This window comes from Cryptomeria japonica, chromosome 4, assembly GCF_030272615.1.
Source record: "Cryptomeria japonica chromosome 4, Sugi_1.0, whole genome shotgun sequence".
NCBI classification, from domain to species: Eukaryota; Viridiplantae; Streptophyta; class Pinopsida; order Cupressales; family Cupressaceae; genus Cryptomeria; species Cryptomeria japonica.
The window spans coordinates 496,125,199-496,269,377 of record NC_081408.1 but is presented as its reverse complement, the minus strand read 5'-3'; positions in this window follow the sequence as shown (position 1 = coordinate 496,269,377).

Genomic DNA, 144,179 nt, shown 5'->3' with positions numbered 1-144,179 from the left:
TGTTTGTAATGAGGGTGGGGTGGTCGAGTTTATACAAAGTATTAATAGTTATGATGAAATTCTTTTGGTTCAATTTGCTAGCTTCTGGGTTGAGAGGAATTCCATTGTGGGAGGCATTTCATTTGAGATAAATGAAGAATTCATTGTTGCTACTATGGGCCTTTCAATAAGGGGCAAGAAACAAAAGAAGCAAAGTCGTGTGATAGATAATGAGAACCTGGATCAATTCTTTAAGGAAAATGAGGAACTGGTTAAGCTGCATAGGGGTTTTGCACACATTGAGTTGTCAGAGCCTTGGGACAAGGTGTGTTTAATGACAATAATTTTTTTTACCCTTGAAGGTAGGTTTAAGGTGTACTACTACCATTTTTCTCTATTGAATCACCTTCGAAGCTACTGTTGGTGTTTTTTCTTGCAACCCTCAACCCTAAGGATTTCATCACATCCCAAGTCAGGGAAAGAACCTTTAATATGGTTTCAAAACTATCAACAGATTTAGGACAGGAAATTCCAACAATAACAAGGCTTAACTATCCCTTCTTCACTTCAAGCTCTACCCAACTCAAGAGGGTATTCCTTTCACAACCAATAAACTTAAGAGTATTATGAAATTTAGTCCTGGCATAAAAAATTACTGTCGGGTAGATGATTCTCAGTTACACAGGGACTCTCTTTTGCATAATGCATACAAATATCTGATCCCACAACATTCTACAATTGAATGAGAAACCTATACATGCATTGCTTTAAACAAAATAGGGGATATTTGGCATGCATTCAGAAGTCACACCCCTGCTCGTGCAAAATAAAATAATAAGAACAAAGAAGAATTAAATTGATTTCAAAAAATCTAAAAATATACCAGGGGCATACAAAACATTTCAATGTGTATCCTAAGTGAATAGAGTCACACCCACAAAATGAAAACATAGTCCCACTATGCACAATTTGGATGAATGAATTCATCAATGTTAATGCTTGACATTAACACAATTCAACCCAACTATCACATTCATTCATTATTTTTAATCCTACAAACACTTTCAAAACTCATTGTAATTTGCATACATAATTTAATCCTCTCCTTGAGAGAAACCCATAGACAAAATTACACAATGATATTAACATATCGAGATAGACCAGTGTATCCTTAATATATTAGTTAATATGAATTAGAAAATAAAAGAGGAGACAAATTGTACAACAATGAAATAATTATATTACTAATCAGTGTTTACATTATGGAATCCATATATTCCTTCTACAAATAGACTCAAAAACCCTAAATTAACATTGGATTTGAACTACCTAGCCCCAGATATGAAATTTTTTTCCAGCCCCTAACTACAGCCCTAGTATTCCTTTTATAACTACCTATTTTTTGACAATCCTCTTTTGTTGCCTCTATGTCATTTGGTGGTGCAAGTGAAATTATGGATAACCCTTGAAAGGTTCCTTGCAACTGAAAAGGCCTTTCAAGACCCCTTCAGTTATCCAACACATTTTCAAGGCCTCTTCAGCCATAAAACAAATATTTTGAATATTCTCCATTCCGTGTCATAGAATTTATAACCCAACAATGCACAATATTGCTCGGCAAATGAAATTATTTCTTCTACAACCATCCTCATGATAACATGTGGGATTATTGTGATGAATTCTTTCTCGAGATGCAGTTCATTGCCTTTTTATAAGGATACGGGATTATCAAAAATAATTTATCCTCATACAATCAAACATGCACGTTATTTTTCTTGATTTATTCTTTTAAAACTATCCCTATTTTCTCCTCACCGCCAATTTAGTTGTCTTTCCTTTTCAAAAATCATCGCTACATTTGTCCATGCAATCTCTTATCATCATCGCTTTGATCTTTGTGTCCCATCATTTGTAAACAACTATCACTTATCCTTCTGAAACTCATTATGAACAATCATCTGTCGTGATCTTCATGCTTCTTGATCACACATTTTATACCTTGGAATGTTGTGTACTTTTATTTAATTCATGCCAACTTTGATCTTAGTTATTGACTTGATCACCATCTGCAACTGTTTGTACTTCTTGTCTTGGCATTCACAGAAACACATGTCAGCTCCTTCGTATCCTTGCACACCACCTTGATGATCTTGGGGCTTGCTAGAGTTAGTTTGGGCATCTCACCAAGTGCCAAGTTGCCAACTCGATCTCTACTCAACATACAACACACATCTTTTATCTACTCGAGACTCGCTGAAGTGGAAAAGGCATTCCCACCGAGTTCTGAGTGGTCCCACACATCTCACAACTGCAAGACTTGGAGCTCGTCCAACTAGAAAGGTGGGGCTTACCAAGGGCCGAGCATTCAATTCTTTGCAACTTGACTTGGGACTCGACCAGACCAAAAAACATATTCTGCCAAGTACCGAGTTCCTTCCCGAGGGATACCTTGGAATAGCCAAGTAAGTTGAGTGATCCCACAGGATTCAAGACCCACCTTTCATTAAATCCTTAAGAAAATTGGCATGTTGCATCAAAGATTTATTTCCCTTTTACAAATTACTAGATGAATAGTGATGACAAGGACCCAGGGTTGATTTTTTAATGAAATTTCCCCCCTTCAAATGGTGACTCAATATACCATTGACTGGTGTGACAAGTCAACAATTTAAAAGAACACACCCGCCAACCTGATTTTAAAATAATTTACAGGACCCTGATATTCTTCAATGGGATCAAAATTCAAGGCTAGCAGCCATGACCTACTTTCTCTTCCTTTCTTCTTGCTAACCTCACTTGAAAGCTCTATGCTTGATGCTTTGGAGGTGGCCAAAAACCTATACCACTTCACCAGGGCCTAATTTTGTACCTTTATAATTCCACTTTTCTCTTTGTCTTCCTAAACAATTGACCTTAATGATTTCCCATAAAAATCTCAAGCTCTAACTCACTCCCCATGGCTACCATTCTCGATTCCCTGAGGGCTCGAAAAAAGAAACACTTACAATTGCCTACCTTTGCTAAAATTCCCTCTCTCCTTGGCTCCCCAGTGACCCCTAACCCTATCATGCTAGTAAGTAAACAAAAAACTACCACCTTTGGGGTGGAGAAGACGAGGAAGACTTAGGGACCCTCTCATGCAACCAAAAAGAAAAGATTAAGGTTAACATTGAGGATGAAATTGATGCAGGAGCATCCATGATTCACAATAATCTTGCATCAACCAAAAACATTTTCCTCTTTGTCTTGTTTTTTGTTTGCAGTTTCAGTTTTACTTTCTGTGTGTCCCAGTTTTGGCTTACCGGATCCTGTGGAGTTGGATTCTACTTGATGACTTGATCATCTTTCTTTCTTTCAGACCACATCTCATTTGGATCACTTTCCGACAAGATATCACTACTGGTTTCCATGAGATTTTCTTGTTACATGTTGTTCTTTAAGTATGCTACTATTAGTTTGTTGTTAAAATGTTATTAGTATTAACATTCCTAGTGGATTGTTTGTTTAAAGGACTCGCATGGGCTAGTTTTGTTGCTTTTTAATATAAAAAGCATACTAAATAATAATCAAAGACAATAATCTATTATGTATTATAGAGTGGAATATTATCGATATTAGATGATTCTTTTTAAGCTCATTGATCTATGTAAGAGATGATTATTGCATAGAATGTAACCAAATTCTTTTGCAGTCCAATTTGAGACATAATAGCTAAATAGAGAGAAATCAAATGGGTCCAATTAAGAATTTAAAATTTTTAGGGGGTTATTTCAATAAGTGGCTTAAATCACTTTTACAAATTATGAATCTAACTTGGGGTAGGAGAGAGGTGAAAACATGAAGAATGAAATAGGTTCATAGAAATGGAAATGGAAGTGAGTATGGATAAGGTTATCTTCTAATTATTAGAAAAAATGTGTCACTCATATGCTTTGCATGATATAAAAGATTAAAGAAATCAAAATAAGTGAAAAGCACAAGGGAAATTGAAAGTAATAGAATTATAACCATTACAATTTATCCCCTTTTAATTGAACATTAACAAATATGAAGATGCATGTAAAAGTAAAACCAAGAAATAACACTAAAAATAAATATGTACACTCATAACAAGGATACAATTATAAATATAAATGCAATCTTAGTATATTCTCCCTTTAAATGAGTGTGAGTGTCTCATTTAAAGACTTAAATACACAAAGAAAAAGAACAATGACTAGCATCTATAAAGAATTAAAAATAAGACATAAGACATATTTATTAATTAAATGAATAAAATTAAGAGGATGCTATAGTAAGACAATTGACATGCTACTACATAATAGCTAAAATCATATATATATATTTTATTAAATCTTACTTTCAATTATAAATGTATATGCTATAAAATTGAAATAAATAAGATGACTAAGGAATCTCCTACCAACCTAAACCATCCCCTCCAAACCTTTCCCACCCAAACTCTCCATGAAAAATTAAATAAGAAATTAAAAACAATATTATTAAAAGAAATAATATTATAGAATCTTCTCATTTTCATCTTCAATATTCTCCAATTAGTTCCCATTCTAGAAGTAATCATCAATCATGTTCATACCCTTTCTAACTATGACACATTTTAATGACAATGAGATTCCAAGAGGGTAGAATATTCTATGAGCTCATATCGTAGTGTGAAGTTTATTAAATATTATCAAATCATGGTTGGTTGCTTATTTTTCTACTATGTAGCTAGATTGCTTGATGATGCACAAAAACCCATTTTCTAGTCGACACACACATTAAGATATCACTAGTTATTTTAGGAAAGAAGTATTGTGAATCTTTACAAACAAGGAAAAAATCCCACTAGAATATTAATACATATTGCTTTGTTGTTATTGTAAGCACCCAAAACAGTTCATGACCCACCTTTTATGCTCATTTTTCCTCACAAAATTTTCTATTTTGATTGAAATCTTCCTAACATATTAGTAACCTCTTTCATGTGTCCTTCACCTTTTATTTTCACCCTCCTTACCTTTCTTTCCTACTTTTAAAAATTTTCATCACTTACCTTCATCTACAAGGTTGCTTGGGAGACCTCAAGGTTTCTTGAGTGACCCATGTAAGAGGGGTGACCCACATCCTAACATGAATAACACTAAGATAAATTTGCATGTGCATAAATCACTTCACTTTGGCTGAATTTTCTCTAACTTTCTCATTTTATTTCCAACTTTTTAACATGCTTTATTTCTTGCTTGCTTTCTTTATTTATTTCATCCCTATCATTAGCTTGATTTTTTCTTTACTATCCTTTCCTCTTTTTATTTTTAAATCAACTTCCCTCATTCATAAGAGAGAGAAGAGGATACTATAAGATAATTCTTGATTGTGGATGCTTTGAGCAATTTTGAAGTAGCTACTCTTTTCATAGGATAGAAGATTGTTAGTCTATCTCTACAAGTATTTTGTATAAAATGTGTAAGCCTTCCAATGTGAATCATCTTTAAAACATTTCACATCTTTTTGTACAACCAAATTTCAAGTCCTCACATCTAGGCTCTAGCCTTGCCCACATAGCACAAGAAGATCTTTTCCTTCCTTCCAAATCAATCCCAACAAAGATCTTTCCTTTCCATCAAGTTGAGTACCCCAAGTCTATTAGAAGAGATAAAAAAATTGTTAACACCCTAATCACAAAAAATAGTAAAGAAATTTTAAAGTATCTTTTAGGTTCTTTAATATCAAAATAATTTTTCCCTTTAAAAGTTTCATTTGTTTTAGTAATTGGATCACTACAATTTTCCATAAACTGAAAAAATACATTTTCATTTCTTAGTCAAGGTATAATTTAATTCTTAACATGGAACTATAATTAATTCACTTTGGAGAGCTAAATCTTGCAAATTTAATTATAATTTTTCTTTGAAAATGTCTTTAAAAAATAAAAATACCAAAAATATAATATAAATTCTAAGAAAAATTCATATAGAAATAATTGTAAGGGTATATGTTATTCTATACCATGCAATATTTAATTAAAAATGTAGCCACCCAGGATCTAGGAGCTTCAATAACAAAGCAAGAGACGCCAAATATGACTATGTAGTATTGTTATCTATCAAAGAATGAAAATGATCAGTTGCTTGCATTGAATAATGGATTCAATAATAAAAAGAGAACCCCTTGGTTATATAGGCCAAGGTGAGACATAGGATTACATAAGATTGTGACATATGTCTCAATCTTATGAATTAAGACATAAAGTAATGAGTATTCTATGTTTACCCTAAGTAAAATTAAGTAACTAGTGTGAATAGGACATAAGTGACGAACCAAATAGGTAAAACACCTCGTTAAGACCAACATCCCTTTAAGTGAAAATTAGGGAGAATTTTCATTATGCAATGATGCAAGAACAAAAGGTGTACATAAATAAGTTATTAATATTTTCTCCTATTTTTTTGAAATGTTAATGAAAATAAATAAAACATTATATATGTTGGCAAGAGACACTGCATAGGTAGTCAGATGTTGTCATTCATGGTAACTAATGCTAATGCACCTATCCACAGTTCATGATTTGTTCATACTAGAAGAGTGATTGAGTTTTGGTTAGGTTCGATGAGATACAATAGGACATCTGGTAGTATGCAGTAATTTGGTTGACGTTTCATTTCTATTGAATGTTTTGTGTTATGGATCTCAGGGAAGAATTATGGATATGTTATATATCATATTACAGGTTTGTGGCTTCCGATGTTGATTCTCGAGTGAGTTAGAAGATCCGATGAATAAGTTTTTGGATAGAACAATGTTCATCAATAGTCTCATGTGGATAATCATTGAGTGGATTATGTAGATCAGTTTTGGTGGTTGTTTTTGTGTTCGAGGAAGGTAAGCTGACATATGGGAAGCATGTGGATAATTATTTTTGGTCCACATGATTGTTTTGGTTTGGATTCAACCGACTTGGAGAACACGTTTCATTTGTGTGTTATGCATTTTTGGGCCGACACGTAGAAGACCTAATTTGATGTTGTGGATATAAAAGATTGATGGATATGATCATTTTTGCTATCGATGGTTGTGTGGAAAGTATTTGTGAGCGATTGTGCACAATTTCACGTGCACAAGTAAAGGATTTGTGCTCCAAAATATAGAAGAATAGTAGAGCGGAGTAGTCTAACAAGGTAGTGTAAGATTATGTATTTTATACTTAACCAAAACTGTATTTTGGTATTTGTAGATGTTGTTTATCAGTTCAGACATCCCAATTATCTTTTGTAATCACTTTGTAAGGTAGTGAGCCTTCCAGGGTTGTAGCTCTTTCTGTAATTTGAGTAGTGAGCTCTCGACAGTGTGCCTAAATGGATGTGCATTCTCCTTATGTAATATTTCTATACTTCTAACAGAGTATATTAATATTGCGGGGCTCAATCTCATCATGGTTTTTCCCTTAACTGGGTTTTCCACGCATAAAACTGGTGTTATGGTGTTGTGGATATTTGGTTTATGTGTTTGCATCTTTCTTTTGTTGATTTGCATTAGATGGTTGAAGAATCAGATTAATAATGTTACTGATTCATCCCCCCTTCTCAGTGTTCCTTGATTCCAACAATTGGTATCAGAGCCTAGTTCCTTGGAAGAAGTCTAACAACTTGAGGAGGATCTAGGAAACTAAATCAATGGATTTTGGTAGTCTTCAATGTCAGCTTATTGTGGCACTTGAGGATCTTGATCAATCCCAAGTAGATGTCTGACAGATGAAAGAAAATACTAGATATGCTGAAAACTTCATCCAGACATTGAAAGATCAATTGAACAAGTCAAGCGAGAAGAGAAAGGAACTTGTTGATAAGATAAAGGAGAAAGAAAACAAAAGTATTGATGATCAAGACTTAAAAGAGAAGACAAAAAAATGTGAGAAGCTTGAAAGAGAGAATGCACCCCTGAAACATGAGATGGAATCTATAGTGATGAAATTGACCAAGGAGATTGAGGAAAGAAAGAAGAATGAAGAGAATCTCAATCAGTCCTTGAAAGAAAGATCCGATGAATGCAATAGGCTTGGTTGTGAGAATGGTCAACTATAGCATGATTTGCATGAAACCAAGGTAGAGCTTGGAAAGCAAATCATTATTCTTAGATATGATCTTGAAGATGTAAATGAGTATAAGGAAAATATCAGAATCAGTTCAGCTAGACTTGATGAGATTCTTGAAAGCCAAAAAAATGCCAATTTTTAGATAATTGATTAATCCCAAAGACACTAAGAGGGGGGCATGAATCAGTGTCTGACTGGTAAATGAAAGATTTAAACTTATTTACAATTGTTTAACTGAGATTAATATGTCGGTAAGCAAACAATAATGCAGTAAAGAGAAATAAAGGAATCAACATCAATGCACACCATAACACAAATATTTTGGTGAGGAAACCTAGTAAGTGAAAAACCTCGGTGGGATTTGTGACCCACAATATTTACTCACTAGCCATATGAATAAATATTACTTAGTACAAAAGGGGCCTACACATGCAGGAAGGCCAACTGCCTAGAGCTCACTGCTCAACAACAAAAGTGGAGTCTCACTGACTACAACATCACACTAATGTAAACATAAAATGAACTCTTACAACTTGCATCAAATGGCTGGATGAGTTCATTGTTGTGCTCTATCTGATATCGGTTCTGCCTCTGCCAAAAACCCTAGCCGATATGCTGTCAAATGATTCTCCTTATACAAAATAGTGTTTGCTCTGCTCTGCTTCTTATTCGCTCCAAAATAAACACATCAAAATGCATATACAACTATTCGCTATCATATCTTATCTTATCTTATCTCATATTACCACTTTCTTCTTTCTAAATGACCTACAAGAACTCATAAATATATGAGTCTTTACAATACAACATGTCGGCCATACAATTAAAATTTATATTACAATTTATTTTGCATAAACAATACTTATTATCAAGTTGGCCTAGAATGCCGATATAATCTTCTGTTGGTGTAAACTGGATGTCGGTGTGAATAAGCCTTGTTGTATCTGTCAGTGCCGGTAGGTGAAGTCTATGGAGGATTGAACCTGTGGAACCTTGTTTCCATCAATTACAACACCTACCTTTCTCATCTGAGTGTATAATGCCAACAATATCCCCCTTTGGCATTGATGGCAACACTCATGAGAAAATAAAAAAACCGTGAATCCAAAATTGTGAGTGCTCCCCTTGAGCAAATGATATGTTCATATTTTGCATACTTTACTCAGGACATTTTTCTCACTATACCACTCCCCCTTTGACATCAATGACAAAGGATGTCAAAAGTTCAAAAAATTACTTAGAACCCTAAAGTCTGTTGTGTACAACTTGAAAAATATCCGCAAGAACTAAGTTCAGACCCTGCATGAACTTCGTACTGTCAGTAATTATTGTTTTTGTTTGTCTGATCATTCTGGGAAGATGGTGCATTTGTTGTTCTGATGATCTATCTCCTTGAATTGTAGCCTTTGGTAGTGCATTCTAGTGAGTGATTAGATTGTCCGATCTTGGACCAAGCTTATTCTTCAACTCCCTAGTTTTCATTTTCAGTCTTGCCTTTTCTTTTTCAAGATTTTCAATCTTCTCCTCATGTATATCCATCTCCTATTCTATGAATGATGTCAGTTCTGAAGAACCAATTATATTATCCGCAATATCATCAATTTCCTTTTGAGTTTTTCTATTTTGAGCATCAATATCTTCTATTAGTTGATGTGGTTTACAGGCTTCCTGGTATAATTCCTTATACTCCAAAATGTAGAATTCAATGTTGGTAGCAGTGTATCAATCTTCTAAGTACATTCCTTTATTATTTTTCTAAAGAATACTTCCTTTTATTTATCAACTTTTTCTTGAATAGTCTCCTCATTTATTTTGTCTAATGACTGAATGTTAGCAGAAATGAATTTGGACAATGTGTCCAATTTACCTATCAAGCCAACAATATGATCTACCTTGCACTCCAGTGCAATCATCTACAAATTTAGTAGAGAATAATCGATAGCCTTAAATTCTAAGGCATTACACTCTATTATTTTCTTTATAGAATCTAGTAATACTTCTGTGATAGATGTTGGTCTGAAATCCAAACTTGAAGTATTGGGAGAGGTGTTAGGTTCTGCATTATCTTTCTTCTCTTCTCTTGATTTCTTATTCTCATTCTTATCCTTTGCCGGTTCAGATACTATCTATTCTTGTTCTTTATCTACCAGTATCTCAACATCGATGACCTTAGTAGTATCTATATGTATGTCATCATTACTTATATCCTGCTGAGTGTCAACTGCCTTGACTAGTGAGTCAGAATCCTCAATATTTACAAATTCTGATTTCTTCCCCTCAAAACTTTCTTTATCTACAACTCTATTTGCATCAATATCAATATTTCAAGGAGTGTCAATGGAATGGTCCTTACCAATTTATGGAATAGAGGTATCATCCATTGTAATGTTGATGTCCTGAGTGTCAACCTTCATTGTGAATAGAAGGTTTGACTTAGGATCAATCACATCCGTTGGTTTTTATTCCTCTGGTGTCTTTTGTGCGAGCTGATTCTATACTTCTACCTCTGCTTCTGCTACTGCTGGTGGGGTGTTCTGAGCTGGTGGTGGTAAGTTATCTTTTATTTTTAAATCACTAACACTACCAACTTTATTCTTCCCTTTATCTCCCTTTTGATATACCTTAGTAAAATATTTGTCAGCTTTTTGTCTTTCTTTTTCTTCTCTTTTCTCTTTCTCCACAAAAGAAAATATCCCATTTGTCTATTATCTCATCTGTAATGTTATTTCTCGTATCGACCATGAGGCTTACTTGCCGGTGACCACTTACAAAAATAGTTATGTTAGCTTCTACTATCAATTCATCTATTTCTTGTCTAGACTTAGTTGGATGAACAACCAACAATGCTTCAACCTTTAATTTCTTATCCAATTCCATGATGGACATTCTTTTTGCCTCAAGTCTTAGATATAAGTCATTGGGGAGAAAATCAATAACTTCAATAAGAACTTTCTCATATATATCTAAATACAAGATTATGCTTTCTTCAATAGTGTTCTTATCTGAATCATCAAAATAATAATAAAACTTACTGACATTGTTGAGATTACCATCCTGAGTTATTTCGTTAACGAGCTCTGTCGGAGAAAGAGTATCATATTTCTTTGGTGTCAGTTGCTTCTATGCAATCTTCTTCTTTGGACTGCTAGGCTCTCTCACAGCCTGTTCTTTCTTCCTAAGTGTCCTTGTCTTCTTAGGTGACAGATTTTGTGCCGGTGGAGATTTTCTCTTCTTCCTATCCACCCTTTTAAATTACGCAACTTTGTCACTATCAGTTTAAGATGAGGTAACAATAGGGGAAACATGTGTTATTGGTTGCTGGTCAGACTTTCTTCCTTTAATTCTTGTAGCAACATCACTCAACTGTTCAAGTTTCAATAATCCCTTGCTAACATCTTCGACAAATTTTGCAGCATCTTTCAATGTTTTATCCCTTTTCTTTCTTTGCTTCTGAATAGCAACATCTTTCTCTATGGTTTCAGAAGTGCCAAAGATCTTCTCAGTAGGTTCCGGTGGGGCATCTAGAAGTCTCTGGGCATAAGTTTCTAGAATGTTGGTGTCCACTTCATATCCCATTTCTATTACCCAAACAGTTCTAGCTGTGATAGCCTCCATCCATATTTAATTTCTCTTTATAACAAAGCATATCAATTTGTCATACTTATCAACAATACTCTGAGGGATTCTTTCCCTTTGCCTCATTCTTGCTTAAAAGTTTTTGAAGTATTCCTTTACCTGCTTGTTTCCTTCTGAACCCATTGTCTGAAATTGCCTCCTTAATCTATTTTCCAACAGAAATATCATACGCAAAGTCTCTATTGCCTATTTCAAGAATCTCCTTTGAGAAGTATAGCATCAAACATATAATTAAATTCCCAAATTTGAATGTTCCCTTTTTATCACCCTTGATTTTGTCCAAGTTATCTATCAATTCATCTTTTAACCATTCACAAAGATCAATTTTTTTATTATTCTTTACCATTTCATAAGCACTGTGAATGCATAGACTGGAAACAGAATTCAACCTATTTGTATGTGCAACCTTGTAACCAATAACCATGCTAGCATATTTAACATTGTCATCATTTATGTCACTTACCCTGAGTTATTTGTTATCAGATGTAGCACTGGTTAGATCCATAACACCTTTGTTTGGAATTTTATTCTTCTTCTCAGGCCTTGTGCCAGTAGAGGGTAAACCTGTAACAACTTTAATAGCTTCCCTAGTGATTTTGAAGATGGAGTCAAGCCATAACTATTCACCGTGAACTCTACTTAGAACATATCGGACAATTTCATCTTCGAATTTAGGCATATAAAGGATGTCTACTAACCCTAAATCTTCCACAATCTTATGTTCAGGTTTGATTACACCTTGGTTGTTTGTAATGACTTTCATAAGCATATTCTTTATCTCCTCATACCCTAAATCTTCAATATTATAGTGAATGTATGCCCTAGGGTCTTCTGCGAATGCGAGTCCCTTCATAATTTTTGAAAATGCTACAATAGAGTCATCCATCTTAGCTATCTTAGGAATTATCTTAAAAACTAGCCTAGGACATTTGATATTCTCCACAATAGTAGGGTTTGCTAAGAATTCAGGAATGAAAGATGAAGAAGCCATAACGCAAAATAAATACCTTTTTCTGTCGAATGCAAGTGAAAACATTGGATGCCCTATAATATATTTGTTGCTTTGCTTCTTGAATGCCGGTACTCTACTTGTGTGCTCTTCAAATGCTTGGTGAGTCAAAATGAGAAATTTCAATGCTATAGCCAAAAAGTTAACTGACAACCGCATTAAATGCTTCGTTAGTTAATTAAATTTCCATTGTAACTCAACATATGTGTTGGTAAAGAAGGATTATGACTTCTTACCATCATCTGAGGGGAAAAATGCATGATCTTCAATTAGTTGCCTTACCCCTAAGGATTATTCCTTAGTTAGATGAAGAATTTCCTGTTGGTGCAAGATTGCTTTGTTCTGTCGGTGCAGAGCCAAATTCATCATTTCTTTGATTTGTCTTCTTGACCCATTGTTTATAGAATTATTGCTTGATTTCATTCACCTTTTCCTTGCCTTTCTCATTAGATCCTCTATTGTTTGCCAGTACATTCTTTCTTATGCAAAATCTTGAAATATGCCCAATCTTGTTGCATGCATAACAAGTTACATTGTTTCTTTGAATAACTTTTCCATAACCTTTCCCGGTTTGAGTTTTGCATTGATTAGATAGATGTCCAAATCTACCACAAGTATAACATTTTACATTCATTTTGCAATCATTTGATTGATGACCATATTTATTGCATTTGGAATATTGACCGGTAAATGAGTTTGTATTCTGATTATTCCTATATCTGCATTGATTTGCTCTATGACCAAATTTGTTGCAATTAAAACATTTTCCATTGAATTTATAAGCATTGGGTTGCCTTACCGGTTTGCTATGATCATGATTATTTACAGTTCCAGAACTTTCTCCATGTTCAAATCCAAGTCTAACTATATCTTTATCAGGTTTTTTATTTTTTAACATATCATCAAGCTTGGTTGAGCTCTTTTTGAATTTGTCTTTGTATTCATTTGCAGTGACCAACTCACTTTCCAAAGTGCTAACTTGTCTCATAAGTTCCTCTTTGTCATGTTGCATCTGAATCAATAAGCATATCATTTTCATGACTAAGCCTTATAGATTCATCTAACCTTTCATTAAGTCGTCTGGCCAAATCTTCCTATTTCTTCTTTCTATCTTCAATATCCTTACATAGTCTCATGGTTAAGTCTTGCATCTCATTCTTCATGTTACTGTTCTCTTGTCTCAGTTTCTCTACAATATCTCTAAGAGTTTATTTTTCTTCATCGTCTTATTTTTGCAGTTGCTCATGCAATTCTTTTCTCTTATTCTGTGCCATGACCAGGTTTTCTTGATGTGCTTTGATGAATCCTTGAAAAGATATGAGTTCTTCTTCTAGTTTGATATTCTTTTTTCTACATCAAAATCTTCAAGAGTCGCTTCCAACTATTGTCTCAAATTTTCCATGGGTACCGGTTTTAGAATCTTCCTCAAGCCATTAGGCTTCTGCAAATAGAGGACCAGGCTCTAATACCAATTGTTAGATAATTGATTAATCCCAAAGACACTGAGAGGGGGGGGGGGTGAATCAGTGTCTGATCTGTAAATGAAAGATTTAAACATATTTACAATTATGTAACTGAGATTAATATGTCGGTAAGCAAATAATAATGCAATAAAGAGAAATAAAGGAATCAACATCAATGCACACCATAACACAAATATTTTGGCAAGGAAACGTGGTAAGGGAAAAACCTCGGTGGGATTTGTGACCCACAATATTTACTCATTGACCATATGAATAAATATTACTTAGTACAAAAGGGGCCTGCACATGCAGGAAGGCCAACTACCTAGATGTCACTGCTCGACAACAAAAGTGGAGTCTCACTGAATACAACATCACACTGATGTAAACATAAAATGAACTCTTACAACTTGCATCAAAATGTTGGATGAGTTCAATGTTGTGCTCTATCTGATACCGATTCTGCCCTTGCCAAAAACCCTACCCAGTATGCTGTCAAATGATTTTGCTTATACAAAATAGTCTTTGCTCTACTCTGCTTCTTATTCGTTCCAAAATAAACACATCAAAATGCATATACAACTATTTGCTATCATATCCTATCTTATCTCATATTACCAATTTCTTCTTTCTAAATGATCTACAAGAACTCATAAATATATGAGTCTTTACAATACAACATGTCGACCATATAATTATAATTTACATTACAATTTATTTTGCATAAACAATACTTATTGTCAAGTTGGTCTGGAATGCCGGTATAATCTCCAATTGGTGTAAACTAGATGCCGGTGTGAATAAGCCTTGTTGTATCTATCAGTGGCGGTAGGTGAAGTCTATAGATGGTTGAACCTGTGGAACCTTGTTGCCATCAATGACAACCTCTACCTTTCTTATTTGAGTGTATAATGCCAACACTAATGACACAAGAGGTCTTGGATTTGAGAAAGGTGAAAGCTCTGGATCTAGTCAAGGCAATACCCAATTAGCACATTAGAAGAACAAATCTAGAAGGCCTCCGATAAGGCAACCTAATGCTCATAATTTCAATGGTAACTATTTTGTTTGCAATAAATTTGGTCATATGGCTAGTCAATATAGAAATAGGATGAATACTAATGGTCCAAATTTCTTCGATCAATATTTTAAATGCAACAAGTATGGACATAAGTCAAATGAATGTAGAAGTGTGATGAACAATTTTTAAAATAGAAGGAATGTTATATGCTATGCATGTGGTAGGTTTGGACATGTTGCTAATCAATGTAGATCAAGAGAAAATCAGATGAACTTTAGGCCTATGCAAGGAAATGTTGTTTTCTATGCTTGCAACAAATTTGGTCACATTGCAAAATACTGTAGAAGCAAAAATGTGAACAAGGAAGGTCCGAAAGACAAGAATAACAATGTGAAGGCAAATGATAAAGGCAAAGTAAAAGTGGAAGAGATCAAAGATCAAATGAAGAAGACATGGGTGAAGAAGAGTGATTCAGATACTAGAAGCAGGTCCACACTTGACTCCAGTGTTGGAACTTCATCTGGTAACTAAGCTAAGGCATTCAGCCTTGGGGGAAGTTTTCATGAAAATATTATAAACCCCTTGTTTGAGATATGTGCCTGATTCTAGAAGGTTGCAAATGTTGTATTTGGTGACGACTAATCTATTTGAAGGATTTCTAGAAGAGTATGAGCATATTTGAAGATCCGTAGAAGATTTTTGTGCTATACAAAGTATCTGAAAGTATTAGGGTTGTAGTGCCCCACCCTGACTCATCCTTCTCCTTGTACATTTATAAACCCTATTGGTGTAGCTTAGTTTACTTTATGATAATATTTGATGGTAAAATACTATGTGCTGACTCTATTTATATTTCATATGCTTATGATGATACTTGTTATTGATGATCATGATATGATGGATTTATATTAACGGTCTCTATATGCACTTGCTATGTTAGATGGATTGTATGGATTGTGAATTTAATAGAATTATGATTATGCTACCCCTACTTCTTGATTATATGTGATGAGTTGGTGTTATGATGTGTCTGGTTATTGTGTGACTATTTTTGTGAGTAGAGACGATGTCATATCACTCATTGCGAGCTTGATATGTCATTGCGATCCTCAGCCACTTGCTTGTTCATTATTATATATATATGTATTGTATATGTTGTGGTTAGCATTGATGCAGGTTTGCAAGTACTAGACATTGACTCCACCTAGCTTCACAGGTATGAGCATGTCTTTAAATCCCAATGGCAAGTTGTCGGAGATGGCATGAGCCCCCTTCATATACTCTATGCTTAAGTTGTCTACCTTGGTCGTCAGTTGTCTTAGCACGATTCACCATGTTAATTAGTGAGTTGTGGTCTTTTGATGGGTTGTGAGTATGTGGTTATTTATTAAATTAATTAATGTTTGATTTATATAATTTATTAATGATTAAATTAATTGGTGGATTATTATTATAGTTTAATTTGGTTAATTATTATTTGATCGATTTATTGTTTAATTGACATTTATTGGTTTGTTGTTTATTCGATATTTATTGTTTAATTAATATTTATTTATTTATGTCCAAGGGGTTGAGCTTAACTGGTTAAAACATTGGGTTCTCACTATAGAGACCCAAGTTCAATTCCTAATAGGGACATCTAAAGTGGAATTCTAAGTTGTGACTCTTGGCCTTCCATAAGATGGGGAAGGTCTTGGGGCCAATCTGTTAGGGGTCCCACATATACTGAGAGGGGGGGGGTGAATCAGTATCTGACTGGTGATAAGATTTTCTTAACTTTAAACATGCAGAACATAATATAATAGTGTACCGGTATGCAAGAAATAATGCAATAAACAGAATCAAGAACATCCACATGAAAAACACACCATAACACAAGATGTTAACGAGGAAACCCGGTGTGGGAAAAACCTCAGTGGGATTTGTAACCCACAATATTCACTTACTGGCCAATAAGAGAATATTACTTACAATAGGGGCTTGCACATGTAGGAAGGCCAACTACCTAGAGCTCACTGCTTAATGGGAAGTCGCACTGACTTACAAATAAGGATTATACAAATCCAATAACTTGTACTGCTTTACAATAGTATCTTCAATGCCAGATTCAGTACCGGTTCCTGCTCTGTTCTTTACATATACCCCTTGACCTATATTTCGCAAATTAGGTCTGCTTAAATATTTTCTTTTACGCTTCTACATCACTCCTACAAATGTCTACAATGATCTCTTTATATATGAGTCATTTTACAATTTGCCAAGTCGGCTTACAATAATAAACAAAATATTGTATAACAAAATCTTGTCGGTCTCTGTGCCGGTGCCAGTGTCGATGTCCTGATGCTAGTGTAGAATGTGTTTTGGTGATGCCGGTATAATGTCTTTGCCAGTGCCATAGGATTGCAAGGTTGCCATCAATGACAAAACCTTCAATCACATACAATGTCTCATTGGAGTGTGCATATGCCAACAATCTCCCCCTTTGACATTGATGGCAACACTCATGAGAAATTTCAAAAAAGTGTCCAAAAATGTGTAGTCCAAAAAATGTTACCAAAAATGTGAGAGCTCCCCCTGAGCATATGATTCCTGTGTTTTGAATTTTCTCATCCCACTACTCCCCCCTTGGCATCAATGACAAAGGTTGTCAAGATGTCAGTAGAGTTTGTAGTTTCAATTATCCATAACCTCAACCTTGTAGTTGGGTAGTTATAATTTGAAAAAGATCTCCCAAAATCAGGTTTATACTATCCATAAACTTCTTACTATCCTTTATTGTTGTCTCAGTTCTCTTCACTATACCGGTGAGATGCTGCAAATGCTCTGCCGGTGTTTTGCTTCCCTGTATTAATGCCTCAGAAATTTCCTTCCATAGAGATGCTAGATATTCCAATCTTGGACTTAGTTTAGATCTCAAATGTTTTGCCTTACTTATTATTCTTTCTTTCTCTCTTTCCAATTTGAGTAGTTCTTCCTCAAAATTTGTTATCTTTTCCTCAAAAGCTAATAGTGTATCAGGTGAGTTGACAAAGCTATCTGCAAGTTTATTTATCTCATCCTATACCTTGCTTATTTTCTTGTCAATATCTACAGTCAAAAAGGTTTTTTTACAGGTATCTTTGTACAAATTTTTGTATTCTTTCAACAAATTACATAGTTCCGGTAGAAGTGTGTCAAAATCTCTATTACACTTCTTTATTTCCTCATCAAAGAATTTCTGCTTTTCAATTTCTACCTTATCCTTTACTAAATCTTCCTTTATTTTCTCAATGTTCTCAGAGATATATTTACACAATGTATCCAATTGTCCTAAAGAATCTTTGTTATCTATATTATAGTTAGGAGCTATTACCTTCAAAATTGGTATGGTATCATCAATTGCTTTGTAAGCCTATTAGCTGCAGTTAGTTATTTTCTTGATAGAATCAAGTAATACCTCAGTCACATTTGTTGATTTGTATGTTGATGATGATCCAACAATCTGAGTACCCGTGGAAGTAACCAAGCTTTTATTGACCTCTGGTAGGTCAGTTTGTGTCTGCATTTCTTTAAGCACTAGTTTTCCTACTTCACTGGTTGTCGGTGGCACTGTTTCCTTGTGTACCTATTCTGGTTGTTGTTGTTCTGGAGCCTTTTGCTCTATTTGTTTCTCTATAGGTTTTCTTTCCTCAGTCTGTGACTTAGTCTCTACCTTTTTCTCTTTATCTTCTGCCGGTTTCTCAGTTTCCCTTACTACCAGAGGCTCACTAGCCATCTTTGACTTATCAATTGAATCTTTGTCTACTACTATGTTGATCTTCTGAGTATCAACATTCACAGTATATAGGACTTTAGAATTAGGATTAGTATCCTCTGCATCCATACTCACAGCTGTCGGTTGATCTTCAGTGGTTGTTGTTTTCACCGGTGGAGTATTTAAAGAAGGTGGGGGTAAGTTGTCTCTAACTTTGATGCTTGGTGGTCCACCAACTTTACCTTTACCCTTATCTCTATCTTTTTGATAGACTAAGATAGGCTTGGGATTCCTATACTCTTCTTGTTTTTCTTTCTCAACCAGGAATATATCCCATCCATCTTCTATTTCCTCTGTTACCTCATTAACTCTTCCTGCCATTAGTGAAATATGCTAGTGTGTAGTAGAGAATACTGACCAGTTTGCTTGAGCAATCAAATCATCAATTTCTTTTGGAGAGTTTACCAGATATACAATAAGTAGCTTCTCAATTTTATTTTCTTATCCAATTCTATCACTGCCTGTCTTCTTGCCTCAAGTCTTTTGAATAATTCATCAGGAATTTCATTTAATACTTCCATCAAAAATTTCTTGTACATGTCCATATGTAATATAACACTGTTCTCAACTTGCTCTTTCTCATCAGTTGTTAGAGTGTCATATATTTTCTCTATATTCTTTAGTTTACCTTCCTCAGTGATTTCATTTAATAGTATATCAAGAGGGGCTAAATCCTTGTTTGTTCTTTTCTTCTTCTTAGATGCCAGTTTCTTCTTTGGTGTGGCCTTTCTAACTAGAGATCTCATAGCTTGTTGCTTTTGCCTTGTCCTCCTAGGTGAAGGTGTGGTTGTCGGTGAGGGATCTCTTTTCCTTACAACTCTTTTAAAAGTTGCAGGCATGTCACTTCCTGAAGAAGTACCTACCAGTGATAGGTGAGTTTCAGGCTATGGAGCTGCTAACTCATCCTCTATTATGCCAGTTTTCTTCAATACATCTTCTTTAATGGCTTTTGCTTGTCTGGATCCTTTCCTCACAACTGCCTCAACCTTTTTCACCCTTTTCTTTGATTGAATTTGTCTTTCAATATTCTCTACACTACTAAATACTTCTTCCTTTGGTTCTCTGGGGGCTTCCAGAAGTGCTTTAGCATATGTTTCAACTATGTGATCATCTGTTTCATATCCCATCTTTGTTACCCAAACTATCCTTGGGATGACCGCTTCTATCCAGATTTCATCTTTCTTAATGACAAAGCATATATCATCTTTGTATTTGTCTACAATTTTCTGAGATAACCTTACTATTTTCTTCATTTTGGTCTTTAGTGCTTGGAAAAAGTCATGAATATTGTTTTCCTTGTTCTCACCCATGTTATTGAATAGTTTAGACAGTTATTTTCCTACCGGTATGTCATATCCAAGTTCTTTGTAACCTATACCGGGAACCTATTTTGTTATGTGTAGCATTAGGAATACTAACAGATTTCCAAATCTAAAAGTTCCTTTCTTGTCCTTTTTGATCTTTCCAAGATTGTCAATTAATTCATCCTTTAATCACTCACATATGTCAATTTTTGCATTGTCTGTGACCATTTCATTAGCACTCTTAATGTATAAACTTGAAACTGAGTTAAGTCTATTAGCATGAGTATCTTTATAACCTAATATCATACTGATGAATCTCACATTGACATCTTTTACATCATTAACCCTTAGAGACCTCTTGTCAAATGTTGCACCAGTTAGGTTTATAACTAGGTCATTGGAAACTTTCTTGGTTTTATCTGGTCTCTTATCGATGGTCGGTAACCCTGTGATAGCTTTCACAGCTTCCTTGGTGATCTTATGGATTGCATCTAACCAGAAAAATTCTCCATGTACCCTGCTTAAAACTATCCTAATCACATCCTTTGGAAATTCAGGAATGCTAAGAATTTCTGTAAATCCTAGGGTCTCAATGATTTTGTGTTCATCCTTTATATTGCTGATATTATCACATATCATGATTTTATACATGGTTTTGATTTCCTCATCTCCTAACTCTTCAATGTTGCAGTGGATGTACATCCGGGGGTCTTCAACATAAACAACTCCCTTAGGAATTTGAGAAAAAGCACCTAAGGTATCATCCTTCTTTGCTATCTCGGGAACTAATTGAAATACGTGCCTAGGTCTTTTTATTACTTCCACAATAGTAGGGTTTTCTATGTATTCAATTGTAGAGGTGGATGCCATGATTAAATACCTTTTACTTGGATGGATGATTTCTTGGAGTGTGCTTGCTTCTTGCTCAAAATGCCTTAGCTCGGAGTCTTTGCGCTCTCTGAAAATTTGAAATCTTGGTGAAATGAAATGGAGCAAAAACCTTAACTTTATAATGTCTTTTCACCATCTACCACATTAATTGCATGCCGGTTAAGTATTCACTTAACATTGTTTGCCGGTAATAAGTAATTTTCAACTTCTTATCTCTAACCGAGGGAATAATAGCACATGTATCAATAGATTGCCAAACCCCAAGGAAATTTTCTTCAATTAGATGAAGAACTTCCTACCGGTGGAGCACTGCTCTATCCTTCCAGTGAAGCATTGGTTTGTTCTACTAGTGGAGGAGTATTCCCAATATTTAGATCAGCTTTTCTAATCCATTGTTTTGAGAATTCTTGCTTAACCTCTTCAACTTTTTCTTTACCTTTCAAGTTAGAACTTTTGTTGTCTGCCGATGTTCCTTTACTTCTACAAAATTTAGCAATATGCCCAATCTTGTTACATGCATAGCAAGTTACATTTTTCTTTTGAATAGCTTTCCCATAACCTATGCCGGTTTGTGTTCTGCATTGATTTGATAAATGTCCAAATCTTCCACAAACATAACATCTCACATTCATTCTCCAATTTTCAGAGTTGTGATCAAATTTTTTGCATTTAAAACATTGACCGATGGGTGTGTTGATATTCTAATAATTTTTAGATCTACATTCATTTTCTCTATGACCATACTTATTACAGTTAAAGCATTTACCATTGAATTTATAAGCATTAGGTTGTCTTACCGGTTTGCTGTGATCCTGAGTATTTGCAATACTGGAGCTTTCACCAACTTAAAAGCCAATTCCAGAAGTGTCACCTTTAGGTTTTTGATTCTTCAGCAAGGTGCCAAGTTCCTCTGAGCTTTTCTTGAATTTTTCTTTGTGTTGGTTTGCAGTTTCCAGTTCTCTTTCTAAGATTTCTTTTTGTCTCATCAGTTCATTTGAGTCATTCTGAGTGTGCATCAGATCTATCTTCAACATAACATTTTCATAGCTAAGTCTTGTGTTCTCATTTGTTGCATCACTTAGTCTTCTAGTCAATTCTTCTTCATTCTTTTTCCTATCCTCAATCTCTTTGCAAAATCTCATAGTCATATCCTGCATCTCATTCTTTGTTTTCATGTTCTCTTGTTTTAATTTGCTTATCATATCATTAAGTGATTCCTTTTCATCATTCTCATTTTGCAATTTTTCACAATGTTCTCTTCTCTTATTTCTTGCAACAGTAAAAGTTTCTTGAGTGCCTGAATGATATCCTGAGCTGCTCTTAAATCATCTTCTAGTTTGATATTTTTCTTTTTCTCTGCATCATAGTCTGTAAGAGCTCCTTCTAGTTGCTTCATCAGATTTTCCATCTTTACCGGTGTCAAGATCTTCCTCAAGCTGTTAGGCTTCTGAAAATAGAGGACCAAGCTCTGATACCAATTGTTAGGGGTCCCACAAATACTGAGAGGGGGGGGGTGAATCAGTATTTGATCAGTGATAAAATTTTCTTAACTTAAAACATGCAGAACATAATATAACAGTGTACCGGTATGCAAGAAATAATGCAATAAATAGAATCAAGAACATCCACATGAAAAACACACCATAACACAAGATGTTAATGAGGAAACCCGGTGTGGGAAAAACCTCGGTGGGATTTGTGACCCACAATATTCACTTACTAGCCAATAAGAGAATATTACTTACAATAGGGGTCTGCACATGCAGGAAGGCCAACTGCCTAGAGCTCATTGCTTAATGGGAAGTCACACTGACTTACAAATAAGGATTATACAAATCCAATAACTTGTATTGCTTTACAATAGCATCTTCAATGCCAGATTCAGTACCGGTTCCTGCTTTGTTCTTTACATATACCCCTTGACCTATATTTCGCACATTAGGTCTGCTTAAATATTTTCTTTTATGCTTCTACATCACTCCTACAAATGTCTATAATGATCTCCTTTATATATAAGAGTCATTTTACAATTTGCCAAGTCAGCTTACAATAATAAACAAAATATTGTATAACAAAATCCTTTCGGCCTCTATGTCGGTATACTTATTTTCTTATGTGTCGATGCTAGTGTCAGTGTCTTGATGCCAGTGTAGAATGTGTTTTGCTGATGCCGGTCTAATGTCTTTGTCAGTACCATAGGATTGCAAGGTTGCCATCAATGACAAAACCTTTAATCACATACAATGTCTCATTGGAGTGTGCATATGCCAACACAATCTAATCAAACATAATAATAATAATAATAATTCAAAGATATGTAATGGGGATGGGGCCCCGTACTGTGTCCCCATTGGTTCATAGCTCCAATCAAAAGCTATTAAGGCTTCGGCCAATTACCGATCAAAAAAATTTATTTATTTATTTATTGTTTAGTAGTGCTTTTATATTTTAATGATTGATTAATATTTATTGGTGGCTTTTAATTTATTGAGCCTTTGGTTATTTTATATTTATTTATTTGGCTTTTATTTTATTAGCCTTGACAATTTATATTTAATTGTTCATTCATTTTATTCGGATTTATTTTAATTATTAGCCCATAATATTTAATAGGGCATGGTTATTATTATTTGTGCATTGGTAAATAATACTTTATGATATTTTATTACATTTCTCTTGTTACAAGAGTAAATGAGTTTATTATTATTCCCTACCTACCGTTAAAAGCTATTAGTTGTATATGTATTGGGGAAATAAAAAATATTGTAATGTTGGGTAGGTAAGTTCTATATTATTTAGGTTTATTTTGATTGGATGATTTTGAGGCTAGGGTTTGAATGGTTTTTCCTTTTTATTTGGTAGCCTCTGCATTGTATTGGGTTACCTTTCTGGATATTTTTTTGCATTTTGGATTTTGGAGCTTGAAGAATTTTGTCTTGAGCTTTCTTGGATTTGGTTTGCGCTTCATCGTATTTCCTTTCCATCACTTCCAGTTTTGTAGGTTGGAGGTCTTACCTCTGTATTTTATTTTCAAATCTTGTTTGCACCGTGTCTGCAGAAAAGATTATTTTCTAGAGCATGGGAAATATATTTCTATAGTTTTATATAGTTTGGGATTAAAATATCTTATGGAAAGATTTATATCATATGGTTTACATTATAGTTTTGGGGGGGAAATTTATTCTATGATTTTGTCCTTGCCGTGAACGCACGACTCTGTGAATTTGCCTATGTAATTCTTGTTTGTGTTTTGTGTTATTAGTTGGATTGCTTGGGTCTTGAGAGCCTTATTGTGCCTTTGAGGATTTGGTAGTGTCATTTAGTTGAGTAATGCTCTTTGTATTACTTTTGAGTGAGTTTGGCCTAGGAGCCTTGAGGCTTTGATTTGCACAGACTCTCCCTTTCGCCTATGATTTTATATTTTATTTATATCATTTATTTCGTATTGTTTGGGTGTCTCTTTTTAGCCCTTATTCATAAGTTTCTTTGATCTTCTGAATTTTATTTTTGTGTCATAAATTTACTATTTTTGGTTTTGTGTTTTAGCAAATGTGCTATAACTATAAATGTGCTAATACTTTAAATGGATACAAGTTTATATTTAGTATATGTGTAGCACTATCAGTGTTTCCATTGTAATTATTTGTAGATGCATTAATTCAGAACAAATGTGTTGAAACCTTGGTCATATGCGATGTTTTGATTGTCATATGCGCTTTAGGATTCAATAAAGGTGCTACAGGGTTTAGCAAATGCACTTCTCTGTGTGGTAAATGCGCTAAACTACCATTGTTAAGTGTTTTGCTCAGTTTTCTTAGTCTATGATGAATTTCCCAGATCTATTCTTGTACCAGAGGCTTATGTTGAGGTTTTCTAATGTTTTCTAGTATTTTATTTTATCTGATTTGATGTTATTCGATGATTTTTAAGGTTTGGTATGTTGATAAGCCATACTGTAGAGGTTTTGTGTTTCTCCAACATGTTGATAAGCCGTGTTGAGAGGATTGTTTTTATTGCTTTGTGCCAGCGAGTTGATGTGCCTTTCTATTGATTATTATTTGATGATTATGGCAGATTTTGATTGACTTTGATATGGCTTTTGAAACACTCTTTTGATATGAGGCTCGTTGTTAGTTTATTGTTGTTATTGGCATTGGATTGTTTATGGATGCTTCTTGATTATGCGATGTTTCTTATGAATCATTCTTGAATGTTGATTATGTTACTAATTTGGAGGAATTGATTATGTGTTACATTGATGTTTGTCATTGATGTCAACACTAGTTGTTTTGTTGTCTATCGGGTTCCGATAGAGTGGTTGGAATTTGATGATGATCATGAGATTTGTCTCCGGTATATTTCGATTGGTGGAATTTGTTTGGTTTGGTCATTCACATCGATTTGATGTGTGTCACATTAAGTTGGTTCAGGATTTGGTGATTCGGAAGCTATCATATGTTATAGTAAGCCTTTTGGTTACTGGTAAGGGTTCTACCGGTAGAGCTTCACTGAAGATCTTTTGATGAATTCGATAAGTGGTGTTGGTGCATGGATTCTAGAAGGTTTTCAGGATGCTGATGGTTATCGTGTTCATGTTTCAGTTGATTGGTGGTATTTGATTTGTCTTATGGTGACCTATTTTAGGTTTGGTCTTATTCTGCTAGGTTATGGACCAATTTATGTAACGTGTTGGTGGATGCTCCCGATGTGTTACCGATTGGATTTATTGTTTGTTAATGTTGTTTCGGTCTTAGGATGACTTGGATTATCATTGGTTTGTGAGTTTATGTAATGGATTTATTGTATTATCTTTTAGGTGGCTGACCTAATTGTTTAGGTCCTGGGTTGGTATAAATATGATGTAAGATCTCTTTGTAGATCGTGGCATGTGGTCTGGGATTATGGTTATGGGATTATCTGTGTGCGAATAAAGTTGTAACCATATGCAGAAAGTTTAATCAATAATTGGTGATCGAATTGGGTTAGTGTAAGAGGTTTTAGACCTTTGACATTGAGCTTAACCGGAACTGTACTCAGGCATAGGAGATGTTATTCTTGCAGTTAATTCTTATTTCCAGATTGTAGTTTGGATTTGTTTTTGTAGTCAGTGAGGCTCCTTTTGTGATGAGCAGTGTGCTCTAGGTTGTTGGTCTTTCTACATGTGAAGGCCCCTTATTGTAATCACATACTTACTATAGAAGTATCATCTGACTGTGGGTAGGCTTCCCACCGTGGTTTTTCCCTTTACCAAGTTTTCCACTTACAAATCCTGGTGTTATGTATTGTGGATGCATGGTATTTGGTTTATGATTTATGTTTGTACTTGATTGATATATCTTCTATTCCAATATTTGGTTTATGCATTCTAGTAAAAGGTTTTGTGTTCTTAAAGTTTCATAATCTGTTAACAACTTATTCACCCCCACTCTCAATTGTTCACCGGTTATCCTAACAGATTAGAGACTCCTTTTTATTATTGTTGTTTTGGGAACATGCTAGGAGGAGTGGGCTTCCATGTGATGACTGAGATCGTGAGAGTAGGTGGTGAGTTGATAAGCCTCTCGTCTAGATTGCCAGGGCACAGTGGAAGTTTTCCTTATTATAAACAAGAGATAGAATTAATAATGAATTAGATGGGTTGGGTAATTAGGATTCACCTAATCAAGATAATTAAGCCCCAATAATTGATCCTAGGGAGGATGTCTTAGGATAAGCTTGGGAAGGCCATTGCGGTGGCAAGTCAATTTCTCTTGATTCTCTCATAGGCTGAGATGGCTCCACATGTCTATCGGGGTTATTATTTGAAGGGATGTGTTTCTATATTTGGAGGATAGCATGTGATGACACTCCACTCCTACATGTGTCCTTTGTTTGATTTGCATTTATGCTGTGATTATTGTTATGCCTCTGGGAGTTTCTATTTAAGGTCACCATGTGATTCGATGTTGTGTTTGTGTGGGTGTGATACTTAAGTTGTGAGTCTCCTTGGTAGTTTGGTGTTAGCTTAGGTCTAGAGTGTGTATTTGGACCTTGTGTCATCTCCTAGCATGGGGGGTGGTTCCTTTGATTCCACATAGTCAGGTGGTTGGTGCCTTTCTAAAATTGGGATGTTCTCATTAGATTCTTATGCGTGAATGTGGATTCTATTTCATTGTGACTTATAGATGTTTATTGTAGCGGATAAATGTAATTAATATCATGGATTATGTAATGTAATCATATTGTATAAGTGGTAGATGAGATTATGTATTTAGGAGAGCTAAGCTCTTGTAATTATATAGTAGATGATGTTTAGGAAATGGGCCTATAATTTGTAAAATGGATAGTGAAATATAATTATATTTGAAATGGAATGAAATTCATATTTATAGATATGTTTTAGATTATCTTGTAATGTTTCATAAAGGGATTCATGAGTTTTGATATTATGGTCATGTAATAGGAATTTATGTTCATGTTTAAGATAGAAAAGAATCAGAAATATGACACGAAAATTTAGATGATAATGTAAATGTAGCTATGTAACTTGCATTTAGTGGATATAAGTATTAGGACTCATAGTATGATGAACTCTTTATATGTTGTAATGGATCATAATAATTATGTTATAATAGGATGATCTTGAGTATGGAGGTATATGCAAATATTGAATGAATGTTCTTATTGAAGGTTCATATTCTTGATAAATGGATACTTCTAGATTATAAGAATGAATGGGTAGTTGGTAAGATGAATAGTTAATCTTAAGGAAATGATTTAGATTATTTTTATTTAATGTGGAATGAGGTTACGACTTGAGTAGTAGAATAAGACATGGGTGCATCTCAAATTAATTGAATATTGGCTAGTTAATGGAAATAATACAATTGTATCTATTTTATGTATTTATCATTATGTGTATGTTATGATTGTTAGATGAGATTGTAGATTAAAAGTGGAAAAGAACCTATGTAAGTAGGATTGTTGTAGTGTAGGACTTTTAGTTGATAAATGTTATTGTGAATGTGATAAGGCATTTATATTTATGGATGTGTTAGAAAGAAACAAGGGACCATGTATAGCATTTAAGATGTTTGGTTAAAGAAGGATTTTATGATTATTGTATTATACACTTAGGAATCATGTATAGGAAAATGACCATGCTAGAGCTATGAAATCATGAGTAGATATGGGATTATTGGATAAGAAAGAAAAATTATGCCTATGCATTATCATTGTAGGAGAGTAGAGATCATGTTAATAAAAAATGATTAAGGGTTTTAGGCACATTTGGATTTGGTGCATAAAAGGAACATAAGGAAAAAGGATTGGTCTTGCATTGGAAACAGTAGCATATCATAAATGAGTAAGTAGGTTGCATACCATGAAGGATAGAAGTAATTGAGTTGCATGTGCATAGTTAATGAATAAGAAATACTAAGTGCATTGCATATGTGCATGAATAATAATTAAGGAGGTTAAGAGCCATAATGGAAATGGTTAGATTGTTATTGCCTATGTTAGTAGAGTAAGTAATGGCATTGAGATACCCTAGGGAGAAGGTATTACTAATTTGTTATGTTCAATTCCACTTGCATAATTGGTTTATGAGCATATGTGATATATTTCATGTTCATAAAGATTATGTGTTAAATCTATATTGCATAGTTGATGATATGTGTTGCATTAGATGTTACTTTAATTTTTTTATATCTCCATTAGTTTGTTAGTTTGTTTTATTTTCTCTAGGGTATTTTGGAGAGCATTACAAGGGAAAAGTGCATTTATTATACCTGATGCTCTGCAAAAAGGATTAGAAAATCTGTTTGATGGCAACACACACAAGAGCACAAGAAACAAACGTTAGTGTTAGCAACAAAAGATTATCCTAAACAGGCATATCAAGAGAGATATTAAGCATGAAATAGAAAGCATATAAACATAGAATAAAATAGCTAATCAAGATGCTCATAGTTGCTCCTCCCTTGTTCCTCTCCTCTCCAAGTCCCAAATGAGTGTAGCTCTCAGCAGCTTTTTGCACTATGGATGCTTATGGAGGATTGAGATTTAATATTAAGCTTCAAATATGAAATGAAAAGCTAAATACTATGCTATTGATGCTAAAATGATTGATTTTACCAAAAAGACAAGATTTTAGTTATGCTATGCTAAATGCTCTCTAAAAATGTCTATATCCTAAATGCATACAAGTTTTCAGGATCTGGATTATGAAGGAATGGGCTCTATTTATAGGAAAAATGGAGCAATGGATGGCCAGGATTGAAAGGTTTAATCAAGGGTCAAGCTTGAAAGTTGGGGATCCATGTGCACAATTTGCACCAATGAAATAGTGACAAGTGTCAACATAAGATTGGGTTGAGAGAAGAGGTTGGAGGCATTAAATGCCTGAGGAGACCTCATGGTTATCTAGAAGGTAAGGGTCAAGCCTAAATTAGGATTACCCACTGGATTAGGAGTTAATGCAAGGATAAACCTTTGTGCAAATGATTAAGAGATAATCATGGTCAAAGCATTAAAGGCTTGATGAGACCCTTGGGTTGGGTAGAGGTTGAGTCAAAACAAATGTTTTAACCATGTGGGAGGGTTTGAGGTAACCATTAATGGTTATTGGAGACTTTGGGGATTAAGTGGTTGAAGGTTGAAAGCCTTCAATGGTTATCCAAGACTTTGAGCCATTTAGTGGTTGAAGGTTGGAAGCTTTCAAAGGTTATCCAAGACTTTTAGGCTTTGAGAAGTGACTCCATTTTGCTTAGGAATGTGACAATAATTAGGGGATGGATTAGGCTAATTAGGAAGGGGTTAGAAGAATCTAGAAGGGGATTAGATTTTGCAAGTGGATTTGGTGGGTGAGGGAAAATAGGATTTTATTAAAATAAAAATTCATTTATTTCAATAAATGTGTGCAAGTTGTATTTGGATAAATATTCAAATAAATATTAATTTATTTAAATGAGAAAAAGGAAGATAAAGCATTAAAATGCTTGAAGACTTTGAGGGGAACCATTAAAGGCTTGAAGACTTTAAGGAAAACCATTAAAGTCTTAAGAAGACTATAGAAGGAAGCCATCAAGTTTGAAGACTTTAAAGCCATCAAGTTTGAATACTTTAAGGGAAACCATTAAAGGTTTCAAGTGGGTGAGGATAAATAGGATTTTAAATAAATAATTTATTTAAAATAGTTGTGCAACTTGCTTTTGTAGGAAAATACAAGTGGGTGGAGGATAAAGGTGATTTTAAATAAATTATTTATTTAAAATAATTGTGCAACTTGCTTTTGTAGGAAAATACAAGTGGGTGGAGGATAAAGGTGATTTAAATAAATGATTTATTTATTTAAATGTGAGAGGTGGGATTTTGGGGGATTTAAATAAATATTAATTTATTTAAATGTGAGAGGTGGGATTTTGGGGGATTTAAATAAATATTAATTTATTTAAATGTGAGAGAAGATTTAATTAAACAAATATGATTTATTTATTTAATTAATGGTATGAATTTGGTTAAGTGAATTAAATCAAATAAATTGAATAATTTATTTAATTAATAGGAGAAGAGGGTTAAGATGAATTAATTAAATATTAATTTAATTAATTATTAATTGATGGTTAAATAATTAAATAAATACTAAGTATTCATTTAATTAAGTGGACAGATTTATGTGACTACATTTGCCCCTCTTTGAGACGGTGCAGTTTATCGCATCGTTTCAAAGAAAGAAAAATAAGTGTGAAGAAATGCCCCATAAAATGTAAATTTAATGGGTGGTATGCCCCCTCGAGAGATGGGCTGATTTTTTTTGAAAAATCGGGCGATCTCTCGAAAAAGAATGAAAAGCGGAGGGGAGATAGAATAGAAGAAATTAGAACTAATGATGAAAGAATGGGAGAAAATGGAGTGAATATGAAGAAACAACAAGCCAACGAGTACCCTGAGGTCATGCAAGAGATACATAGCAGATGTGGTGTGGGGTTTGGATTGATGCTATACAATTGATCAAAATTGGTTAGACAATCTGGTGCAATCCGTTTAATTGCCCCGGTCAAGTCAAAGCGTGGTAGTTGATGTCAGTTGGTTGCTTGGACATGATAAAGTCTGAGTAAGTGAATCAAAGTGACCTGATGTGACTTAGACAATTGATGTAATTGCCCGATGAAGTCAAGGTATCTAAAGCAAAATACTCGTTGAGACTTAGACAATTGATGTAATTGTCCATTGGATTGTGTGTGATTGGTTGATCAATTGAGAGTGTGTGCGTGTGATGGATGGTTATGGGGAATCATGGCAGCCCCGTTGAGACTAGGTCATTGTGATAAATGCCTGATGTAGTCTAGGATTACCATAATCGATTACCTGTTGAGACCCGAAGATACTTGATCAGAGTATCTGTTGATAGTCTAGGTGTGTGGGAGTCGATGTATCTGTGTAGATAGAGTAACTTGCTTGATTGTGTGGATGAATGAGGATGGGAAACACAATCCCTCCTATTAGAGATGGATGGTGATGAACGTGGCTTGATTGGGTTGATGGGAAATGATGAAGGATATGTGATGTTGATTATTGAGATGGGGAGGGTTGGGGGGGTTCGATGTTAGAAGAAATGGAGGACCTATGACTCATTCCTATGGAAGAAGAGGAAAATAGAGTATGCATTATTATGACTATGTATGCATGATATGCAGTTATTATGAATGTATGGATGGTTGGAATGCAACGGAATGCAGTATATACAGATGAGATGGAATGACGATCCATAGTGCTCTATTTTCATCATTGAGCTTTAAAATGTTGTAAGAAAATACAAGCAACTTGACATAAAGATTCAAGATGACCAGAGTATTTCTTACATGGATTTTATATAGCAAGTTAATACAAGCAACTTGATATAATGGATCAAGTTGACCTGAGTATTGCTTGCGGAACAGACAAGGATTATCTCCGTTCATGCATGACTTGGATCGTCCTCCTTGATCTTAGGCTGATCATATCCTGAGACAAGTGCATACCGTACTAAGAAATAAAAACCTTTATCCAAATTGGATGAGGAGGAACCAAAGAATGAGCATTGTACATGTAAACAAATACTATATACATAAAGAATAAAAGAATATGGATCCTTGGTAATGGTTCATGCTCATATGGTCGAGGTATACGCTGTAGTCAGCAAGCCGTAATGATCTATGACTGTATTTGGCATAAGATTACGTAGGTTAGTGAACTTCCCACGTAGACACCATTAGTACATGCCCCAGAACTTTATCGGAAATAATGCGCAAACGATACAAAACAATGCTGAAAGATCCCGATACAGATAAACAAATGAATTACTCACGAATCAACCAAGCATTTGATAGCTTAACATAATTTTCTTGTCAAAGAAAATGTCACTTTTGTCTTTGTTTTGGTAAGGAAGGATGCATCCTTGTTTTTAAAGACAGTTTCTGATTTGTTGGATGTGGATTGTGTGGTCGATTGATAAATGGTCATTGTGTGAGTACTGTGTTAATGTTGGTTTTGCATCTGCTTGAATGAATATGTACAAGGTGTTGCCATGTTTTTGTGTGATTTTCGATGGGTTTTTCGATGTTTTTGGATTTTGTGTAATAGTTTTTGAATGTTTTTGGATTTTGTGAGTCATTTTTGAATGTTTTTGGATTTTGCGAGACATTTTTGAATGTTTTTGTATTTTGCGAGACATTTTTGAATGTTTTTGCCAATGAATCACCAGTAATGTAGAATCCACTTCCATCATCTAGATTGTAAGGGCATTGCCCCCAAGTTGGACATGATTTATGAAAAAGCGGGATGCCAGACGCATGAAGTACTTTCTTGGATTACAGATCAAATAACAAGCCATGGTTAGATGGATGGATGTGTGTATGTATGAATGTGATCGCAACGAGCCTGAAAGATACTGGAGCCATTGCCTTTACGAGTGGCGCCTGTTTGCCAGGTTTTCGCCATTGTACTTACCCAAGGTGCAACTGGAGTGGTTGTTCACCATTTGGATGCATGATTTTTCTTTACTTTTTTGAATGTTTTTGTATTTTCTTTAGGACATTTTTCTGAATGTTTTTGGTATTTTCTTTAGGACATTTTTCTGAATGTTTTTGGTATTTTCTTTAGGACATTTTTCTGAATGTTTTTGGTATTTTCTGATATTCAAGGGAGCCTGATGCTTTGTACACCTTAGGTATAAAACCATTTGAGGTGCATGCTATTGATTGGATCTACGAGCGGTTCTCCGTCTGATGTAGCCAACTGATATGCCCCGGACCCGAATACAGCAGTGACAACATATGGGCCGAGCCAGTTTGATTCAAACTTGCCTTGATGTTCTCTATTTGGTTGGTTACAAGGATTCTCTTGAAGAACAAGATCACCTACCTCATATGTACGAGATCTAACTCGGTGATTGTAGCTTCTACTCATGCGCTGCTGATAGGCTTTGAGGTGATTGTATGCAGCTTGTCGCTTCTCATCAAGTAACTCTAAGTCCTGAAGACGTGAGACTCTGTATGCTTCATCATCGATGAGATTATGCAAGGAAACTCGTAATGATGGTATCTCAACCTCAATAGGTAAGATAGCTTCTGCACCATAGACCAATGAATAAGGAGTTGCACCTGTAGGGGTTCGAATGCTAGTTCGATATGCCCATAGCGCTGGATTTAGTTGAACATGCCAATCACGGCCGACATCATTGACTGTCTTTTTGAGGATTCTCAATATGTTTTTATTGGATGCTTCAGCCTGACCATTGCCTTGTGGGTAATAGGGGGTGGAAAAGTGATGTTGGATATGAAATTTCTCACAAAGCTCACGGACATCCTGATTTTTGAAAGGAAGACCATTATCTGTGATGATGGACATGGGTACACCATACCGGCAGATGATGTAGTTGAGGATGAATGAGGCAATCTGCTTGCCGGTGACTTGGGTAAGTGGAACAGCTTCGATCCACTTTGTGAAATATTCGGTAGCGGTAATAATGAATTTATGGCCATTGGATGAAGATGGATGAATCTTACCCACAAGGTCAAGGCCCCATTGACAAAAAGGCCATGGTGTTGTGATTGGTTGCAGTTCCTGTGCTGGTGCATGTATCAAGTCATCGTGAACTTGACATTTCTTGCATTTCCTGACAAAGTAGTAGGAATCCTTTTCCATAGATGGCCAATAGTATCCAGCTCGCATGATCTTCTTGGCTAGTGATGGACCACTTGAGTGAGTCCCGCAAATTCCTTCATGTACCTCTTCCAAAACCTTTGTTATCTCATCCTGTTCCAGACATCGAAGGAGAGTACCATCAAGACTACGTCGGAATAGGGTTTCGGCAATAATGGTATATCGAGCAGTTTGGCGAATGAAGGTTTTTCGTTGGTTATTTGATTGGTTGGGAGGAAGGGTATGATCACGGAGATAGGTGTAGAACTCACCATACCATGGGGATTCAGAACCAACAAGGCGACATATCATTTCAGATTCAGGGATATCATAAGCGGGGATCCAAAGCTGTTCTACTAAGAACTCATAGCGTGTTGAATTCTGTTGAAGATCTAGTAGAGATGCGATGGTAGCCATGGCGTCAGCAGCTCGATTCTGATCTCTTGGTATCTGCTCAAAAGTGATAGTAGTAAATGATGTCTTTAGAGTGTCCACCATTTGCTTATATGGCATGAGTTTATCATCTTTGGTCTGATATTCATCTGTTTCTTGTCGAATGACTAGTTGGGAATCGCCATATACTTGTAGTTCTTGTAATTTCCTTTGTACGGCTAACCTGAGTCCTGTGATCAAAGCCTCATACTCTGCTATGTTGTTTGTGCATGGAAATGTGAGCCTGTAAGACTTCGGGATGCTGTCACCTTGAGGTGTGATAAACAAAATGCCTGCCCCCGAGCCGTGCCTAGTGTATGAACCATCAAAATATAGTTTCCATGGTTGTACTTCTGTGATCATGAATATCTCTTCATCTGGAAAATTGGAAATGAGGGGATGATCGCCTATGAGTGGTGCATCGGCCAACTAATCTGCAATGACCTGCCCTTTGATAGCTTTACGGTCCACATACTCGATGTCAAATTCACTTAGAATCATTACCCATTTGGCCAAGTGACCTGTCAATGCTGCTTTGCTGAGTAAATACTTGAGTGGATTAATCTTTGCGATGAGTTGTACCTTGTGTGTCAACAGATAGTGTCTAATTTAGTGGCTGCTAAGATTACTGCTAGGCAAGCTCGCTCAATAGGTGTGTAATTGAGTTCATAGCCAACCAGTGTGCGAGAGATGTAGTATATAGCACACTCTTTGCCTTCTACATTATGTTGTGCCAATAATACACCTAATGCTGTACTTGTCGCTGAGATATAAAGTAACAACGGTCTACTTGGATCTGGTGGCATCAACAATGGTGGATTCATGAGATAGTCTTTAAGCGTCTGAAATGCTTGTTGGCATCTGGCATCCCACTGAAAGTAGATGTTCTTGTGTAGCAAGTGTGTGAATGGGTGACACTTATCAGCCAATTGTGCAATGAATCTTCGGATGGATTGAAGCTGCCCTTGTAATGTCCTTAGCTGACTGATATTCTTTGGAGGTGGCATGTCCATTATTGCCTTAACCTTTGCTGGATCGACCTCAATGCCTTTGCTTGAGACAATGTATCCTAGAAGCTTCCCGGAGGTTACTCCAAAAACACATTTCTTTGGGTTGAGTCGAACATGGTATTGTTCCAGTCTATCAAAGATTTTATCTAAGATGTGGAGATGCCCATCTCTAGTGAGTGATTTTGCTAGTAAGTCATCCACATAATCTTCCATCATAGTATGCATCATGTCATGGAAGATGGTGGTCATTGCTCTTTGATAGGTCGCTCTTGCATTCTTTAGACCAAAAGGCATTACATTCTAGCAGTATGTGCCCCATGGACATGTGAAGGTTGTCTTATGTTGATCTTCGGGTGCGATCTTTATCTGATTGTAGCCGAAAAAGCCATCCATGAGTGAAAGCATCGCATGTCCTGCTGTTAGATCCACTATGATGTCAATATTTGGTAGGGGAAAGTCATCCTTAGGACATGCCTTATTCAGATCTCTGAAGTCAGTACAAATGCAGATGCCCCCTTTTGGTTTGCCGACAGGCACAATGTTGGAGATCCATTCTGCATAATCAATTGGCCTAATGAAACCAACATCTAGGAGTTTCTTGAGTTCTGTTTTGACTAGCACTGCAATCTGGGGATGCATCTTACGAAGCTTTTGCTTGACAGGTTTGGCTCCTTCTGCTACGGTGAGGTGATGCATGACTAAATCAGGATCAAACCTAGGCATGTCTGCATATGACCATGCGAAGTTGATCTGATGCTTCTGGAAGAACTCTATAAATTTAGGTTGTTCCTCTGGAGTGAGAAGAGATGCCAGATGTATGATATGAGGATTTTCAGGAGTCCCCACATTGTATTCTTTGGTTTCCTCGATGAGAATCATTGATCGTTCCTGTTGTGCATTAGCAGGGAGAATGTCAAACCCTTCATCCTCAGGTGCCTCAAAGAGGTTTTCACCATTGGATACGCTCTTTCTTTTTACTTTTGTGGGATCAAACAGTGCCACAGTGTGGTTTTCACTGGAAGATCCATGTTTCATTGTTATATTTTTGCAACTGAAAGGTTTGGCATCCACCCCGAAGTATGCTGCGCTATTAAGTTCAATGGCGAATCCATCTTTGTGCTCCCCGCTTGGTAGATTATCCCGTAATTCCAAAAAGTCAATGATAGCCTCATCGTTTTGGAAGAGGTCAAGACATGGAGGATTTGATTGGTTCCATTCGATGAGTTTAGGGTGGATAATGGGCATTACTTCATCGATTAGGTTAAGTGCGGGAGATGTATCAATGAGGGTTAAGACGTTATGGTGAAGGTCATTAATGGTACTCTCCTTGTCAGAATCAGGCGTAGGATGAGACATAGGGTCTGTGGAAGATGTTTCCAGCTTAGGTACCCAAGTGCTCTTTATCTGTGCTTCTCCATAAACAGGGATGTCTTTGCGTGGCGGAGGTGGTGATGTGTCTTCCTCATCTGAAGTGTTAAGTTGTACATAATCAAATTCCCACTCATGTGAGTCGGTCTCTGAATCACTCTCTAGCATCTGATTGCTATACCATACTGGGATGTCTCTGGAGTTGAATACTGCAGGCATGATTGGTTTATGTACCTTTGTAGTGATTGATGTTGCAGGAATTTTGATGGGGATTAAAGGATTTGTTACTAGAAGTATCGGCAGTGTTGATTTAGTGGCTTCTGTTGGAATGGCTGGTGCCATAGATGCTGCTGCGGGTTCTGATACAGTTGTTGCTACCAATGGTGTTGCTGATGGGATTACTGGTTCATTTGGTGGGATGAGTGATATTGATGACGGTTGCGGTGGGGTTGTGAGCCTCGATGGGGCAGTGGCAATATTTCTTGATGGTGCTTTGATTATGAAAGGTGTCCTCTTTGCAGTAGGTGGGCAAAATGGTTTGCTAGGTTTTCCTTTGAATCTGAGTTTAGGAAGGATCTCTTTTTCAAAGCCTAGGCCTGTATTACCTTTGGGCTTGAATTCTGGTAGCAGAGGTTCATGTCGTCCTTGTTTGCAGTATCCCAAAGCACTCTGACCATCATATCCCATTCTTTGCATAATGAGGAGGCCTTTGCCATACTGTTCTGTAGGAAGTGTAACTCGCGGTTTATCAGTGGTGATGGGATCTTTATAGATCCAGTCTGCTAGGTCCTCATCTTGTGTCTCTTCCTCTTGACTCTTTCCAAGGATGAATGGCATCAAGGCACATGCTGGTATGTTTAGTGGTTGCTGGAGTAACTGCTGTGGTTTACCATGAGTTCTAGGAGAAGTGGGCATTTGTCCCACACAAAAGAGTTGACTCAAGTTGTATTCCCCAGGACCTTCCTCTGCGATCTTCATCTTAAGCTTTTCTTGCTTCGGTATAGTGGTGTTTGAACTGGCAAGAGAGGCGGGATTTATATATGATGTGGAGGAAATGGCTTCTCTATTATTAGGAACAGTAATCTCTGGTTGATGGCTGATATTATGGCAAAATGCAAAGGGATTTGCATCGCCCAGGATTGTGATCTCTGTACCGTTATGTGGGAACTTGATACATTGATGGTAGGTAGATGGAACAGCTTGCATGGCATGTATCCAAGGTCTCCCTAATAATAGATTATATGGCAGAGGAAGGTCCAGAACCTGACAGATGATGTGCTTTACCACAGGGCCCACTCGGATTGGTAGTACCACAGCTCCTTTGGATGAACGCTCTGCATCATCATAGGCCTTGATGGTGATCTTCTTGTGAGGATCCACTGATTCTATTGCATATCCCAATGTTGTGACCAACTGTAGTGTGCAAATGTTTAGGCCTGCTCCATTATCGATCAAGACTCGCTTGATCCTGTGTTGGTTGATAAAGCCTTCAATGTGTAGTGAAGCGTTATGAGGTTGTTGGAATGAAGAGTTGTCACTTTCGGAAAAAGTGAGACAAGGTGATGACTTGAGATTTCCAACCATGGCTTGAAATTGGTTCGTGTTCAGGTTTGCAGGGACTAACGCCTCTTGGAGTGCTTGATCCAAGATTGTTTTATGAGATGGTGATAGGCGCAATAGTTCTAGAATGGATATAAGCACAGGCGTTTTATCTAAGTGTTCCACAAGATTGTACTGCTTTGGGACGGAGGTGGTGCTCTGTGGAGCTACCTTGATGGTGACCTTGCCACGACGTGTAACAACATTGCAATTTGAGGTGGGATTTTTGAAGGTTATGGTTGCAATTTGTTCACTGGCATCATACAAGTGATTTACAGTATAATTATACGCAGCCTGCGTATAATCAGTGGTATCAGTGCCTCGCCTAGAAGTGGAAGGACCCCTTTGATCTTGTGATGGAAGTGGATTCTTGAACATCTGATGATCATTATTGGTTGTTTTTGGGTCATGTCCTTCAACTTCAATTTCTCCTCGATCAATAAGATCCTGAATGAGATCTTTCAATCGGTGACAATTACTTGTCTTGTGTCCTCTTCCTTGATGGAACTCACAGTGTTCAGTATCTCTCCACCATGGCGGTTTGACCTGAGGCTCATAGTTTGATAGCTTAGGTAGAGTGATCAAATTTTGAGAAATGAGTTGTCGCAACACTATTTCAATGGGTTCCCCTAAGGGAGTGTATGTGCATTTTTGTTTTTGCTGACAAGGTCTAGGTTCATCATGAGACATGATGCGACCTTGATTGGAAGGAACATTTGTGTTAGTCTGAGGTGGAGGATTTTGTCCTGCAAATCGAACCACAGGTTGTGCATTTTGGATAGTCCGAGCATCCACAACTCCATCGTTGACGATATTCTTATTCTTGTTCCAGAAGTTTGGTTTATCACTATTGAAGCGCGGGTGAGGACCATCTTTGGGTTCATTAAATATTTTGATGAGTCCTTTTTTGATGAGTGCCCTTTCACATTTTATACCCTTGGTGATCGTATCGTTAAAAGAGTCTGTGTCTTTGACATCCAAGTGAAATTCCATTTCTTCGTTTAAGTTGAAAATGAAAATTTCCACTAGTTCTCGTTCAGGTAACTGAAGAGAACGTCTGCTAGACATTTGGCGCCATTGTTGCAAGAATACTGAGAATAATTCACCTGGTTTTTGTTTGGTGTTGCATAGATCAGCCATGGTGATGTTGCATTCAATGTTATAAGAGTAATGAGATAGGAACTTCTGGATGAGTTCCTCAAATGTTCTAATGCCACCCGGTAGTCGGGAAAACCATGACGTGGTTGTTCCTCCCAAACTTTGGGGAAAAAGGCACATTAGGTATGTGTCTTCATATGCCACTTCAAGAGAAGCAAAATGAAATTCTCGGACATGATCACGGGGATCCCCCTTTCCTCTATATTTTTCAAATTTGGGTGTTTCGAATCCTCGTGGAAAGGGTGACATATAAAGATTCCTATCAAAAGGATAGGGACAGATGTCGTTAAGTGAGAATTGATTGGTCTTAACACCACTATGAAGTTGTTGGGCGAGATTCTCGACTTGTTGCCGCAACATCTCCATTTCATTTGGAGGAGGAGGTGGTGGGTTACCTCGAGGGATGTTATATCTGATGGGATCTCTACCCCTTTCCTCCTCATGGCGACTTTGTCTTTCTGATGCTTGTCTTAATTAGGCAAGATCAAAGTCTGAGGGGAGTTTGGCTCCTTCTTGAGCAAGTCTTAAGAAGTGAGCATCCGCATTGCTCCTGAGTATTTCGTCAAAAAGTTTGTTAAAGAGAGGGTTATGCTGAGCCCTCTCTATTGTTGCAGGAGTGGGAGTATTTGGGTTTTTGTCATTCATATTTCCTCCAAGTGCCTCTTGAAATTCATTGAGATTTTCGTCTTCTTCTTCCTCAATTTCTATTTCTCGTTGCCTTGACCGTGATCGGGTTTGAGCCATTTTGTTTGCAAGTTTTGTGTGAAGTTGATTGAAGATGATGATGAGTTGTCGATGAAATGAAAGATTGATGGTTGGTGATTTGTGTTGTATGGGGATCTCTAGCACTTTAAGGTAGATGTAACGAAAATCCTTCTTTGAATTGCTTGTTTGTTTTGAGGAGTTTGGATGTGATAAGGTGTAGAGAAATCTGAGATGTGTTACAGATTTTGACTACCTAGTAATAAGAGGATTCACTCATGAACTAGTTTTAACCTGCGTAGATGTGTCTTTTAGGATGAGCTTATCCTAGATGTAGAAGCAATCTAAAAAGTGATGTGATGTGTTTGATTTCAAGCAATATCTAAAAGAGAACTTGGGACAAGAACCTCTTAATGTTTTGAGAGTTGGGACGGATTGATGATGAAGTGATGATGTATGAGTGAGATGATGGACGAAAATGTTTTCAACTTCAATAAAAACTTTGTGTTACAAATGGGACAAACTCTATCTCTTCCCTTTCAGGCGTTGGTGGCACTTCTCGAGCTGTGTTGTAGGTGATACATATGTTTGGGAAGAAGTTGGGATTAATCTTTTCTCCTTGATTTTTGTGATAACTCAGAGCTCTATATTGCATAAAAGCTCTTCGATTCAATGATTCTGAATCAAACTCGTTTGTTTTACCTTGAAGGTATAGACGCATGCGATGTAGAAAGACTCTATGTGAGACAAAGATTTGTCTATTGAGATAGAAGAAGTTCCTCCTTTTGATCAAAGCCTTTGAGCTTAATGGTCTCCTTTTCAAGTTGATATTCTGATGACACTTCTTCTTTCGCAAGATGTGAAGAATGGTCATAAAATTTGTCTCTTTGTTGTTTGCACTTTGTTTTTGGTATTTTTGTTTGTTTTTGAGAAATGTTGGATGAATACTATGTTTTTGGGATTGATTTTCTGATTTTTCTTTGACAAGAAAACAAAGCAAGCACACAAACACAAGAATGTTGCCTTAAAGGCACAAATGAGTATGGGTCTAGATCAACCCAATCCTTGGACTTGTTTTTGACCCTTCCTTTAGATTTATTTTAAGGTGTATTTCCAAAGCCGGAAGTCGGCTCAATTTGCACTAGGTCTGTAAAACGAACACACTTCAAACACTTTTTATCCCTAAGGTCAAATGGCCAGTTGTGATAAATTTAGCCCACATCTTGATATTTCTTCGACTTTGGTACTACATACCTTATGAATCCCGTCGTGGCAGGTAAGGATGTGATATACTAAGTCTTGCACGAGCATAACAAATAGATGATCCCTATGATGGGGGAGTCACCACTTTTATCAAGCCACAAGTGACTTTTCAAAAAGCTATGTTTCTACTCAAGGAAATATGTATGGTGAGTATCTTGGGAGCAAAACCATCTATGCTCTTGCACTAAATTATATCTCAAATATCCTCAACCAATAGAACAGGTGGGCTACTACTTAAAGGTGTTTAGTCATGTTCGATGTTTTTGGACATAAGTTCATTCTGCAGTGACTCACTTAAGAGCCTTGTAACTGGTGGTGGGGCCCATTTGTCCTTTCGGCTAGTTACACTGTAGGAACAGCTATACCCAAGGCTACAGCTTTCGCTCTCACCTGATTTCTATAGCGGCTTGAAGGATTTACCGCTCAAGGTCATTCCCAAGAGTGATGTGTCTCTTGGCAGGCCTCTCTTAAAAAGATAAAATTTTGAGTGTTACTAACACTTTTATCTTGCACCTAGGACCACGAAAGCCAAGGGAGAGGATAGTGTGTGTTAGAAGTAGGACCACTCGACCAACTCTTTGCACAAGTGTGCCAAGCACGAAAAACACTTGTTCTTTTTAATCTATCATTGCAATGTGATCTAACTATTTGGAGATGTTGCTCCAACAATCATGGTGTTCTATTTAATTTTCAAAGGCAATTGTTTGAGTAAACTAGAATTTGAAAATCCTGGTCAACTTAATGAAAAATACGTTTGCATGAAGTAAAATTGCTTTAAAAATGAGACAAGTTGATTGTGAATTTTATTTGCACCAAAAATGGAAGTGTGGATTGTGAGTTTTATCTTGATGCAAGAAATAAATTTTGCCTTGTTTATTTTAAGCACCAAAACGAAGTTTGTTTCCTAACTTGCAAAAAAAAATAAAGTTGTTTTTGTATAAGTTTGTGGTTCTTTTTACCTTGGAACAATGAAATTTTTTTTAAGAGCCCCAAACAAATATGTGATTCTTTTTTTCAAAAGCCCAAAGTTGAAATGTGAAGTTAATTTTAAACCAAAATAAAAAGTGAATTCATTTTTAAAACCAACTTCAAAAAACAAGTTAGTAAAAAAGTATAAATCTACTTTTTAATCTAATTTAAATCTGCACAAAAGAGAAAAATAGTTAGTAAAATCTGCCTATTTGGTGGGCTTCTACAAGCCTAATTTTTATTTTTTTTTGGTTACAAGGTGATTTGTACAACGTTTTGTTACAATAGCGCTAGTCTGCATTTGAACAGAGGCACTATTTAACACAAACACACTAAAAGAAAGGGAAAGACAGAGAAGGAAAAAGTGCTGAAACGAGGTGAATAGCGCCAAAATAATGTCAAATGCACCAAAACAGTGTCAAAAGAGCAACCTGTGTGACATTTTCAACATTCAAACATGTTATTGGTTAAAAAAAAAAAAAAAAAAAGTTGATCTTTTTGGTGTTTGGATTCACGTTGGGTTCACCAAATGATGCTCTGCAAAAAGGATTAGAAAATCTGTTTGATGGCAACACACACAAGAGCACAAGAAACAAACGTTAGTGTTAGCAACAAAAGATTATCCTAAACAGGCATATCAGGAGAGATATTAAGCATGAAATAGAAAGCATATAAACATAGAATAAAATAGCTAATCAAGATGCTCATAGTTGCTCCTCCCTTGTTCCTCTCCTCTCCAAGTCCCAAATGAGTGTAGCTCTCAGTAGCTTTTTGCACTATGGATGCTTATGGAGGATTGAGATTTAATATTAAGCTTCAAATATGAAATGAAAAGCTAAATACTATGCTATTGATGCTAAAATGATTGATTTTACCAAAAAGACAAGATTTTAGTTATGCTATGCTAAATGCTCTCTAAAAATGTCTATAGCCTAAATGCATACAAGTTTTCAGGATCTGGATTATGAAGGAATGGGCTCTATTTATAGGAAAAATGGAGCAATGGATGGCCAGGATTGAAAGGTTTAATCAAGGGTCAAGCTTGAAAGTTGGGGATCCATGTGCACAATTTGCACCAATGAAATAGTGACAAGTGTCAACATAAGATTGGGTTGAGAGAAGAGGTTGGAGGCATTAAATGCCTGAGGAGACCTCATGGTTATCTAGAAGGTAAGGGTCAAGCCTAAATTAGGATTACCCACTGGATTAGGAGTTAATGCAAGGATAAACCTTTGTGCAAATGATTAAGAGATAATCATGGTCAAAGCATTAAAGGCTTGATGAGACCCTTGGGTTGGGTAGAGGTTGAGTCAAAACAAATGTTTTAACCATGTGGGAGGGTTTGAGGTAACCATTAATGGTTATTGGAGACTTTGGGGATTAAGTGGTTGAAGGTTGAAAGCCTTCAATGGTTATCCAAGACTTTGAGCCATTTAGTGGTTGAAGGTTGGAAGCTTTCAAAGGTTATCCAAGACTTTTAGGCTTTGAGAAGTGACTCCATTTTGCTTAGGAATGTGACAATAATTAGGGGATGGATTAGGCTAATTAGGAAGGGGTTAGAAGAATCTAGAAGGGGATTAGATTTTGCAAGTGGATTTGGTGGGTGAGGGAAAATAGGATTTTATTAAAATAAAAATTCATTTATTTCAATAAATGTGTGCAAGTTGTATTTGGATAAATATTCAAATAAATATTAATTTATTTAAATGAGAAAAAGGAAGATAAAGCATTAAAATGCTTGAAGACTTTGAGGGGAACCATTAAAGGCTTGAAGACTTTAAGGAAAACCATTAAAGTCTTAAGAAGACTATAGAAGGAAGCCATCAAGTTTGAAGACTTTAAAGCCATCAAGTTTGAATACTTTAAGGGAAACCATTAAAGGTTTCAAGTGGGTGAGGATAAATAGGATTTTAAATAAATAATTTATTTAAAATAGTTGTGCAACTTGCTTTTGTAGGAAAATACAAGTGGGTGGAGGATAAAGGTGATTTTAAATAAATTATTTATTTAAAATAATTGTGCAACTTGCTTTTGTAGGAAAATACAAGTGGGTGGAGGATAAAGGTGATTTAAATAAATGATTTATTTATTTAAATGTGAGAGGTGGGATTTTGGGGGATTTAAATAAATATTAATTTATTTAAATGTGAGAGGTGGGATTTTGGGGGATTTAAATAAATATTAATTTATTTAAATGTGAGAGAATATTTAATTAAACAAATATGATTTATTTATTTAATTAATGGTATGAATTTGGTTAAGTGAATTAAATCAAATAAATTGAATAATTTATTTAATTAATAGGAGAAGAGGGTTAAGATGAATTAATTAAATATTAATTTAATTAATTATTAATTGATGGTTAAATAATTAAATAAATACTAAGTATTCATTTAATTAAGTGGACAGATTTATGTGACTACAATACCTAAAAGTTAGGTTTGCGATAGATAAAAAGTGACTTAATCACTTCATTTCTCACTTTGCATTCAAAGCGATAGTGTTTGAGAAAGCTCTAAGAGGAGATTTCGGCGAGTTCAAAGCGAGAAGGCGATTCGAAAAGGAACCTTAATCTGGTTGTCAAGCTATTTATTGGTGAAACCTTTCAAGTTTGAAGTTTGAATTTCTAAAATGATTGTGTCTGGAATTGCAACCCCATTAATTGTGGATATTATTGGAAAGGCTCAGCCAGACTTCAAGAAATGTCCATTCATATCCATGGAGGATGATTCTAAGAGTGCATTTTCATCGCCACCACATGATGTTTTGTATATTTAGGATGTTAGGGTTTTCACCCATTGAAACATTGAGGATTTGGGAAGATCTAACCTATTGAATCTTTACAACAAATAGTTGACTAATGGGAATTTCATGCTAAAACCTGAATTTTAAGTACTAGAGGAAAAGGGTTTCGTGCAATATGTCAGATTTCTGATGTTGATGAACTTAAATGGGTCTGATACATGCTAAGAAGAATGCCATTAGGGTTGTAGCTAGTTTTTGTTCATTTCGTGAGCTACCATCATTGAAGGCTGTGAAGAATCAAATTGTCACAGATGCAACCACATCAAAATTTGATCAAAGAGCAATGACAATCAATGACATTTTGGACTATGATGTTAAATTTTCTTCAATGGTGATTGGGTATAAGGTATACTACTCCTGTAGGGATAACTCTGTATTCAAAACAACAATTTATGTTGCATATGAAATGGTTAAAGAAAACAAGTATGACTTGTGTGACCTGCTTCAGAGTGAGTTGATAAATAATTTGAAGAAGATCAAGGAAAACAAGAAACATCCATTCAAATACAAAACCTTGATCCTATGTTTATTTTTCTACTTCATGAATGAAGTTCTAGGAGTTGGATAGGTACATTGGTATTTTGACAGACCTATGGGAGTGCAAATTAGAGAGATTTTGTATAACACTAGTGATTCTAAGGTTCGAAATGTTAATTTTTGGGGTTACTTCAAGAATTTTCAAAAGAAAATGCATGAGAGGGAAAGGATCCCTAAGACAATAGCGGAGAAGTATCAAGACACTATTTGCATCATGGTGGACACAAACAAGTGCTTAAAGGAAGTTTTTGAAACCTGAACTATATGGATGATGCCCATGGGGTATGAGGTTGATGAGAAGATATTGGAACTTTATTCACAACACTTGTTAATAAAGCAGGTAGATCCCTCTGAAGAGAGATTTAGAACTTATGCTGAGAAGAGTTTGAAGTTTCACCAACAATTCAAAAAATCAAAAACTCAAAGGAAAGTCACGAAGGAAGTACACGCTTATGAAGATAGCATAGGGATTTCTAAGGAGGTGGTCTGGGAGGTGAGAAAGAGGAACATACTCTCTAAAGAACATATTGTTAAGGTGAAGAAAGCTAAACTGAAAGTATTTGCTCCAAAGCCTAAGAAAGCCAGAAACATTGCTCCCTCCTCTAGTCCTGCAAAATCATCAGCCAAATCATCTGGAAGTGAAGAAAAGAAGAAGAAAGTAAGATTTGGGATTGTAAAGAATGATGAAGAAATAGAGTTTGATGAAGCTGTGAAGGAGGTTAAGCAAAAATCAGCTAAGGCCTCTAAAGTTGCTAAGGAGAAGCCATCTGGTAAGAAATCAAAAACATCTACAAGAGATAAGGTAATAAAGAAAGTAAGATTTAGTGTTAAACCCCCTATGTCACTAAATGAGATTGTGAATGAGGTTGTAAAGAATGAAAATTTAAAGCCATTATTTGAATGGTATGACACTTTTGATGAAAATGATAAAAGGACTTTAGAGGAAGCTATAGTAGAATATTTGAATGTATGTAGAAAAGCTGTAATAGAAATAATATTTGAAATACCTAAGAGCTTGTATGATGTTTTGGATATGAGAAGGGTAACTAAAAGGGAAGAAGAAGAGAGATTAAGAGAATAGGTGCTAGTCAATTTATGCTCTGTAATATCTAAGGAATAAGTTGCAAGAATTCTTAAGCTAGCAAAGAATTAGTTCTAAAGCAAAAGAAGGGTAAATAAGATAATGATTGGAAAAACTGATAAAGTTATAAAAGACATTGAGGCAATTTTGAGGAAGGCATTACTTCAGAATCAATACAAGGTTATCCCTAAGAAAACTTAGGATGATCCAGAAAGTCAGTAAATAAAGGTTGATACTCCCTCTATTATGGAAGTGAAGACAAATGACCAAGAATAAGAAAATATTTCAGAAGATGGAAGCAATGAGGATGCAACAAATAAGGGTGAAGGAGATGCGAGTAAAGCAAATGAGTTTGAGGATACTCAAAATCCTTTGGCTAAAGCTGATACCAAGAAGAATGAAAAGAAGGAGAAGGTTGAGGTAAAAGAAGAACCTATTTTAGAAGCAAGAGACACTGCAAAGGTAGTGAAGGGTAAACAAATTATAGATGACCCAAAATTTGTACAAGGCCCAATTAACCTTGCCTCTCTATCGCCTATTTAGAAGCTTCAATTAGCTTCATTTTATCAAGACAAGGCTAGTGAAGATCTCTTGAAATATCACACTAAAGATAGGGAACAGCTTACCCTAGCATCCGATATTCTTGAGAAAATAATGGCTTCCTATGTAAAGAATAAGTCAGATACTCCATCTGGACAACTGAAGAGTTTGATCAACTTTATAGATAATCATTTTGAGTCTTTGGAGAAGTCAAATAAGTTGAAATTTTGGAGTGAATTCAATGCTAAGAGGCTTAGGACACTGAAGAGAATGATTATTGATGACAGAGCCAGATTAGATGCTTATGTCAAGAGTATGCAAGATGGTTTATCTGAAGGTGGTAACATTTATAAATCATGTCTATCACTATCCAAATTTACTGAGGATATTGAGAAGAAGACCAAGGAACTTGAAACTTAGTTAGCCTGGATATCTCAATCAGTTGGTCCACTATCAATTTTTGTGAGTAGTCGTGAAGATTAAATAATATCCTTACTTGAAAAGATCATAAGTTTGAACCTTGACAGGGAAAGAATAATTGGCAGAGTTAGTGAACTTCGAAGTCATATTGCTCCTAAGTTGGACACTATGCTTAGTGCCTTGACAGATTCTCAGAATGCTCAAGTTGCCAATAATCCTTCAGACCTTAAGTCAGTAGAGGCACAGGCCTATATATTCAGTGGGCTTATATCTATCTTAGAGAGTGTCAAGAAGGGATACGATAGCCACTTGAATTCATTGAAGAACTCTTTTGCAGATATTTTCAATTTTTTGTAAGTAAGGACTGTGTGTATATATGTATATAAAATTTTGGCCCATTGATGTCAAAGGGGGAGTATAGAAGAGTGAAAAATGTTGTAATAAGCTTAAGGGGAGTCCCTTGGAGTTTTGCAATTTTGGATTTTTGGTCCGACACAATCATATTTAACTAAGTGTTGCCATCAATGCCAAGGGGGGAGATTGTTCAAAAGAGACACTACACAGGTAGTCAGATGATGTAATTGATGACAACTAATGCTAATGCACCCATCTGCAGTTCATGATTTGTTCATACTGGAAGAGTGATTGAGTTTTGGTTAGGTCCGGTAAGATAGAATAGGACATTTGACAGTATGTAGTAATCTGGTTGACGTTTCATTTCTATTGAATATTTTGTGTTGTGGATCTCAGGGAAGCATTATGGATATGTGTAAAGCGGAAAAATCAAACCCTAGTTGTTCTCCCCTCCCCAACTCCAAGGAGAGAGAAGGGAGGTCACTAGGGTTGATGGTTTTCACTTAGGAGAGACTTCACATTCAAAAGAGGGGTTGCAACCCACAAGATCCAATCCCACACAATGCAGGATTGGATTCTAAATGAGTTTCAAGGGTTGTGACATCAAGGATACCCTCTTTTGTAAAGAATGTAGATAAAATGATTGAACTAGGAATGCATGTAAAGTAGGAAAGATTCACTTATAAACAGAGATAGGGATATAGGATGAAGTTGCGGACCTAGAATTAGTAGTAAAATGTCGAGATGGTGCTGTTCTGCAAATTTGAGCGAAAGTTGACGGGATGATGGCGCCCGGCGTGCACATTATCCTCCAAAAAATCCGCAAAACGAAGGGGATCTGCTCGTCTCTGCACAAGGATTCCAGATCTTCAATTACAGCTGCGTACCTACAACCTACACATAGAAGAGAGAGGACGATTGGGGGGTTAGGGATTAGGGGTTTGCCTTTAGGTCAAACCCCAGTTTTGGAATTAACCAAGAAATGAGAATGCTGTAAATGTAAATGTTTGTAATGTAAACAAGTACTGATACCTTGTTGTAAGAATGTTTGTATTCTTACATGCGAAGGTGTAATGTATGTTGTATGTTGTATGTTGTATGTGATCTCCTCTTCAATGGTTGAATCCTTGTCTTGAATGCAACACTTAGCCTTGAATGGAGACTTAGAATGCTCAATTGCTTGAAGGAATACTTGAATGCTTGAATGTTTGAATGTTTGAATATCGCTTCCGCATCTTGCTCTTGCTTCTTTCCTTCCTCCTTTTCTAGGAGAGGAAAAGTAGTTTATATACTTGTCAATTAGGGTTGAGAGACTGATTTTTCCGACCTTAGGCCGACCTAGAAGCATTATTTTTTGATTTGCAAACTTCAAGACCCGATGCCCAAAAGGAGACCGGGCCTAAAATAGGGCCAGGGACTAGGGCGCTGGGCACGATGGTCCTGGAGGACCAGGGTGCTGGGTGCCCTAGTCCTGAAGGACCAAGGCACTAGGTGCCATGGTCCCACCTCCTGGGGCAGCAGGGTGCAAGGAGGGATCAGGCCAAGGTGCAGAAATATGCAGTTTTTGGTGTCGCAAGCAGGTTTCGGGGTCTCCATTCAGGTTCAAAGTTGTGCCGCCATCATGAAGACCCAAATGCAGTCAAAATTGCAAGTGTCACAATTTTAGGATGCTAAATTTAGCCCCCACTTTAGCGGGAGTATAAGCGTACGCTCATACTTCCGGTAAAGTACAAGGAAACAACATTGAAAAACTTTCATCACGTCAAGGAGGCAAGATACACCAAGCCCCTAGTGGACTAAGGATCTTACAACTTCGATTGACAAAGTAAAAGGGAAGATCATGAGGGAGAACCATGACTATCAGTAGTAAGGTTCCCTCACTATGAGTCATGCAAGAAAGATATCAAAAATTTTCAAGGCAAAGCTAAATTTGTCAAGAAATTTTCAAGTATCTTGAAGAGATATGAACGGGGTGTATGCCCCCCTATGTTAAAGCAATCGCACACATCTCACCGGGGGTGATTTCTTTAAGGTAGTGATACATATAAGAACTGAGAAGGGAGAGGAGCATGTTATCACAAGGATTTAGCCCCCAAGTGTGAGATAAACCCAAGGATAATAGACACAAAACACAAAGCACAAGGTGACTTCGCTTTCCTTGGGGTCAGTATGTTGTATGATAATTCATGTATATCATATGTATGGATGCATAATTGTTCTTCATTCCCCAATCAAGGAAGGTCACCTAGAAGAAGGGAACACATGTGTCTTTTGAGTCAACATGAGAGAGACCAAAAGAGATCTCAATGCTTTGCATCGTCCTCAAGTAGACAACACTAAGGACAACAAATAGAAGAATGATAATAACACATAGAAGAGGTAACACAAGATATCAAGAGAGGAGGAGAGAGTCTGCTATGCTAATGTTACTAGTCTAGCACGTCATCTACCCCCCGATCTTGCTGATCAATATTTTGAGAAGGCAGGAAACACACTAGAGGAGGAACATCTAACACAATAGATGGAGCTATCACAAGATCCAAACAAGGGCTATGTTCATGTCCCAAGCCACGTTGTTCTTGTCTAGGAGCTAGGATAAGTGCTTTAGAAAATTCGTTAGATAAATGGTTATCAACATCAACATATTCATATTCACTATCAGAATGAACAGGAGTAATATTTTCATCATGAATAATATTTTCATCTATATCATCATCAAGATTTATAAAAATAGGATCTTTAACTCGCACAGGATCAAGACCATCATGCATCTTATGTTTAGGAGATTTTGGCTCAATTTTCGGCTAAGGAGAAAATGGAATAATACTAGTTGAAGGTGTTTTTAGGGATTAAAAGTTTGAGAAGCAACTGCCTGAGCTCTAAGACGACGCTTTCGTCGACGTTCATGTGTAGAATGATTTCGTCTAGTCTTAGTAGGAAGTGGAGAAGATTGAGGAGGAGGAATGTTCTCATCCTTATCACTTGGATGTTTAGGTTGTGGTCTCTTAGGTTGAACAGTAGGAGAAGAGGAAGGTATCTTCTCTCCATAAGAGGAAGGAGGAGGAACTGCTCCATATAAGGGAGGAATATTTGGTTTAGGAAGGAGACCAAGTCCATCATGACGAGGAGGTATAGGTCTACTTTTAAGAAGTTTATTAGTCATAGGCATAGTCACATTCATAGGGATAGGTTGGGAATCTTCTTGAGGAAAGACATTAGTTTTATCTTTCAAAGGAAGAACTTCCTTCTCAAGAATGATAGGAATATCAAGTTTGGGTGTTCTAGGTTCACTTAGAGATAGGATCATATCTTTTTTCTTCTTTTGATAAGATTTGAAAAGATGATCACTCCATGGTGGAAGAGATTGGAATTGTTTAGGCCAAAAATAATCAATAGGAACGCTAGAAGTTCTTTCAGCTGGTTTAAAGAGACTATGATTGACAGTAACAACTTCACCATTATGGGAAAATTTCAAACACTTATGAATAGGAGAAGCAATAGCTTTCATGGAAGATAACCAAGGATAGCCTAGCTTCACACGAAATTGTTCGGACGATGGAATAATAGCAAAGTCCACATCAAGGGATTTGTTATGGACCTCAATAGGTAATGTAATAGAACCAATTGCAGGAGAAGAAAATGCATCAAATAGTTTCACGACCACATTTGTTTCATCATAGATCACTTGATTCAATTGCAAAGTAAAAAGAAATTCTTCAGTAATGACATTAACCATGCAAGAAGGATCAATCAGCACTCCACAACAAGGTGTATTCTTGACTTTTGCAACTATATATAAAGGACCATCAGGTGCCCTGATAGTTTCACTGGAATCAAATGTGATGGAAAGTTCTCTAGGGATTTTCTATTGTTCCACAAAGTTAATCACATTCGGAGTCATAGACACAAGATCATCAGGTGAGATAGAGGAATCATTAGTATCAATCACATTAGAGGTATGAGAAGGTAATGGATTAGTAAAAATCTGAAGATTTTGGTTAGGAGGAGCTATAGATGTGTTGCCTTTATCATTCACACCAGAAATAGAGATAGTATTATTATCAATCAAATCTTGAATTTTACCCTTTAAAGCAAAACATTTTTCAGTATCATGCCCAGGATGATGATGAAATTGACAAAAAGATTTGTTATCAAAATAGGGTGAGTTAATCTTTGCAGGATCTATTTGCTTTATAGGAGGAAGAGTAAGCACATTTTGTTCCAATAACTTATTCATAATACTATGCAATGATTCATTCAAAGGAGTAAACTTTCTTTCTTTCTTGAAAAACTTAGAAATAGGAGGCACACCTGATGCCGCATTCACATTGTTGTTGATGATATTTTCATTGAATTTAATGGACTCTCTGTTCGGTTTAAACTTCCCAAGTGGTTGTTGACTACTATCACCCTTATCACTCGGAGCCATAGGATTTGCTTGTTCCATTTGACTCATAATCAGTTGATAATTGTGAAGAGTTGCGCACAATTGTTGGAAAGAAGTAAACTCAGAAAACATAAGTTTTTCTCTAATATCTTTTTGTAAATTAGAAATAAAGATTCTTTGAATATCATTGTCAGGTACTGGAAAGGAAATTTGAGCATACAAATGCTTATATCTACCAATGAAATCAGTCACTTTTTCTTTAACACCTTGTTTACAATGCATTAAATCAATCAAAGTAACTCTAGGACTTATATTGTTTTGAAATTGTTGAATAAAAGCATTTGCAAGTTGTTCGAAAGAAGTAATAGAATAGGAAGGTAACGAGCAATACCATTGTAGGGATTTATCTCTTAATGTTCTAGTAAATAGATTTGCAAGCAACCTTTGGTCATAAGCAAAATCAGTACATATTGTTTGAAATGTCTTAACATGTGTTAGAGGATCACCCTTACCATTATAAAGCTCCAAATGCGGAATTTCAACATGTTTAGGGGGGATAGCTCAAACAATGTCAAGAGAAAGTGGGCTCCCAACATCAAATCTGGGCACACTAAACTTAGATTGATTCATAGAGGCAATTTGTTGCTATAAAGAAGAGATAGTTTGTACAAGATTGTTAATGGTCACTTCAGTCGAAGAGTTCATATTAGACGTGTTAGATTGTGATGGAGGTATTATGTTATTGAAAGAAGGTATTGATTGAGAATAAGGTGGTGGGACACTATGATAGTTAGTTATAGGAGATGATTGGAAAGGAGGAACACTACAAGGAGGAATGGAATGATTAAACGAATTGCCCCCTTGCGTCATGTTCATTTGTGGAGATGTAATAGGAACACTTATTGAAGGAATGAATGAAGAAGTTGGATTGAATGAAGGAAGAGGGTTGATTGAAGAAGAGGGATTGCCCCCATGACTGGTGATCATAGGTGGAATGTCTTGTATTGAAGTAGTCATTATGTTTGATGTAAAAGTAGGTATACTAGCAATAGGAGTTGTCAAAGGAATAGAATGATTAACTTGAGTAGGAGGTTGTGTATAACCTAAAGTTTCGGCACAACTCTTCATAGGCATCACATTCGAATCCACAATGTGTGCAATACCACGGAAAATATCAATTCCATTCTTATCACTTTGAACCATACGTTTTAGACCCTCAATTAATGAAAGAGCTTCGCTATCGAGGTATTCTTGAGACATCCATTGTCGAAAATCATCAAATTGGTTATCCAATTTTGAAAGTTGTTCTACAAAAACCTCATGGAGAGCTTCTTCATCATTAAGAGGATTAGAGGAATTACCCGTGTCCTCGTTAAAAAGGCCATTCAAATTAGGTTCCATCTCCTCAATAATTAAACCTTGGAAGGACTTAATTCTAAGGCTTCGTCTAACGGGAATAGTGTAAGTAGGGCTTATTGTTGTAAAACTCATGCACTAAAGAGAGAGAGAAGATTTTGAATTTTATAGGTAGCAAATTTCAATAAAATCAGCCAATCTCCTAGATTTAAGCTATTAAATGCAATCAGGACAATCTCCCAAATTTTGGAAAAAATGTTAGGGACCGTGGCGAACGGAGTGCACACGGTCCTCGCAACTTTTTTCGAAATTTTTAGGGGTGAAAGTTATGATGATTTTAAAGCTAATCTGAAAAAATTGAGTGATTTTACGATCTGTAGATAGGCCAAATTAAAGTTGCAATCTCAAAATTGAACCCTACCAAGATTGTTGAAAAATGCAAAATTTGAATTTTGAAAAAGAGAGGGAAACTGAAATTTTGAATTTTATGATTTTAGATGGAATAATAAAAGAAATGCAAGCTTTGAAATTTAAAAGTTGACTCGATTTCATTCAAAATTCAAATTTGAAAGCGGAAATCAAAGTTGTTGTAATTAAACACTTAATTTCAAAAGTCACAAATTGTAAAAATTTGAATAAAGCACTGAAATTTCGAATGAATGCCAACACACTTTTCAGATTTAAGACTGTAAGAAACACAATTTTGATATGAATTTTAATTTCAACAATTTTTGAATGATTATAAGCCTTTATCCAAGCAATCACTAGACCAATTTTGACTTTAATTTTGAAAGTGTTAGAATTGATAAAATCAGCCAAAATTCTGGATTTTAGTAGAAAAATACAGTAAGATCTAGCTCTCGAAATTTCAGAAAAAATGTCGGGGACGATGGCGCTCGGGGTACACATGGTCCTCGCAACTTTTTTCCAAATTTTCAAGGATGAGAGATATTGTGATTTTGTTGCGGAATCCAAAATTACAGTCGATTTGGAGGTGTTTTGATCAGTGAAATTATCAGTCAAAGGTTGAATCAAGAAGGTTTTCTAAAAATTAGGGTTTTGACACTTAACCACTTAATTTTCAGAATTAAAGCACAAATATGAACTGACAATTTGCAATAGAAGGGTAGATCTGAAACAAGCATTAACAATTAAACATTTCACAAGCTTAATTACTAAAAAGAAAATTTTAGGGTCTTTGTGCAATTTACCTCTAAAATTTGCAAAAGATCAAACATGAAAAATGTAATTAAGGAAGCAAATTTTTCAGATCTAACCATGAATAATCAGAATTAGGATGTTCACGTCGGGTTCACCAAAATGTAAAGCGAAAAAATCGAACCCTAGTTGTTCTCCCCTCCCCAACTCCAAGGAGAGAGAAGGGAGGTCACTAGGGTTGATGGTTTTCACTTAGGAGAGACTTCACATTCAAAAGAGGGGTTGAAACCCACAAGATCCAATCCCACACAATGCAGGATTGGATTCTAAATGAGTTTCAAGGGTTGGGACATCAAGGATACCCTCTTTTGTAAAGAATGTAGATAAAATGATTGAACTAGGAATGCATGTAGAGTAGGAAAGATTCACTTATAAACAGAGATAGGGATACAGGATGAAGCTGCAGACCTAGAATTAGCAGTAAAATGTCGAGACGGTGTTGTTCTGCAAATTTGAGTGAAAGTTGACGGGACGATGGCGCCCGACGTGCACACGGTCCTCCAAAAAATCCGCAAAACGAAGGGGGATCTGCTCATCTCTGCACAAGGATTCCAGATCTTCAATTACAGTCGCGTACCTGCAACCTACACACAGAAGAGAGAGGACGATTGGGGGGTTAGGGATTAGGGGTTTGCCTTTAGGTCAAACCCTGATTTTGGAATTAACCAAGAAATGAGAATGCTGTAAATGTAAATGTTTGTAATGTAAACAAGTACTGATACCTTGTTGTAAGAATGTTTGTATTCTTACATGCGAAGGTGTAATGTATGTTGTATGTTGTATGTTGTATGTGATCTCCTCTTCAATGGTTGAATCCTTGTCTTGAATGCAACACTTAGCCTTGAATGGAGACTTAGAATGCTCAATTGCTTGAAGGAATACTTGAATGCTTGAATGTTTGAATGTTTGAATATCACTTCCGCATCTTGCTCTTGCTTCTTTCCTTCCTCCTTTTCTAGGAGAGGAAAAGTAGTTTATATACTTGTCAATTAGGGTTGAGAGATTGATTTTTCCGACCTTAGGCCGACCTAGAAGCATTATTTTTTGATTTGCAAACTTCAAGACCCGATGCCCAAAAGGAGACCGGGCCCAAAATAGGGCCAGGGACTAGGGTGCTGGGCACGATGGTCCTGGGGGGACTAGGGTGCTGGGTGCCCTAGTCCTAAAGGACCAGGGTGCTGGGCGCCATGGTCCCACCTCCCGGGGCAGCAGGGTGCAAGGAGGGATCAGGCCAAGGTGCAGAAATATGCAGTTTTTGGTGTCGCAAGCAGGTTTCGGGGTCTCCATTCAGGTTCAAGATTGCGCCACCATCATGAAGACCCAAATGCAGTTGAAATTGCAAGTGTCACAATTTTAGGACGCTACAATATGTTATCTACCATATTCCAGGTTTGTGGCCTTTGGTGTTGACTCTGGAGTGAGTTAGAATATCTAGTATATAGGTTTTTGGATAGAACAATGTTCATCAATAGTCTCATGTGGATAATCATTGCACAGATTATGTGGATCAATTTTGGTGGTTCTTTTTGTGTTCAAGGAAGGTAAGTCGACATATGGAAGCATGCAGACAATTATTTTTGCTCTGCATGAATTTTTTGGTTTGGATTCATCCAACTTGGAGAACATATTTCATTTGTGTGTTATGCATTTCTGGGTCACCATATACAAGACCTAATTTGATATTGAGGATAGATAAGATCGATGGATATGATCATTTTTATATTGGTGCTTGTGTGGAAAGTATTTATGAGTGATTTTGTGTAGTTTCACATGTGCAAGTAAAGTATTTTTGCTCCCGAATATAGCAGAACAACATAACAGAGCAGTGTAAGATTATTTATATTGTGCTTAACCGGAACTGTATTTTGGTATTTTCAAATGATGTTTATCAATTCAAAAATCCTAATTATCTTTTGTAATCACTTTGTAAGGTAGTGAACCTTCTAGGATTGTACCCCTTTTTGTAATTTGAGCAATGAGCTCTAGGAATTGTACCTGAATGCATGTGCATTCCCCTTATGTAATATTTCTATACTTCTAACATAGTATATTAATATTGTGGGTCTCAATCCCACTGTGGTATTTCCCTTAACCAGGTTTTCCACATATAAATTTGGTGTTATGGTGTTGTGGATATTTGCTTTGTGTTTGCATCTTTCTTTTGTTGATTTGCATTAGATGGTTGAAAAATCAGATTAATAATGTTAAACATTGCAAAACACTGATTCACCCCCTGTCTCTGTTAGGTCCAGGAGACAACTGAGAGAGGGGGGGGGGTGAATTAGTTGTCTAATAAATTCAAACCAAAAACAACTTATCCAAACTTAATGCTTAATACTGGTAAACCAAACTTTATGTCGGTAGACAGTTTATCAGTTAATTGCAGTAGCAGTAAAGATTAATGCATGAAATAGAAAAACAATAACATCCACAACACATAACACCAATATTTGTATGTGGAAACCCTGTAAGGGGAAAAACCACGGTGGGAAACCTTACCCACAATCAAATGATACTACTATAGATAATATGTGTATACAAATGGGGTCTGCACATGTAGAAAGGCCAAGCACCTAGAGCTCACTGCGCAAACACAAATAGGAGTCACACTAACTACAATTGGATGGTTAAATCCAATAATGATGTACTGCTCAAAATAGCATCTTCATATGCTAGATTCAGTATCGGTTCAGTTATGATATGCCTTCACAAAAACCTTCCTTCACCTTCAAATGATGTTTGTGTGTATAGCTCTGCTTATTCTCGCATATACTGAATTACAATCCTTCTCACATTCGCATATCAATCTTACAAATAAGATCTTACATATATACCATAACCTAAGACTAATTTTAGTAGGTCGGCTCTAAAAGATATTACAATAAGAACAATTTACAAGTAAATCAATAATCAATGCAATATCTGATTCAACATGTCAGCTTAATGCATTTATAACAATAATAAATCATCTCCATAGCGTGTCGTGCTGATCTGGAATAGATAAGCCTGCCAGTGCTTGTTCTGGACCTATTTGCCGGTAACAACAAATATGCAAACACGAATATACCAATGAAAAAATCTCCAAGAGAAAGTGTCCAAATGATGTCTTCAACATAACCAAGTGTTTTCCATGTCATTCCAGGTGCCGGTGAACCAGATACCGGTGACTATGCATAAGTCACTTGCTTGCCGGTGAACATAACCAATTCTCCAAGGTGCCAAAGTTGATAAGTGTTAATAGGTGTTGACATCAATGACAACCATATCAACATATCCAAAATACCAACAGTCTCAGTGTTCCTTGATTCCAAAAAGATAGGGATCAACAAAGGAATACAAATTACAATAAGAATCCAACTCAAATGTTACCAATGATTCGGTTTGTTAAATTATTTTCTCCAATGATAATGTGAATGTAGACACTCATTTGCTTGAAAGTTTCCTATTTTGATAGCGTATATACTTAGCTTAAAGTATAATGATTAAAATAAATATGAATATGCCTCTAATTATATAATCTTAGAAGATAAAATAGATAATTGATATTTGATGGTTAGATGAACAATATAGGATGATTTATATTATTTCTATAGGAACAAGGAGAAAATTGAGGATTGAGATGATTGTTTTGGAATGTGAAATGGTAGGATGTATTTACTACATTTGTAAATTAGTTGCAACCAATAGAGACTTAAGGGACAAGTGTACATATGAGCCCTTTATTATTGGGTTTGGTGGAGATAATATTGGAACCATGAGGATAAGTGTTCTTAGGGGTCCCTTAATCTTGGGATGGGTGGAGGGAATATATCTATAATTAAATAATAATAATAATTAATTAATTTAACCATATTTGAGGTGAAAAATAGTTATAAATAATAATTCTTTATTTATTTATACGAAATGAGATAGAAAATGGATAATTAAATGATAACATTATTTAATTAAGTGATAGACATAAAGTGAACGAGACTTGTCTAGGTGATTTGTTTGGTCAATTAAGATAAGGGAAATATTTAAGTTTCTACATAAAGATAAATTATGGACCCTGGCTATTAATCCATGTTAGCTACCCATATACAAATTAATGTCACAAATGGGGAAAAGGAGAAAACCAAGTGAGATAAAACTCCTACCCAAAAGAGAGAAAATGAAAAATGATCTCAAAGTAGAATGAGAAAAACAAAATCCCTTATAAGAAAAAATTATGTCCCCATAAGAGAGAATAATAGAGACTATGCAACCCCCCCTCAAAGTAGAGTATGACAAAATGATGGTAGATGCCCAACACTAAATGCTAAAGATAATCCAATCTCATCAAACAAAATTTCTTCATTTAGGAAGAAACAAAACCAAGAATATATGTAGGATGTATTCACATTCCTAAAAGGGACATGAGGGAATAAATATCAAGATATGTGATGTCTCAGAATTCTAGTCATGTGTCCCCATGTCAATGCTAAAAGTTGCCATAATCAAGTCACATGTTTCGAGCCACATTGATGAAGATGACAATATATATTCATGTTAAAATAGATGTAGATCATAATCAAAAGACAAATGACACTCAAAAGTCTCCACACCAATGCTAAAGTGTGACAAATAAAGATGTAGAAAAGAACAAAGATGATCTAAATGATCCCCCATAGTATTTAAAGAAGATAATGAAACTTCACAGGAAGTAACATAAAAGAGGAGATGTATATTCTCAATAGTTGCTTCCAATTTTGTAACATAGGATTCACAAAATAAACCTAAAATGTTTTCTAAGTACTCATCCCAAGTAGCTATATCTAAAATACAATGAATGTCTTTTCTATAGTGAACCATTAGGAGCCAAGGATGCAACAACCCTAGTTTCATTATGAAAAATAATTGTATATAGAGATTGTTGAACACATAGTACCACTGAGAGGGGGGTGAATCAGTGGTTGCTAAAAATTTTACCTTTCAAAAACAACTTCAGAATACCGGTTGTTAACTTAAGCACTAAACAATCAAACCAGTGAAGCAGAAGGGAAAAACAAAGAGATCAATCACACAAATGCAACCCACAACACCAGATGTATGAGGAAAACCCAATATGGGAAAAACCTTGGTGAGAAAAGCTGTTGGAGAATACTGCTCCAATCCAACCTCACAAGTAAAATACTAGATTACAAATATTTAGTGCACCAACCCAAGGAGCATCGACCCCTACACGCTCCAACTTGGCGATGTATATTGAAATACAATTAAGGCTTCTTGTTGCAAATGAATTCTGCAACTCTTGATCAAATATCTCACTATCAGTTGACAGTCTTTTCTCCTCCACTGAATCTCACACTATCGGTTGTGAGATTACTTTTTCTGATTCTTAGCCTCTATTATCACTCTTTTTCTCTCACAATCCTACCACACACTATGTCACACTTGAATGCTACCTTGCTCTACTACACCTTGCCGGTTTGCTTAACTATTGAACTATAATTATACTGGTACTCAATCACTGCCGGTTAAAACCTCTCACTAGTTTTCTTACTCACTTACTCTGCAACTTTCTTAGAATAAATTCTAAGGCTAGAATTATTGTATGCACTTAATCTTTTTCTTCTCTGCAGCATCAACTTTCTCTATCTTGAGCTCATGTATTTATCACCATCGTTTTCTGCCAAGAATGCATTCAAAAACTAAGTGGTTAGGGTTTCCTTTACCCGACACAATGTTCGTGAGATCCGATCTAGTTTGTCTTGGATCGATCACCTATACTCCAGGCATGCATCTGTACATGCTTCCCATTATTTGATGCATACTTGCTAAAGATAGCAATCAAGTACAAGATTTCCTATCTTGAAATTTGTCAAATCATAAAGCACTCAGTTGTTTCCTTTTCGAGGTCTTCTTGCAATCGAATTTCCTTTGCATTGATCCAGGTGCCAACTGCTCCTTGATCTTCCTCTATTATTCTTTCTTCCTCGAGCTGCATCAGTCAGTTACAATCCAATGATATGTGGTTGTTTCAACAACCAATTCGATGGAGGCTTTACTATCCTCCGCATGTTTTCCACCTCAGCTCCACATGGCATCACAACGGTCAATCGCTTAGCTCACCAACACACAGTCGGTTCATACTTGATCATTTAAAAAACTCATATTGCTACATCCCTTTACTGATGATACCTTCTTTTTCTCCTAACCAACAGTGCACACTACACCAGTAATACATTTTCACCTTCGATTGTTTGTGATAAATTTAACATTTTGCCTCTTCATGAAAAGTAGGTAGCCAACCTCCAAACCAGTTCATTTCTCTACCAGTTGTTACTCAACATGTTAATATGCACACAGTCTTCATCTCGGTTTATGCCTTACCAGTAAGCCTTCTTTACCGGTAGATGACCCAAGTCATGTGTATCAGTAGCCTTCCTTATATCTGCTCACTCTTATTTAAATTGCCATCATATCGGTCATCCCTTCTTTCTTACCGGCGACCTTGCCAAACCGGTTGACATCAATGACAACTTAGTGCCAAAATGCCAACAATCTCCCCCTTTGGTTTTGATGTCAAGACACTTCATACCGATACATTTATCCCACTTTGACACAATGAAAAAGGGTATTGTACACTCCCCATTTGATCCATACTGAGCTTCCCCTTTGACCTCTATCAAATCCCCCTGAGCTACATAAATCCTTTCTAGGTAGATGACACAACTCCCAACTTGTTTTGGAGGTACTCAAAAGTGCTTACCAGTAATGGTTTGGTGAAAATGTTTGCTACTTGCTCTCTGGTAGGGACATAATCCATCTTCACCTCTTGTCCTTCAACCTTCTCTTTGAGAAAATGATACTTGATAGCAATGTGCTTTATTCTGGAATGCATCACTGGTTTCTTCGCTATGTTAATTGCACTTGAATTGTCACACCAGATGAGAATAGGATCAGTGATGTCCACCTATATATCTTTGAGGGTCTGCTTCATCCAAAGCACCTAAGAGCAAAAACAATGTATTCAACTCTAGCAGTAGATAGAGAGACTGAATCCTGCTTTTTGCTATGCCATGAGACCAACCGATCACCTAGAAAGAATGCACCACCACTTGTGCTCTTCCTATCATCAATGCAACCTGCCCAATCAGCATTAGTGTATGCTTCCAAGATAAAATCTCCTTATTTAGGGTACCACAACCCATAAATGAGTTTTCCCTTGTGGGTACCTAAAGATTCTACTTATGACATTCATATGTGATTGCTTAGGTGCAGCTTGGAATATGGCTACCATGCATACTTCCTGAACTATATCTAGTCTTGAAGCAGTTAGATACAATAGAATACCTATCATGGATCTATACAAAGTTTGATCCACAACCGTTGATTCATCATTCTTGCTCAATTTACTACCGGTCACCATGGGGGTACTTACTGGTTTACAATCTTCCAATTGGAATTTCTTCAACATCTCCTTTACATACTTGATTTGTGAGATAAAGATTCCCTTATCTTGCTGTAATATCTACACACCAAGGAAGCATGTCAATTCAACAAGCATTGACATCTCAAATTTTGACTGTATCTTATCAGCAAATTCTTTGCAAAGGGTGTCCTTGTTGCCCCCAAATATAATGTCATCTACATATACAACCACAATGATCACGTGGTTCCCATCTTTCTTTATGTATAGATTTCTATCAACGGTCCCCTTTTTGAATCCCTACTCCTTTAGGTACTAATCTAATATTGAATACCATGCTCCGGGGGCTTGCTTTAGGCCATACAGGGGCTTCTTCAACTAGCACACAAATGTTTCATCATCATGTAGCGAAAACCCTTCTAGTTTCTCCATGTACACTTCTTCCAAATTTCCATTTAGGAAGGCAGATTTTACATCCATTTGATATACTTTGTAACCCTTATAGGTAGAGAAGGCTAGAGACATTCTAATTGCTTCTAATCTAGCTACCAGTGCAAATATTTCTTCAAAGTCAATCCCCTCTAATTGAGAGTATCCTTTGCACACTAGTCTAGCTTTATGCCTAACAATCCTACCTTCTTCATTTATATTATTCTGATAGACCCATTTAGTGCCAATGATGTTCTTATCTTCTGGTCTAGGGACTAATTACCAAGTCTTGTTCCTCTCAATTTCTTGCAGCTCTTCTTCCATGGAATCCATCCATTCTTGTCTTTTGCTAGCTTCATTGAATGTTTTGGATTCAATTTCAGTCAAAAGGGAGAGGTTGACTTGTTCATCATTCTGGGCAAGTCTTCTTCTAGTCTACACACCATCACTCTTATTTCCCAAAATTTTCTCTTCCAGGTGATTCAACTATACATACCAGTTGGGAGCCTTCTTGGATTCTTCCTCCGGTTCAATGTCTGACTAAGCTTCATCATCTTCATCACTAAAATTATCATACCAGTTAACCTATGGTTGACATCCTTTGTTCATATCCTTGTCAATGTTTACATGCACACTCTCAATGAGTCTTCTTAGTCTTTTGTTGTAGCATTTGTAGGCCTTGTTGTTAGATGAGTAACCAAGGAAGATTCCTTCATCACTCCTCGAGTCAAAACTTCCTAGACCATCTATATACTTCTTGATAAAGCACTTTCTTCCAAATACTTTGAAGTATTTGACTGATGGCTTCCGATCATACCACAACTCATAAGGTGTCATTCTATTGTTTGTTCTTAATTGAACCTAGTTCAAAGTATATGCAGCAATATGAACAGCTTCCTTCCAGTATGTGTCTTGCAGACTGGCCTCATTTAACATGGTTCTGGCCATTTCCTTGACTGTCCTGTTCTTCCTTTCTACCACACCATTTTTCTATGGTGTCCTAGGAGCTAAGTATTGCCTTCTAATTCCATATTTTTCATAATAATCTTCAAATTCATTTGATGTAAGCTCTCCACCCCGATCTGATCTCAAGCATTTTAACCTCTCTCCACCTCGATCTAATCTCAAGCATTTTAACCTACACCCACTTTGTTTCTATACTATCTTCCTAAAGATCTTTAATCTTTCAAACGCTTGTGACTTATCTTGCAGGAAGGTGACCCATGTCATTCTTGAGTAATCATCAATAAAGAGCATAAAGTATCTTTTACCTACAAGTACTCTTGTCCCAGTTGGACCACATAGATCTGTATGCACAATTTCAAGTGGTCTTGAGGTGTTGTGATCTTTTGTCCTGAAGCTTGCCTTAGTTTTCCTACCTTTCACACATTCATCACAAAATGTGCTTACCAGTTTGATTATGGGGGGAATATTCCTCACACACCCCTTTCTTCTTACTACGGCTAGGTTATCAAAGTTTATGTGGCCCAATCTTTGGTGCCACAACCAACTTTCATCAATTTGTCCTAATGTGCATTGGGACTCATAGCATTCCTTTAGATTATAAACATTGCCATTTGTTCTCTTTCCTTCTGCCACAACTTGACTAGTATTGTCTTTCTTTATCTGGAAACCGATTGAGTCAAAGGTGAATTTATAACCTTTTCCACACATCTGAATCATACTCAACAGATTGTGCTTTAGGCCTTCCACATAATATACATCATGTGCCTTCAATTTTCCATCAATACTTAGAGTGCCTTTTCCCTTTATTCTGATGGATGAGTTGTCTCCAAATCTTATTGAACCACCATTCCAGTCTTCAAGTTTGATGAATTTATTTTTGTCGCTAGTCATGTGGTTGGAGCATCCACTATCTATGACCCATAGATTTTTCCTTTCAACATGTAAGGCAGTCTGCACTATGAGACTTGATTCTGCCTTTTCCTTTTCTTTTTTAACCCATACCGATTTGGTTTCCTTCTTCTTGACAATTTCTTTATTGTGCTCAGGTTTCGTTACCAGCTCTTGATCAAGATTTGTCTTCTTCTTCTTCTTGATCTTCCTATTTTTACACAACCTTGATATGTGTCCAAACTCTTGATAGTTATAGCATTTCACATTTTCATTAGAGGGTAAATCCTTAAAATTATTGTAGGGTAGCGGTTTATTCTTCCTACATTCAAAACTCTTATGACCATATCCATTGCACTCATAGCAGACAACATTCATATCCCAGAGTGCATCAAATGGATTTCTAGTTTCATAACTCACGGAGGACTTATTGTTTAATCCACAGTCAGCTATTCTATGCCCAAATTTGTTACACTGGTAACAGTAACCATCAAAGTTTGAAACATATCAGTTAGGTTGCCTTGGTCCTGAATGGGACTGCCTCATCGAAGGTCTTCCCTTCATGTTGTTGAATATGGTGAATCATTCACAGTCAACTCATGCATTTCTCCTTGGATTTTCATGTTGGTATAAAGAGTGTGGCCTCCAGTTCATTGTTGTATATCGGTTTGAGTGGCAATTTCCAACAACATCTGCGTATGTCTTTTTATCAATATCCTTGCCTACAGTGAATGTCTTCTTTTCTTCATCTTCAATTGAAGAGGTGAACTTTATTTCTTTGCTGGATTTATCTTTGTGGGTTGAACTTTGACCTTCTTCAAAGCCTAATCCACCAATGTCTTTGGATTGCTTCTATTTGCTCAACATCTTGTCTAAGGCCTCGGTGCTGCCTTCATATTTGCTCCTTACTTTTATTTCTTCCTTACTTTTTTCAAGCTCCTTTCTGAGCTTTACTATTTCTACTTCCAACTCTTGATGTTCCTTTTCCTTATTTGTCAGATCAGAGGATATAGCTTCACATATCCTCTTAGTTTCTTCCAGCTACAATTTCAAGTTAGATATAACTTGACTGGACTCATCTAGTGATTGCTTCAAGAGATCTTGTTCAGTTACTACAACAAGATTGACCTTTTTGATTTCTCTTCTTGTTTTACTCAATTCCTCAAGAGGACTGATAAAATCACCTTCTAGATCCACTTCAACTTCAATATCCTCCTCTTCCTCATCTTCATCAACTGGTTCATCAAGTGCCATGAAGAGATTGACTTTTCTATCATTCTCATGGTAATCATCTTCTGATGCATTTTCCTCATCTATTGTATCATCCTCAATAGTATATAGGTTGTTCTGATTCTGATAGCCTCTCCTTCCTTGCCAGTAGTCATTTCTTTCTCTATCTTTGCCAGTAGATTTATTGGAACTCTCTTGACTCATCTACACTAGTTTATTTGTGGGGATAATTTGTAGCAAAGTGTCTGACCTTACCACAGTTGAAGAATTTAAGTGGTAGCTTTCCTTTATATCGGTTGGATCCTCTTTTGACCTTACTGACATTTTTTTCTACTTCTGCACCAGAGTCTTCACTGGATTCTTTATGAGTAGCTACTTCTTTGCCCTTCTTGGTGATGTTGAATGCTGCTTCTTTCCTTAAGGAATTATCACTGGTTATTCTCATCTCATAGGCTGTTAGTGAGCCAAATAACTCATCCATTATAAAAGTCTTCAGGTCCTTGGCTTCTTCTATGGAAGACACCTTAGTATCATACTTGGGTGTGAGAGATCTAAGTACCTTCTTGACAAGAATCTCATCTGCAATCTCTTCTCTAAGTCCTCTGATGGTGTTCACAATTTCATCAAATTTGTGAAGATAGTCTGCAATCTTTTCATCATATTTCATTTTGATGCTCTCAAGTTGGTCCCTTAGTGCTTGCAGCTTGTCCTTTTTGACTTTTGCATCTCCTTCAAACAACCTCTGCAATTTATCCCATGTCTCCTTTGCTGAGACACAATGCATGACTTTGACAAACTCATTGTCAAACAGTCTACTCAAGATAGCATGTTTGGCCTTTATATTGTTCTCATACTCCTTTTTGGCATCCAGATCAGTGGGAGGAACACTAGGAACAACATACCCATTCTTGACAAACATCCACACATCAAAACCCAAGGAGGAAATATAGGTCTCCATTGTTCCGCTCTAGAAGGCATAGTTGGATCCATCAAACATGGGGGCTTTTGAGGAAGCAAACTCATTTCTTACCATTCTGTTCAAAGTCTAGAATCTACCCAAGGTTTAGAAATAACTAGGAACCTAGGCTCTAATACCAATTGTTGAACACATAGTACCACTGAGAGGGAGTTGAAGCAATGGTTGCTAAACTTTTTACCTTTCAAAAACAACTTCAGAATACTGCTTGTTAACTTAAGCACTAAACAATCAAACTGGTGAAGCAGAAGAAAAAAACAAAGAGATCAATCACACAAATGCAACCCACAGCACTAGATGTACGAGGAAAACCCAATATGGGAAAAACCTCAGTGAGAAAAGTTGTTGGAGAATACTGCTCCAATCCAGCCTCACAAGTAAAATATTGGATTACAAATATTTAGGGCACCAACCCAAGGAGCACCAACCCCTACACCACACTCCAACTTGGAAATACATATTGAAATACAATTTAAATACAATTAAGGATTCTTGTTGCAAATGAATTCTGCAACTCTTGATCAAATATCTCACTGTCGGTTGACAGTCTTTTCTCCTCCACTGAATCTCACACTATCGGTTGTGAGATTAATTTCTCTGATTCTTGGCCTCTATTATCACTCTTTTTCTCTCCCAGTCCTACCACACACTATGTCACACTTGAATGCTACCTTTCTCTACTACACCTTGCCGGTTTGCTTAACTATTGAACTATAGTTATACTGGTACTCAATCACTGCTAGTTAAAACCTCTCACTGGTTTGCTCACTCGCTTACTCTGTAACTTTCTTAGAATAAATTCTAAGGCTATAATTCTTCTATGCACTTAATCTTTTTCTTCTCTACAACATCAACTTGCTCTATCTCGAGCTCATGTATTTATCACCATGGTTTCCCACCAAGAATACATTAAAAAACTTAGCGGTTAGGGTTTCCTTTACCTGACACAATCTTCATGAGATCTGATCCAGTCTATCTTGGATCGATCACCTATTCTCCAGGGATGCATCTGTACATGCTTTCCATTATCTGATGCATACTTGCTAAAGATAGCAATCACGTACAAGATTTCCTATCTTGAAATTTGTCAACTCATAAAGCGCTCAATTGTTTCCTTTTCGAGGTCTTCTTGCAATCTAATTTCCTTTGCATTGATCTAGGCACCAAATTCTCCCTGATCTTCCTATGCTATTCTTTCTTCCTTGATCTGCATCAGTTAGTTACAATCCCATAATTTGTAGTTGTTTGATTAATATTGACTAGTTGTTTCAACAACCAAGTCGATGGAGGCTTTACCGTCCTCTGCATGTTTGCCACCTCAGCTCCACATGGTATCACAATGGTCAATCACTTATCTCACTGACACATAGTTGGTTCATACTTGATCATTCAACAAACTCATACTAGTACATCCCTTTACTGGTGAGACCTTTTTCTTCTGCTAACTGGTAGTGCACACTACATTGGTAATACATTTTCACCTCCTATGGTTTGTGATAACTTTAACATTCTGCCTCTTCATCAAAAGTAGTTAGCCAACCTCCAGATCGGTTCATTTCTCTACTGATTATTACTCAACATGTTAATATGCACACAATCTTCATCTCGGTTTATGCCTTACCAGTAAGCCTTCTTTACCGGTAGATGACCCAAGTTATGTGTACCGGTAGCCTTCCTTTTGTTTGCTCACTCTTATGTGAATTGCCATCATATCGGTCACCCCTTCTTTCTTACCAGTGACCTTGCTAAACCAGTTGACATCAATGACAACTTAATGCCAAAATGCCAACAAAGATGAGATCTCAATACATGCCATTTGACTACACTGTTCATCCAGGAATGATATGCCCACATAATATTTATAAGTGTGAACATATGTTATATTTATTAATATTATATTAAACTAATCTAAAAAACTAATGTCATTGACAATAAAAAGTTATTTCAATTGATGAAGTTCATTCAAAAGTTTTAAAACATCAATTTCCTTCACTAAACATTAATCTATTGTATTCCATTTCTTCCCAAAATAGTCATATTTATTTTTCTATTGATTAGGACATTATTAAAAAAACAAAACTAATATTACCCCCTCAAATTCCATCACTCGATTACTCACTCAATAATGTATGATCTTGGAAGTTTATACACAATGTAATTATAGGTGTCACGTGCCAAAAATAGAAAACTTGACATTATCTTAGTGCATGCAAACTTCTAAAAATTCTCTAAAGAGGATCTACTATAGATTTAAGGATGAATATTTTCAACTTCAAATTTATCAGGCTCTTAAAAAAGTAATAGCATTTGATATGAAAAGAAAGAAGATGGTTTATAAGGATATTTGTTGTAGATAATATGGATGGAAGGTATTATATTTTCTATCATCTAGATACTCAAACCTTAGCTATGGCCTTGTGTGTGTCTACATGGTATTATTGGGTATCCATGGATGATGATTTGTGTGAAGTGATCTATACCAAACACTTACCTACAAGTACTCTTTCTATAAGATAGCTTAGATCTTGTTGCTCATTTGGAAATTGAAATTTTGATCCTTCAAATATTTCAAATCAAATAGTGACTAATGAATCTGACCTAATGTGTCATTGAATTGTATGTTGAAAGTTTCATACCCTTGCAATTCCACACTACATCATGTTCTCACTTCAGCATCCTGATATAGAGTATCTTAAATATAATATCTTAGATCTTTGGTTATATATTTCTTCCATTTTTGTGATGATCTGAGCTTTATGAATCCAAATTTCACTAGGCAATAGTGAAATGCATAAATGCATGTGCAATGTGCTATCATCCCATGAAAATTTGTGAATCCAATGCTTGTTTGAGAGTCACTTCTCCCTTGTCTCACTAAAATCCTAAGAAGTGATGGCTTTGCATGCAAATACAAATAACAATCAGACTTCTACCCTTTCCTTTGGGCTTACAAATCATTTTTTTTTAATCTCATTTTATCACTTTGGTAAAAAAATTGCAACTTTTATCACCTCCAAGAAGAAACCAACAAGCTACACAAGTATACTAGCCTTTTGCATGTGATTTCTACATTATTTTCAAACAAAAATCTTTGTGATATTGTGGTAAATAGTTAAATCAAAATAACAAAGATCTTCTTGATAATTTTACCAAAAACTTCCAAGTGATTTTATTCTTGTTTCAAGCATATCAAATTTACAAGTTGACCTTTTACTTGCATTCTTCATTTTCATAAATGGGAAGTGCTAACATAGTATATTTAGAATTACTTCTATCTTAGCTATTTTCATTTTTCAATTTAATCATCTTTACTTCTTGTTTCAAGCATATCAAATTTACAAGTTGTCCATGGAGGTAGAAACACCCAAATAGGGTTTGACTTTAAGGCAAGCCCCTCAACAATCATAAAATGGTTTTCCTTTTGCAAGTTTTGTTGGAGAAGAAGTGACTTTATTTAGTGGTATCTTTTCCAAATTTGTATTTTATTTCTATTATATAATCCATTTTAATTTCATATTTAATGGACTTTTAAGTATTTTCTTTGAAATTGTGATCTCTTCATTTCAAAATTTTATTTTTTCATGTTGTATATACCGTTGGTTGAAAATTTTGTACACTTGGGGAAATATGCAAAATTGTGGTTTCAACCACACTGTGTGAGTAAAACTCTCCTAATTAAGGGAAGGCTCCCCCTATCTAACTACAACTTTAAAAATAAAATGAGATGGGACAACAGTCTTTCTCCTTCTTTCAAGAAAGATTGTAATCAAGTTTTAAAAACCCAATTTTGGAAAAACAAGCTTTTTCCAACTTTGAAACTTGGAATTTCACTAAAAGATGGTTAAAATATTACAACCATAAAGGAAGATCAATTATTTTCATCTTACATGCAATCGGGTTTTTAAATCCTGAATGCAAGTAAAGAGGGAAAATGGGGAAAGACAATGCAATTTGCAAATTGCTTTGCAAACTTGGAACAAAGGGAAAAAATCTCTCACAAAACCAATTTTAGGTAAGAAAAAAACAAAACATATAACTATCATGAAGAGAAAGAATCTCTTATAGAAAAAAGAAGAAGATTCAAACCCTAGCCACATTTTTGAAAAAATGCCATATGTATCAAAATGCCCATTAAAAGCATGAAGAATTGGTCAAGTAAAGCACCCAACCTCCACGCCTAGGCAAGACAAGCCAAAATGATTTAGGAAAGACAAGATTTGTGGCACTTGAATGAGGCGAATCATGGCATTTTTCAAAAATGTTTTTGTTGTTAAAACACCATAAAACCAGTGATAATGTCTTCCAAATGGCATGAAGAGAGTTGGAAAATGCATGAAAATAGCAAGGAATCCAAAATGCCTTCTTCCTAAGATTTCTCCACAAAAATCAGTGGAAATTGTCAACAAAATCCTCCAATATTGTTGGTCGGGTTTTTGGGAAAGAACAACAAGTTTCATTTTACATGTAATAGTGAAAATTGGGTTTTAATTCCCATATTACAAGTTTAAAATGTTACTTTTCTCTCAACAAGGCAAAATCAAGTTTTAGAAATCCAAAATTACAAGTTTAAAATTCCTTAATTTACACTTTATGGAGAAAATCGGGTTTTTTGGGCACAATAGCAAGTTTAAAATTGTCACTTTATTCCATTTCTAAGAAAAATCAGGTTTTGGAGAGAGATATGCAAGATATAAATAACTTGTAAAGGGAAAACAAAATCCCTACAACAACTTTTAATAACTCAACACATGTAATAGGGGAATCAAATCCCCATTACAAGCAAAAGACATTAAAATAGGGGTTTTTCAAAAGAATTACAAGTGACTTTTAAATATGCAATTTAAAATTAACTTGTAACTTATGCAAAAAATCCCTATTATGACTTAAAAAGCCAAAAAGCATCAAGGGGAAAATAAAAAGTAAGTTACAAGTTCTTTTTTCAATAAAGTGCATTTGTAATTAGCCAAAAATTTCCCTACAAAGACCAAAACAGAGGAAATCATTAAAACTTGCAATTCAAGGAAAATTTCCCACCTGTAGTTAGGGAGAAAAAACCCGAAATTGAAGGAAAGATGTAAAAAATGAACCCAGAATGTGATGAAATTTGAAAAGTGGTTCGAGGATGGACTGAGGATTAAGCCAGTCCAAGGATTAGGTGAAATTATACCTCGGGAAGCATGCCATAGAGTAAAATTTTCATTTTTTTGACAAAATTTTTATGTAATGGTCCTTCATTTTTTAAAACAAAAATGAGGACAACATATACAAGTGATCATTTTGTAACTGGCGATACGTTTTTCTTTGTTTTTGGATTCGATGTCAATGTGTCATGTAGACATCCTCATCTCACATTAGTATCTTATGTAGAGGCTTCCAAATTTTAACCCTAAGTTTCTCATTTCCTATAATTAAATCATTTTTTATTTTAAAAATTCATTATTTTCCTATCAATTGATTTTTTCACTAGTTTGTTCCTCTCAAAAATTTAAGTTAAAATTTTTCAATTTCTTATTTAATGATATTTTTTATAAGAAAATAGATAATTAAAATAAATTTAGGTAAACTAGTAGTTTATCCTAGTGTAAAGAGTGAAGTTAGCTATCAAGAAAGATTCCCTTTGCAACAGTTAAATTTTTCACCCTCCAAATGAACTTCTCCCAGCCATCTATGAGTGTCAAGTGGTTTATTTTTCAAGGCCCATGGTCATTCCTAAGAGAATCATAACCTAGATCATCGTATTCTGAAATTAGTAGCATGTTATCTTTTCATTTTGTTTTGAATTATTTGTGAAACAAACTATCAATCTCAAGCTCAAAGCATTCATTACAATCAAATATGATATATAAAACTTGCAAAAAAATAAATAATTTGAGCTTGTAAATAAAAAATCAACTCAAAGAGAGTTCTATTGAACATGTCAAAATGTAAGCATACAATTTGCGACCTCATGGAACAACATAAGAGTTATTGTGGGTGGAATCTCTTTCAAGATCATAGAGGAAGTCATTGCTCAAGCCACTAGTCTATCCCTGGAAGGGAGAAGATGGAAATGCAATAGCCATACTGCTAACAATGAATGCCTTAAATATATTTTTTAGAGGAAAGGAGACTCCGGTTAAACTTCAAAGTGGGTTTGCCAAATAGGAGCTCAAGTATCCCTAGGATATGGTATGCCTCTTAATCATGAAATATTTTACATTGGAGGGACACCATAAGGTTTTTTATTATTATCACTTGCCTCTGCTGAACCATTTTAGGAATTACAACTTTCTTTGTTTGTCCTTCCACTTACTCCATTCTATGGAGAGTTCTATTAAGGATGCCCTTGACCCCAGGAATGAATGAAATCCTCTGGTTCCCCTTTACTAGGGCTTAATTTACAGGCTTTATGATTATCATTTGGCCCCTCTACCCCGCCAGAAATATTATGCTTGTTCAACCCCCTTTTCCCACCTCTCACCCTCTACAAGTATACGCTAGTGAATTCCCTCTATCTATGTTCTTTTATCTCTCTAATGAGGCATTCACTTCCCTCGTGATGATTTCTTGCACTATCACTATTACTGAGTTAAGCACTCCCACTTGTCCTCCCCCCTCCTCTAGGCTTGACAAGAGGTCCTCTAGCTCCAAAGGAAAAGGAAAAACTGGGAAATACAAATGAATTATCATTGATAATTCTATCTCTGAAGAGTCATAAGAGGAAGACCCTATTGATGACACAGTTGGAAGATGTAGGTCTCGTAGGCTAGCTTCCAAGGGCTCCACTGAAAAGAAAGATGAAACCCACATAAATACTGATATTGAGGAGGATCCTGATGAGGGCGACATAGGTGAAATTGAAAAAGATTCCATGATGGAAGAGAATGTCTTTGCTAGCATGAATATTGCTGACTTGGAGGACTCCAATCCCTCTCTGGAACCCCATGTTTCACAACCTATTGAGAACCTGAAGAAAGTGGCCCCTGACAATATCATTGATGGGATGGAGCTTGTTATTACAATGGACTCTGAGTTGGAATCCTAGAAAGATGATGAGATTGTCTTCAAATGTGCAAGTAAAGAAAGGAATGCTGGCAGAAACAAGAAGAAAAAGAAAAAGGACAAGGATAGGGATTTTAAGGAGGATGAGAACATTGAACCCATAGACCCTAATGTGGGTGAGATGTAGACCCTTAATAGTAATCTGATAAACCACATTGACATCTCAGGGCTAGATGGGTAAATTCAAAGGATCAAGGAGGAAATTTAGGCAATTAAGAAAAAGTTGGATGAGAGAGATAAATAACTAGTCAGCATCAACAAGTTCTGCATCTGGGTTCTACATAGTTCAAAGCTACCACTTTCTCTTCTTATCGACAAAACTGTTGAAGATGAAGCTGATAAACAAGCTGTTAGGTAGCATTACAAGTTCCTCACTCATGAAGTAGAAGAATATGCATAGATTTAGGGTTTCATATTTGAATAGATGCTTCTTATTTTCCTTAATCTTCTTCAAACTCTTAATAATCTCACTCTAGAGCAACTCACAAAGATCATATTTATTGTTTTCTCTTATAATTTCATAGGCAACATATATAGCAGTACCGAAGACAAAATTTTCTTAGTTGGAATAGTAAATCTTGTAACCAATGACCATTGATGCAAATATGATGTCATGCTATAGGATGTCATTGATTGTCATCACTCGTTTGTCAAATTTTGACTTGGTTACATTAGTAACAATGTCATTCTTCACCACTTTCAATGATGGTAGCTCACCGGATGCACATAATCTTGTCATAGCTTGAATAATTATCTTAGAGAATCTTGTGGGGCTTGTCCAACCACATGAATTTTTTGTGTACTTGGCTCAATATATAACAGATCTATTCTTGTTCATAGAACATTGGAAACCCAACAAACTACATGAAACCCTTGTCTTCCAATCCTTGAAATTCTAGTTTCAATATCAAACTCTTATCAGATTGTTGATTGCTATACAAATTTAACATATGTGAGATTCTCAATTCCTCAATAGGATAATGCATGCAAACCCTTATGTATTCAATATTCAATACTCTATAGGGCACCAATAAAAATATATTCTTAGGATCTGTTGGCATTGGCATAACTAATACAAATAAGGTGATGCAGTTGAAGATGGATTACTGCACCAGTAAAAGATAGAAGTCTATTTGTGATGAAGAGATTGAGATTTTGTGAATAGATGACATGATCAGTTATTTGTGTTATCATTGATGGCAACTGATATCAACTGATGTTCCTAATATTTTGTTTTGTCATCTTAGTGATTTGGTTTATCAGAAGATAGGGTTTACCAATAGAGAACTATCCTTTCTGAATCAGTGTTATGAAATTTTTAACATTCTTAATCTATCCTTTCAACCACCTAATGCATATGAACAAAACTAGAGTGTAGAAACACAAAGAAAATAACCACAACACCATAACACCAAGATTTTTACATGGAAACCCAATTAAGGGAAAAAATACAGTGGGATTGAGATGCATAATATTAGTATACCTTGTTAGAAGTATAATAATATTACATGAGGGGAATGCACATGCATTCAGGAACACTACCTAGAGATCATTGCTCAAATGACAATAAGGGATACAACCCCAGAAGGCCCATTGCCTTAAAAAATGATTACAAATAATAATTGGAATGTATGAACTGATAAAAAACATCTACAAATGCCAAAAATAGTTGTAGTTAAGCACAAAATACTTTATCTTACTCTGCTCTGCTATATTGCTCTATTATGATATTCTGCTATATTCTGGAGCTCAAATCTTTCACTTGCACACATGAAATTGCATACAAACATCTCATATAACCATCGATCTTACAAATAATGAAATCAATCAGTCATATATATTTGCAACACCAGATTAAATCTTTTACATGTCGGCCCCAAAATGCATAACACGCAAATGAAATGTGCTACCCAAGTTGGCTCAATCCAATCCATAACAATCATGCAGACAAAAAAAAAGTGTCCACACACTTCCCATATGTTAGCTTACCATCCTCGAGCACACAAACAATCACCAAAATCGATCCACGAGATCCACACAATGAATTTCCACACGTTACTATTGATGAATATTGTTCTATCCAAAAACATGTCTATCGAATCTTCCAATTTATACAAGACTCATCACTAGAGGCCACAAACGTGGAATAAGGTAATTTACACATCCATAATGCTTCTCTGAGATCCACAACCCAAAATACTCAACACAAAATATCTTCCAACCATAACACTACACATTCTACCGGACGTCATGTTCTTCTCACGGGACCTCAATCAATCTTCCGGTATGAATGAATTATGAACTACAAATGGCATATCTGACATTATTTGCCATCAATGACAACATATTAACATCAATATAGTGTCTCTTGCCAACAATATCCCCCTTTGGTATTGATGGAAATACTTAGTAAAAAATGACTAAGTGTCATACCAAAACCAAAATAATGTACAACGCAACAAGAATCTATCAACCAGACTCCAAGAATTAGAAACTCCCCCAAAGATCAACATTTTTCACTCCTCTACACTCCCCTTTTGACATCAATAATAAAGGAAGGGTTATGAAAATAAAAAATTCAAGCCAAAAATTTTATACACATATGTACACATAGTCCTTACATACTCACAAAAAATTGAAGATGTCTGCATAGGAATTATTTACTGTTTCCAAATGACTATCCCAACCCTTCTTCAAGATCTCCAAAATTGTTATTAGACCACTGAAAAGATAACCTTGGGATTATATTATCTTTAGGTCTGCCAGATCATTGTTTGCCAGAGCATCTTGAGAATCCTTTAAGGCAATAAGAATAACATCCAACTTAGGAGTAATGCAACTCTGAAGTTCTCCAACTCTTCCAATTATCCTCTCCCTATCATGATTCAAGCTTTTGATTTTCTCAAGTAATGATATTACCTAACTTTCATGATTATTAAATGATACTGTTAGAGGATCAACTAGTTAAGATATGCATTCTAGATCATCCTTATGCACCTTAGACTTCTTCTCAATGTCCACAGTGAACTTGGACTGTGATAAGAATGATTTGTATAAGTTTTCACCTCTGGACAAAGCATCTTGCATATTCTTTACACGGGCATCTAAAGTGACTCGGTCTTTTGCAATCATTTTCTTCAATATCCAGAGCCTCGTAATATTGAATTAATTTAGAACCTTTTCTTCATCAAACTTTTGAAAAGACTCAAAATGTGTATCTACATAATTGATTAAACTCTTTAACTACCTAGATGGTGTGTCTGAAGTATCATTTTGAAATGAGGGCATCAACTTTTCCAAAATATCGGATGTCAAGGTCAATAACAATTTGTCTTCTATATGAGACCTCAAGAGATCTTCATTGGTCTTATCTTAGGCAAATTATGCTAACTGAATCTTCTGAATTGGCAACAAAGAGACAATATTAATCAGTCCTTGCATAAATTTTGGATCATCAACTACTTTCTTTCCCTTCCCTGCCTTTGTAGTGTCTCTTGCTTCTAGAATTGTTTCCTACTTTACCTCAACCTATACTTTCCCTATAACCTTCTATGTTTCTTCTTCCTTCATTGGTACTTGAGTGACCATAGTATTATCAACCTTTCTATTATCCTCATCTACTTTGGTTGCTTCATCTGCACCTACTTTATCCTTATCTCCTGCAACATCCTCAACCCTAACTTTTTTTGGCTCAATTGTCTACACTTCTGAAACATTGATTTTTGCTGGATCATCTTCCAAAATAAAAGGAATGTCATCTTTTGTCTTCTCATCTTCCAAATCATCCTGTGATGGCCTTCTTTTCTATCCTGGATGAGATTCTTCTTGTCCTTTTACCTGATTAACTTCATATTGATTCTCAAGTAAAGTTTTTGTCAAAATTTTCTCAGTATCTTTTTCAACCTCATCAATTTTCCCAAACATGATTTTATTCACTCTGTACTTACTCCTAAACTCATTATTTGCTTACTTAAGTAATCTTTCTATCTCTTAGAAATTACTAAACATAGATTAACTAATACATATTCTTTCAATCTCTCATCTTCTTTATTTGTCATTTGTCTTCTAGCATCCAAAATTTCATACAAGCTCTTGGGTATGACTGGCATTAGTTCAATTAGAGCTTTACTATATACATTCAAGTACTCTACAGTTGATTCCTCTAAAGGTTTTTTTTTGGATTCATCAAAGTTTTCATACCATTCTGTTAATGGCTTCAAGTTACCATCCTTCACAACCTCATTAACAATCTCATTCAAATACATAAGAGGTATAACTTCAAGTTTTCCTTTCTTTAATGCCTCATTTATTTCGGATGGTTTTGATTTCTTACTAGGTTTAACTCCACCTGATGGTTTCTCCTTAGTGACCTTGGTGGCCTTTGTAGCTCTAGCCTTTACCTCCTTGACAACTTCATCTGATTTGGTTTCTTCATCATCAAAAGTCACAAAGTTGATTGTCTTCCTCTTCTTCTCACCACTACTGGATGGCTTGATTAATGGTTTTGGTTTGCTAGTAGGCTTTATAGGGCCCAAGGAGGGAGTTGTGCTTTTGGTTTGTCTAGGCTTAGGCTTAGATGTTTTTGGTTTAGTCTCCCTCTTCACAATATTCTCCTTAGAGAGAAAGTTCTTCTCTCTAGATTTTTGGTCTGCTTCCTTTGTTATCCCCATGCTCTCTGCAAGAGCTTCCACTTCCTTCATAACCTTTTTCTAAATCACCAATTTCTCGAACTATTTGTGTAGTTTCAAGCTCTTCTCTCTATATGTTCTGAAACTCCCCTTAGAGGGATCCATTAGTTTACTCAATAAATATTGTGCATATAATTCCAAAATTTGTTCTTCAACTTCATAACCCATAGGCATAATCCATAACGTATGGGGCTCTACTACTTCCATCAAACATTGATTGGTTCCACCATAAAATAAATTGTGTCTTGATACTTTTCTACTATGGACTTAGGAATTCTTTCCCTCTCATGCATCTCCTACTGGGAATTTTTGAAATAACCCTATAGATTCTTATTCCAGACCTTAGAGTCACTAGAATTGTATAGATATTCCTAAATTCACACACCTATGAGTCTATCAAATGCCCATTGCACTTGCCCAACTCCTGGAACCTCACTCATGAAGTAGAAGAATATGCATAGAATTAGGGTTTCATATTTGAATAGATGCTTCTTATTTTCCTTTATCTTCTTCAAACTCTTAATAAGCTCACTCTGGAGCAACTCACAAAGATCATATTTATTTTTTTCTCTTATAATTTCATAGGCAACTTATATAGCAGTACCAAAGACAAAATTTTCTCGGTTGGAATAGTAAATCTTGTAACCAATGACCATTGATGCAAATATGATGTCATGCTATAGGATTTCGTTGATTGTCATCACTCGTTTGTCAAATTTTGACTTGGTTACATTAGTAACAATGTCATTCTTCACCACTTTCAATGATGGCAGCTCACCGGATGCACACAATCTTGTGGGGCTTGTCCAACCACATGAATTTTTTTTGTACTTGGCTCAATATATAACATATCTATTCTTGTTCATAGAACATTGGAAACCCAAAAAACTACATGAAACCCTTGTCTTCCAATCCTTGAAATTCCAGTTTCAATATCGAACTCTTATCAGATTGTTGATTGCTGTACAAATTTAACATATGTGAGATTCTCAATTCCTCAATAGGATAATGCATACAAACCCTTATGTCTTCAATATTCAATACTCTATAGGGCACCGATAAAAATACATTCTTAGGATCTGTTGGCATTGGCATAACTAATACAAATGAGGTGATGCAATTGAAGATGGATGACTGCACTAGTAAAAGATAGAAGTCTATTTGTGATGAAGAGATTGAGATTTTATGAATAGATGACATGATCAATTATTTGTGTTATCATTGATGGCAACTGATATCAGCTGATGTTCCTAATATTTTGTTTTTTCATCTTAGTGATTTGGTTTACCGAAAGACAGGGTTTACCGACAGAGAACTAAAGTATGTGAAATAGGACTTTAACTGGTAAAGCAGAGATTTTTTGATTGAATCACACAATCGGCGATGTTTGGTGATTTGCGGTTTGGATGGTGAACTTGTATCATGGAAAGGTGTATCTGACTAGAACTAGAACTTGTGAAGATTACCAAAATTCGTGTTTCAAATTTCTAATGAAGATTTGCTAAGGTTCCAGTAGGGTTTAAGACTGGTGAAGAAATCATCAAACTGGTAATGATTTTTGTTATGATGGTGATTGACGACAAGTCTACATGAAGTTGGTAACATGACACAACCCACGTGAATGATTTAATTGTTGTTTTGATGCAATTCAAGGAAGAATTTCTTGGAAATCAATGAAATGCTTATTAGAGTGTTTTGAGGGTTTGACTTTGGTATAGATCGGATTTTTGTGATGGGTTACGATCAACCAACAGTTGATATTGCATTGTAATTTATTGTGATGATTTGTATATCGATTTGTGATGATCTCTTATTATTTTAATTGTAACTTCATGATGTAATTAGGGTTTAGTGGTCGACCTAGTTGAGATGGCTATTTGGGAAGACACAGTTGATGTTTATGATGTTGGTGGTCTTAGAGAATGTGTTAAGCCATCCAAGTGAAGTGTGAGATCTTCTTGAGATTTGCAGAGTGTTGTGTATAATTGGATGTGATCAAGAAAGCAGAGAAGTGCAAGTAATAGATCATTTTCTTACTGTTGTTTCCTAACAGCTGCAACAAGTTGAATCCCTTAACCGAGTAGGTCCTAACAGGCTTTAAATTTTAAGTCCCCTAATAGGACATATCTCAAAAGAGTGTTAAATCCTCTCGCGATTTTGATCCTAACAAATCATCAAGCTCCTAATCAGGCTGCTAGGCAAATCCCTTAACCGGATGACTCCTAACAGAGTCTATTCCTAACCGAGCGTATTGTAAGCTCCTAACAAGGCGTACTTCAAAAGAGTACAAATATTTGTCGGTGTCAACTCCCATCGTGGTTTTTCCCTATTTGGGTTTCCACGTCAAAAACTTATGGTGTTTATGTGTGGAATGTTTTTCATGTGATGTTCTTGTTTATGTTTCATTTCATGCATTATTTCTGAGATACCAGTTGTAGACACCTAAAATTGTCTCATTGATCATGTACTAATTATTCCTCTAATTGATTAAATAATTCTTTAATTATTTAATTAAGTTAATTAATCTTAGTCTTCTAATTTCATATTTCCTCATAATCTTACTAATTATTCTTTTTTCTATTTCTATCATCATTTAATCATTTAAACCATTTTCTAAATATTAATTAAATATTTATTATTTAATTAATTATGATTAATTCCCCAATTTAAATAATCTTTATTATTGAAATAAATTAATTCTCAATTTCTATCTCTAATCAACTATTTATTTAACCCTTTTCTAAATATTAATTAAATATTTATTATTTAATTAATTATGATTTAATCCTTTAAATTAAATAATCTTTATTTTTTAATTAAAGTCCATTCCTAAATAATTAAATAGTTTCTTTAAATTATTTAATTCTTCCATGTCCAAATCCCCAAATTTTAATTTCATATTCTTCTAATTTCTTCCAAATTCAATTACATGTGCATGATTTCAAAAACCAAATTGAAAATCAAAGTCAAGTTCTAAATATATTCAAATACTAAATTGAATTAAATAAATTCAATTATTTGAATAAATATCATGCAAAGATTAAATTGAAAATCTAAATCTAAATACAAGCACATGCTAAATTAATTAATTAAATCATTTATCTCTCCAATCTTTATTTCCATATTTCAGTTAGCTTTTTCTAAATTAAGCTTTCTTTGTCATCCTCTTTATTTCCTCCAATCATTCTTTTTCTTCTTTCAGTTAGCTTTTTCTCAATCAGTTGACTCCTTTAATCTATTCAATCTATTCTTTTTCACCTCCAAGTCAGTAGTTCAACTATCAATTTTCATGTGAGCTCACCTGAGTTCCACCTCTTGATCAATCTGTTCCACCTTTAAATCAATCTTCTCCAAAAATCTATAAATTGAGCATCCAATCTCCATTTTTGATAATCACGAACTTTGAATCTTTGTGTCACTTGCAAGTTACCAGCGTAATATCTGAGAACCATCATACCATAAAGAAGAGAAGAGAAATGGAAGCTATATGCAATCTTGGAATAGGGAGTTTGATTTGAACTATTTTAATTCCTATTTGTTTGATATTGCATTATTTCATTGTCTTGTTTGTTAGAATTCTTTGATTAGATAGGGATTCGTGATTTCCCTTTGTTTCTAATTGATTATTGTTATTGAGATGAATTTTACATGCACACATCAGTTATGATATTTTATCAGAAGTTTATCAGAGGTTACGAGTACTAATAAGGAGTTGTTTGTGAAAATATTTGATCTGATTGATAAGGTTAATGAGTTGGTAAATGATAAATTTTATACGATTGCTTTGGTGGTGAAAATATTGATAGTTGTGGTAAATGATTTGATTAATGTGTTAAGAAAATCTGATAAATGGTTTCAGATCTGATATAAGTTTGATTTTTGGTTCAAAGTTATAATTGGTCTTAATACTGATTCACCCCCCCCTCTCAGTATTAATTGGATCCTCATAGGATTAACGATTGGTATCAGAGCTTTGGTCCTCTATGTGCAGAAAGCCTAACCGCTTGAGGAAGTCAAGACCTAAGTTCAACAAGGATAACTACAAGATCTGGAAAGACAGAATGAAGATCTATATCAAAGGTCTTGGTGCACAATATTGGAAGAAATTTGAAACAACATATGTTGCTCTACCACTACTCCCTTGACATTAGATGAAATCAAAGAGCAGCAAGATAACACGCAAGCCCTAGAAGCTATTGTAAGTACTTTATCTGATTCAAAATATATTGATGTTTAAGGATTGGAAACTGCAGGTGAGGTTTGGGAAAAGTTAGAGACAATCTATGGAGGAGATGAGCATGTTCAAAGAGCCAAAGAGGAAATCTTGAGAGGAAAGTTTGATGACATAAGAATGCTTGAAGGAGAGAATATTGCACAATTTGGTTAGAGAATCAAAGAAGTTGTTGGCAGCATAAAGAGTGCAAGAGGTAAAATAGAAGATGATTCTATAGTAAGTAAAATGCTCATAACTCTTCAACCTCAGTATGCTATAAGAGTATCAGAAATCCAATAACTTAGATCTATTTCAAAGGATAAGGTAATTGTTGATTCATTAATTGGTAAGCTTACAACTTTTGAGTTAAATAGTTTTGACAATAGTGGGACAAAATCTACAAAATCTGCCTTTAAAGCTTTTGTTACCGGTTCATCTGCTAGAAAAGAAAAAGATACATGTCAAAATCATGAGTGTAGGACAAGTCATGGAAGTAACTGGGGAAATGAAGACAATGAAGATCAAGTGGTGGAACTTGATGCATTGTTAGCAAAGAGATTTCCAAGAGGCACTGGTAAGTATAAAGGAAAGATACCTTTGAAGTGTTTCTCTTTTAGTAAAATTGATCATATTGCTGCTAACTACCCTAACACCGATAAGAAAGAGAATTTTAGAAGATTCAAAGGAAAGGGAAAGAAACATTGTTATGTTGTAGTAGATGAAGGTGTAATTGATGAGGAATCGGAAGAAGAATATGACAATGAAGAAATTATGTTTGTAGCCATGAAGGAGGAACTGTCAGATGAAAAGGCACTAGTATCTCATATGGAGAATAGTGATGAATGGATTATAGATAGTGGCTGCTCACACCACATGACTAGAGATAAAGTAAGTTCATAACCCTTAATAAATTTGATGGAGGTGTTGTTAGATCTAGAAATAACTCTCCTTGCATGGTGAAAGGTAAAGGTTCAATCTCTCTAAATATGAAGAGTAATTTTGATGATATATTTTGGGTTGATGGTGTTGGCATATGTGTAGAGTATGTTGACATGATGATATTGTGTTGTCATTGATGTCAATATGCTAAAGAGAGAACTGGTAATATGCTGAAGAGTGAACCGGCAATATGTTGAAGAGTGAACTAGTTTATTGAAGTTAATCAAATGGCAAAGTGAACTGGTTTAATATTATGAACTGGTATAGGTACAAAACGTGAAGCGATACGTCTGTCCAAGTGAACCAGTATATGGAATGTCTATCAAGGTTTAATATGGTATGACTACTGGTTGGTAGTTCCAGCATTAGGGTTTCCGGTTGAAGTGTTTCGAGCCTATGTGATTCAACTGATGGCATTGTGTGATGACTTAGCATTGTAATAGAGATTAGATCATGTTGTCACATTAGCCTAATGCACATGAAGGATCTTGCATGAAGGGGATTGATCATATCTACCTTGGGAATGTGCGAAGTCCTTGCAAATGGTGAAGAACGCGTGATGGGTTATCACCTCCAAGAAGTGGTGAAGAACGAATGATGTAGAATGTCTTGAGATTTGTTCAAGACCATTGTTTTCAAATGCAAAGTGTTCAATGGTCAGGATTGAACCGACCAAATTGCTCAACCAAAATGTTTAGGGTTTAGGGTTTATGCTACTAACCTATTTGTTTCCTATAAGGTTGATGTTGTTTTTCATGTTGAAGTTGTTGGAAAATGTTGTGTGTGTATCTAAGAGAAGAGATACATGATTCTTGCTAGACCAAATAAGAGAATTGATACCTGCAAAGTGTGTGTGCAGAAGGAAGGAACTAAAATGGATCTGCATTGGCATTGAGTGTTGTTACCAGATCATTGTAATACCTGTTGATCTCTAATCACTTCAATAGTTGGAAAATCCCTTAATAGGGTAGCTTTAACCAGCTTGTTGTAAATCCTTTAATAGGGTAACTCAAAGCCATTGAATTCATTAAATCCTCTGACAAGGTAACCTTTAACAGGGTTTAACCCTTAACCAGGCATTCTAGCCATCCCTTAACCGGGTGATCCCTAACAGGATTGGTTCCTAACAGAACCTATTGTAACAATCATTAACCGGACTAAGCTCCTAATAGAGCAGACTTCTAAAGAGTTCAAAAATAACTTGTGGGTATTCATCCCCACTGTGGTTTTTCCCAATTGCGTTTCCATGTGAAAAATATGTGTGTCATATGTGATGTCTTTTTCATGTGATGTTTTGTTGTTTTCTATCAAGCGGTGAATCATTTTGATCTAGCAAGTTATTATATTTTTGATGACAAATTACTTGTTTATGCACAAGGATAATGTGGAAATGAGGGTGTAGGTTGTGTGGAAAGATAAGTGTTTCCAGTTTATATCTTTCACAGTCTCATTGTGCTTAACCAGTAGTAATCTGGTTCTGACCGGTGTTAGTGATTGCCAGTCAAGTTCACTATTTGCAGTCAAACTAGTTCAGGAAAAGTTTTTGTGCCTATACTGATTCACCCCCCCCTCTTAGTACCGGTTTGGTACTCACTATTCATCATTTAGTTATCGATTGGTATCAAAGCGTCCTCCAAGTCCTCTATGTTGTAAGCTTAACTGCTTGAGGACAAGATCCTATTGTAATGATGAAGAGGGAAGGTCCAAAGTTCAACACAGATAACTTTAAAATATGGAAGGACAGAATGAAGATATACATCAGAAGCATGGGTGCTCAACATTGGAGCTATGTTGAGAATGCTTATGTTATCCCTACCAGTACTCTCACCGATGACCAAAAGAGAGAGATTCAGGAGAATGGGCAAGTCATGGAAGCCCTAATTAGTAGTTTATCTGACATTGAGTTTATTGATGTCCAAGATAAATAAAATCCCAAAAAAGTATGGGATACTCTTGAGAACATATATGGCGGTGATGAGCATGTGAAACAAACTAAGGAAGAAAGCCTTAGAGGAAAGTTTGAAGACATGCAGATGGTTGAAGGAGAGACCATTCAACAATATGGAATAAGAATCAAAACTATTTTTGGAAATATCAAGAGTGCAGGTGGTAAAATGAAAGATTCCACTGTTGTTAGCAAAGTTTTGAGATCCTTATTACTGGTCTATGCAATAAGGGTTGCTTCTATTAAGGAGTTGAGTTCAATAGACAAAACTAAGGTATCCCCATACTCCATCATTGCAAAGTTGATAGCCTATGAGCTAAATAGTTTTGATGGCAGTGTTCAGAAGACTGAATCAACCTTTAGAGCATCTGCTACTCCATCTAGAAAAGGCAAAGAAGCTAGTACCAGTGGTGAACCAAGACAGAGTAGAGAAATGGATGATGAGGAGATCCTGATGGAATTTGAAGCTCTTCTTGCCAAGAGACTTCCTAAGGGAACTGATAAATATAGAGGTAAGCTCCCTTTGAAATGCTTTTCTTGTAACTGGATAGGACACATTGTTGTAAACTGTCCAAATGGTGATAGCAAGGACAAACCAGAAAAGTTCAAGAAGTTCAAAGGAGGAAATCGGAGAAATTGTTTTGTAGTAGTTGATGAAGGTGTCATTGATGAGGAATCAGAAGATGAAGAAAATGAGGATATTGTGTTTGTAGCAGTCAAGGAAGATGTGTCAGACAAGAAGGCTCTTGTCTCCAGCTTTGATAATTCCAATGAGTGGATTATTGACAGTGGATGTTCTCACCATATGACTGGTGACGGGAGTAAGTTTCTTTCTTTGGAAGAGTATGATGGTGGTGTGGTTCATTTTGGTAATGATGCACCATGTATGGTAAAAGGCAGAGGGTCCATCTCTCTGAATGGAAGAAGCAGTGCTGACAATGTGTATTGGATAGAAGGTCTAAGGCACAACCTTTTGAGTGTTGCTCAACTGAATAATAATGGACTCACTCTGGAATTCAAAAATGGAGTGTGCGAAATCAAAGGAAAGAGTGGTGAACTGATGGCTACCGATATGCAGACCAAAGGTAACCTATTTCAGCTAAATGCCAATGTCAGTACATGTCTTATGGATAAGTTTGAGGACAGCTGGATATGGCATAGGAGACTCTGCCATGTAAACTTTGACAATATTGTGAAGGCCATTAAGATAAAGGCAGTTAGAGGATTGTCAGTGCTAAGCAAACCAAAAAATCCTTTGTGAAGAGAGTGTCAACTAGGGAAAATGTCTTCCTCAACTTTCAAACGTAAATCTTTCACTATAGACAATTTACTTGAGCTTGTGCATACTGATTTGTGTGGTCCTATGAAAACTAGGAGTGTGCAGGGAGATAGGTATTTTATGATTCTTACAGATGATTTCTCAAGAATGATGTGGGTCACATTCTTGAAGGACAAGTCTGAAGCCTTTGGAAAGTTCAAAGCTTTTAGAACACTGGTAGAAAAGGAAAGCGGTAGAAGAATCAAATTCCTTAGAACTGATCAAGGAGGGGAATTCACTTCCGGTGAATTCAACAAATATTGTGAAGAGGATGGCATCAAGAGGCAACTGTCTGCCCCCCAGACTCCACAACAGAATGGCCTAGTAGAAAGAAACAACCAAACTATGGTGAAGCGGCTAGAACTATGTTGATCCAAGGAAAGGTTGCTCACATCTTTTGGAGAGAAGCGGTGAGCACTGCAGTCTACATAATGAACCAAGTACTCATCAAGAAAGGAAAGGATAAGACTCCTTATGAGTACTGGACCGATAAGACACTAGTGGTAAGATACTTTAGAGTATTTGGTAGCAAATGTTATATCAAGAGAAGTGAACATTAGAGAAAGTTTGATGCAAAATGTGATGAGGGAATATTCTTAGGATATTCCACCAAAAGTAAAGCTCTCAAATGTTTCAATAATAGGACTCAGAGAATCATTGAAAGAATTAATGCTAGGATTGATCAAAACTTTGAGAAACCTGAGGAAACCGACAGTGAGCATTTAGGAGATGAGCCGGTAGTAATCTTTTGGGAACCGGTTGCAAATCAGCCCAGTACCACTAATTGTGCTCCTACACCGGTGGATGCTGATGCTAATGAAGATGAGGTTGAAGAAGAAAAGCAAGAGGAATCTGTTAAGAATATACCTAGGTATGTAAAACTCAATCATGATCCAAAGTAGATCATAGGAGAAGAAGATGCAGGAATTCTTACAAGAAGAAAGGTCAAAGAAAACTCATGTATGATCTTTGAATTTGAGCCTAAATCATTCAAAGAGGCACATAAAGATGAAGAATGGATCAAGGAAATGGAAGAGGAACTTGACCAGATAGAAAAGAATGGTAAATCTTTGGTACCTAGACCAGAGCATAAAAATGTCATTGGAACCAAATGGATTTTCAGAAATAAACTGAATGAGGATGGCATAGTGGTAAGGAACAAAGCCAAACTAGTATGTAAAGGATATGCCCAAGAAGAAGGGGAAGACTATGGAGAAACCTTTGCTCAAGTAGCAAGATTGGAAGGAGTTTGTATGCTTCTTGCATATGCAGCTTTTAAAGGATTCAAGGTATACCAAATGGATGTAAAATCTGCATGCCTAAATGGAATACTTGAAGAGGAGGTGTATATAGAGCAACCAAATGGGTTTGCCCTATCAGAAGACAATGACATGGTGTGCAGGCTACATAAAACCTTGTATGGACTAAAGTAGGCACCTAGAGCATGGTATGAACTCTTGCACTCCCATCTTGTGAAGATTGGATTTGAAAGATCTAGTGAAGATAGCAATATCTTCTTGAAATCAGAAGGAGATCAAATTCTAATCTATGAGGTATTTGTTGATGACATAATTTTTGGTGGAGATGACAAGATGAGTCATGACTTTGCAGATGAGATAAAGAAGGAATTTGAAATGTCACTCACAGGGGAGATTAAGTTCTTCATTAGACTACAAATTCAGCAAATGAAAGATGGAATCTTTATTACACAATCCAAGTATGTCAAAGAGGTGTTGAAGACCTTTGGCATGGAAGACAACAAACCAGTTGGTACACCAATGGTGACCAATTGTAAACTATCAAAAGAGGATGACTTAGCATTGTTAAATGAGAAGGAATACCGATCAATGATTTGTAAGCTGCATTATGTAGTCCATAGCAAACCGGACATTGTACATGTAGTGGGTATTACCACTTGGTTTCAGAAAATCTCAAGAGAATCCCACTTGGTAGTAGTCAAGTGGATTCTTAGATATCTAAAGGGAACTATTGACTATGGATTATGGTATCCATAGAATGATGATTTCAACCTGAAAGTGTTCATAGGTGCTGATTGGGTTGGTAATGTGGATGACCAGAAGAGCACAACTGGTGGTGTATTCTTTCTTGGTGGTAGACTGGTTTCATGGATGAGTAAAAAGAAGAGTTGTATCTCTCAGTCTACAGCAGAAGCAGAGTATGTTGCAACTTTTATGAACTGTACCTAGACTATTTGGATGAAGCATGTATTGAATGGTTTCAAAGTTGCTATATCTAAACCGGTAAGTATATTTTGTGATAATACAAGTGCAATTAACATTTCCAAGAATCCAGTTTTACATGCTAGAACCAAGCACTTTGAACTTGAGTACCATTTCTTGAGGGAAAAGGTTCAAAAACAAAGAGGTGGTATTGGAACATGTCTTAAGTAAGGAGAAGTTAGCAGACATTCACCAAGCCTCTACTGAAGGCTACCTTTACCTATCTAAGAGGTGAATTGGGGGTGCTGCCCCTTCAAGAGGCAAACTAAAGGTTTGTGCTCCACATCAGTCAGATCTTAATTTGCTATATCTTTTCAGGATTGATGTGTTGAAGGATGCTACTCCTCAGGGGGAGCATCATAGTGGAACAGGGAAGCTCGTGCCTCCACTTTGGCATTGTTTTCAAAGGGGGAGAAGATGTGAAGTGGAGAGGATACCTGCAGTATTAAGGAGAAGATGTGATGCAGAAAGAGAGATATCTTTGTATATTGCCATCAATGCCAAAGGGGGAGATTGTTGGCATATGTGCAGAGTATATTGACATGATGATATTGTGTTGTCATTGATGTCAATATGATGAAGAGAGAACCCATAATATGCTAAAGAGTGAACCGACAATATGTTGAAGAGTGAACCGGTTGATTGAAGTTAAGAAAATGGCAAAGTGAACCGGTATAATGTTATGAACTGGTACAGGTACAAAAGGTGAAGTGGTACGTCTGTCCAAGTGAACAGGTATATGGAATGTCTATCAAGGTTTAATATGGTATGACTACCGGTTAGTAGTTCCAGCCTCAAGGTTTCTAGTTGAAGTGTTTCAAGCCTATGTGATTCAACTGATGGCATTGTGTGATGAGTTAGCATTGTAATAGAGATCAGATCATGTTGCCACATCAGCCTCATGCGCATGAAGGATCTTGCATAAAGGGGATTGATCCTATCTACCTCAGGAATGTGCAAAGTCCCTACAAATGGTGAAGAACACGTGATGGGTTATCGCCTCCAAGAAGTTGTGAAGAGCGAACAATGCAGAATGTCTTGAGATCTGTTCAAGACTATTATATTCAAATGCAAAGTGTTCAATGGTCAAGATTGAACTGACAAAATTTCTCAACCTAAATGTTTAGGGTTTAGGGTTTATGCTACCGACCTATCTGTTTCCTATAAGGTTGATGTTGTTTTTCATGTTGAAGTTGTTGGCAAATGTTGTGTGTGTATCTAAGTGCAGAGATATGTGATTCTTGCCAAACCAAATAAGACAATTGATACCTACAAAGTGTGTGTGCAAAAGGAAGGAACTAAAATGGATCTTCATTGGCATTGAGTGTTGTTACCAGATCATTGTAATACCTGTTGATCTCTAATCACTTCAACAGTTGGAAAATCTCTTAATCCCTTAATAGGGTAGCTTTAACTAGCTTGTTGTAAATCCTTTAATAGGGTGACTCAAAGCCATTGAGTTCATAAAATCCTCTAACAAGGTAACCTTTAACAGGGTTTAACCCTTAACCGGGTGATCCCTAATAGGATCGGTTCCTAACAGAACCTATTGTAATAGTTATTAACCAGACTAGGCTCCTAATAGAGTGGACTTCTAAAGAGTTCAAAAATAGCTTGTGGGTATTCATCCCCACCATGGTTTTTCCTAGTTGGGTTTCCACGTGAAAAATATGTGTGTCATATGTGATGTCCTTTTCATGTGATGGTTTGTTATTTTCTGTCAAGCGGTGAATCATGTTGATCTACAAGTTATTATATTTTTTATGATAGATTACCTGTTTATGCACAAGGTTAATGTGGAAATGAGGGTGTAGGTTGTGTGGAAAGATAAGTATTTCCAGTTTATATCTTTCACAGTCTCATTGTGCTTAACCGGTAGTAATTTGGTTCTGACCGGTGTTAGTGATTGCTAGTCAAGTTCACTGTTTGTAGTCAAACTAGTTCAGGAAAAGTTTTTGTGCTTGTACCGATTCACACCCCCCCCTCTCAGTACTGGTTTGGTACTCACTGTTCATCATTGAGTTATCAGATGGTCTTAAGCATAATATTTTAAGTGTTGGCCAGCTCAATGATAAAGGTTATTTTATTGAGTTATTTTTTGCAGAATTCTTGGAGGTAATGATGAATTGAATGCTATCGGGAAGAAAACTAGAGGTAACTTATTCCATTTGAATAGTAATTTTAATAATTGTCTGGTTGCAAGAATGGAAGATAGTTGGTTGTGGCATAACATATGTTTTTATGTTAATTTTGATAATTTGGTTCAGATAAGTAAGTCAAGTGTTGTAAGAGGATTACCCCAACTTGTCAAACGAGATAGTGTGATATGCAAAGATTGTCAAATCGGTAAGATGACCTCTATTTCTTTCAAGAGAAAGAATTGTATTTCTGAGAATGTTTTAGATTTGGTACATACTGATCTCTATGGCCCTATGAGAACAAAGAGTTATTACGGTGATAGGTATTTCATGATCTTCATCGATGACTATTCTAAAATGATGTGGGTGACATTTTTGAGAGAAAAATCAGAAGCATTTAATAAATTTAAATCATTTAAAGCTTCGATTGAGAATGAAATCAGTAAGAACTTAAAGTGTTTAAGATCATATCAAGGAGGTGAATTCACATCTGATCAATTTGTTAAGTATTGTGATGAACAAGGTATAAAGAGAGGGATGTATGCTCCATGGACACCACAGCGGAATGGCATAGTAGAAAGGATGAACAGAACAATAGTCAAAGCTATAAGAACCATGTTATTGCAGGGTAATGTATCCAAATTGTTTGGGAGAGAAGCAATCAGTACTATTGTATACACTTTAAACTAGGTATTGATAAAGAGGGGTAACAATAAGACATCCTATGAGCTATGGTATGGAAAAACCCCTTTGTGTAAGTTATTTTAAAAAATTTGGAAGTCAATGTTTTATTAAGAGAGATAACCATATTGAGAAATTTGATGCAAAATTTGATGAAATAATTTTTCTTGGTTACTCTTCTAAGAGTAAGGCATATAAATGTTACAATAAGAAAACTAAGAAAATTGTTGAAACTGATAATGTAAAAGTTGATGATCTATCTGATAAGTCTGAAGGTACAATAATATCAAAACCTGAAAAGAATAATGAAGAATCAGCAAATGCAGAATTGGATGCTCAACTGGTAAGCAATGATAGTGAGGAAGAAGATGAAGAACCTAATGCTGAAGATGTAGAACCGACACAGGCAATACCTAGATATGACAAACTGAATCATTCACAAGAGGAGATAAATGGTGACAAGAATGCAAGTGTGCAAACTAGGACAAAGATCCAAGAGAACTCATGTTTGATATCTACAATTGAACCCAAGATAGTTAAGGAAGCACTAAAGGATAATGATTGGGTAAATGCAATGAATGAAGAATTAGATCAAATTGAGAAGAATCAGACATGGTCACTTGTTCCTAGACCGGAGGATAAAAATGTAATTGGAACAAAGTGGGTCTTTAGGAATAGATGGGATGAAGAAGGAAAGATTGTAAGAAACAAGGCAAGGTTATTCTGCAAAGGGTATGCTCAAGAGGAAGGTGAGGATTATGGTAAAAATTTTGCACATGTTGCTGGCATTTGTTGCATATAAGGGATTCAAAGTTTACCAAATGGATGTCAATTCAACCTTTCTAAATGGGATTTTAGAAGAAGAAGTATGCAATGAACAACCAGATGAATTTTCCTCGACTGATGATAAAGACATGGTGTGTAAATTGCATAAAGCACTATATGGTCTAAAGCAGGCACTGAGAGCATGGTATGAGAGATTACATGCACATTTGATCAAAATTGGATTCCAACATACCAGTGAGGACAACAATATTTATTTGAAGATTGATGGAGACAAGATGTTGATAGCAGAAGTGTTTGTAGATGACATAAGTTTTGGTGGAAATGATGATATGTGTGTGGATTTTGCTGAGATAATGAAAAAGGAATTTCAAATGCCTCTAATCAATGAAATAAAGTTCTTTATTAGCTTACAAGTCCAATAACTGGATGGTGGTATCTTTATTTGTTAGACCAAGTATATCAAAGAGGTGTTGAAGACTTTCGGCATGGAAGACTACAAACCGGTAGGAACACCGATGGTGATAGGCTGCAAGTTGTGAAAGGAAGATGATTCCCTGTTGTTAGTGAAAAAGAGTACATATCTATGATTGGCAAGCTACACTATGTTGTCCATAAAGCACCAAACATTGCTCATGTTATTGGATTAGTGGCTAGATTTCAAAAAGAGCCTAAGGAGAGTCACATGGTGGCTATGAAGAGAATTTTTTGGTATCTCAAAGACATAGTAGACTATAGTTTATGGTATCCCTATAAAGGAGATTTTACTTTGGATGTCTTTAGTGATGCTAATTGGGCAGGTAATGTGGATGATCGAAAAAGCACAACCGATGGAGCTTTTCTACTAGGAGGAAGATTAGTGGCATGGATGAGAAAGAAATATGGATGAGACATGTGCTAAAAGGATTCAAGATAGATATGTCTGAACCGGTGACTATCTATTGTGATAATACAAGTGCAATAAACATTTATAAGAATCATGTACTTCATTCCAAAACCAAGCACATTGAATTGAAGTATCACTTCCTAAGGGAAATAGTTCAAGAAAAGGAGGTGAAGATGGCATATGTGAAGAGTAAAGATCAGTTAGCTGATATCTTTACTAAGCCCTTACCGAAGGCTACCTTTGAGTTTCTTAGATGTAAACTAGGGGTTAGACCCCTACATCAGAAGAACTAGAATGATGGAGATCCATCAATCTTGTGGATTTCATGTTTATCTTTCACTAAGGATTGATGAAGGTGCAGGCTACTCCTTTGGGGGAGCAATTCTGATGTAAAGTTCTGACTTAATGCTCTGTTATAATTTGCCTAATTTGAGTAGCAGAGATGATGGAAGAGGTAGCATCAGAATTGAAGACAAGTGATGCATTTACATCTTTGGCATTGTTGTCAAAGGGGGAGAAGAAAAGAAATCATCAGATATAGCAGATATAGGAAAGATATGGGAGAAGTTGAAGATCAACAGATCGGATTGAGAGAAGCATTGGTTAAGGGGGAGATGACAAAAGGAGGAGATTCGACAAATGATGTGATATCAACAAGCAAGTTGCAGATGATGATGTTACTCAGATTGTATATTTGATTAGTGTTGCCTTCAATGACAAAGGGGGAGATTGTTGGCATTTGGCATAACTAATACATATGAGATGATGCAATTGAAGATGGATGACTACACCAGTAAAAGATAGAAGTCTATTTATGATGAAGAGATTGAGATTTTGTGAATAGATGACATGATCAGTTATTTATGTTGTCATTAATGGAAATTAATGTCAACTAATGTTCTTGATGTTTTTTTTGTCATCTTAGTGATTTGGTTTATTGAAAGATAGGGTTTACCAGTAGAAAACTAAAGTTTGTGAAATAGGACATTAATCAGTAAAGCAGAGATATTTTGATTGAATTAGATAATTGGAAATGTTTAGTGATTTGTGGTTTGGATGGTGAACTTGTATCATGGTAAGGTGTATTTGACCGAAACCAAAACTTGCAAAGATTACTGGAAGGCATGTTTCAAATTTTCGATACAGTTTAGCTAAGCTTTTAGTAGGGTTTAAGACTGATGAAGAAATCATCAAACCGGTAATGAATTCTATTATGACGATGATGGACGACGATTCTACATGAAGTTGGTAACATGATACAACCCGCATGAATGATTTAATTGTTGTTTTGGCATGATTAAAGGAATAATTTCTTGGGAATCAACGAAATGCTTAGTAGAGTGTTTTGAGGGCTTGACTTTGTTATAGATCAGATTTTCGTGATGGGTTACAATCAACCAATGGTTGATATTGCATTGTAATTTGTTGTGATGATTTGTATATTGATCTCTTATTATTTGAATTATATATTCATGATGTAATTAGGGTTTAGTGGCATACCTAGTTGAGATGGCTATTTAGGAAGACATGGTTGATGTTTATGATGTCAGTGGTCTTAGAGAATGTGTTAAGCCATCCAAGTGAAGTGTGAGATTTTCCTGAGAGTTGCAAAGTGTTGTGTATAACTGTATCTGAGCATGCAAGCAGAGAAGTGTAAGTAACAAATCATTTTATTACTATTGTTCCCTAATAGTTGCAACAGGTTAAATCCCTTAACCAGGTAGAACCTAACAGGCCTTAAAATTTTAAATCCCCTAACAAGGAAGCTCTCAAAAGAGTGTTAAATTATCTCATGAGGTTGATCCTAATAGATCATCAAGCTCCTAAATTGGGTGACTCCTAATAGGGTTTGTTCCTAACCGAGCGTATTGTAATCTCCTAATAGGGATAACCTCCTAACAAGGTGTACTTCAAAAGAGTACAAGTATTTGTGGGTGCCAACTCCCACCTTAGTTTTTCCCTATTTGGGTTTCCACGTCAAAAACTTATGGTTTTCATGTGTGGATTTTTTTCATGTGATGTTCTTGTTTATGTTTCATTTCATGCATTATTTCTGACACACCAGTTATGATGTTTTATCAGAAGTTTATTAGAGGTTACTGGTACTAATAAGGAGTTGTTTGTGAAAATATTTGATCTGATTGATAAGGTTAATGAGTTGGTAAATGATCAAGTTTATATGATTGCTTTGGTGGTGAAGGTATTGATAGTTGTGGTAAATGATTTGATTAATGTGTTAAGAAAATCTGATAAATGGTTTCATATCAGATATAAGTTTGATTTTGGGTTCAAACTTATAATTGGTCTTAATACTAATTCAACCCCCCTCTTAGTATTAAACAAATCCTCATAGGATTAACATGATCATCTTCCATCGAAATGAATGGATGATTCTTGAAGTTTGGTTGTGCACACTTAGTGAATTCAACAACCAAAGGGGTTGCAGTACCATATGCAACCAGCTTACCAATTTCAAATTTCAACTGAAAGGGTTTCACAAATAAATACCTTTATCACTGGATTCACTTTTTGCTTCAGATGTCAATTTAGCACTTTGATCTCCCTTGTCAACCTTTTCGCAGAGCACAAACACTATCTCCTCGAATGCAAAGTGACAAATGAAGTGATTAAGTCACTTTTTATTCACCACAAACCTAACTTTTCATCGAAATAAATTCATTTTACCCTAATACTTTTGGATACTTTGTATTTCACAAAAATCTTCTGCGAACATTCAAATTTGCTCAAACTCTTCTAAAAATTTATCAAAAACATCTATGATCATCACATACACCTCTGCAACCTTCCAGAATAACACATAGATCTCAAGAAGGGGGTTTGTAAGATTTGCATGATAACTTCCCCCAAGGATGGATGCCTTAGGCTTAGTTACTAGATGTAGTTCTAGCACCGGAGTCAATTGCAGACCCACTTCCTACCTCTAAATCACTCTTGTTAACCCATGTCTTCTTCAACTGATCTTTGATCTCTGATCTCTTCAACTTTTTCTTTTCCCTTCTCATCTAGCTTCACATTCTTGTTCTTATCTCTTGGACCTCTCCTATTCACATTTATACATCTGTAATACTTAGCAATGTGACCAGATTTGTTGCAAGCATAACAATAAACATTACCTTGCATAGGTCTAAAATTCAGTTAATTTCTTCTTGATTTGCACTGATTAAAACATGTCCAAACATACCACGTGCATAACATTTGACATTTCTTCTATTTGAAAAGTTATTCGTCACACTTCTGCATACATTTTCCTTATGACCATACTTATTGTATTTGAAACATTAATCGATAAAAGATGGACCATTATTGATCATCCTATTTCTGCATTGACTATCCATATGACCAAATTTATTGCAAACAAAATAGTTACCATTGAATTTATGAGCATTAGGCTACCGTACTAGAGGCTTTCTTGAGTTATTCTTTTGTTGTGTTGATTTGGAACTTTCACCCTTCTCAAATCCAAGACCTTGTGTGTCATTGGGATTCTTTTAACTTTCAAGCATCTCATCTTGTCTAACCGAGCTGATCTGAAACTTCTCCTTGTACTCATTTGCAACTTCAAGATCAAACTTAAGAAGTAGGATTTGCTTTCCAATATCTTCCTCATGTTCTCTAGTCTTGAAGGTCACTCATCAACTGTCCATTCTCATCTCAAGTTTGCAACTTTATTCAAATTTTTCTTTCAAAGACTGAGAAAGATTTTCCTCATTCTTCTTTCTTTCTTCAATCTCCCTTATCAATTTCATCACAATGGCTTCCATCTCATTCTTCTGAACTGCATTATCTCTGGCAAGCTTCTCACATTCTTTTGTCTTTTCCTTCAGGGCTTTATCATCCATGATTGGAATTCTTTCTGCCTAAGCTGATAAAAAAGCTCCTTTCTTTCTTCCTTGGACCTATTTAGTTGCTCCTTTAATGACAGAATGAAATTTTCAGCATCCTTAAGATTTGTTTTCAATTCCCGGACTTTGGCTTTGGAATGATCAAGATCATCAAGTTCAACAAGTAGTTGTTGTCTAAGACTACTCGAATCTATTAAAACTCCTCCCAGATCTTCTTCAAGCTATTAGGCTCATTCTGAGGAACTAGGCTTTGATACCAATTGTTGCAATCAAGTAACAGTGAGAGGGGGGGTGAATGACTGTTCTAAAATTTTGAACATTCTTAATCTCTCCTTTCAACCACTTAATGCAAATAAATAAAAGTAGAGTGCAAAAACACAAAGAAAATAACCACAACACCATAACACCAAGATTTTTACGTAGAAACCCAGTTAAGGGAAAAACCAAGGTGGTATTGAGACCCACAATATTAATATACCTTGTTAGAAGTATAATAAAATTACATGAGGGAAATGTACATGCATTCAGGCACACTACCTAGAGCTCACTGCTCAAATTACAATAAGGGCTACAACCCTGGAAGGCTCATTGCCTTACAAAATGATTATAGATAATAATTGGAATGTTTGAACTGATAAACAATATCTACAAATACCAAAAACAATTCTGGTTAAGCACAAAATACTTTATCTTACTCTTCTCTGCTATATTGCTTTGTTCTAATATTTTGTTGTATTTTGGAGCTCAAATATTTCACTTGCACATGTGAAACTATGCACAATCACCCATACACACATCACATATAGCCATTGATCTCACAAATGATCAAATCATTCAGTCATATATATCTGCAAAATCAAATTAAATCTTTTACATGTAGGACCAAAAATGCATCACACAAATGAAATGTCTTACCCAAGTTGGATCAATCTGATCCAAAACAATTATGCAGACCAAAAAGAATTGTCCACACACTTCCCATGTGTCGGCTTACCATCCTCGAACACAGAAAAAATCACCAAAATTCATCCACGAGATTTGCACAATGAATTTCCACACGTTACTGCTAATGAATATTGTTCTATCCAAAAACATGTCTACCTGATCTTCCAATTTGCACAAGACTCATCACCGGAGGCCACAAACCTAGAATAAGGTAATTTACACATCCACAATGCTTCTCTGAGATCCGTAACATAAAAGATCTGCCAACCATAAAATTGTAAATTGTTGGATGTCCTGTTCTTCTCATCAAACCTCAATCAATCTTCCGGTATGAATGAATTATGAACTACAGTGGCATATCTGACATAAGCTTCCATCAATGACAACATATGAACATCAATGCATTGTCTCTTGACAACAACCCTATTTTAATAATCAATAGGGAGAGAATAACTATTAAGGTACCTATGTCATTTTGAAAGGGAGAGAATGGCTAAGGGCGCCTTATTAAATTAATTTATATTATTCCAAATCCATTAATTTAGAACAATTAAATTAATTAAATAATATTTATTATTTAATTAATTTAAAATAAATCATTTCCCACACTATTAACTTAGCATAGTATTGTGTCAGTGATTTTTTGTCACATTTACTCATTGAGTTCCTTTGCCATTTTTTTGAAAATTTATCTTTTTGTCAAGTTTGAGTACTAGACTTGCCAAGCAAAAAATATGTGGAGAAGATGTATAGTTATTTTGCCTTTCAAAGTCCCATTCAACCATGTTAAACACACACAACAATATTAAAGCAATCTAGAGAAAATTTTAAGGATTTTTCAAGAGTTTTTCCCTTTTCTTTTAAGCAATCTAGAGAAAATTGTAAGGATTTTTCAAGAGTTTTTCCCTTTTCTTTTAAACATAAGAATGTATGAATCATTTTTAATTTGTAACCTGTAAAATTGACATATTTTATTACATTGAATTTATTCAATTTATGTAAATGTTTTTGCTGATTAAAATGTAAATGATTTATTGTTACAAAAATTTACTTAAATAAATTTTATTCTTTTATTCGATATAAGATTTAAGTTTTAGAGTTAAAGGATGTTATTATTATCATATTATTTTTGGCAAAGGGACACTGTACCGATAGAGATTAGTGCCTGAAGATTGTTCCAGGGTTGTCATTGATGGCAACTTAGATCAGATATCATATTTGGTATATGTAGATTTTTTCTATTGGAAGTTTGGGAAGTCTTGATATTCATTTATGCTTAAGTCTGGAAGGTGGAATACAATATGCGGCAGAGTATAAGTACATTGTGTAGATCTCCATTTTGATTGAATAGTTTTTATTGTAGTGAAAGAGTTAGATGGTTAGATGTTCAAGGCAACTTGATTCACAATTATAGCCTTTGGTATTGACTCTCATGCAAGATTGAAGATCCGATAACTGGTAATTCAGGAAGAACAAAGCTATTTTGATGTAACATGTTGTGTGGAATCTTTGGGATGATTTAGGTGATTTATTTCGAGTTCGAAGTGATTAAGCAGAACATTTGTGAAGCTTTTTATCAATTTATTTGGGTCCGCATATGGATTGGAAATTGGATTGAGCCGACTTATGGTTACATGTTTCATGTTGCGTGTTATGCGGTTTTTGGAAGCTAGCATGGGAATTGATTTATTTTGTTGATGCGTATATATAAGACCGATTCATTTGATAATTTTGATGTGTGATGATGATTTGTGAGTGTTGGTGTAAATAAATATTCATCATGGATATTATTACACTTTACTTAAGTTAACTTAGGATAATGCATCTCATCATAGTTTGGATATGAGACACTTAGGGAAGTGTGCACATAGGGATATAGCTTGTAGGAGAAATTCCACCTTTTGTGGTCTTATCTTGTTGTTACACTCCACATTTGATGGGTCATCCACCTCTTGTGGAATATTATATTATTTCTCCAACCTACCCCTACTTTTTCTTACCTACCCTTGTTTCTCATTGAGCCACATATCATAATTGTGTGCTCACATATCCATATGGCTTTGCCTATATAAGCAGGACCATATTCATTGTATTGGTTAATCCAGTTGATAATTTGTATATTGATCAGAATATAGTTTGTTATTGTCATACTTTTGTCTCTCTTTATGTTTTTCATTGTGCCCTTGATCTTGACAAAATCTCACATGGTATCAGATCTATTGAGGCTTCATTGATTGGTTTTGGGAGACATCTTGGAAGGCTTCATTTTTTGGATCTGAGGTACTGCATGCATTGGAGGCATCCTAGAGCATTTTTGACCTTACCATTGCATTTGGGAGTCTGTTTCTATAAAAATCGAGTATAAAATCGACCTAATTTGGCGAAAGTCAAATTTTAAGTGTGGAGGAAATTTTTGCCCAATTCGAACAGTACGAAATTTTCAGATTTTTTTTCTGAAAAAATATATATATATATATCTTTTTAGGGGGGGTCTCGTGACCCACCCCCCTCCATACCCATACACAAAGGTTGTAGTGTTTGCAAGTGTTTTAGTACCACCATCCTCTGGTAGCGGTCACCATGCAACTACCTCTAGTCTCCGCTTGCCCCTCCGGCCCCAGCGGCCCCTCCAATAGTTGCCCCGACCACCACCAACAGCCGTGTGTGCCCCTCTGGAAGACCTTCAGCCCCAGTGGCCCCACCTCCTACTGGCCACTATGGCAACCAACCCCTCCTGCTGGCCACATCACCCGGTCGCGTCAGCTACCATGTGGCCGATGCACCCAGTCATTCGTACCTTCTACCACGTCAGTAGCACGTAGTTAGCCACCACATCAGTGCCCAATCAGCTTGGTCTAGGGGTGGAACAACCATTTTGATGGTCAGATCACCGTCAAATTTAACACAGTATTTTGCTGATGTCAACATGCGTTAGTATTTTTTTGAAAATTTTAGACCTCTCTCCGTTGAGCATTTTGGTTTTTTGGGGCAACTTTGGAGGCTCATAACTTGCTCAATTTTTCTCCTTTTTGGGTGAATTTTTTTTTATTTGGGCTAATTTTTTGTTCTCTCCACAGTGGAGTGGTTATTTTCTGATTTTTTCTATAGGTTTTTCATAATTTTCATATTCTCTTAGTTGTACCTATCCAATCCTCAATTTTGCAACTTCAAAGGCTTCGTTTGGTCTCATACGATCTCCTTTTCAGGTGCTGTTTTTTTTTTAAAGTGCATATTTTTCGTCTACTTTCATAATATATGATTATTTTTCAGAGATTTTGAGTGGATATTGTACTTTTAGATATTAGTCTTTTTTGGCCTACTTGGTAATTGTAATTTGCTTGGATCTTAGTTTAGATCTCTCGTATTATTAGTTTGAGTTTCCTTTGGCCTCATTGAGGAAGTTGTAAAGTTGAAATCAGAATTCCACTTTGCCCTTTTTTGCAAGTGGCCCATTGTACACGCACTAAGTATAAAGTGTCAAATCATCATTTCTTTTTTTTTTTTGGGGTGGGGGGGGGGGGGGGTAAGTTTCTTTGATTGAGTGAATTTGGGGGCAGTGTCTTGTGTGATCGTGCCTCTCTTTCCTTGTGCTCTTTCATTTTTGTTGCAATGAGTCCTCATAAATTTCCACCTTTAACTCCACATAATTATGCATCTTGGAAAATTAAAGCATGGAGCAAATTAATGGAAAAAGGTCTCACACATTACATAGATGGAACAATAGCAGCACCACCTGATCCTAATGCTCAGTTAGAATGGCTCACTAATAATTGCATGACTCTTAGAACTTTACGTAAGTATGTATCAGATGACCTCATTTTTCACATCGAGAAGTGTACTACAATCAAAGAGGCTTGGGAAATGCTTCAGAAATTGTATGGTCAAGCTGATGAAATCAAAGGTTACAAGATTGACAATGAGCTCACCAACTTGGATCCCAAGAGTTTTGATACAATCCAAGATTATGTCACCAAAGCAAATGAGCTAAGAGAAAAGCTTAATGATTGTGGAATTGACAAAAAGGATGCTTAGTTGATATTCAACTTGTTGGACAAGCTTGCACTTGAATATGCAGTATTTGTTTCTAGCTTCCAAACTCATCGTTTGATAGTGGGGAGTTCCTACACTATGCCTTCATTTGATGCTTTCACAAAAATGTTGATGTTGGAACAATCTAAGTTGTTGAACATGGGGCTTCTAAAGTCTTCAAAGTCCAAGGCTTTGGTGGCTAATCAAGGGAGTCAAGGAAAAGATTCCAACAACAACAAGAAGCAAACTAAGTCAAAGCCACAACAGTAAAAAGGACAATCATCCTCTCCATCACAAGGCAATTTTTCATCCTCTTCTTAGAAGGGGACTCCAGCTAAGAAGGATAAACCAACTTGTGCTTATTGCAAGAAGTATGGTCATGATGAGCATCGGTGTCATGCCAAGCAAGTTGATGAGTTGCCAAATCTTCTTAAGAAAAATAACATCAACTTGCCATTCACCTACACAATGAAGGATTCATCTCTTTTCTCTTCCTCACAGTCTAAGGGAAAAGGGAAAGCATTTATGGCCACAACAGGTTCTTCACAATAGTGGATACTTGACTCAGGTGCCTCTTATCACATGGGTTCTACAAAGGAGAAGTTTTCTTTATTGGAGCCATCAAAGGTACCTCACATTTACATAGGTGATGATACACAAGTTGAGGTTGAAGGGAAAGGTTTAATTGACATGGATGATGGAACATTTGAGAATGTTCTCTATTTTCCTAACTTGTCTACCAATCTTCTCTCTATCTACCAAATCAGTCACTATGGGAATGGGAAAAAGGTTGAGTTTACACCTGATTCAGTTGTGGTAAAGGAACTTGATAATGATGCCTTGGCAAAAGTGGAACAAGTCAATGACAACTCAAGACTTTACTTATTCTCCCACTTTGTGCCAAGTTCTCCTTCTAGGGCCTTGCTTACTCATTCAAATTCAGAAAGTAAGCTATGGCATGAGTGGTTTGGTCACCTCAAATACCGCTATCTTCAAAAACTTAGCACTAAAGACATGGTCACAGGTCTACCTCGAATCAGTTTTTTAGAGGGTGCATGTTTAGGTCATTCCATGGGCAAGCATCCCGAGGAGAATTTTGATAAGAGGAAGCTTGAGAGCTTTGGAAGTTCTTCAACTTGTTCACAATGATGTAGTAAGGCCCGCTATGTCCTCACCTTCATTGATGAATACTCCCGCTTCACTTGGGTCTACCTTCTTATTCATAAGAGTGAAGTGTTTGACATATTTCTAGACTTCAAGGCTCATGTGGAGAAGCAATCGAGGAAAGTGGTCAAGATTCTTCGCACAGACAATGAAAAGGAATATGTGAACAAAAGACTTTAGGATTTTTCTACATTTGAGGGGATTGGTCTTCAACATTTTGTTGCTTACACTCCATAGCAGAATGGAGTTGCAGAGCACAAGAATAGAACTGTAGAGCCCTCCCTGATCAAGCTTTGGTTAACTCAGTTGACCATGAATGATTGTATTAATAAATACTATAATTCAATACGATGGGCTATGTTAGACAGATAGATTAGTGGGAAAAATAATTGAACCAGGTTATGGAATCATTTTACCTTGCGGTGCACATTTTGATGTGTTATGGATTTAGATCCTACATGATCCACTGATTTGATAATCTTGATATGACGTATGTCAGCTATCTCATAACTTGCAGTACTTCATTATGATACTAGAAAACATGGATGCATGTCATATTAATGATTGAGTTTCATGAGGATTATGATGATCCCTTTTGAGTAAATTTCTTTATGTGGATTTTATTGGATAAATGATAAATTGATCATTATGATTGAATTGTATGCAAAGTGTCTGAATTGTATTCTTTTCATATGTTGATATTAAATGTGATTATTTGGGGTTAATAATGTGAAAAGTAAGATGTGCAGGAAAACTAATCCATGTGACCATGGAAACTATTCAGAGAACCAAGCCTAAACCTATGTGTGTTTGTGAAGCCAAGGGTTGTCTATTTGGAGAGACAACCCCTCGTGTGTAAATGTGTTTTAATTTGTAAATGTTTATGCTTGGATGTGTGTTTAATTTATTAATCTCAAAAAAAGGGGACATTGTCATGTGTATTTAAGTGATGTGTAATTTTGTGGTGTCACTTGACACATGTGTTGTAAAGTGAGTCGGCAGTGACATGTCCCTTGGAAGGAATTTGTTTTACCAGTGCATTTTTCAAATATCCTAGTATGCTCCCAAGAAAGTCTTGGATAGGGAGCCATTAGGAAGGTCAACTTAGGGTTGATCCATAGGTAAACTTTGGGTGAGTTTCTAGAGGGTTAAACTAACTCCTAAGGTCAAGTTAGGGGCATTTTTAATGGGTCATATGATATATCTATGGATGAAGGCCAATTTTAGCCATGTGTCCACTCCCTAGGGACTGTTTAGTCACCCCAAAAGTTGAGTTTTTCAAGATGGCCGAATTTCAACTTTTGAGGATCTTACCTTGGTTAGACAACCTTCCTCATGAGTGACTTTTCTCTTCCCCATTCTCTTTTACCTTTTTGAGGTGCCTTGGCTAGAGAGCTTGTAAGGTGTTGGGAAGACCAACCTATGAACATCCTTCACCCTTCCCAAGAGGATTGGAAAGAGTGAGGAGTATCTTCTTAGGGATTGGTTTGGGAGGGAGAAGTTTGATCACCCACTCTCCATTTTTGGAGATATAGATTTTGAAAAGTTTGGTTTTTGGATATGAAAATTCTGGCTAAGTCTTGAGAAGGAAAAGATAGTAGAGTTGGGCAGCTCTCCTACAACTTTTATTCATCCCATTTGTAGTTTTAAGGCTGGTTGAATACTTCCTCATGTATGTTGTTTTTTAAAATTGAAAAGATTGTTTGTTGTTTTCCATTGTTGTTTTCTTGGTAAGCTTAGGAAGATGTTGAGTTCTTCCTTGTGTATTTTTATTGTATGTATTTATGTTATTGTTTTGGGTGTTTCAAGGCCATACTCACCCTTGGGAGGGTAGACTAGCCTTGGGGTGAAGGGATGATGATAGCCTAAGAGTGTAGAGGCTCTCTTTGGAAGAGAGTGATACACAAGGGATTATGGGACCCTTGTTGCATAGTGTTTTGTTTATGCAATGGGGGTCATAAGGGGAGTTTGTTGTCTTGTATGCCTTGGGGGACATAAGGATTTGTTGGGACCAGTTTGGAACTTGTGGTTATTCTACTTGGTAGCCTTGCAATGGCATTATGTTCTCCTACTTGTAGATTTCTCCTCTAGGTATTTGGTCCACCTTCACCCCTCAAGTTATAGTCACTAAGTGAATTTGTTCATCCTTGGGTTGGGAGTGTTTGTGTTGTGTTTTCCTCTTGCTTATGTGTTTATGCTTGAGTGTAACCCATTTAGCCTTGGTTCTCCTAGCTTGGGGGTGGCTTCTTGTAAGCCTAAGTTGGGATGTGAGCCTCCATAGTCACAATCTATGAACTTTTATTGTAGGTTTTCTTGGGGAGAAGATTGGTAGGGAAGCTATGGCATGATCCTATTGTTTAATTTTATTTAGTTTTTAAAAAAAGTGTATTTTGACAAGTCCTCACTCGGTAGAAATGAAGAGGCTTGATTTTTGTAACTTTCCTATTTGTGTAAAGGAAATGATAAGGAAACAAATGTATTTTAACTTGACTAAGTTCATTCAAAGAAAATAAGAGGAAAGAAAGGCTTGAGTTATTTCTTTGTATTTAATTATTGCAAAAAAAAAAGAGTGGAAAGAAATTTGTTTATGTTTATTAGATAATAAATAATATGCATGTTGGAGATGGAAAGAAAAATAGTTGTATATTTAAGTAGTTTCATATTTATGTTAATTTGCAAAAGAAATAAGTGTTAAAGATGTTGTTAAATTTAGAAAGGGAAGTACTATTTATGTCTATAGTTTTGAAAAAGGAAATGTAGAAAAAAAAAGAATACATTTAAATGTTAGTTTTTTTTAAATCTTCTAAAAGTTTGTATCTTGTTGTTTTGTTTATCAAATAATGTTGAAGAAATAACATAGTTGTTAAATAATTTACTTATGTTATTTATACCTATTTCTAAATTTGTGTAACAGAAAGAAAAAGTGCGGATTTAGGCATATTATCACATCTAGATAAATATATTTGCATGTAAGATTAAATAATCTAAAAACCTACTATTTTGCATCTATCTAATATAAAGTTGAAAGAAATATTTAATGAAATAGGTGTTGCATCTCATAAACATTTATATTCATATTTATTCATGCATTTAACATTCTGTTTTTTGTTTAAATAAGATAATTAAATCTGGGCATATATTTTGTAACATTTACATAATCTGGTTAAATAGATCAGTCTTTAAATCAGATTAAATATATGAGCATGAGTATATGTATATATATATATATATATATATATATATATATATATATATATATATATATATATATATATATATATATATATATATATATATATATATGTATATGTATATATTTGTATATATATATATATATACACACACACACACATTTATATAAATATATATAAATATATTTATATAACATACATAAAATAGACATATTTTTTAAATGTATCCCAGAATTGTTTTCATACCCTCCTTTGTGAATATATATATATATATATATATATATATATATATATATATATATATATATATATATATATATATATATAAAATACACTATGGATTTGCTGCCATATAATGAAATGTAATTTAATAAACAAGAAAAAAAATTAATTTTTAAGAAAAAAAAATTCTCTGCATGTAAGTTTTTGGGTTGGCATTGTGTGCAGGGAGGCCCCGCAGGCCGCGACCCACCCAGTGGGGCGTCTCATTGGTGGCGTCACGGTCGGCCAGTCATGCCCCCCGCACCCCACCCCTTTAATAACACTCGGCCCCCGCTCTCCATTGGCCCTTCGGCGCTGCCCGCGACCTTAAGGCACTGCCCTCTCTCGGTACTAAGCACTTCACCGCCACTTCCCGGCCATGCCTGCAACAAAAAAAAATTTATCCACCATGAAAATTATTTCATGGTGGAACCCTAATCTGACCTAGGGTTAGGGGGAATGGTAAAATGAAAAAAAAAAATAGAATAGGTTAGTTTCTTCACCCCAAAAGAAAAGGGGAAACCCTAAATAGGGTTATACCAACTTGTTCTTTTTAATAAAAGAATAAAATGATAAGGGAGGGGTTTGAAATTTTAAATAAGTTTTGGGGGGAAATTTTTTTGATTATTAGTAATGAAATTTCTTTATTAAATAAGTTAATGGACTTGATCTTATGAATTTATTCAACCCAAGTGGAACCTTTTATTAAATAATTTAATTAATATAATGACATTTGACACTAATTTGTATTTGCTCAATTTAATTAATGCGAATACACCGATTTTGTATCAATATTGACTTAAGAGATTCAAGAATTATTTAAGTTAAAAAAGAAAAAGGATTATCATATCAATGAATTGGGGAATACTTGATACTCCTTTACTTAGATAAATAATAATTGATATTAATTGAAGAAATTTTATTAGTGGAATTGGGGCTATTTAAATATTGTAAAATATAATTAAAATTGAAGGGACTTTTGAGTGAATTTATTTAATATCTAAAAGGATATCGTCCTTATAAAATTAATTTATCCTACTTTGAAAATGGGAGTTATCGTAATTGTTACGTAAAAAATAAATAAAAAATATCTAATTCAATTGCTTAGGAGTTAAAGTTGAGACCTAAGTCTTCTAGTTAATTTTTATTCATCACTCACCTTAGAAACCCATTCTATATCAGTTAAGATTTCATTTGGAACAACTTGCTAAGTTGTCACGTCTAATTAAGCATAGGTTGCAAGTAATTAAGTGTTCAAAAAAAAATTGTTGTTGTGTTTTTTGCCCAAAACTTTGGGCATGACAAGAACTCTCAAAGAAATGGCTAGTTGTATGATACATGTAAGTTCTCTTGATCCCAACTTTTGGGCAGAGGCTATCAGTTGTGCTGCACACATCCAAAATTGAGTTCCTCACAAAGCTTTGACAGGTATTACTCCTTTTGAGGCTTGGGCTAGCAGGAAACCGATTGTGAGACATTTCAAAGTCTTTGGGTGTCCAACATGGGCTCACAATCCTCCGCAAAAATGCAAGGCATTGGAACCTCAGAGAAGGACTTGTCTTTTTGTTGGATATCCTGAGGGTGTTAAGGCATATTGATTGATGGATCCTAAGACACATGAGGTGTTCATTGAGAGGAATGTTAATTTAGAGGAAAGCTCTCCTAGCTTAGCCTCTCTACCTCCTCCACCTTCCTCCATTATCGATAGCGATGCCAGTGATTCAGATGATGAGACTCCTTCAACTTTGACTCGTAGGGTTACACCTTCATAGGGTCCAGTTGCAGTTGAGGAGCCTCATTCTCCACCTCCACCTAGACCTCATTGGGCTTGATAAACACTTGAGTCAATGGGTTCTCTTGTTGGGGATCCTTCAAATACATGAAGGACTCGATCACAACATCAAGATCTTCCACATGCATTCATTGCTACCGCTTCCAATCCACAAACATTTTGGGAAGCATCATGGGCTCCTAAGTGGGACCACGCTATGGAGGAAGAGTATAGTTCCTTGATGAGGAACAACACATGGGAGTTAGTCCTTCTCCCTATGGGGAGAAAGATGGTTCGATGTAAGTGGATCTATCAGACCAATTTTGTAGTGGATGGTAGTGTAGATAAGTATAAGGCTTGGCTTGTTGCAAAAGGTTTCTCTAAGGTTCCTATAAAGCGGAAAAATCGAACCCTAGTTGTTCTCCCCTCCCCAACTCAAAGGAGAGAGAAGGGAGAGTCACTAGGGTTGATGGTTTTCACTTAGGAGAGACTTTACATTCAAAAGAGGGGTTGAAACCCACAAGATCCAATCCCACACAATGCAAGATTGGATTCTAAATGAGTTTCAAGGGTTAAGACATCAAGGATACCCTCTTTTGTAAAGAATGTTGATAGAAAGATTGAACTAGGAATGCATGTAAAGTAGGAAATATTTGCTTATAAATAGAGATAGGGATATGGGATGAAGCTACGGACCTGGAATTAGCAGTAAAATGTTGAGATGGTGTTGTTCTGCAAATTTGAGCAAAAGTTGACAGGACGATGGCGCCCGGCGTGCACACGGTCCTCCAAAAAATCCGCAAAACGAAGGGGGATCTGTTCGTCTCTGCATAAGGATTCCAGATCTTGAACTACAGCCGCGTACCTACAACCTTCACATAGAAAAGAGAGGATGATTGGGGGGTTAGGGATGAGGGGTTTGCCTTTAGGTCAAACCCCAATTTTGGAATTAACCAAGAAATGAGAATGTTGTAAATGTAAATGTTTGTAATGTAAACAAGTACTGATACCTTGTTGTAAGAATGTTTGTATTCTTACATGCGAAGGTGTAATGTATGTAGTATGTTGTATGTTGTATGTGATCTCCTCTTGAATGGTTGAATCCTTGTCTTGAATGCAACACTTAGCCTTGAATGGAGACTTAGAATGCTCAATTGCTTGAAGGAATGCTTGAATGTTTGAATGTTTGAATATCGCTTTCACCTCTTGTTCTTGCCTCTTTCCTTCCTCCTTTTCCAGGAGAGGAAAAGTAGTTTATACACTTGTCAATTAGGGTTGATAGACTGATTTTCCTGACCTTAGGCCGACCAGGAAACATTATTTTCCAATTTGCAAACTTAAAGACCCGATGCCCACAAGAGACCGGGCCCAAAATAGGGCCAGGGACTAGGGCGCTGGGCACCATGGTCCTGGGGGACCAGGGCGCTGGGCGCCATGGTCCCACCTCCAGGGACAGCAGGGTGCAAGGAGGATCAGGCCAGGGTGCTAAAAAATGCAGTTTTTGGTGTCATAAGCAAGTTTCGGGGTCTCCATTCAGGTTCAGTGTTGCGTCGCCATCGTGAAGACCCAAATGCAATTGAAATTGCAAGTGTCACAATTTTAGGATGCTACAGTTCCAAGTGTTGACTATTCTGAGACCTTTGTGCCTGTAGCCAATATGAACTCCATTCACTTGACACTTGCTATTGTTGCAGTTCATGGTTGGGTTGTACATCAGATGGATGTGAAGAGTTCTCTTCTTCATGAGGATCTTGATGAGGAGATTTCAATGGAGCAGCCATAGGGTTTCATCTAGGACTCTTCCTTGGTTTGCAAACTAAGGAAATCTCTCTATGGCCTCAAGAAGGCCCGCAAGGCTTGGTACGCCAAGATGTATTCCTTTCTTCTCTCTATAGGGTTCACCAGGTGTCATTCTAATCCGAATGTCTACATTTTGTGATAGGATGACTCGAACTTGATACTTGTGCTCTATGTTGATGATTTTATCATTACAGGGAGCACCACATCCATCATTAGCAGTGTCAAATTTGCTTTGCATGACAGATTTGCTATGACTGACTTGGGTCTTTTGTACTACTATCTCGGGATAGAGATTTCATAGTAATCTTCCAGGATCACTCTTTCTCAACCCAAGTATGCTCTTGATCTACTTGCACACTTTCATATGGCTAATTGTAAGCTTGCACCAACTCCCTTTCTTTAAGGAGTCAAGCTTGAGGCTCAGTGCTCTTCTCCACCAGTTGATGCCACTTTGTATCGTCAGCTTGTGGGTAGTCTCATCTACTTGACTCACACACACCCTTATATTTCATTTGCAATTGGCATGGTTTCCCGCTTCATGCAGAAACCACATGAGCTTCATTGGAAAGATGCCAAATGCATCCTTCATTACATCCAAGGTACACATCACTATGGGATTCACTATGCAGTAGGCACAAGACTTCACTTGGTTGGTTACACAGACTCCGATTGGGTTGGCAATCTTGATGATTGCAAGTCTACTTCTGGTTATGGCTTTCACCTTGGTTCAGGCCCCATTTGTTGGCAGAGTAAGAAGCAACATGCTATTGCTCTCTCTTTGACTGAGGTTGAGTATCAAGGAGTTTTTAATGTAGCGACTAAGACCATTTGGCTTTAGAAGATTCTCAGTTTGGGTTCACCACTCCATGGCCGACAATTCTACATTATGAAAATCAGAGTGTTATTGGAATCTCAAAGAACCCAGTCCAGCATCAGCAGAGAAAACACATCGAGATCCATATGCACTACATCTGAGAGCTAATTCAAGAGCAGGTCATTAATCTGTAGTATTGTCCTACAACAAAGCAGGTTGTAGACATATTCACCAAACCTTTCACCGAGAGTAAGTTCCAGCAGTTGCGAGCTCTCTTGGGGGTGTGGGATGTCTCATTAGGTGGGGTCAACTGACTTCTCCTTCCTCTCTTATGGGGAGGACTTTTTTCTCTTTGAGGTTTTTTCCTTCTTCTTTGAGAGCCTTTTGTACATTCATCTCTCTCTTGGGGGAGAGTTTTTTCCCACTGGGTTTTCTCCCTTTCTTCATTTGTGAGAGATTGCATTGCATAGTTTTTCTTGCATTTGCATATTGTACATGGGTACCTATCATGGCCTAGTAGCCAGGACCCATCTTGCATTGTTAACTTGAGTCTTCATTCCCCTAAGTTGCACTTAAGGGGGAGTGTTGGTGTAAATAAATATTCATCATGGATATTATTACACTTTACTTAAGTTAACTTAGGATAATGCATCTCATCATAGTTTGGATATGAGACACTTAGGGAAGTGTGCACATAGGGGTATATCTTGTAGGAGAAATTCCACCTTTTGTGGTCTTATCTTGTTGTTACACTCCACATTTGATGGGTCATCCACTTGTTGTGGAATATTATATTATTTCTCCTACCTACCCCTACTTTTTCTTACCTACCCTTGTTTCTTATTGAGCCACATGTCATGATTGTGTGCTCACATATCCATATGGCCTTGCCTATATAAGTAGGACCATATATTGTATTGGTTAATCCAGTTGATCATTTGTATATTGATGAGAATATAGTTTGTTCTTGCCATACTTTTGTCTCTCTTTATGCTTTTCATTGTGCCCTTGATCTTGGTGAAATCTCACAGTGAGAGTGGGAAGTTTAGACACCGAAAAATGTCTTTTTCATCATCGTAGGTATTCATCCTAATTAATTAAGTAATTATTTAATTATTTAATTAAGATAATGATACTTCTAAACTAACTCAATCACCACATTCAACATTTCTAATTATTGAATTTCTATCTATTTTTATTGGTAATATTTATAATTTTATTAATTGAAGCTAAAACGATACATCTTCATCAAGATTTTTAACTATCAAACCACTTCCCCAAAATACCACCCACAAAAAACATCCAAACCATCTATCAACAAAATGAAATTCACAAACTAGTAACCTACTCAAACACCCCACACCCCACTACTATGAGTACAAAAATTCCCATATACATCATGGCATTCCAAAAATTTGGCATATTATATTCAAACAGTTCCTAACAAAAATAGAAAGTTTAAGTTTTTCAAATAAAATTTAACTAAACAAAGGAAATTGGTACCTAGAGGTACCCTGACCCGCAATATCTTCATCTCTCTTTCTTCACAACTCCTACAACCAAGGTGCTTGAATCTCCACCTACCCTATCCCCTCCTTCACTTGGTCTAATTGTTAGTGACATATTTTTCTTGGCCATTTCCGTAGATAGATGCCTGGTTATCGACCTCCTTCTTCATTCCTCATCCACCTCCCTTGATTTCTCTCATGCTTGCCTGATAATATCCTCCAATTTTATGATTTGAACATACATTTTTGGCCCTCCCATGCCCTCCTTGCATCCTTACAAAATCTAGCTTTTACTTCTTCTCAACATCTCAGGAATGAAATCCACATATGTTTGCCTCTAATTTTTGCATGCTCTTCTGGATGCCTTTCGAAACATTAAAGCCCCATCCTGGGACCACCCACTCCAACAGAGATTCCATGTTAAGAAGGTATTCTTTTTGTACTATTGTCATCGTCACTCTTCTTACCTCCACATACGAATAACCAAATTCAAGCCCCCATGCTATAATTAAGGAGTAGGTATCTACCCTTGTTTTGTATCTGTGACCAATGACCGCCACCTCCTCACCTAAAACCAATTGAAAAACCCTCAAGAATAGAGGATCCTTTGCAACAAACATATTTTGTAGCCATTTTTTAGGAAACTGACCCCAAAAGGTAGGCATGAGTTTAGTAGTTTTGAGTGTGAAATTGGCTTCCATTTCAAACTCCACACAAAACTGTCTATCTCTACTAAGAAAGCGTTATCACCAAAACTAAATTTGCTCATTTGCCACAATGAATGAGTGTACAACCTCATTCTAACTATAAATGTAGCTTTCCCAACTCCCATCATTGTTGCAGAGGAATTTGGCATTAATTGCTTGTATTAATCGAGCCAGCCTAGGCACATGGTCTAAGGATAAAACGCATTTCACACATTTCAAGTTTGTCGTTGGTACTATACTTTGCAGGCTGTCTTAACTATTCCATTGAATGGTGCCATCATTACCATCCCACCACCTCATCTCTCCCTTAGCTAAATTGCATGACACATTGGATAACCTGTCAGCAATGACATTTCCACTTCTTCTTACATGAGATATGCACAAATCTTAAGAAGTATTTAATTTTGAGCAGATTAAGGTGATAAAATTGTTTAATCCCTAGCTCAGGGTTACTTCTTTCATGATTGTGGTAACCATAACTTGAGAGTCTCCTTCCAAATGGACTTTAAAAATCTTCATATTTACTGCCAATTTAGTTGCTAATAGAGCAACTTGCACCTCTACGTCATTATTAGTTCCATCTTGTAGCCTCTTTGCACCTGTATAGAGAACCTTCCCTCCTTCATCATGAGCCACACATCCCACCCCAGAAATACCCAGGTTGCCCCTAGAGGCCCCATCAAAGTTGATCTTAACCCATCCCTGCTCTAGTTTTTACCAAATTTCCTCCTTTTGTCCATGATCCTTACACAAAGGATTAACCCTTGGAAACCCATGAAAGGGTCAATTTCTATCTATTAATTAATTAATCAATTAACCCTTTCTTAAATACTAATTATTTAATTAATTATGATTAATCCCCTTAATTAAATAGTTTTTATTATTTAATTAAATCCATTTCTAATGTTTAAATAATTTTATTTAAATTATTTCAATTAATTAACTTATTCTTCCAAATCCCCAAATTTTAATTTCAAATAATTTCATCTAATTTCATATCTTTCAAATTCACCATTCCCCAAATGTGGATTTCAATTAATTTCGTCTAATTCCAAATCATCAAATTCACATTTCACCAAATTTGAATTTCAGTTAATTTCATGTGCATTTCAGCATTTGAAAGTCTAAACTCAAATCCAAATTGAAAATGAAAATGAAATTCAACTTCAAAATCCTACAGCACATGTTGAAATCATAACTGATTGACCAAATTAGTTAACTCAATTAACTCCTCAATCACCCCTTTTCACTCCAAATTACCTTTTTCTAACTGATCAATCAATCCACTTATCTCTCCAATCAATTCAATCAACTCAGTCAACTAGCTAATCTATTCAATCCTCTATCCAATCTATCTAGTTGACTACTCAATCAAATGAGTTAACAAGTCAATCAATATAAGTTTACAAATCAATCAACTCTACTAACTGATCAATCTAAATCAGTTCACTCCCAATCATAACTTGAGGTTAAAATCCCTCCCCATCTCTCATGAAAATCTATATAAATATCATTTTCACAAATCAAGCTAGATCACACTTTTCAAAGCAATTGCCAATCTATGCAGGAATTTAAGTGCAATACCTTAGATCCACCCACGCAATTTCAAAGAAGAACAATGGAAGCATGAATCAGAAATAGGGATTTTTACTTAGTTTAAAGCTTTCATTTCTTTCAATTTGATATTCTATTGTGTTATATTTGATTATATTTGATTAGTTAAATATTTGTGATCGTCTTTACCCCCTCATTAGATTTAATTTTATGATATTCAAGCATGAAACATTTGGCGAACCCGACGTGAATCTACAGTGACAAATTTATCTTTTCTTGTTTTTTTAATTTGTAGGGTCATATAGAATAGAAAAAATGGAATGCAAAATTTCTTACATTGAAATTCGCAATTGCACATATTAATGTGAAATTGATGTTATTTTGATTCACGTTTGATGTTATTTTAATTCACAATTGATTTAAATAATGTGCAATTGTAGGCTCAACCTAGAATTTAATTTTTTATTGTCGTTTTGGCTTTAAATTCATTTGCGAGATTAACCCATGAAAATCTTTCAATTATAGAAAAGTTGCTTTTTAGGCATGAAATATTTCTAACCCCATGGCAGGAAGAGTAACTTTCAAAATTTTAGGTTCCCAAAAGAGGAAAGAACATAGAAGACAGATAATAGCACACCAACAGTGGATAGAAGTAGAAAAAAGACTTCAAAATCTCAAAGAAACAACTATTGTGTCCCGATATTACCACATTGTGCATAAATACCTAGAAAAATTAAACATATCTGAGGACATCGAGATCATGGAAAACTTGATAATGGATTCAGTCCATGTCAGAATTGATTGACTTCTCTCTTCTTTCTTTTTCCTCTATTTGAAAAAAAAATCAAAGTTGCAGGTTTATGTGATGCGCAATTGACTTGACAGTAATTCACAATTGATTACATAGAAATTTTCAATTGCTATTACATTAATCTGTACTTGATTAGATGTTAATTCACACTTGATTAGAGGTTAATTCGCAATTTCTAGAATAGGTTAGGTTGATTCTGTTTCTATTTTTTTGTCATTTTTGTCAAAATTCCATTTTGTTTCTGCAGACAGAAAGTTAGGCTGGAGAGCCCACCATGTGTCAGCCAACCTTTTCTAGTTTTCTTGTAGGAAGCTAGATTTAGATTAGCCAAAACTTTCATTTTGGTTCATTTAAAATAAACCACAAACAATCTTTGTTTTACTTCACAATTTCTATGAAGGATAAAATTAATACCATGTTTTTATGGAGCAACATCTCCATTTAGACTTGAAAATTTTGCAATTCTGGTTAAAAAGAATTTTGTTTTTTGTTTTTGTGAGGTGATAGGTATATGCCCTCCCCTTTGATGGGTGATCAAAAAGACAGAACCATCTCTTTTATGCTTTCTTTCAATTCCATGGATTAAAACCTTTAGAAGGCCTATCCTCCCGAGTTGCCCTTAGGGCACTATTAAGGCTAGTGAGAGGGGAAAAACCTAAGTGGGTAACAAATTTATAGCCAAGTTTACCAACCCACTATAATCAAATGTGGAGGCTGATGAAAATCCCCTCCAATGACATTGTGCATTGATATCCTTCTCCTAGTATCCTTGTGATGTGAAAAGCCTTTGTTTTAAAGGTTGGGAAGCCTCCTAAGGCATTTTATCTTTGCCATGCCAAACGGAACCATTATTAAAAGACATAGATTTAGAAGCTTTCAGTCGAGTCAATAACCAAGCATGGTGATATCATAGTGTAAGGGTAGGGAAGAATCTACCCCCAAGACACTCACCATATATCTCTCAGGATAATTGGCCAATTGAGGAGCAATCTTCTTTGGTCTAATTTCCAGACAAAGGAAAAAAAAGGGGCACACCTTAGGGTGTGACAGGGCTGTTTGAGTTGATAGAGTATCAAGATGTGTTCTATGGTATTATTTGTGACCATTTGACTATTAGGTGTCTTCTTGTTGTGCAATCGATTGACCAATTACAACAAAAACAAAATGGGGCCTTGAAAAAGACTCCAACATCAATGGGAAATTGAAAAAAGATTCCTTAAACAAGGTTTTGTTTATGAATTTTTATTCTTTGTTGTGTCTACTTTGTCTTTGTTACAATCTCAATATTCAAAAAATCACCAAAAAAAGTCAAATACCAACATCAACCAAAATTTTCTCAACTCAACAATCAAGAGCCAAAAATTCAAGAGAACAATCAAGTGTTCACATGCAATGAGTTCAATAAATTTTGCCAACATTCAAGAGTATCGAAGAAAATGATACTTCAAAGTGATCATAGGTCCTCACACATATAGGGAGTGCATAGTCTAAGTCTTTCATCCACATCTTGCATAAATCTTCACAATTAGGAGAGTAAAGTCCATCTTTAGCATCTAGCTTAGGATAGAGTCCACCATTCACAGTTCTCATAAATAGAGTCCTTACATTGCACATATCATATTAGTACCCAAATCATCTTTGCATAGTCTTCATTAAATATTCGTCATAGTCCCTTTCATCATAGAGATCTTAAGAGCATATCCTTTGTATGGATCTAAAAGGAGATGGTGAATTTCCATTCGAACAACCCAATCTTGGACCAAACAATGACCAATTAGAGATAATTGATGGTTTGAACAATCTTGCTTGGGAAGTAAGAATTGATCTTCCACAATATGAAGAAGTAGAAGTTGTCATAGATAATGAAATTTGTTTATCTGACCACCTTGATACAAAACTAGCAAAATAAATCAAGGAACAAAGAGAACAAGAAGAATTTTGATAATTTATCAAAAAACTTATGGCTAATAGTCCTATTCCTCGCTAGTAATATTAGTAGAGAGTCATCATTCACATATTACATAAAGAGTCAAGTCATTAGAATAATAATTTCATCCATCTTAGTCCACCATTTGCATTTAGGAGATCATAGTGAGTCACAGTGTCAAGATCACATGACAGTAACAAGGTCACAAAAGGCGAAAAATCAGATGGATCTGAATAGTGACCCATACTATAACCTAGCTTGGAACATGAACACAACTAGAATCTCAAGTTCTCAATCAAGAAATAGAGCTTTGATACCAACAGATCCAAATAGATTACCAACAATAGAGGAAATGCAAACAAGGTTAACGCAAGAGGAAATAGAGGCAACTCAACAAGACCCTCAAGTCTTAATGGTAATCAATGCCCTTATCAACAACAATAGAGACAAGTATTTATCTCTCTTGATTCAAAATGGAGCAAAGATGCCTCATAATTTAGACATCTCCACAATAACACCACCAGGAGTGATATTGAATCTAAATACGACACAGATGTCCAATGCATCTACAATAACAATTCCTACACAAAGTGTTGCTCCAAGCACACAAGCGGTTCCAACTCAGTTAAACACAACACAAGTAGCTATGAGTTCCACACAAATGTCAAGGGCTACTTCAACAAGATTCCAATCAATTCCCATTTTTAACTCACAAACCATTAGTACTCCACAAGTAACTATGTCGGTATCAACTGGATTTACAACTAGTAGCCAAGAGATACAACATGGACATACCAATCCCTTTGGGTCTACTCAGGCTAACACAATGCCTCAGTTTACATGCTTCACAACACCTAGTGGTGGTTTCAATACAGTGCAAAGTCAAGAATATTCAACAACACCAATATACACCACCACTTCACCATATGTTTCAAACATATATGCATCAGGAATACCTTTAACACAAACAAAAGTTTTGACTCAACAAGTCCAAAAGTTACAAAAGAAAATGGTGAGCATGCAAGTAAGAAAGGACTTGAAAAGCTACACAAAGGAGGATCTCAGACCTTATCCCTATGGTAGGTCTCTATACATGCCACTCTTTCCTCCATACTTTGAGACACCTAAGTTTGATAAATACAGAGGAAAGGGTGATCCAAGGGATCATATAAGAGAGTTTTTCACATCTTGCATAGAAGTGGCACACGAAGACACCTATCTAATAAGACTATTACCCAAAAATATTGGTGGGACCACATTGGAGTGGTTTTCATATATACCTCATAGAATTACTTCATGGGAAGAGTTAGAAGAGTTGTTTATCTCAAAATTCTCTCATAATATAGACAATCAAGTGAGCCTGATAGACTTATGCACCACAAAAGCAGAAAGAAACAAAGACCTTTGCTATGTTTTTTGCAAAGATGGAGGTCATTGTATAGAAGGTATCCAAGAAATATACCAGAAGAAGATCAGTGAACATATTCAATGAAAATCTCATTCCACTAGTCAAATATCCTTTGTAAATGCAATGTTTAGATACATTCAAGGATATCATATAAAAAGGTCTCAAATGTGAGAAGAAATTGTTGGAGCAAGGTGTCATTAAAAATAGCAAATATTCAAGAGCACCCAACGATACAAATAAACCCAAGTTTTAGTCAAGGAACAAGAATACTACTAATGATGGAGCGGTTGATGCAAAAGTGGTCAATAGAGATCAACTTGAAATATCATTACAAGGACCAAGCCATTTTCCTACAACAAATGTGAATCAATCACAAGCAAATAATGTAACTTCGGCCAACACCAATGTGGTGCAATCTAATGCAGTTAGACCTCCAAGAAATATGGCACCAAAAAGAAATTTCACGCCTTTTGGGGAACATATCGATGCGGCTTTAAAGAAGTTGATACAGACAAATATGACCACCTTGCCCAAAGAAAGACCATATGAACTAGGCCCATTCAAATCAGCCTCGTAGAATGACAATTATTTATGTGACTATCATCATTCCAAAGGACACAAAACATCTAGTTGTTTCAAGCTCAAGAATATCATCCAGGACCTCATAGATAAAGGTGATGTAATAGTAGATATATATAAAGGATAAAAAAACCTGACACATATCATATACAAAGATCCTTTTGTGAAGCATAATCAAGGACAAGCCTCTACATCAAAAGGATGGGGAAATACAGCCAATTACACCAAGGTCTCATATGATTATACAATCAATGCAATTAGTGAAGGGGTGACAATGATAGCTACCATCTCTATCAACCCTAGAAATAGAGATTGTGTAGTGGTAACCCGCAGAGCCAAAGTCACATTGCAAGGAGTACCTCCTTAGACACCTCATCAAGTAAGAAACTTTAATATTGTGGATCAGCTAAAGAAGACTCCTGCTCAAATTTCACTCTTTGATTTACTCATAATTTCACCAACTCATAGAGTAATTCTGGACAAAGAATTGCAAGATTCAATAGTATCCAGAGACATGGATGAAAGGGTATTACAAGAAATGGTGAGTACTATGACCGCTTCATCTAGGGTGGCCTTCATAGAGAAAGACATACCCACATATAAGATTAGGCACAATGATCTTTTACATCTAGAAGCCTATGTTCATAACAAGAGGATAAGAAGAGTGCTCATAAGTGGAGGGGAAGGACTAAATATTTGTACCCTTAAGTTGATCAATGAATTGGGTTACTCCCATTTTCACATAGACCAAACTAAGAAAATCAACATCAAGGCCTATGATAATGAGGAACATCCTTCCGAAGGATTGGTCATATAACCATTACAAATTGGACTAGTTACTATAGATATAAGAATCCAAGTGTTGGAAAAATAATGTTCATACAACATGCTATTAGGATGCCCATGGATACATGCCATGCATGTGGTACCTTCTACTTTTCATCAATGCATCAAATTCCAGTAGAAATAACTGTGCATGGAGATCCTAACCCCTTTCAACTCTGCAATACTTTAAGAGAAAGCATAGACAATCAAGTTCCAAATAATCTAGCAGCACTTCTTACCACACAAATGGATTCGTTGACAATCAAAGAGACAAAAAGATATACCTCTTTAAAAATTAAGGATGATGGTTGTGGGGAATATTCTATCTCTAGTACATCAAATGTTAGACAAGTATCTCTTTCTCCTAGATCTTTTGGGAAACCTCATAATACTATGATGAGACAAGATAAAGGAAAGGAGATAATCAAATACTCAGATTCATGCTCATTCATTAGATGGGGAGACTTACAAGAAAAATCTCTAGAGGAAGATGTCAATCATTGGTTATATAAGGAAGAAGATGACATGACAATAGCTTGCTTACCCTTGGATCATTATGGCAATGGTTTCAAAATGTTGCAAAAACATGGGTATGATGGTACCATAGGATTGGGACTATAGAAACAGGGAAGAATATAACCTATTTTACCTTAGGAGAACCTGAAGAATCAAGGGTTAGGGTACAAACATGTCACAAAAATAACAAAGGCAAGACAATGAACATTGGACATATTGAATAAGCTAAGGCTAGCATCAGAGTATATACCTCATAATTAGTTATCAACATGGGTATTTCCTCTGACATCTCATAGAAGTGATAAAGAAAAAACATATCCTAGTATAGAATTAGACGGTGAAGATCTCAGACATCTTTTACAAGAAACTAATGTGACATCACCTAACAGTAGGATACCCGAAACAATTACACAAGCAAATGTGGTGATAGAAACTAGATTACCACTTGCTAATGAGCCTAATCCTTGGATTTTGTCAATACTTTTACCAAGGGAAACAAACTTAGCTCTACCTAATGAGCTAGATGAAGAAAGACTACAACGTCTAATACCAAGTTTGAGAAGGGTCTCCACCATACAAAGGAGATCCTCAAGTCAGGAACAAATCTAGTTACAAGAACAAGATGAGATAAGTGACACAGCCTCAGACAGTGGAACATATATAGAAAGTATGACAGTTTCTCATGACTATGAGTTTCTATCTATTCAAGACAATATCCCATGAATAATGGACATGTCATATGATAATCAACCACTCATTGATAATGACACTGTCTATGAAGATGTTTGAAATAACACAATTTGCATGATATCAAACACTTCTCCACCAGACAAAATCAGAGACTTCCCCCTTGTACATTCACATTTAATTGACTGGGGGCAAGAGGACTCACCAAATCTGGATGCTTCAAGAATGATGAAACTATTGCAGAATTCCTTAGTGTCAGAGAAGGGCTTGCCTATGGGGATCATAAGGAAGGATTTGCAATAGACTTGTATAGAACAACATACTTTGGTGAGACCAGCTCATCCTCAAATATATATAGATGAATTAGAGGTGATAGAAACAATGGCTTGAGGAAGATTGGATGATCTTCCCATTGATGGAGAACAATCAACACTCCTTATGGAGGGAACAAAAGAAGTCAACATTGGAGATTCAAAAAATATAAAAAAGATTCATCTAGAAAAATATCTAAATCCTATGGAGAAAGAGAACTTCATCCGCTTCTTCAAGAAAATACCCATCAACTTTCCATGGTATTATGCATATATGACAGGATTGGACCCTGAGTTGGTATTACATCGCTTACCTCTCTTACCAAGAGTAAAGCCATACAAGAAAAAATTGAGAAAAATGCATCCTCATATAGCCTTACTAGTCAAGATTGAATTGTAGAAATTATTAGATGTAGGTTTCATCAGACCTATCAATTATACAGAGTGGATCTTCAATTTAGTCCCAGTGACTAAACATTCTAGGGGCCTCAGGATCTATACAAATTTCAAAGATCTTAACAAGGCTTGTCCTAAAGATGATTTCCTACTACCAAATATTGACATAATTGTAGATCTTATAGGAGGGAATGAAATGCTATCACTTATGGATGATTTTTCTGGTTACAATCATATCAGAATAGCACCAAAAGACCAAGCTAAAAAAGTATTCACCTATCCTTGGGGTACCTACTATTAGAATGTGATACCCTTTGGTCTTAAAAATGTAGGAGCAACATATTAGAGAGATATGACCATATTTTTTTATGATATGATACATGATATCATAGAAGACTATGTCAATGATATCCTAGCAAAATCACAAAAACAGAGAAAATCATTTAGAGGTCTTGGAAAAAATATTTGACAGATTGGAACAATACAAGGTAAGGTTAAATCCAAAGAAGTGTGTGTTTGGTGTAACAGCTGGAAAACTATTGGGCTTCATAGTATCAAAAATAGGAATAGAGGTAGATCCTGTAAAGGTGATATCCATCTTAGAAATGCCAACACCAACAATACTCAAACAACTCAGAAGTATACAAGGTTGGCTTCAATCTATTAGGTACTTCATAGCATAGTTGGTAGATAAGTGCCACCCATTTCAACATGTTTTAAAGAAAGGTGTTACATTCAAATGGTCAAAACAATGCCAAGAAGCATTTCAAGATTTGAAATACTATCTATTAACCACACCAGTTTTGATACCACCAGTTCATGGAAGACCATTACTCTTGTATATATCGACCACCAACTCAACTTTGGGTTCCCTTTTAGCACAACACAATGATCAAGGGAAGGAATGAGAAGTCTACTACATTAGTAGAACCCTTGTAGGTTATGAATTGAATTACACTACTATTGAGCGTGCATGCCTAGTAGTGATCTTTGCATCCCAGAAGTTAAGACACTAGATGATCAGTCACAAGATCCAACTCATTACAAAATTTGATCCACTCAAGTACCTTTAAAGAAGATCTGCACTAACTGGAAGGTTGGCCAAATGGGTAAAGATCCTCAGTGTATTCGATATTGAATATGTTGATAGAAAGGCCATCAAAGGGAAAATTATAGCAGACCAATTGGCAAAAACACCAATGCTAGACCACCATCCTATATTGATAGACTTTACATATGAGTCTATTTTTACAATCACAACATCCAATAAGTGGAAATTATTCTTTGATGGATCACATTCGAACCATGGAGCAGGAGAAGGAATTCTTTTTATCACACCTAAAGGTGACTCTATTCCCAAGTCATTCAAAATAAGCTTCTTATGTACAAATAATATAGTCAAGTATGAAGCCTTGGTCAAAGGACTTCAAACAATAGTACAATGCAAAATGCAGGACCTACAAGTATATGGTGACTCTCAACTCATTATAAATTGGATAAATGAGGATTATGAAACCAAAGATGCCAAGCTGACACCTTACAAACAATTGGTAGAAGAACTAAAGCAATATTTCACCAACATCCCATTCGAGAAAATCCCTAGAGTACAGAACTGATTATTGATGCAATAGAAACTGTGGGATCTCTCCTTGACATGCCAATCAATGGAACTCAGTTTGAGTTTGTAGTAGAACTGATGGTACCTTCATATGAAACACCAACTTCAAAATATGTTTGTATAATAGTAGGACCCGAATCTCCTTGGTATCAAGAGATATATGCATATTTACATCATCAATATATGCCACCTGACCTTTCATCAAATCAAAGAAATATTTTCATAAGACAAACCTTTAAATAGACACTCATGCAGACACACTGTACAAAAGAAGCTTGGATACAACTTTACTTAGATGTTTCAATACCGATGAAGCACAATTAGCTCTACAAGAAGTTCACGATGGAATTTGTGGTGCCCATGTTACTAGCCCAACTCTAGCTAAAAAATTGTTGAGAATAGGCTATTATTGGCTGACAATGGAGAAAGATGCATAAAATATGTCCAAAGATGCAGACAATGCCACATCCATGGAGATCTAATCCATGCACCAACACAAGATCTTCAGCCAATAACATCATCATGGCCATTCTCACAATGGGGACTTGATTTAGTAGTGAAAATCAACCCTACTTCATCCAATAGACACAAGTTCATTCTCATTGCCACAAAATATTTTACTAAATGGGTTGAGGTAATCCCTATGACCTATACTACAAGTAAGAAAATAGATAAGTATATTCTAAACTACATTATCTACTGATATGGAATACTAATGAGCATTAACAGATAATGGTAGACCTTTCAAAAATCACAAAGTGGAAAAATTTGCGAACAATTCCATATTCAAAAAATCTTAGTAACTCCATATTATCCTCAAAGAAATGGTCAGGAAGAGGCAGCAAACAAAACAATCCTTAAAATTCTAAAAAATGTTGTCAATAAAGTAGGCCGAGATTGGCACATACAACTCAATCTCACTCTATGGGCTTATAGAATAGGTGTATACACAACAATAGGTGCAACACCGTACTTTTTGGTATATGGTATAGAAGTCATTTTGCCTATTGAAGTAGAATTACCATCATTGAGGATCTCTTTAAAGAATTGTTAGATAGCTCAAATAATCGGAAGACAACTGAGAGGGGGGTGAACAAATTGTCTTAGATTACCAGAACCTTAAGCAATTAAAACTTTAATATCGAAACCCAAAACATTGATACCAGAATAGAAGATAAACCAATTACCAAAATAGCAGATAAACCAATTAAGCATAAACAACAATCAGAGAATAAATACCATCCACATGACACCAAGATTTGTACATGGAAAACCCGGTAAAGGGAAAACCATGATGGGAAGCCTACCCACAGTCAGATAATACTTCTGTAGTAAGTATGTGAATTACAATTGAGGTTCTTGTGCTTGTAGGAAGGCCAACAACCTAGAGCGCACTTCTCATTCCAAAAGAAGTCTCATTGACTACATAGAAATCTAGACTACACTCCGAAAGAAGGAATGAACTACAAAGATAGCATCTCTTATGCCTAAGTAAAATTCAAGTAAAGCTCCATACCGGAGCAATAAATCCTCCTACATAAACCCAACTTGATCTCCAATGATCGACCAAATCCTGTGCCTAAATGATTATTACATTATATGCTCATTACATCCATATCCCATTCTTATTACTATTATGATCTACAATGAGATCTTACATCATATATATACAAACCCTTGACCATAAACAATAAGGTCGACCACCAGACAATAAACCAATTACATAATTACAAAACATATCAGCCTAAGACCAAACAAATAATATCCAACCCATAAGACATTCTGGAAACACATTGAGAGGTCCAATCTACATGTTACATTAAGTCAATCCATAACCTAGATAAACGAGGACCCAATATAGGTCCACACACGCTAAAGCAATTATCCCAATCCACCAAGTATCGAACATGATCACCATCAACATCCTGAATCTCCACTAGAAGCCGCACCAACACCACGTATGCATATCATCAAAGATCTTCAACAAAGCTCTATTGGTGAAACCCTCACCGGAACCACAAACCAAGCTTACTAGAAAAATAGGATATCATCTGATCACCAAATCAAAACTAATTGATTGAACATAAACCTGAGTAACATGAATAAGATAATTCCATAACTCAAACATACTAAAGCATATTGGATCATACCAAATTTAATCCAACCAAAAACTAAACTGCCTACTAGGACTAGAAGGGTGTCGGTAAAGAAGCCAAAACAACTAGTGTTGACATCAATGCAACACATAATCAATTCCTCCAAATTGCCAACAATCTCCCCCTTTGGCATTGATGGAAACACTAGATGTGAAAAAAATCCAAGTGCCAAGAAATGCCAAACAAGTCTTTCCCAGTGGAAGACAACTAACAATCTCCCACTCAAAGATATAGCAATGAAGTTCTAAAACAAAGAACAAACTCTCCCTATGAATGATCTCTATAAAGCTCTATTTTTCACATATATCTCTCCCCCTTTGACATTAATGCCAAAAATTTGACAAAAATATCAAAGGAAAAGAAAAAACCACTGAATCACAAGGCTAACTACTCCCCCTGAGCAGTAGCATCCCCTTATTAATCTAGAAAGAATGATATCTCTGATAATGCCAGAACCACTAGCAGAGTATTGTGCTAGTTCATCATCAGAATCAGTCACACCTTCCTCATTTGCTATGTAGCATGATTTATCTTTGTTTTTCCTGTACTTATACTTGTCTTGATATCTAGGGTTAGGCTTAAAAGATCTTCTATCTCTCTCTTCAAATCTTGAATTCCTTTCAAGACATCTAGATGCAAAATGACCTATCTTATTACATGCAAAGCATTTAAAAGGTGCTTTTCCTTCATACTTACTTCCTACCAGTCCTTTAGGTACTCTTCTAGCAAATAGGGCTTCAAGTTTCTCAAATTCATCATCTTCTCTCTTCATATCATCCAATTCCTTTGCATATAAAGCTTTCCAATCTTTCTTTTTGATTGATGATGCAGATGCATAAAAAGCAGGATCAGACTTCACAGCTCCAGAAGGTCCAAATTCTTCAATCTCAAAAGATGATAATTTCCCAACCAAGGTATCTCTATTGATAGAAGTACTAGCCATTGTTCTCAATTCATTAATTGTAGTATCCTTCATCTTGTAAGCTAGTGGTAAAGCTCTGAGAACTTTAGTAACTATTTCATCTTCACTCAGAGTTCCACCACAACATTGAATTCCCATAACAATCTCATTTACTATTTCCATGAATGCAGTAATCCTTTCATCTTCTTCCATCTTCAAGTTTTCATATCTCACCTGGTAACCATCAAGTTTAGTAATCTTCATAGTAGGGTCACCTTCATTAAGAGTCTCCAACTTGTCCCATATAGCCTTTGTAGATGATTTGTCAATTAATCTCATTATTTGTTGATCAAAAAGTGCACACAAGAGGGCTTCTCTTACTCTACAATCATTTTCAAGCTCCTTATCCAAGTTCACCAGAGGAGGATTGCCAGATGCTAGATTATGAGGTGCAACACCATTCTTTGTGATTTCCCAAATCTCCTTGTGAAGACATCTCTGATAATTCTCCATCTCAATCTTCCATACTCTATAATTTGTTCCATCAAGCCTAGGAACATCTCTCCGAAAGATAGTTCCAGATGAACTTGATGAACTTGAACTGTTAGTCGCCATAAGATCTTCCTCAAGCAGTTAAGCTTTTGCAGAGAGGACTAGAGCTCTGATACCAATTGTTAGACAGTTCAAATAACTAGAAGACAACTAAGAGGGGGGGTGAATCAGTTGTCTTAGATTACCAGAACCTTAAGCAATTAAAAATTTAATACTAAAACCCAAAACATTAATACCGGAATAGCAGATAAACTAATTAATCATAAACAACAATCAGGGAATAAATACCATCCACATGACACCAAGATTTGTATGTGGAAAACCCAGTAAAGGGAAAAACCACGCTGGGAAGCCTACTCAGAGTTAGATAATACTTCTGTAGTAAGAATGTGAATTACATTTGAGGGGACTGCACTTGCAGGAAAGCCAACAGCTTAGAATGCACTACTCATCACAAAAGGAGTCTCATTGACTACATAGAAATCTAGTCTATAATCTGGAGGAAGGAATGAATTGCAAAGATATCATCTCATATGCCTGAGTATAGTTTCGGTTAAGCTCAATACTGGAGGACTAAATCATATTACATAAACCCAACTCGATCTCCAATGATTGACCAAATCCTATACCTGAATGATTATTACATTATTCGCTCATTACATCCATATCCTATTCTCATTATTATTATGATCTACATTGAGATCTTACATCATATATATACAAAGCCTCAACCATAAAAAATAAGGCCAGCTACCAGACAATAAACCAATTCCATAATTACGAAACATGTTGGCCTAAGACCATCCAACCCATAAGACATCCTGAAAACACATCGAGAGGTCCAATCCACACGTTATATTAAGTCAGTCCATAACCTAGATAAACCAAGACCCAATATAAGTCCACACATGCTAAAGCAATGATCCCAATCCGCCAAGTCTCTAACATGATCACCATCAGCATCCTGAATCTCCACTAGAAGCCACACCAACACTACTGATGCATATCGTCAAAGATCTTCAACAAATCTCTACCAGTGAAACCCTTACTGAAACCACAAACCAAGATTACTAGCAAAATTGGGTAGCATCCGATCACCAGATCAAAAACAACTAACTGAACATGAACTTGAGTAGCATGAATAAGCCAATTCCATAACCCAAAAATACCAGATCATACCAGATTTAATCCAACCATAAACCAAATATCCTACTAGGATGAGAAGGGTGTCGGTAAAGCAACCAAAAGATCTAGTGTTGACATCAATGAAAAAACATCAGTGCAACACATAATCAATTCCTCCAAATGGCCAACAAGAATATCATATCTGATGAAGATCACTCAGTTGTAAGGTTGCAAAAGTTGGAACTCTTGGATGAAAAGAGACAGACTACCCTAAATCACTTACAAGGTTATAAGAATTGAATGTGTAGAATCTACAATAAAAGAGTGAGACCATGTCACTTTGAAGTAGGAGACCTTGTCTTAAAGGAAAACCAGAGAAACTTAGTGGAGCGAGAAAAGATAGGAAAATTTGAAGCAAACTGGCAAGGCCCTTTTGTCATAACATGAGTAGTTGGAAATGACGCTTATCATTTAACAATAATGGAGGGAGATCCACTCCCAAAACCCATGAACAATAAGCACCAGAAAAGATATTACATCTAAGGGATGGGTTCATTTAAATTTCCAGTACTGTATTTGCATATTTCTTTACTGCATTATATCGCATATTTGCATTTCAGATTGCACAACATATAGCTACATATCATTATTGCTTTCACATATAGTTGCATCAATAAAGCAAGGAGATTGTCTAAGTCATTTACTTGTTTGCACTAAAAGGAGGGAAGGTAGTCTCATTTCCTAGATACTTGCTCATGAAGTTTTAGGAGTTCTTTACTCATTCATCTTCAATGTCACCTTGTGACTGAGCTTTATCCATGGTTGAGTAGAGGTTTCACTATTGAGCCTTGTTACCCAAAGTTTACCAATTGCTATATCTCACACATTAATCATTAGCTCCAAGTCATTACAGATACCTAGTTGGTCATGTGGCTAGTGAAAAATCCAAAATTCTACTTCAGCGTTGTTGTAATTGTCATACCCAAGTAGGTTTCATTACTTACAAGTCAAGGCAAGAAAATAAAAAGAAAAGTTATGCTAGTATCCATCTCAAGGCAAAATAACATAAATATATAACTGAAATATCATACAAAAGGTGCAATAAAATCTTGACTAAGGTAACATGTGAATAACTCCATCAGGGCTATGGATGCCTGTTGGCAATGGAGCAATATTCGATAGATTATAGTGTATAACCTTGTCAGAGCCCCAAAAGCTTCCTGGCAGTGAGGCTCTATCCAGGTTTCCTTTGATGGTTATAAGAGTCAAAATAAATTCAAATGCACACACATGGGAAAAAGGAGATCAAAGTTTCAAGAATTGATGGAGAAGTTTTATGCGCCTCCATTCCTAATTCTTGATTACATAGTGTGTTAAGATTGGGTGATCTAAAGTCTTCTGAGAATGGATTTATCTCAAATCTCTAAAAAGTTTCATTCCTTTTATTCAATATGTGCATTTCAGAATGAAAGACACACACAATCATCCTCATTCAAATAGGAGCTACATCTTCATTTTTGCATACTGCATTAGCATACCTCATGTTAAGATTCATAGCCACCATATGCATCGCCTAGATCATCATGTTATTAGAGGTTTGCATACTTGGGGGAATAAATACAAAAATCAATCAAAAACATTCAGATAAAGTCTTGAAAAGAATCCAAAAACATTTGCAAAATACAAAAATGTTAAAAATCATAAAAAAGTCATGAAAAAACCCTAAAAATCATAAAAAGATCCTAAAAAATACCAAAGAAAATTGGAAAACAACAAAATCAAACAAAAACATTCAAAAATAATCCACAAAACCCTAAACATCGTAAAAATTCAAAAAAAAAAATTTAAAAAAAAAACTTGCAATAAAATGTCTCGTGAGAAACAAATACCCTAGCAGATATCTAGCAAACACTTCGCACAAAGTTAAACAAAGGATATAACTATCTTATAAAAAATATGCAACCAAACTGATCAAGTCTTATCAATCATCGACATCCACATCAACGTGATCATTATCATGTCTTAAACATAATTGGATACACTCGAAACTAGATAGATCGGTCTTAAACGGGGTCCAAAAATTTTGAAACTAGACATTATCAACCATCACATCAAACAAATCAAAGAAAAGGCACTATCAATCTAGCTATTAAATTTTTTCTAATTTGGTTTTTATCTTTTATCAATTGGTGAAGATCATGTTTCTATGCTACTCAAGGATGTCCAAAAGTGACTAGAGGAGCCATGATGGGCATGATCCTTTACTTTGTTTGTTATTTTGTGGTGTGAACCAATGAATTTGCAGGGAAATTTCTCTAGGGGGTGTTTGTGATAGGAGAATTAAACTTGTGAATTCCACACATACCTCAACCCCTAGCGTAATTCCCAGAATGGAGGGTTCATTCCTTTTCTTCTATGTGTTTGTTTCTTGTAGTGAGATATCTATACATCCTAGTTCCTTATAGCTTGGTGTACTAAGCTTCATTGTTACATAATAAGGCTCAATGATGATAATGTATTGCACCATGAATAAAGGCAAAGAAGAGTACTCATCACTTTCATTCAAATCACATCATAACAATTTTGCTATCAAGTTAACATAGTTGATTCTTTATTTTTAACCTATCTCTTCATCATCTTTTCCAAATCTAGCTTTCTTACTAACACTTCTTCGAATTCAAGAAGCACAATCAACAATATATTCTGGCATTACACAAACATTCATATTAGTTGCATTCATTTTAAGTTCATTTGTTAATAGTTAGATTGCATTATCACTTAAATACATCTTACATAGATTCACTTCCACTATTATTTAGCTTAAGTGCATTGCATTAGATTCATCTCATATCATATAAAAATCATGATCATATTAGATCATATTAATCTATGTCAAAAGATTTAGATACACCATTATATCATCACAATCATATTACTAAATTAGAATGCATCACATATCACATCAAATAGACACATCATTAGAACCATACATCACAAAAATAACATAAGGCATGTAAACCGCCACCGAAATGCATATCATAGATATCTCAAAAAGTGTCAAAATACATCAAATCAAGTACAACATAGAGTGTCTCAACCGACACTGCCTCTATCTCTAGAAGGATCCTACCTAATGATTCCCTAGGAGGACCCATCATTCCTCTATTGCTCATCCATCGACTTCTGTCTCTACTAGATCCATTCCAAGATCTATAGGCTGGATAGCTAGGCTCCCTTCGATCCTCCAAAATAGATCTCTCATATGCATGTCTATAGTAAATAACCTCTTGAGAAACACTGAAAAATCTGGCAGACTGCCTCAGTGCGTTAGTCTTTGGGCCAAACAACTAATCATATGCATCCATGACCACCTGTGCCTCTGCACTGCATCATCGCGCTCTCGCTGGAGATGATCTTTATCAGCAATAGCCCTGTCCCTCTCTCCTACAATTTGATCTCTCTACCTCCAAGGAACCATATGCTCTATAGAAGTGCTCCCTATCATCCATCCACTATTGTCTCAAAGTCACAACTAGATCCTCCAAGCTCCTAATCCGATCTCTTAAAACCTGCTCATCCTCACCCTCCTTGTCGCCACCTCCCTCTACAGCTCACGCACCTCCAACATGGGGCATCTCAATGTCCTGCCCACCATCCCCACCATCACTCCCTCCACTTCTAGATGATCTTGTCTCAAAATCATCACTCTCACTCTCACCCCGCCCAAAGCTTCTCATAGGCTCGGTGTCTCCACCTATGTCTAAATCCTCCTTACTACCCTCCTATTCTACCTCTACTGTCTTTTTTACCACAATCAATCCAATCTGACCACCATCTTAGCCTCCACCATCCCGCCCTCTACCATCTCTCCCTCTCCCTCTATATGCACTCCTGTGTCAGATCTATTACAGAGAAATAGGAACCATAGGATTAGTCAATTGTACTAGCATATGATGCACCCACCAAGCATCATACTAAGGTGTAGCACCAGGATCTGCAACCCCAACTAACCAACCCCACTATAAAGGCCAAAGAGAATCAAACTTTGCAATAGAAACATGAGGTTGTACGCAAGCCACCCAATCCTTGATCTCTTGTGTAATCTGAGAAAAATAAGTTGTCACATCTGGCAAACCCTATACCTCCCCAAACTAACAGAGTACTCAACCAGGAAGATGGATGTCAATAACCCTGTGCCTACCAATATCTTGACCAATGAGATATCATTGTTGTCTGTAATAAGGTAAATATTGTGCATCATTAGCCCAACCACGAAAATCAAGATATGGTCTCTGAGAGAAATACTGTAATATATCAATATGATGTCTCCAGTAAAGGGTGTTCCCTAATGCCCTATGTCTGATGGCAGCCATGTATCTATAAGCATATGGTTTCTCATCAACAAAATCAACATGAACCATTGGACGAAAGATAAACATATTCTCCCAAGCCCATACTTGAAGAAAAGTAATACCACAACCAATAGATTTCTGCTCTAAGTATACAATGTCATTCATCTGATGATATAAAGGGATAATAAGCATAGACCCCAAGGAAAACACACTTGTCAATAATCATGTCTTGGATAACTCTACCCCATCTGACAAGGAAACCATGTGTCAATCAATCAGGAATAAGTAAGCCAACAACAATAGAGCACATAATGACAGTAAGGTCATCATAATCAAGATCATCCATGTGATCTCATATCAACTCCGTATAAATAAGTCCTCCTCTAAGCACTTGAACAAATGACACAGTCTGACAACACCATCACCGCGATTGAAGTAACTTGAGCACTATGAATGGGAATATGTAGAATGTACCACACATCCTCCAGTGTGACTGATGCCTCACTAGTAGGTAAATAGAATGAACAAGTCTCAGAATGCCATTGCTAGACTAAAGCAGTGATCATGGCCATATTGGTTGTAACCTCTGGCATGTGCAATATATGATATAAACCTAAATGTCTGATCAAAGAAGTCTCCTCATCAAGAAGCTCATAGAGACGCTCGAGACCATCTGGCCTTGTCTTTTTACCAACCAGGACATGGTGATGTGCCTACAAGATGAAACACATAAAAATATCAGATACTATATTCGTATGACAAATATCACCTCATAAGTTTTGGAAAAATCACAAAAACATCAATTGTGAATCAGATATAAGGAAGACAGTTAATTGTGCACTACTTAAGTCAAATGCACACCATTAAAACCAATTGTGAACCATTAAAATCAATTGCACATCATTTAAAGCATATGTAAATTACTAAAGACAAATGCACATTATTAAACACAGTTGCGAGCCAAATAGTCAATTGTGAATTACTAAAAGAAAATGTGCACAAATAAAATCAATTGTGAATAACTCGATATGCAATTGTGCATCAATTAGAAAAAAATTCTCTAACATCAAAACAATTTTTTTTGGAAAAACAAGCAAAAATGAGCAAAATTTTCAGAAAACTTATCAGGCCTCCTATGCTAGGTGGTCTCTGGTATGAATGCACTAAATCGAACAGGTGCAATCTCACTCTATGACCCACCATCACGCTCCAAAGTCACAGGAAAGCACCAAAATCAAGAAGAGCTCCACAAAATCAAATGAAAGGGAAAATTCACTATTTATAGCTCAAAAATTAGGGTCTTTCCCACTAAAACGGTCACGGTCTCCTTGAACTTCAACACAATTGTAGCACAGTCAAACGAACTCAAAATCGCATGAAACTTCCCACAATTTCTCACTACCACGATATCGAAAAAATGGTCTCAGCTTCATAATTTTTTGACCAATTTTTCCAAGGGACATATTTACACTATAAGAGTCATTGGGGCATACTGGGGCAGAAAAATTTCATTTTCTTTGAAACAACGTCGTCTCGACATTGTGTCAAAGAGGGGAAAATGTAGACTTATTCATCCTAATTAATTAAGTAATTATTTACTTATTTAATTAAGCTAATTATTCTTCTAAACTAACTCAATCACCACATCCAACATTTCTAATTATTGAATTTCTATCTATTAATTAATTAATCAATTAACCCTTTCTTAAATATTATTTAAATATTAATTATTTAATTAAGTATGATTAATCCCCTTCTTTATTATTTAATTAAATCCATTTTAAATGTTTAAATAATTTTATTTAAATTATTTAAATTAATTAACTTATTCTTCCAAATCCCCAAATTCGAATTTCAAATAATTCCATCTAATTTCATTTCTCTCAAATTCACAATTCCCCAAATGTGGATTTCAATTAATTTCGTCTAATTCCAAATCATCAAATTCACATTTCACCAAATATGAATTTCAGTTAATTTCATGTGCATTTCAGCATTTGAAAGTTCAAATTCAAATCCAAATTGAAAATGAAAATCAAATTCAACTTCAAAATCCTACAGCGCATATTGAAATCATAACTGATTGATCAAATTAGTTAACTCAGTTAACTCCTCAATCATCCCTTTTCACTCCAAATCACCTTTTTTAACTGATCAATCAATCCACTTATCTCTCCAGTCAATTCAATCAGCTCAATCAACTGACTAATCTATTCAGTCCTCTATCCAATCTATCTAGTTGACTATGATGAATAATGATGAACAACAAATACCCTAATCAGTACTAAGATGGGGGGGCGTGAATCAGTACAGACAAAAACTTTTTCAGCAACTTATCAAGTTAAAACAATACCAACTGGTTGTCTTCATCACTGAACTTAATCATGGCGATACTGGTTAAACACAATAAGACTTCAGACAACATAAACTGATAAGTCTGATCACTTCAAATTAATTCAATACTTGATAACAACTTCACCCATAAACATATGCGTGTGGTATACCAGTAATACCATAACCTACTATCTTTGTATGCATAATCACTAAAATACAGAATACTTAATCATCACATGAAAAATGCACAACTCATAACACACAGATTTTTCATGTGGAAACCCAAATGGGAAAAACCACGATGGGGATGAATACCCACAAGCTTGTTTTGAACTCTTTTGAAGCTCACTCTGTTAGGAGCCTAGTCCAAGAATTTACAATAAGGTTCTGTTAGGAACCAATCCTGTTAAAGATCACCCCGTTAAGGGATGGCTATATACCCTGTTAAAGGTTACCTCGCTAGAGGATTTGAAGAACTCAATGATCTTGAGTCACCTGGTTAAAGGATTTACAATAAGCCTGTTAAAGGTACCCGGTAAAGGGATTTTCCAACTGTTGAAATGGTTAGAAGACAACAGGTAAAACTCTGATCTGATAACAACACTACATACCAAGGCAGATCCTTTTCATTTCCTCTCTTCTGCAATCACACTCTGATGTTTTCCTCTTACTGGTCTAGCAAGTATCTCATCACTCGGATACACACACAAAATTTGTCAACAACAAACAATAACAAACATCATTGACCTTATAGACAACAATTAGGTCAGTAGCATAGACCCTAAACTCTAAGCATTTAGGTTTACAATACAAGCGATCTAATCCTGACCATCCAAACACTTTGCATAGAGCAATACAATCTTAAACAGATCACAAGATAATCTGCATTGTTCATTCTCCACCGCATATGGGAATCAGTAACCCATCACGCTCTCTTCTCATACTGCTAAGAAGAATGATCATTCCTGAGGTAGACATTTAATGCAATTGATCTTCACATGCAAGATCCTCAAGGAAATCCTTCACGCACACAAAAATGGCATGGCACCTCAATCTCATTCACATCTCTTAGCTAACTCATCACAAGATGTCTTCAGTTGCATCGCACAAGCTGGATTGTCAAACCAAAAACCCTAGAGCTGAGACTACCAACCGGTAGTCACACTTAGTGAAACCCAGATACCAGTTCACTACATATCTTTATACCGGTTCACCATCTTCTTCTAATTTTCATACTGGTTCACTTTCACTTATTGACATCAATCACAACATGCATTATCATAATATCATCATGTCGGTTCATTATATGCCAACAATATCCAACAATCTCCCCCTTTGGCATTGATGGCAATACTCAGTGTAGCATTGCAACTGTAGACATCATAGACCAGTGTATCTGCATTAATAGATATCTTCTCCCCATACATCAGATATCTTCTCCCCCTTTGACAACAATGCCAAAGTGGAGGCACAAGCTTCCATTCTCTTTTATGCTACTCCCCCTATGGAGTAGAATCCTAAAATATTTGACACTGCAATTCCTGACTGATGCGGAGCACACAACTTTAGTTGACTTCATGAAGGGGCAAAACCTCTAATTCACCTCTCAAATAGGTAAATATAGTATTTGGTAAGGGCTTTGTGAATATGTCTGCTAGCTACTCCTTACTGGAAACATGTTGTAGTACAACCTCCTTATTCTAAACTTTCTCTCTCAAGAAGTGATATTTGATCTCAATGTGCTTAGTTCTAGCATGCAATACCAGATTCTTGGAAATATTTATTGCACTTGTGTTGTCACAAAATATATTCTCTGATTTAGATACAGGTACTTTGAAACCATCCAATACATGTTTCATCTAAATTGCTTGAGTTCAGTTCATAAATGCTGCCACATATTCTTCTTCAGCTGTAGACTGGGAAAAACATCTTTGCTTCTTACTCATCCATGATACTAATCTTCCACTAAGAAAGAATGCTCCACCAGTTGTGCTCTTTCGGTCATCCACATTACCTATCCAATCAGCATCGGTATACACTTTGAGATTGAAGTCACCATTATATGGATAGCACAATCCATAGTCAACTGTTCCTTTCAGATATCTAAGAATCCTCTTGACTACTACCAAGTGAGATTCTCTAGGATATTTCTAAAAATGAGCTACTATGCCCACTGCATGAGCAATATCTCATCTATTGTGCCCCACATAGTGCAACTTACCGATCATTAACTAGTACTCCTTCTCATCCACCAATGCTGAATCATCTTCCTTAGTCAATTTACAACTGGTCACCATCGGTGTACCAACCGGTTTGCTCTCCTCCATGCCAAAAGTCTTCAATACCTCTTTAGCATACTTGGGTTGGGTAATAAAGATACCCTCTTTCATTTGTTGAATCTATAGACCAATGAAGAATTTTATCTCCCGAATCAGAGACATCTCAAACTCTTTCTTCATTACATCTGCAAATGCATGGCTCATTTCATCATCTCCTCCAAAGATTATGTCATCTACAAACACTTCATAGATCAGAATCTGATCACCTTTTGATTTCAAGTAGATGTTGCTATCTTCACTTGTTCTCTCAAATCCAATCTTCACAAGATGAGAGTGTAATTGTTCATACCATGCCCTTGGTGCTTGTTTTAATCCATACAGGGCCTTGTGTAATCTACACAACATGTCACTATCTTCTGATAGGGAAAACCCATCCGGTTGCTCTATATATACTTCCTCTTCAAGGATTCCATTCAAGAATGAAGACTTCACATCCATCTGATATACCTTGAATCCATTAAATGCTGCAAATGCAAGTAACATTTGAACACCTTCTAGTCTAGCCATAGGGGAAAAGGTTTCTCCATAGTCTTCTCCCTCTTCCTGAGCGTATCCATTGCATACAAGCCTAGCCTTGTTCCTTATAACTGTACCTTCTTCACTTAGTTTATTTTTGAAGACCCATTTGGTACCTATTATCACTGATTAAAAATGGGCTTTTCTTTTCCCATAATTGGCTATGGTTTGTTGAAATTTTGAGTAAGGTACATTTTCAATTGCTTCAGCTCTATGTAGGGTCTTGAGGGTTTAGGGTTTTTTGATTTTAAACCGCATAATGTATGTTTAAAACCCTCTAATTTCTATTCTTTCATTACTTTATCCACTTAAGTAATGGGTCATGGGATCATAGGAAGTGTCCCCCCTTGTTTTTGCCTAGGCGGTCATGTTAATTAATCAAAAAAATTTATGCCTTATGTGTATTCCTCCTAAAAATTTCGGGCCCAATAACTAGTGTGCATCTCGCGGATGGATCTATGGCTTTCACTATTTTGCTAGGCAAAGTTGCGCGTAGTTTAAAACTAGCGAATTTGTGAAAATGATATGGCATGCCACCAAGGCGGTCTAGCTGGTTGATGAGAGCAAGTAAAATGGCGACACGCGGTACTACTAACAACAAATCAGCAAGTCAGGATTAAAGGTTAAAAGGCGGGTCCCAGAGGTGAGTCAGATCGTAGTAGGGGATGTGACCTAGCAAATACAGGTGTCAAGAATTGATCGGAGCCCTATGCTTTCTCTTGGCAAATGAAAAAACAACATGTCTGCTCTAGAGATGATTGGACGCTAGGTGTTCGAAGTTGAGTTAGAGGGCCCACCCCTCACAGAGTCTATTCAGATGGTTAAGTACCAAGCAACTAGAAAATGATCTGATGGCTTGCGCTATTTTGCAAGGACAAGATGCTCATGCTTTATACCCTGCGAAATAGCGAAAGTAAATGAGGACCCTCCATGTGTCATTATAGATGGTAACGTGTCCATGAACACATGGTCTTAAAAGAAGTCGTGGGCCCGCCAAGGTGGAACCAGTGGTATAAAAGAAAGACATGCAGCCGGCGTTGAGTTAAATGCAAAAATCCTTGTAAAGCAAGTGGTCGAGTGCCATGTGGTAGCACATAGTCAACAAAGAGGCGGGACCAAGTGCGGAGCCAAGGCTGTTAGTGTAATGGCCGATCAATTCTGATTTGATCGAACAGTTTGTGCTATTTCACAAGATGAAATGGTTCATGGTTTAAGACCAGCGAAACGGCGAAATGATGTGGCATTCCAATCTGATGGTCTGGCTAGTCCTAAGGGCGAGTAAGCTGATGGCATGTGGGAGAAAGTGCAACAATCAGCGAAGTGGGTCCGATAGTTTCAAAGAAGGTCGGTCCCAGAGAAGATAAATACCATGAGATAAAGGCATCCTGACAGATACAGATGGTGAAAATAGAAAGGAACTCGATATTTCCTCTCAGCAAATCAAAGATTGACATATCAGTTTGAAAGATGACTGGATACCGGGTGTGCAAAGTCGAGACAGAGGGCCCACATTTGCAGGTAAATGTTTAGAGTATAAAAACTGATCAATTCTCATTTGATCGGAAGACCTGCGTTGTTTCGCGAAGGTGAAGTGCTCGCATGTTAACCCCCACGAAATGGCGAAAAGGTTTTTCGTTCTTAAAATCAAAGTGAGCATGAAGTGTAAAGGGCGATCAAGTATGGTTTCATCTAACGGCTGGTGCTATTTCGCGCTTGTAAGATGCCTAAAGGATATGCTCAGCAAAATGGTGAAAGTAAAGGAGATTTATTTCGATGTCAGGCTAAATGGCGACGTGTACATAAGCACGTGTCTTCCATAGAGATTGAAGGTGCCAGGTGGAACCAGCAATTTTAAAGGGGGGTAAAATATGCGGGTGACTCAGATTTTAAACTTAATAAGTTCCTCGGGGCCAATGGTTGGGTGCCAGGGGCGTAAAATATGCGGCCCTTCTCTCTAAAGTTGTTTACCCTTAGGACTAAAGGATTATATTGGTCACTCTGCCAAATCCTAGGGGAAGATGCTGAAGCGAGTATGCCCACTCACTACATGTTGATGGTTGCTTAGCTTTTGAATCCTTCTGTGGCAATAACTTTTCATTAAGTTTCTTTTATAACTGATGCTATCCATAATGGATTGATAGGGATCAGGAATGGGAAAGTAGATAGGCCCTTTGAGTGGTACTCCCTTCTTATGCATTTGTTTTTATTCAAGGGCAATGACTATTTTGCAAGTGGAATGGACCTTGTAAAAGAAAAGGATGGGGAAAAGATGCCAGTGCAATTACGGAGCACTGTTCTGTCATGGGACAGAGAGGATGCAAGCTTCCTAAGGTTTGATAAATATTTTGCATCAAAAATCGGGACCCTTATCTATTTGGAAAACCCAAGAGTCCCTAAGGTACTTTTGGAATCCATTAGGCCACAAGAGTTTGCAGAGGACATAAAAATTGTCCACAATTGGGGTGATATCTACCTATACCCTGTTTCAACAGTTTTCAGAATATATGGTTTCACAGGTACCCTATTTTTGTTACCTTATCAGGTCCCTCTTAAAGTGGGGATTGCAGAGATACTCAAGCAGATTGGTGTTGTACAAGAGGCAGAGTTGACAGGTAGAGGCAAAGGGACAATTTTCCCTACAATTACCTTGGCACACCAATTTGTAATAACCAAAGGAGGTTGGAAATGTTTTGGAGATTTCCTCCAGCCATATCATTTATCAACTGCAGTCTCTCAGTGTGCTGACCCCAAAGATTTCTTCAATGGTATGTTCAGGAAGAGGGCTGTGTGCAAGGCCAAACCCCATCAATTTCAGTTCCCTGAGGACCTTATCAGGAATGAATTTGATTTGGATGAACAAGAGCTGAGAAAGGAAAAGTGGATAGCCTATAAGACGGCCTTAAACTTGGTGCATCAACTTGACATAAGCTATGACCCTTTGTCAAGCTTTCACCCCTTTGTAGAGAAGATGAAGTTTTTAATTCTTAGTTTTGAGGAGGTGATACAAACACTAAAAGAAAAAAGGGAGGTTGTAATCAAGAATAACCCTAAGAAAGCAAGGTTGATCTTCAATAGGTCCGTATCTGCTAGGCCGATCCCTCTGGGTAATTATGTGGTACACAAGAAGTCTAATTATAGTGTACTTATGCCTGCTTCAGGTGAGCCCTCTACCTCTAAAGGTAAAAGGAAGATACACGATTTCATTGACATCCCTAGTAGCCCAAAGAAACAAAGAGTGGGAAAAGAGATACAACCTGAAGAACCTGTGTATTCCCCATCACAATCACCTATCCATATAGGAGATGAACAGGCAGCAGCTGAGAAATTATTGCAATTAGGCAGTCTAGGGGAGATTGCCTATACCTATGATGAAGTAGATGAAGGAATGCCAGAAGAGCCCTTAGCTGCTGAAATGAATATCACCACTAGTGAATTCAAAGGCCAAGAATCGAACCTTGAGATCAAGCGAGCCAGTGAAGATTTCTTGGCTGATAACAAGTTCATCACATCAGGAGCATTCATGCAATTTGTGTGGAAGCAAAGCATTGATTGATATAATGTAAGGTGCGAGAAAAGGAAGGGTGAGCAGCCTCATAAAGACCCAGCTAAAGTTGAGGAAGAAATAAAGCAGGAAATGGTTGAAGAATTTAAGACCATCACTCCTCAACAAGGAAGAGACATGGTGGTGAAGGCTGGGGTACTTATCCTCCCCGAATGGGATATAGTAGATTCTTTAGTCCTGGAAGTAGTAAGAAAGGAGACTAAACCTATGGAGAGAGTCACTTTCAATAAAGACAATGCTGCATTAGTTATGTGGTCTCTAAAAAGAGATGAAAACAAGAAGAAAAGGGACACCTCAATGTCAAGTTACCTTTGGGGGATGATGGTGAAGAGGGTGCAAACTACAGGGGTAGTGGAAGCTACCAGCACTGTATTAGAAACTACAAAATTTAGTGTTGCAGTGGTAGAAAAGGAAGCTAAGGAAAAGGCAAATCTCCAGGCAAAATTGGAGACAATTTTGAAGGCCTACACTAATGCTCAAGAAGAGGTAAGGAACAGAGATAGCATTATTGCTAAATTGCAGAAGCAACTAGCAGGACAACATCATCATGGTGAATCCTCAACACTGATGATTTCCTCTTCTCTTGCCAGACCTCCACCTACCAGCCCTATCATTGAGTTCCCACCGTCTCCAGCACCTTCTAGCTCTCAAATGATTGAGATTACTCCTCAAGAGTTAGAGAATCTAAAGCAGGCCCAAGCCATGTATGCAAAGAAATATGAGGATAGAGTGAAGGCCACTATTACTAGTTTTGCAGACACCGTGAATGCCTCCTTGCTATACAGTAATGTAAGTAAAATTTTGGTTATATGGAATGAGCTCAGGGGAGACAAGACCATCCTGACACCTATTTTTGACAAGTGGAGGCCCAAGAAGAAAGATTTAGAGTTTATGTGTGTATATTGTGATGAAGCAAAGGCCAATCCTATCATTAGATCCACTTCTAACATCACTAAATATTTAGTACAATTAGCAGCAGGGGTGGATAATATTGATAGGAAAGTTAATTTGTGCAAAAAGGAGTATACTGATCAAGTTTTTGAGTTGCTCCCAGGAGTTTTTGCTAGCCTGGATCAATTGAAGGACAAACAAATGTGGCTTAAGGAGATAGAAGCCAAATTGTTAGCATGAATTAAAGGAATTATTGATTTATATGATGCTTCTTTCTTTGTTATAACAATACAGGAGATAGAGAAAATTAAGGCACATTATAGTTTTCTCAATTCAGAAGTCAACAAATTGAGAAACTCCTGGAAAAGGTTGACCAAAGCCAAGGCTAAAGTGATTAATTTTTCATGGCCGATCGATGATGTGTACAATGAGTGGACAACAAAATATGCCACTCATGATCCAGA